We start from the raw sequence: 144179 nt of genomic DNA on the forward strand, positions 1-144179 counted from the left end.
TGTTATTACTTGTTATATACATATTAAAAATTTCATACAATATTTAATATTATATAAAAAGACAAAGTAATTCAAACGTGTTTTTACTTCCTGCACACGTGCTGCTACAATCAGATGACAAGGAGTACAGAGGACTGACTCAAGACTTTGTGGACTGGTGCCAGCTGAACTACCTCCAGATCAACGCCAGTAAAACCAAGGAGCTGGTGGTAGACTTCCGCAGGCACAAGCATTCTCCACTGCAACCACTGAACATCCAGGGTATGGACATTGAGGCTGTGGACAGCTACAGGTACCTTGGTGTTCATCTGAACAACAGACTGGACTGGACTCATAACTCAGACGCCCTCTACAGGAAAGGGCAGAGCAGGCTGTACCTGCTGCGGAGACTCAGGTCGTTTGGGGTGGAGGGCCCACTCCTGAAGACCTTCTATGACTCTGTGGTGGCTTCTGCTATCTTTTATGGTGTGGTCTGCTGGGGCGGCAGCATCTCTGCTGGGGACAGGAAGAGACTGAACAGGGTGATCCGAAGGGCCAGCTCTGTTCTAGGATGCCCTCTGGACCCAGTGGAGGTGGTGAGTGACAGGAGAATGGCGGCTAAGCTGTCATCCCTGTTGGACAACGTCTCCCACCCCATGCAGCAGACTATGACAGCACTGAGCAGCTCCTTCAGTGGGAGACTGCGGCACCCACGGTGTGGGACGGAGAGATTTCGCAGGTCTTTCCTCCCCACTGCTGTCAGACTCCACAACAAAGACTTTAACTGAACAAACACACACATCCACACATGTGCAATAACACTAAGTGCAATAATCCTTTCTGGCATCGTTGTATTTTTACTCAGTTGTATATAGCATTCGTATTCTATTTTTATCTTATTGTATATTTTTATTCTATTTTATTCTACTGTATATAGTATATTATTTTATTCTATTCTGTACAGCTGTGTACTGTATTTATTCTTATTGTATTCTAATTTTTGCGTCATAACTTTTGCACTGTCCACTTCCTGCTGTGACAAAACAAATTTCCCACATGTGGGACTAATAAAGGTTATCTTATCTTATCTTATCTTATCTTATCTTATCTTATCTTATCTTATCTTATCTTATGTCTTCAGTTCCTGTGCAGGTAGAAGAAAAATGATGATTTACAACATCTGAGGAATGGGGATATAAATTGTGCTTATTTTTATTGTGCAAAAGAGGAACAGTGTGATGGTAAAGTACAAACTCCATGCAGAAACAGACAGACAGACAGAAACAACATTATCCTACTAGAGAAACTGTGGCTCTTTGCAAGCATCTGCACGTACAGCATCCTCACACAAAGCTAACAAACGGGGAGGTTTAAGCTGAATGCCTGCCAACCCCAGCCAAGCAGCCAGGGATTGATCTTCAACAGATAACAAAAGTAGCGATGATCAGTCAGGCTTGCACCATTGCAGCCTCCATTTCTATCTGCAGCTGCTTCTATGACAGAACCTCAGTGGTAATCAATCTGAAATCTGTCAGGGATGATTTTCAATTTTGCTTTGTGCTGTCAGTTTTGTGTTCATACTTAAACAATAAAAGAAAGACTGGAGGTATGTAAACACTGCCTATAAGTCTTCATTAGGATGGGGATTTGTTTACGTTTAAGATTTATATTGTTAATTGTTATTAATCAGGTGAGAGGTCATGTTACAGAACACAAAACAGTCTTCAGCTCTCACTGTCCTCGGGCAGATCTGGGCAAGCTGAGAGGCCAGCAGCCTTTTTTGGTGGTTTGCACTGTGGATAGACCTCTAGTCTTTGACATGAAATGATGTGAGAGCAGCGTTTGGGGCAACCTGCCACTGGCTCAGACATCACTGCTCTGAGATCATTTACAGCCTGCACTTCATATGGAAACATGGCTAGCATTTGCAACAAAATTAGCTTCAGTATTTAGCATCGTAACAGATGAGCTTAGGTTTGCGAATCACGTCTGCATGTAATATGTTTATGTTGTTTAATAGGTAAATAATGGAGGAGGAAGATATTTTTGTTGGTGGTAGGAGATGGAGTGAGCGGGTGGAGGGCTGGTAATCATCTTTGCTTGTCTTTCTGCAAAAGTCACCGGATTCCACTGAGGTAATGAATAGTGTAACAAATTACTTTCTTCTCTTGGCTTCTGTTTCTTAAGTAAAAGTAATCTGTAATACCTTAAAGATTACATTACTCAAAAACAATTACTTAGTTCCAAGTAACTATTATTCTATTATTAACTATTAACTATTATAACTATTATTTATTATCTACAATAAATATACTTCATGTATCGTACGTATACAGTGGTACAATAATTTCATTGATGTTAATCTCTATAAGATAAATAACTTTCGCTGTGACTTCATAACACATAGAGAAATTATGAAACAAGTGCATTCCAAAATGCTCACATGTAGCATATTACACTGTTTATGGGCTTATTTAACTTTTGCCAGACAGGTAATGAGTGTAAATATAGGTTACCAGTTGCCATGCAAGCTGATAATTATAGTCATCTTGTCTAAGTGATGTACATGGAGTGGATGATGCTTGACCTTGAGTATTATGTAGAGTCATTAAAGTAAAGAGAAAAATGGTAATCCACAGTTTCAGCACCTTGACAGCAAGAAAAAGTATATAGTTAGTGGAGAGCCACACCTTATATTTTGACAGTGCACACTTAAGTGGAGACAGACACTAATCCTTACAGACCATGTCCAAAACTCTAAAAGTGCACCAAGTGTTGACAAAAAAAGACACAGAAACAGACAATCACTAAGGAAGATGAAAAGAAAGGAAAAGAAAGAAAGGTGTGACAGGGAAGCACTCACCGTGGGTCTGAATTTACGGGTGCATTTAAGTGTCATCTGCAAAGGTTAGTGTTTCAAAGTTGGCAGCGGCGGGCTGGAGTGATCACAGCTCAGTCAGCCCAAGCTCAAGCTGAGTGTCACTGCCAGGGACCATCCATTTGTTATGGCACTAATGGATATGTGGGCTGCATGGCGACCATAAATAACAATTACTCCTCCTGGCTCTCTCAGCTCATTCACCATCTTTTTTTTTTGCTCTCCTCTTTTCTTTCGCTTCCTTTCTTTTTATATATTCTCCAACATTATTTTTACCATTTATTTCTCTTCTTCACAGATTCAACTTTTATTGTTTTTTCCTTTTATTTATTTATCAAGGCGATAGCCAGAGCTTTCATGAACCTTAGTGTGAGGTGAGCAAAGGAACAACGTCTGAATATCTTTCTTTAAAATGACCAAACACCCTAGTTGGCCTTGGCAGGGAGAGCACAGTGTATATTAATAGATCCATTGTCCATCATTAGGTCTCCCTCTTGTACGTAACTATCTGTGCAGCTCTTCTCTGATAGTGCGGAACAACGAAGGATTCCTAGATCACAAAGGGGAAAAAAGAGGAAATCAATGCAATCAGATGGAAAGCCATTGTCTCTGTGAGTGTCCCAGGAGATTTTACCAGGCAGTCGATATGTTATAATTGCCCTTTAAGGCTGCAGCGATTTTAAAGGCTACTTCTGAAAGCTGGTCTAATGTACAGGGAAATCACATGAGCTCATCACTACAGGGAGAACCATACAGTGTGATCACCAGAAAAGAATGAAGCTACAATATAACATTATAACCTTGCTTTCTGATTCACTGTGGGAATCTCTCTCTCTCTCTCTCTCTCTCTCTCTCTCTCTCTCTCTCCCTCTCCCCTCTGTGTGTGTGTGTGTGTGTGTGTTTGTGTATGTTATACATTTACCAGAAAGACCAGTGGAAAGAATCTCATCAAACTGCATTTTAACCAATGTGACACATGCAAATGTTCAATGAAATAAACATGTGAAACAATGAACAAATGCATACAAATACATTAGCAATTTGTGCACTGTGGGTGTCTCTAGCCCTGAGGAGAATTCTGCTCTGTTGCATGTAGGTCCTTAACCCATCAGAGTGTGAATCATAGTCTAACAGTCACAGTGGTTAACCCTCTGTGAGTTTCTCTGCACATCCATTCAGACAGACAGACAGCATGTTTCAGCTTCACTCTATATATAGCTTATTCGTGTCCAGGGGAAGTTAGTGGGAAACGAGAAGTGGCATCCCTTTATTTAGATGAATTTATGTACATTAATGAATGAACTTGCAGCTATAGCAGGGAAAATCAAATCCTGCTGCCACTTTTTGTCTGTTATATCACTTTAGTTTAAACAGCTTGATTTTTAAATAAAAAAAAAATTAGAAACAGCTCTGTTTAAGAGTTTTACTTTCTGTAGTGTCTTTAAAATCCAGGCCAGTCATTTGCAGTTTGTGCAACCTTGCATGTTCATTTATGAAAAATGTGTGTAAAGTTTTACTTATACTGTATATTCACTCAAATAAAACAAATGGAAAACCTAGCTATGATTCTTACATGCAGATTTGACTGCATCATCCCACACTCAGTCTAGATATCTTGCTGAATCAGATTGTCAGTGAGGGTGACAGAGGCGTTCACATTTACATGCAAGTGAGGCATCCACACACAGCAGTGAGTCACGATTATATGCCCCTGAAGAGGTATTGTTCACTCTGTCTAGTTGGAAAACATCTCTCCAGAGATGTGACCTTAGCTGCTGACAAAGACTCTGACCTTTGCATCATATTGTGTGTTAACATATCACAGACTGTTTGGTTGTATAATTTTAGAGTATTAAAAAAATAAAAATACCTGAAGGAGTTATCCTTCGAATATACAATCAAGATCTGTAACACTACATCACAACTTAAAAAAATGAATGAAACAAACAATGTTGAAATAACAGATCCAGCAATCGAACTCGAACACCTTGACTGATCCTGAATACTGATCGAATACCAATGCAACTTTATAATCAGATTTCTCCCTGTGAGGAAGGAACTGGGAATTATTCTTTTAAGCGTAAGGAAGCATCAAACACCACTTAAACAGTGTTCCCAATATTGTATAATAAAATGTAACAAATAAATACAGCCAAGAATATAAAGTAAGTCAATTTTTCAGTGAAATAACTAAAGAAAAAAGCCTCAGGATAAATGCATTGAAAAAATAAGTAATTTACTGCTAGTACTACTTATCCAATTTATTTGTGAGTCATTATTCTGCAAATAATTGGTGTAAGTTTGCAGTTTGCACAATAGTCTTGTGACTGTGCTTTTTTTCCTCACACAAACCTGTGTGCAGCTGACAATGGGTTACATAAAGTTTAATAACTTGTCTGATCTTTGCACTTAAATCAGATCACTTTGACCATTGTTTGCAGTTAATGAAAATTTTTTTGTGAACATACAAGTAGAAGCTGTTGAAATAAGAGCATGAAATACATTCAAACTGTTTGTCTTCTGCTGTTAGTTTCTTCTACATTAGCTCTGCTACTACCTACTATTGTCCCATCCCACAGTAAACATTGAAGACCAATTTGAATGGACTGAACCACTGACTGAGTCATACAGTGGACTGACCAGTGTGATTTCCAATCCAAATATCAGAAGTGCGCATGTCTAATTAAAATCATACTTTACACATAAACACCAAAGAAGGATGGGTTTATTAAAAATGTACTCAGTTATGAAGATCTACCTGCTGGATTCATTGTAATATAGGAAAAAACTGTCCTGGCACCAAAGGGAAGGAAAACGAACATATTTCATAGGCTCGGGAGCTTATATAAACATCCAATCACAGTTAATCTTATTAAGGAAAGTCCCTTCTATCAGGGCGCGACCACCAGTGAAGCGCTCAGGAAGGTCAAGCCAAAGGGGCATGACCAGACTGAAGGTGCTCGTTCAAGTGGCTGCGCCATGGATGGAGCAGAAGATGGATTCGCGTACCTCTGCGACATACACGGTTAGCACACATTCAAAGAGAAAAACAGAGACTGGATGATCTAGATTACACTAAGCCAGCAGTGTCAACAGTTAAACATGATGGTGAATAATGTTACAACTATCCACCTAGCTACCAAGCCATTTGGTTGCTAGCTACAGTGGCTACCTAACGTCATGTGACACGCTCTATTAATATTAATTATTGCAAACGTTAGACATCACTTAGTTTTATTTGTTTTGTTTTTATCTTTTGTTTATGTGCATCATCAGACTTAGTATTATATTATTAAACACCCCATTCAGGTAGTACAAATAAGGACTGTTTTTGTCTTGTTTTAGAAATGTCTGAACCACCTTATGTGCATTTATCGGAACTTTATTTCTTAAATATTATTTTATTTGAGTTTCCTAAGTTTAGATTAGAGATTCTTTTAGTATTGTCATTTAATAATTGTTTGTTTTTTAGATTCTTCTTCTGATCTTGCCCCTACTGCAACTGCCCTTCTTAACAAGGAGAGACAGGAACTGACTTTTCTTAAGAAGAAACTGGAGTCACAAAAGATGAAAATTGAAGAACTCGAAGGAGAGAGTGAGATTTTCTCCGTGGTCAGTTCCTCTGAGGTCAGCTATCGTCCCTTAGAAGTATGAAACTAGACTAGTTCCATAAGCATTATTTTTTATTTTACATTCTTCTAATAAACATCAGGTAATTTATAAATCCCAGTTAAGTTCCCTTATTGTCATTGTGTTGATTAAAAGACTGCGTTTTAGTCAGTTAACTTGAAGTGTTGTGTCAGTTCATTCCTAAAGAGATCCAGAGTTCCAAATTCAGTTCAGCCAGGTCTAACTTGATTGATTCATTTTCATTGTTCATAAGATCAAAGCTCCAACTTGAACTAGTTATCATTCATTTATCATAATCTTCCTGAAACAAATTTAACAATATATATTTTATGATGTCATTCACCGATTGGCATGTAGATTATGCCATTACCCTAGTATCTGTTTCTATTCTTCTCTGTTGTCTTTGCTCTCATACACAAGTTTATAATGGCTGAATTCTCTCATTCACATATTTTAATAGTTTAAAAGAAAAATGACGTTGGGAAAACATTCATTTAGACCAGGGGTCCCCAATCCCAGTCCACGAGGGCCGGTGTCCCTGCAGGTTTTAGATGTGTCCTTGATCCATCACAGCTGATTTAAATGGATAAATTACCTTCTCAACATGTCTTGAAGTTCTCCAGAGGCCTGGTAATGAACTAATCATGTGATTCAGGTGTGTTGACCCAGGGTGAGATCTAAAACCTGCAGGGACACCGGCCCACGTGGACTGGGATTGGGGACCCCTGATTTAGACTGTAGTTGTGTCACTTCTATCCTTCTTGTTACCGCCTGCTTAGCACAGATGGGATTTGCCACAATTTTTCCCCCTTTAAAAAATACACAATAATAGGTAATTACTCTCAAGTACTGAAACTTTATGTTGTAGAGGACAAAAACATTTGCTCATTACACTATTTTTTTGATAATGTTGTAGCCTTTAAAGCAGAATTAATATTGGTTGTTTGTATATAACTTTACATATAAGGGCACATGATGCTTTTCTTTAACAAAATCCTCATTCTGTTTAAGCACACAAGCTGACAAAATCATCAACTGTGTAATTTAAATACACGGGGACTTTGACTTTGAAGCGGCGGCTACTCTGCACATCTTTGTCACTCAATGTAACCTGACGGGTGTAAAATATCTTATTTCTAAAGCCAGTCATATTCTTTTTTGCATCCTGCAGAGCAACCTAAAGACGAACCATTCAATGATCCATTTTCCTTGAATGCCTCGGAAAACTCAGATTCATCTTCCACATCTTCATCTGTATCGTCTGTGTTGTCATCCTCATCTTCATCTCCAAAGAAGTGAAAGCACAAATTAAAGAAAAAGCATTCAAGAGCCAAGAAACATGAGAAAGAGCATAAGAAGTTCCGGCAGCGCTGTGAGCAAAAGACTTTGGTAGAAAAGAGCGTACAAAAGAGGATCTTATAAATGTCACATAAAAGATAGTATTATCATTTAAAATTTTTCTACAAACTAGTCTGTATTTGCTACCTCATCTTAATATAAGGTTTGGACTGATTTTGGACTAATCATTAGAAACATATACAATAAAAGTTCCCCTCTCCTCTGGCTGACTGCTCAGTCTACCAGTAGCATGGTGTTTTGCGCCTCTGGTATTCTTGCCTAAGATTGAGCAGTATATCAAGTTTTAAATAAATATCAATATACTTTCATACGAGATATAAGATGTGTCAATATCGTTTATATCGATATAGTCTATGTTGCATTATAATTATACTTGCGGAGCCACTAGTTTGTCTCTCTTTTTTGTCCACTTTTGTCTCTACGCAACGTTACTCTGTCCCGCCTCTCTCCTTCACTGAACACAACTCCCCTTCTCTCAGCGTTTTACCTGCAGGTAGCGACAAGATTCACTCGGCAGCTATCAAAGAGGAGCTAGTCGGTAAAAAGAAAACATTTGGAGATTATTATTATTGATTCGGATTTAAAGTGTCAAATGAACAGGAGAATAATGTATTCTGTAGAGAATGTTGGGAAAGCGGTCTGACTAAAGGTTCGAGCACTGCTAGTATTTTCACCATTTACAACAGCGCCATGAGGTGTAGAATGAAGAGTGTGTGAAACTGCGTGCTGTATTCCAGACCGCGAAGTCTTCCCAGCCTCCTGCCCCTAAAAAAGCCGCCTTACAAAACTCATGTACCGTATTTTTCGAACTGTAGGGCACACTTAAAATCCTTTAATTTTCTCAAAAATCGACAGTGCGCCTTATGTCTGAATTCTGGTTGTGTTTATTTACCTTGAACCGATTTTATGTGGTACACGGGGCTCAAAAATCTGTCAAAAAAAATGTTTTAGTACGACTTTCGTAAGCTACGAAGGCACACTGCTTGATGGCTTGTTGGGGCGTCACAGCTACTGTAGTCAGGAGCCTCGCATAGTAATACGTACTGTGCTTCAATGTGATATTACTGTATTGTGTGTCTACAAGGACCCCAAAATGGCACCTGTTAAGAGATATGCTTATGAAGCGGATTTCAAACTCAAGGCTATCAGTCACATAGTAGAACATGGGAATAAAGCAGCTGCAAAATCTATCTGTCTTTGTTATTATGCTCAGCTTCATTTTAGTTTACATTTTAACTGCACAATTGTGAGCTTTTTGTTATGCACGAAAACAATATTGTGTTATTTTTATTCACGGGGCGTTAGTATTTAATAAATGCTGATAATTTATTTCTGAGCAATTTTTTATGTACATCTACCCTGTATGTTAATAAAAGTGCCTGTGTGACATCTGCAACACATAACTTTGACCAATATCTCTCCTTTTTTACTTACTTTATGTGTTTAAAAAATATTGTCATATATACAGTATATATCATATATCTGCAAAGCTGTTCATAGGAACAACCTCCCTCCATGGTGGTCTAATCTTTATTCTGATGCTGAATTGATTGATTTATGAATTTACTGTAAAGATTTCATACATTTGTCTTATTGCAAGCAGAAGGCTGTCCTGGGATTCTTCCTGCTACTCCACTTCATTTTCGAAAAGTCTAAATCAAACTCTTTCCATTATAATTTTCTAATTTTAGGATGATGTTTTCATACACACATCTACATCTACATCAAACCAGGCTTGTCACATCCAACCTTAGTCTTGTATATTATATCTTTGAGCAATTGTTCAACAGCAGATCTGCTATGTGTGTGCAGTCTGTGCTCAGGCAGGTGACTGCTTGCACCTGTCTGCGGTAACACTGTCAAGCACCGTCATTATAGCAGTCTTGTACAATATATACAGTACATATATTATAGTGTTGGTCTATAAAATTTTTCTAGAACACAAACCTGTTTTTTGTTTGTTTATTTGTTTGTTTTTTACTACTCTAGTACATCAGTAAAGTGCAGGAGCACATTTTTCCTCATGGATAAAAGTCTAATACAATCCGAGAAAACAGCTTAGCCATGAATCATGCTATGTATCATATCTGTGTTTGGCACTGCCATGTATTTTTAGACTCATATTTTTAATAACAAATACTTTAGGTTGTGTAGTAGGGAAAATACCGGGGCAATAATGAAATGTACACAAAAAAGTGTGGCAATGAGCTTGCATGCATAAAAACTAAATGTGATATTGTAGTCCATAAGTTGACCTCTGTGAAGCAAACATACAAAATGCTGTGTGCTATCTGTGAGGCTCATTTGCAATACATTAAAACCAAATCAAAACAAAGCTTTTGAGCAATGAAAGGTTCATTTTTAAAAAAACGTAGATTTAGATTTGAAAACAATTCTATGGGGTGACTGTTGCCAAGTCATTTTGATGTCATAAGCTTCCATTCCATAATGTCACAGTTAGGTTTGATTTGGTGCTCAGAACACTTTAAGACAAACTGTATTGGATTGTAAGACAAACTTCAGACAAAAAAATAAGAAAAGCAGTCACAAAACTCAAGATGAGGGAAGAACAGCCTCCATACAAGTCGAGTTCGGTGTATAATGAACTCCGTTTTGAGGGAAAATTTTGTGATGCAATCATCAAAGTGGAGGATGTTGAATTTCCGGTCCACAAGATAATCCTGTGTAACTGCACCCCGTACTTCAGGTGAGTTGCTTACCTGATAATGGGGAGGAATGATTACCGATTTATGTAATTCATGGTCTTAGTCTGTGAAACAGTGCCAACAAAAAGGAATCATGGAGCTTTTGTGATAAAAAGACAGTCACAGTCAACTGACAGATATACCCAAAACATAACGCAAACATTTGCACTTGGTGATTGCATGAACTAAATTCAGACTGTGTTGAGCTGAAGTTTCATTTATGTGTTTTATTAAGTTACATTAAAATCTTATCAAGTGTTATCCACACAGTAAAACACACCAGATTTACTAATACTAAAAAGGTTGAATGCTATTATGCAGTTATATGCTGTGCAAAAGTTTTGAGTTGCCTCTCATGTTGTTATGTTTTGCTTTGAAGTAGATGATTTTTTAAAGGTACACTTGAACAATAGTTGTCAGAGGCTTTCAAAGGTTTTGATTGGACATTTTTCACCCTTTTCGGTCCAGTCATTGTACCTGACCATTTTCAGAGGAATGCTTTTGTTTTGTTTTTGTTTGTTTGTTTATTTGTTTGTTAAGCCATTTAATGTTGACCTATGAAAAAGGAAACAGGCTGAGATATGCCAAATTACACGGTAACTAGACTGAAGATCAGTGGAAACAGGCCTTATGGAGTTGACTTAAACATTTGTCATAGAGGTACAACACTGAGTGTCTAGAATCAGCTGTAAAACAAGGTGGAGGCTCTGTCACTGCATTTTGTTTGGCAATAGCTTCATATACATACTGCCAGTGTAATAAATCCAACACTCAAGCTCACTAAACATGTACAAACTCTGTTTTGGAGTTATATCCTCTACAGCAATATGGACTAGACATGAAAAGACTATCACAATAATCACATAGTAACACATGCAATCAGGCGATCATTTCCATTCCAGTCAATTGATTTTATATATTTATCCTACTTGTGCTTGACATGGTTTATTATCTTGTTGCTTCCACACCTTTTAAAATTCTCTGCTCTGTGTCCATCTCTACCCTCAGAGCTCTCTTCACCTCTTGGAGCGACCCAGACAAACAGGTCTTCAACATACCTGGCTTGTCTCCTGAGATGATGGCACTCATCATTGACTTTGCATACACTGGCAGTGTTTCTGTAACGGAGGAAAACGCAGTGGAACTTCTCATGGCAGCTGATCAACTCAATGTAATGGACATTGTAAAAATCTGCAGTGACTTCGTGGGGGAGCAACTCTGCGCAGAGAACTGTGTTGGCATTTGGCAGTTCACAAAAGTACACTTATCACCCGAACTACGTGCCAAGGCCTTCCACTACATCATCAGTAACTTTGAGCAGGTGGTTCTTCAGGAGGAGTTCCTGCAGCTAACTGTGGAGGAACTTGGTGATATTCTTGAAAGAGATGACCTCAATGTACAGTGTGAGAGCACTGCGTACGAAGCACTTATAAAGTGGATTAGCCATGTGCCTGCAGAACGGGAACAACACCTCATCGCTCTGTTGTCTAAGGTGTATAAACTTCCATTACTACATTTAGTTTCGACTTAAATCTTCAGCATTTAAGTCATAGATTGAGTCAATCCATCTGGGTATAAGGATGCTTTAATCGCTCGAGATGTTGGTCTTTTCAGCTGTAGCCAAACCACATTTAAGCAATTCTCTTCTTTTGTCTATGTTGACAAAAAGGCTAATGGTGTCTCACTTTGGTCTCCCTCTTGCTAGCAATAAGAAAATGAAATAACACTACGAGCATTATCCTAAAGAAGCTTGAGTTGACTAAAACTGATATAGTTCAAATTCAATGTTTCCATTGTCTAAGTCCTATTGTCTTCTGTCATGTCTCTGTAGGTCCGACTGGGACTGGTGACTTTAGACTACCTAAGGGACAATGTGCGGCTCAATCAGTTGGTGCAGACCAGTTCTGACCGTCTGTCCATGATAAAGGCTGCCATTATATTACCACAAAATATGACCAACAGACCCTATGTGTTTCGCCTCTGTCCCCATCTTGCTCGTCCCCGTCTGCCTCATTCCGTCCTGCTGGCCATTGGGGGATGGAGTGACCGTAATCCAACTAACGCCATCGAGGCCTATGATTACCGGGCTGAATGCTGGGTAAACGTAACAAACAACCTGGAGCATCCTCGTGCCTATCATGGAGCCGCCTTCCTCAACGGGTACGTCTACTCCATTGGTGGCTTCGACAGGGTGGAGCATTTCAACAGCGTCCGTAGGTTTGACCTGACCACTCGCACCTGGAATGAGGTGGCACCCATGTACTGCCGCCGCTGCTATGTGAGCGTGACTGTGTTGAACGGGTTCATCTATGCCATGGGAGGCTACGACGGGCATGTACGACTCAGCAGTGCAGAGCGCTATCAACCTGAAACCAACCAGTGGAGTCTTATTGCATCCATGCATGAACAGAGGAGCGATGCCAGCTGCACAACACTTCACAGCCGGGTGGGTAAAGTAAAAGAGCAGGAGAGAAATAGAGTAGGGTCTCAGGCACACAGGCCTAGAGACCTGTCAGCAACCTTTTGGTAACAACCAGTTGCTAGTGAAAAATATGTATTCCTCGGCTGGTTAGGGAGTGGTTGTAAGAAAGACACTGACTTCTACAAATAGTTTGTGAGTGTTTGCAGACAAGTCAGAGTATTCCATGCAAACCTCTGGTGTGCTCAACAGTCTGCTAATGACCAAAGCAAACACAAGGAGGTTTGTGGTGCAACACCTTTCTTCAATTTCACACTAGTGACACCATCAACCTCCAGCTACCACTTGCCAACCAGTCAGGGGATACACATTTTTTACAGTGAAGCGAGGTGCAAGATACCTCACAAACTGGTTTCTAAGCTAGAGTGATGAAGGCCTAAATTGAACAAAACTACACATTTAAAACTACCTGTATGCCCGTAATAGTGATGATAAGGAAAACAAAAGTCATTAAAAGAATTAGCTTTTTTTATTTTTGAAAGGCAGGGACTAAATGTCTAAATGTCAGTCTGTATCAGAAGAATTTATAGTGTTCATTGTTATGTTGATCATGTAAAAGAAAAAGATTTTCAAAAAACTTTTAAGTTCACAGAATGTAATAGCATGCAAGTAGGGAAAAACATCAACTCTTAAAAAGTTGAAATATATACTAATGTCAGGTTTTTTTGTTTTTTTTCTTTGTCTTCAGATTTACATTTGTGGTGGATTCAATGGGAACGAGTGTCTGCAGACAGCTGAATGTTACAACCCAGAGACCGACCAGTGGACGATGATCAGTCCCATGAACAGCCGCCGCAGTGGGATAGGTGTCATTGCATATGCGGATCATGTCTTTGCAGTAAGACCAGAAAGTAGTGCTGACACTTACGTAACATACAAGTCACATCTGTAATGTGCCTTGATCAGCAAGGCTGACAGATTTGGCAGTTTTGCTAACTTTGTTTTGTATTCATCAATAATCAGATTCCTATCCTGACCACAGGTTCAGAGAAGGCATTCTCGCTCATTAATTTAACTGATTAGTGATGTTTCTGCTGCATGTATTTTTTCATTTCATGATTTGAATTTGCTCCATTCCCAAAATGATTTCACTGATGATTTCACATTTCCTCATCATTCCACTAGGGGAAATATGTTAGAGACAATTTCAAAATTATCCTCCAACACCTTTTGAAAAATAAGCCAAGTGATTAGCACTCATTCTCTTGGGACAGTACGTATTTTAGCTGTAAATTTGTCTTGCTAGTTGCCTTAAACCCACTGATTTAGTTGATTTGCTGCTATACCCTTTGGTAAAAAGCAAAGATTGTGTAGTCTCACCTTCGGAGACATACTTCTTTATTTAGCTAGCTACTCTTGAAGATTTATTTTCTATTTACACTGTCTCTATTCAAAAATGAAAAAATTATTATCAGCAGAATGCAGTGACCTTATCCTGGTGCTGACCTGCTGAAGAAAGGACTGAAACTCGAAGCTCCTTTTTGAAATAAAGGCAAAAGAGCTGTGAAGACAACTGAAAACATAAATACTTCACAATCATTTCACCCATGCATTTACTTTTAGGTTGGTGGCTTTGATGGAAACAGACGTCTGCGCACCGCTGAGGCTTACAACCCGCAAACCAATACGTGGAACCTCGTGTCCTCTATGTTGACCCGCCGCAGCAACTTTGGCATTGCGGTAATCAATGATCGCCTCTTTGCTGTCGGGGGCTTCAACGGCTTCACCACCACTTTCAACGTTGAGTACTACGACGCTTCAACCAACCGGTGGTTTAAAGCATGTGACATGGGGATTTTCCGCAGTGCCCTGAGCTGCTGTGTGGTGTCCGGACATCCCAACCTGTCTGATTACACCATTCCTCGTGACAGCCTGACATGTTTAAATGTGCCAGAAGAAGCAGCGGAGTCCACGTAACACCTTTAAAATGCAATACTGCCATGTGTCAACATCTGGGACTCCAACATGAAGGACTGAAATAAATCTTTAGAACATCAAACCGCTGGTGAACTGGACATTTTTTGTAGATATTTCAAAAACTTTAAGTGTGTGCGTGAGGAGACCGTGCACTGCAGATACTGGGTTTCATCAAGAGAACGCCATTGCAACAATAACAAATTTAAAAGAATTTTTCATTCCCTGCAAGGTATGGCTGCTGAGTAGAACGGACATGCACAAAGGGTGACCAGATCACAATAAGTCACATGTGGGACTTTTCCAAGTCCTCCTAGGTAAACACAACAAGAATAAAGGGAAGCTTTTACTCTCCCTTCTTAATTCAGCTGGGGTTCTGTCTAGTAACAGACTTTACACTTGAGTAGGAATGTATCCACGGGTCATTTTTGAGCAATTTCTGACAATTTTTGAATCTTTAACAAATATTACACACATATACTGTGTTGCTTAACACCATCTTTTCTCTTGTGTGAAACAGAAAAATAACTCTATTTCTCAGTGTGTATTTAATGTGCTTTGTGGTATTTTCCACTATATTACATAGAATTATATATTTGTTTATGATAAAAAAGCATGACCTTCATATTTACTAAGGAAAATCCGGTCTTTATGTGTTCAGGGAGGTTGCTGTGATCTGCTCTCAGATCCGCTATCCACTGAGCATTGCTGTTATGGGTTGCGTCTTTCTCCCACATGCTCTTCCAGTATTGCTCCGTCTCCAGCCTTGGTGGTGCTGTTCTCATATTGTTCCCCTGACACTGAGAGTACACCTTGGATTGTTCTGTGGAGAACAGCTGGTTTATTCTCCTGCCTTCGATCTCTCTGGTGTACCTCTTCAAGCGACTGGCCAAGGCTTTGAGTTGTTGCTTGGCAGTTTCCAAGACCTCAGGTATGGACGGCTTGCTGTACTTCTTAGGCATCTTCTTTGTCACTGTGATGGCATCAGCCACACATGGGTAAATCAGTCCATTTTTTCACTTTATTAGTTTGCTTTGCAGTTTTCTTCATTAATATAATTCATTAATCATTTGGTTAAACCTAACACTGGTATTATGAGGCGCGCACATAGTAACATTGTGTGGTTTTTCTAAAATATTTTGTTATATTAATTATGTTTCTCTTTCTTTGAGTTACCTGGGTTTGGGTGGTGGCTGTTTTCTGTCTGGGCAAATATCGTGGCTGACAACTCTGGGAACAAAATGCCTGCTCAGCAGGACCAACCATGGGCTTACCAGGAGCAGGGGTGTTTTAGGTTTAGTTAGGTTATTCTGTGCTTAGTTAATATTAGTGTGTGTTTTTGTTTCCCCCCTATTGTGTGTAAATGGTTTGGCCAAATCATTATAAAAGCTACCCTCATGTGTCTTTGTAATTCGGTCAGTTTGTGAGTTAAGTTGTGTCTCACTTTGTTGGTTTAAGTTTCTGGAAATTACTTTTCGCAGAGTTATATTTAGTTGACCTCTTTTATGGGCCTGCTAATTATGATTTTGAATTTTGTCATTTTTGAACTTTTTGAGGGTTAAAATAAAGAAAACCCTTTTTGAAGATATTTTTTGCCTGTGTCCTCTATGCTTTGGCTGCTTGGTCCCTCACAGTCATACCATTCTGCAGCTCAGATAGTTGGCTAACCTCTCTCCGTGCTACCTTGAGGGTACTGCTACTTGCGGCTATTCAACTTGTAGCCAAGCATCTCACTGATCACTGCTGCCGTGTTGTAGATCAGCTTGTTAGTCTCGGAAATGGTGGCGGTATCGTCTATAGTGCTGTATTCACATGTTCTAGTAGATCCTCTGAGGGTACTTCATGTACATGTTCATTAGTCGTTAATAAATAGTGACACGTTTTACATTTTAAAATAAGGCTCCCATTGATAGTTGCAGATATTTATAATACACTGATAAAATACAATATTATATGTTTAAAATATATCTTTACAAATGCCTATTGTGCTTACAAGGTAGTAACTTAGTCTGAAATGTTTAATATAGCAACTCTAGATAAAATATATAAGTGAATAGATCTCTATTTGGCAATAAACTGGTCAGGTTTTTCTCTTTCTTCTCTCTTTCTTTAATGCGTAACATTTATTAATGGTTTATAAAGTGTTTGAAGCTTAATTAATAACATAGCTATAAATGATTTATTAGCCATCTATAAGGGGAGTCTTATATTCCCCTATCCCACATTTGGGACAGGGGGAAAAAGCATAAAATGCTGTGCAGTCCCCCTACCTGCACAACATGAAGGTTGAAGCAACACCAACACAGCACCTTATTGCAGTAAACCAACGTGTAGACAGTGATTTGCAAAGCTGTTCATAGGAACAACCTCCCTCCATGGTGGTCTAATCTTTATTCTGATGCTGAATTGACTGATTTATGAATTTACTGTAAACATTTCTTACATTTTTCTTATTGCAAGCAGAAGGCTGTCCTGGGATTGTTCCTGCTGCTCCACTTTATTTTACAAAGACTCTAAATCAAACTCTTTCCATTATAATTTTCTAATTTTGGGATGATGTTTTCATACACACCTCTACATCTACATCAAACCAGGCTTGTCACATCCAACCTGCTTTTAGTCTTATATATATATTTAGTCTTATATCTTTGAGCAATTGTTCAACAGCAGATCTGCTATGCGTGTGCAGTCTGTGCTCAGGCAGGTGACTGCTTGCACCTGTCTGAGGTAACACTGTCAAGCACCGTCATTATAGCAGTCTTGTACAATATATACATGTTAGGATGCCTGGGTCGTTGACCCAGGGTTTTTGAGTTTACGATATTATTTATACTGTCTAGTTTTTGGTTTCTTTGAGTTCTGTCTTATGGCTTATGTCTCTGTCTTCTTTTGTTGCTCTGTCTCCCCTATCACCTGCATCCCCTTGTCTAGTTCGCGTCTATGTGTATCTTAAGTTCCTATATCCCCTTGTTCAGTCAGTGTTTGTGTCTGCCCTGTTCGCACGTCTCTGTTCCCTTTGTAGTGCCTGCATATGAGTCTGTGTCTTTGTTCAGTCTGTGTTATGTGTTTCCTGTTTTACTTTGAAAGTCCATGTCTGATGTTAATGTGTCGGGTTTTGCTTCCTCTTGTCTCGTTAGGCCTGATTTGCCCCAGCTGTGTTTCCCTCCTGTTACCCATTCCCTGATTGCTCCCTCTGTGTATTTAAGCCCAGTGTTTCTCTGTGTCTGTGTCGCGATCTACCGTTTACTTTGCTGTGTGTTTTGCCCATCCACCGGTGTAAGTTTATTTTGAGTTTTTTTTCTAGTTATATGATGTTTGTGTTCAGCACTAAAGCTGTTTTGGTTTAAGTTCTGTCTCCGGAGTCTGCACCTTGGGTCCTATTCCTGTCTGCACACAGCCACACCTAACAATACAGTACATATATTATAGTGTTGGTCTATAAAATTTTTCTAGAACACAAACCTGTTTTTTGTTTGTTTATTTGTTTGTTTTTTACTACTCTAGTACATCAGTAAAGTGCAGGAGCACATTTTTCCTCATGGATAAAAGTCTAATACAATCCGAGAAAACAGCTTAGCCATGAATCATGCTATGTATCATATCTGTGTTTGGCACTGCCATGTATTTTTAGACTCATATTTTTAATAACAAATACTTTAGGTTGTGTAGTAGGGAAAATACCGGGGCAATAATGAAATGTACACAAAAAAGTGTGGCAATGAGCTTGCATGCATAAAAACTAAATGTGATATTGTAGTCCATAAGTTGACCTCTGTGAAGCAAACATACAAAATGCTGTGTGCTATCTGTGAGGCTCATTTGCAATACATTAAAACCAAATCAAAACAAAGCTTTTAAGCAATGAAAGGTTCATTTTTAAAAAAACGTAGATTTAGATTTGAAAACAATTCTATGGGGTGACTGTTGCCAAGTCATTTTGATGTCATAAGCTTCCATTCCATAATGTCACAGTTAGGTTTGATTTGGTGCTCAGAACACTTTAAGACAAACTGTATTGGATTGTAAGACAAACTTCAGACAAAAAAATAAGAAAAGCAGTCACAAAACTCAAGATGAGGGAAGAACAGCCTCCATACAAGTCGAGCTCGGTGTATAATGAACTCCGTTTTGAGGGAAAATTTTGTGATGCAATCATCAAAGTGGAGGATGTTGAATTTCCGGTCCACAAGATAATCCTGTGTAACTGCACCCCGTACTTCAGGTGAGTTGCTTACCTGATAATGGGGAGGAATGATTACCGATTTATGTAATTCATGGTCTTAGTCTGTGAAACAGTGCCAACAAAAAGGAATCATGGAGCTTTTGTGATAAAAAGACAGTCACAGTCAACTGACAGATATACCCAAAACATAACGCAAACATTTGCACTTGGTGATTGCATGAACTAAATTCAGACTGTGTTGAGCTGAAGTTTCATTTATGTGTTTTATTAAGTTACATTAAAATCTTATCAAGTGTTATCCACACAGTAAAACACACCAGATTTACTAATACTAAAAAGGTTGAATGCTATTATGCAGTTATATGCTGTGCAAAAGTTTTGAGTTGCCTCTCATGTCGTTATGTTTTGCTTTGAGGTAGATGATTTTTTAAAGGTACACTTGAACAATAGTTGTCAGAGGCTTTCAAAGGTTTTGATTGGACATTTTTCACCCTTTTCGGTCCAGTCATTGTACCTGACCATTTTCAGAGGAATGCTTTTGTTTTGTTTTTGTTTGTTTGTTTATTTGTTTGTTAAGCCATTTAATGTTGACCTATGAAAAAGGAAACAGGCTGAGATATGCCAAATTACACGATAACTAGACTGAAGATCAGTGGAAACAGGCCTTATGGAGTTGACTTAAACATTTGTCATAGAGGTACAACACTGAGTGTCTCGAATCAGCTGTAAAACATGGTGGAGGCTCTGTCACTGCATTTTGTTTGGCAATAGCTTCATATACATACTGCCAGTGTAATAAATCCAACACTCAAGCTCACTAAACATGTACAAACTCTGTTTTGGAGTTATATCCTCTACAGCAATATGGACTAGACATGAAAAGACTATCACAATAATCACATAGTAACACATGCAATCAGGCGATCATTTCCATTCCAGTCAATTGATTTTATATATTTATCCTACTTGTGCTTGACATGGTTTATTATCTTGTTGCTTCCACACCTTTTAAAATTCTCTGCTCTGTGTCCATCTCTACCCTCAGAGCTCTCTTCACCTCTTGGAGCGACCCAGACAAACAGGTCTTCAACATACCTGGCTTGTCTCCTGAGATGATGGCACTCATCATTGACTTTGCATACACTGGCAGTGTTTCTGTAACGGAGGAAAACGCAGTGGAACTTCTCATGGCAGCTGATCAACTCAATGTAATGGACATTGTAAAAATCTGCAGTGACTTCGTGGGGGAGCAACTCTGCGCAGAGAACTGTGTTGGCATTTGGCAGTTCACAAAAGTACACTTATCACCCGAACTACGTGCCAAGGCCTTCCACTACATCGTCAGTAACTTTGAGCAGGTGGTTCTTCAGGAGGAGTTCCTGCAGCTAACTGTGGAGGAACTTGGTGATATTCTTGAAAGAGATGACCTCAATGTACAGTGTGAGAGCACTGCGTACGAAGCACTTATAAAGTGGATTAGCCATGTGCCTGCAGAACGGTAACAACACCTCATCGCTCTGTTGTCTAAGGTGTATAAACTTCCATTACTACATTTAGTTTCGACTTAAATCTTCAGCATTTAAGTCATAGATTGAGTCAATCCATCTGGGTATAAGGATGCTTTAATCGCTCGAGATGTTGGTCTTTTCAGCTGTAGCCAAACCACATTTAAGCAATTCTCTTCAAGATCATTAAAACTGTATCAGAAAGCTTCACACATATTATAGAATAAATTGTATTTATTTAGTGTAGTTGCTAGGCCTATGACTAAAAACTGTCCGTAACAAGTACAACCATTCTCCCCTGTTTGTGTTCCTCAGCTTTATTTTAGTTTATGTCATTTGTTTTTTATATAAAGTTAAACTTAACACATTAGATTTAAGATTTATCTTCATCAGAACTGTACAAAGGACTTTTGTCTATGTTGACAAAAAGGCTAATGGTGTCTCACTTTGGTCTCCCTCTTGCTAGCAATAAGAAAATGAAATAACACTACGAGCATTATCCTAAAGAAGCTGGAGTTGACTAAAACTGATATAGTTCAAATTCAATGTTTCCATTGTCTAAGTCCTATTGTCTTCTGTCATCTCTCTGTAGGTCCGACTGGGACTGGTGACTTTAGACTACCTAAGGGACAATGTGCGGCTCAATCAGTTGGTGCAGACCAGTTCTGACCGTCTGTCCATGATAAAGGCTGCCATTATATTACCACAAAATATGACCAACAGACCCTATGTGTTTCGCCTCTGTCCCCATCTTGCTCGTCCCCGCCTGCCTCATTCCGTCCTGCTGGCCATTGGGGGATGGAGTGACCGTAATCCAACTAACGCCATCGAGGCCTATGATTACCGGGCTGAATGCTGGGTAAACGTAACAAACAACCTGGAGCATCCTCGTGCCTATCATGGAGCCGCCTTCCTCAACGGGTACGTCTACTCCATTGGTGGCTTCGACAGGGTGGAGCATTTCAACAGCGTCCGTAGGTTTGACCTGACCACTCGCACCTGGAATGAGGTGGCACCCATGTACTGCCGCCGCTGCTATGTGAGCGTGACTGTGTTGAACGGGTTCATCTATGCCATGGGAGGCTACGACGGGCATGTACGACTCAGCAGTGCAGAGCGCTATCAACCTGAAACCAACCAGTGGAGTCTTATTGCATCCATGCATGAACAGAGGAGCGATGCCAGCTGCACAACACTTCATAGCCGGGTGGGTAAAGTAAAAGAGCAGGAGAGAAATAGAGTAGGGTCTCAGGCACACAGGCCTAGAGACCTGTCAGCAACCTTTTGGTAACAACCAGTTGCTAGTGAAAAATATGTATTCCTCGGCTGGTTAGGGAGTGGTTGTATGAAAGACACTGACTTCTACAAATAGTTTGTGAGTGTTTGCAGACAAGTCAGAGTATTCCATGCAAACCTCTGGTGTGCTCAACAGTCTGCTAATGACCAAAGCAAACACAAGGAGGTTTGTGGTGCAACACCTTTCTTCAATTTCACACTAGTGACACCCATCAACCTCCAGCTACCACTTGCCAACCAGTCAGGGGATACACATTTTTTACAGTGAAGCGAGGTGCAAGATACCTCACAAACTGGTTTCTAAGCTAGAGTGATGAAGGCCTAAATTGAACAAAACTACACATTTAAAACTACCTGTATGCCCGTAATAGTGATGATAAGGAAAACAAAAGTCATTAAAAGAATTAGCTTTTTTTATTTTTGAAAGGCAGGGACTAAATGTCTAAATGTCAGTCTGTATCAGAAGAATTTATAGTGTTCATTGTTATGTTGATCATGTAAAAGAAAAAGATTTTCAAAAAACTTTTAAGTTCACAGAATGTAATAGCATGCAAGTAGGGAAAAACATCAACTCTTAAAAAGTTGAAATATATACTAATGTCAGGTTTTTTTGTTTTTTTTCTTTGTCTTCAGATTTACATTTGTGGTGGATTCAATGGGAACGAGTGTCTGCAGACAGCTGAATGTTACAACCCAGAGACCGACCAGTGGACGATGATCAGTCCCATGAACAGCCGCCGCAGTGGGATAGGTGTCATTGCATATGCGGATCATGTCTTTGCAGTAAGACCAGAAAGTAGTGCTGACACTCACGTAACATACAAGTCACATCTGTAATGTGCCTTGATCAGCAAGGCTGACAGATTTGGCAGTTTTGCTAACTTTGTTTTGTATTCATCAATAATCAGATTCCTATCCTGACCACAGGTTCAGAGAAGGCATTCTCACTCATTAATTTAACTGATTAGTGATGTTTCTGCTGCATGTATTTTTTCATTTCATGATTTGAATTTGCTCCATTCCCAAAATGATTTCACTGATGATTTCACATTTCCTCATCATTCCACTAGGGGAAATATGTTAGAGACAATTTCAAAATCATCCTCCAACACCTTTTGAAAAATAAGCCAAGTGATTAGCATTCATTCTCTTGGGACAGTATGTATTTTAGCTGTAAATTTGTCTTGCTAGTTGCCTTAAACCCACTGATTTAGTTGATTTGCTGCTATACCCTTTGGTAAAAAGCAAAGATTGTGTAGTCTCACCTTCAGAGACATACTTCTTTATTTAGCTAGCTACTCTTGAAGATTTATTTTCTATTTACACTGTCTCTATTCAAAAATGAAAAAATTATTATCAGCAGAATGCAGTGACCTTATCCTGATGCTGACCTGCTGAAGAAAGGACTGAAACTCGAAGCTCCTTTTTGAAATAAAGGCAAAAGAGCTGTGAAGACAACTGAAAACATAAATACTTCACAATCATTTCACCCATGCATTTACTTTTAGGTTGGTGGCTTCGATGGAAACAGACGTCTGCGCACCGCTGAGGCTTACAACCCGCAAACCAATACGTGGAACCTCGTGTCCTCTATGTTGACCCGCCGCAGCAACTTTGGCATTGCGGTAATCAATGATCGCCTCTTTGCTGTCGGGGGCTTCAACGGCTTCACCACAACTTTCAACGTTGAGTACTACGACGCTTCAACCAACCGGTGGTTTAAAGCATGTGACATGGGGATTTTCCGCAGTGCCCTGAGCTGCTGTGTGGTGTCCGGACATCCCAACCTGTCTGATTACACCATTCCTCGTGACAGCCTGACATGTTTAAATGTGCCAGAAGAAGCAGCGGAGTCCACGTAACACCTTTAAAATGCAATACTGCCATGTGTCAACATCTGGGACTCCAACATGAAGGACTGAAATAAATCTTTAGAACATCAAACCGCTGGTGAACTGGACATTTTTTGTAGATATTTCAAAAACTTTAAGTGTGTGCGTGAGGAGACCGTGCACTGCAGATACTGGGTTTCATCAAGAGAACGCCATTGCAACAATAACAAATTTAAAAGAATTTTTCATTCCCTGCAAGGTATGGCTGCTGAGTAGAACGGACATGCACAAAGGGTGACCAGATCACAATAAGTCACATGTGGGACTTTTCCAAGTCCTCCTAGGTAAACACAACAAGAATAAAGGGAAGCTTTTACTCTCCCTTCTTAATTCAGCTGGGGTTCTGTCTAGTAACAGACTTTACACTTGAGTAGGAATGTATCCACGGGTCATTTTTGAGCAATTTCTGACAATTTTTGAATCTTTAACAAATATTACACACATATACTGTGTTGCTTAACACCATCTTTTCTCTTGTGTGAAACAGAAAAATAACTCTATTTCTCAGTGTGTATTTAATGTGCTTTGTGGTATTTTCCACTATATTACATAGAATTATATATTTGTTTATGATAAAAAAGCATGACCTTCATATTTACTAAGGAAAATCCGGTCTTTATGTGTTCAGGGAGGTTGCTGTGATCTGCTCTCAGATCCGCTATCCACTGAGCATTGCTGTTATGGGTTGCGTCTTTCTCCCACATGCTCTTCCAGTATTGCTCCGTCTCCAGCCTTGGTGGTGCTGTTCTCATATTGTTCCCCTGACACTGAGAGTACACCTTGGATTGTTCTGTGGAGAACAGCTGGTTTATTCTCCTGCCTTCGATCTCTCTGGTGTACCTCTTCAAGCGACTGACCAAGGCTTTGAGTTGTTGCTTGGCAGTTTCCAAGACCTCAGGTATGGACGGCTTGCTGTACTTCTTAGGCATCTTCTTTGTCACTGTGATGGCATCAGCCACACATGGGTAAATCAGTCCATTTTTTCACTTTATTTGTTTGCTTTGCAGTTTTCTTCATTAATATAATTCATTAATCATTTGGGTAAACCTAACACTGGTATTATGAGGCGCGCACATAGTAACATTGTGTGGTTTTTCTAAAATATTTTGTTATATTAATTATGTTTCTCTTTCTTTGAGTTACCTGGGTTTGGGTGGTGGCTGTTTTCTGTCTGGGCAAATATCGTGGCTGACAACTCTGGGAACAAAATGCCTGCTCAGCAGGACCAACCATGGGCTTACCAGGAGCAGGGGTGTTTTAGGTTTAGTTAGGTTATTCTGTGCTTAGTTAATATTAGTGTGTGTTTTTGTTTCCCCCCTATTGTGTGTAAATGGTTTGGCCAAATCATTATAAAAGCTACCCTCATGTGTCTTTGTAATTCGGTCAGTTTGTGAGTTAAGTTGTGTCTCACTTTGTTGGTTTAAGTTTCTGGAAATTACTTTTCGCAGAGTTATATTTAGTTGACCTCTTTTATGGGCCTGCTAATTATGATTTTGAATTTTGTCATTTTTGAACTTTTTGAGGGTTAAAATAAAGAAAACCCTTTTTGAAGATATTTTTTGCCTGTGTCCTCTATGCTTTGGCTGCTTGGTCCCTCACAGTCATACCATTCTGCAGCTCAGATAGTTGGCTAACCTCTCTCCGTGCTACCTTGAGGGTACTGCTACTTGCGGCTATTCAACTTGTAGCCAAGCATCTCACTGATCACTGCTGCCATGTTGTAGATCAGCTTGTAAGTTCTGTCTCCGGAGTCTGCACCTTGGGTCCTATTCCTGTCTGCACACAGCCACACCTAACAATACAGTACATATATTATAGTGTTGGTCTATAAAATTTTTCTAGAACACAAACCTGTTTTTTGTTTGTTTATTTGTTTGTTTTTTACTACTCTAGTACATCAGTAAAGTGCAGGAGCACATTTTTCCTCATGGATAAAAGTCTAATACAATCCGAGAAAACAGCTTAGCCATGAATCATGCTATGTATCATATCTGTGTTTGGCACTGCCATGTATTTTTAGACTCATATTTTTAATAACAAATACTTTAGGTTGTGTAGTAGGGAAAATACCGGGGCAATAATGAAAAGTACACAAAAAAGTGTGGCAATGAGCTTGCATGCATAAAAACTAAATGTGATATTGTAGTCCATAAGTTGACCTCTGTGAAGCAAACATACAAAATGCTGTGTGCTATCTGTGAGGCTCATTTGCAATACATTAAAACCAAATCAAAACAAAGCTTTTAAGCAATGAAAGGTTCATTTTTAAAAAAACGTAGATTTAGATTTGAAAACAATTCTATGGGGTGACTGTTGCCAAGTCATTTTGATGTCATAAGCTTCCATTCCATAATGTCACAGTTAGGTTTGATTTGGTGCTCAGAACACTTTAAGACAAACTGTATTGGATTGTAAGACAAACTTCAGACAAAAAAATAAGAAAAGCAGTCACAAAACTCAAGATGAGGGAAGAACAGCCTCCATACAAGTCGAGCTCGGTGTATAATGAACTCCGTTTTGAGGGAAAATTTTGTGATGCAATCATCAAAGTGGAGGATGTTGAATTTCCGGTCCACAAGATAATCCTGTGTAACTGCACCCCGTACTTCAGGTGAGTTGCTTACCTGATAATGGGGAGGAATGATTACCGATTTATGTAATTCATGGTCTTAGTCTGTGAAACAGTGCCAACAAAAAGGAATCATGGAGCTTTTGTGATAAAAAGACGGTCACAGTCAACTGACAGATATACCCAAAACATAACGCAAACATTTGCACTTGGTGATTGCATGAACTAAATTCAGACTGTGTTGAGCTGAAGTTTCATTTATGTGTTTTATTAAGTTACATTAATATCTTATCAAGTGTTATCCACACAGTAAAACACACCAGATTTACTAATACTAAAAAGGTTGAATGCTATTATGCAGTTATATGCTGTGCAAAAGTTTTGAGTTGCCTCTCATGTCGTTATGTTTTGCTTTGAATTAGATGATTTTTTAAAGGTACACTTGAACAACAGTTCTCAGAGGCTTTCAAAGGTTTTGATTGGACATTTTTCACCCTTTTCGGTCCAGTCCTTGTACCTGACCATTTTCAGAGGAATGCTTTTGTTTTGTTTTGTTTTTGTTCATTTGTTTATTTGTTTGTTAAGCCATTTAAGCTAGGAATGGTTATGGAAGGGAAACAGGGACTGTAATTGAGCAAAATGCACTGGAACTTCCATAAGGAAAGGAAACTGGCTGAGATATGCCAAATTACACGGTAACTAGACTGAAGATCAGTGGAAACAGGCCTTATGGAGTTGACTTAAACTTTTGTCATAGAGGTACAACACTGAGTGTCTAGAATCAGCTGTAAAACATGGTGGAGGCTCTGTCACTGCATTTTGTTTGGCAATAGCTTCATATACATACTGCCAGTGTAATAAATCCAACACTCAAGCTCACTAAACGTGTACAAACTCTGTTTTGGAGTTATATCCTCTACAGCAATATGGACTAGACATGAAAAGACTATCACAATAATCACATAGTAACACATGCAATCAGGCGATCATTTCCATTCCAGTCAATTGATTTTATATATTTATCCTACTTGTGCTTGACATGGTTTATTATCTTGTTGCTTCCACACCTTTTAAAATTCTCTGCTCTGTGTCCATCTCTACCCTCAGAGCTCTCTTCACCTCTTGGAGCGACCCAGACAAACAGGTCTTCAACATACCTGGCTTGTCTCCTGAGATGATGGCACTCATCATTGACTTTGCATACACTGGCAGTGTTTCTGTAACGGAGGAAAACGCAGTGGAACTTCTCATGGCAGCTGCTCAACTCAATGTAATGGACATTGTAAAAATCTGCAGTGACTTCGTGGGGGAGCAACTCTGCGCAGAGAACTGTGTTGGCATTTGGCAGTTCACAAAAGTACACTTATCACCCGAACTACGTGCCAAGGCCTTCCACTACATCGTCAGTAACTTTGAGCAGGTGGTTCTTCAGGAGGAGTTCCTGCAGCTAACTGTGGAGGAACTTGGTGATATTCTTGAAAGAGATGACCTCAATGTACAGTGTGAGAGCACTGCGTACGAAGCACTTATAAAGTGGATTAGCCATGTGCCTGCAGAACGGGAACAACACCTCATCGCTCTGTTGTCTAAGGTGTATAAACTTCCATTACTACATTTAGTTTCGACTTAAATCTTCAGCATTTAAGTCATAGATTGAGTCAATCCATCTGGGTATAAGGATGCTTTAATCGCTCGAGATGTTGGTCTTTTCAGCTGTAGCCAAACCACATTTAAGCAATTCTCTTCAAGATCATTAAAACTGTATCAGAAAGCTTCACAGAATAAATTGTATTTATTTAGTGTAGTTGCTAGGCCTATGACTAAAAACTGTCCGCAACAAGTACAACCATTCTCCCCTGTTTGTGTTCCTCAGCTTTATTTTAGTTTATGTCATTTGTTTTTTATATAAAGTTAAACTTAACACATTAGATTTAAAATTTATCTTCATCAGAACTGTACAAAGGACTTTTGTCTATGTTGACAAAAAGGCTAATGGTGTCTCACTTTGGTCTCCCTCTTGCTAGCAATAAGAAAATGAAATAACACTACGAGCATTATCCTAAAGAAGCTGGAGTTGACTAAAACTGATATAGTTCAAATTCAATGTTTCCATTGTCTAAGTCCTATTGTCTTCTGTCATGTCTCTGTAGGTCCGACTGGGACTGGTGACTTTAGACTACCTAAGGGACAATGTGCGGCTCAATCAGTTGGTGCAGACCAGTTCTGACCGTCTGTCCATGATAAAGGCTGCCATTATATTACCACAAAATATGACCAACAGACCCTATGTGTTTCGCCTCTGTCCCCATCTTGCTCGTCCCCGTCTGCCTCATTCCGTCCTGCTGGCCATTGGGGGATGGAGTGACCGTAATCCAACTAACGCCATCGAGGCCTATGATTACCGGGCTGAATGCTGGGTAAACGTAACAAACAACCTGGAGCATCCTCGTGCCTATCATGGAGCCGCCTTCCTCAACGGGTACGTCTACTCCATTGGTGGCTTCGACAGGGTGGAGCATTTCAACAGCGTCCGTAGGTTTGACCTGACCACTCGCACCTGGAATGAGGTGGCACCCATGTACTGCCGCCGCTGCTATGTGAGCGTGACTGTGTTGAACGGGTTCATCTATGCCATGGGAGGCTACGACGGGCATGTACGACTCAGCAGTGCAGAGCGCTATCAACCTGAAACCAACCAGTGGAGTCTTATTGCATCCATGCATGAACAGAGGAGCGATGCCAGCTGCACAACACTTCACAGCCGGGTGGGTAAAGTAAAAGAGCAGGAGAGAAATAGAGTAGGGTCTCAGGCACACAGGCCTAGAGACCTGTCAGCAACCTTTTGGTAACAACCAGTTGCTAGTGAAAAATATGTATTCCTCGGCTGGTTAGGGAGTGGTTGTATGAAAGACACTGACTTCTACAAATAGTTTGTGAGTGTTTGCAGACAAGTCAGAGTATTCCATGCAAACCTCTGGTGTGCTCAACAGTCTGCTAATGACCAAAGCAAACACAAGGAGGTTTGTGGTGCAACACCTTTCTTCAATTTCACACTAGTGACACCCATCAACCTCCAGCTACCACTTGCCAACCAGTCAGGGGATACACATTTTTTACAGTGAAGCGAGGTGCAAGATACCTCACAAACTGGTTTCTAAGCTAGAGTGATGAAGGCCTAAATTGAACAAAACTACACATTTAAAACTACCTGTATGCCCGTAATAGTGATGATAAGGAAAACAAAAGTCATTAAAAGAATTAGCTTTTTTTATTTTTGAAAGGCAGGGACTAAATGTCTAAATGTCAGTCTGTATCAGAAGAATTTATAGTGTTCATTGTTATGTTGATCATGTAAAAGAAAAAGATTTTCAAAAAACTTTTAAGTTCACAGAATGTAATAGCATGCAAGTAGGGAAAAACATCAACTCTTAAAAAGTTGAAATATATACTAATGTCAGGTTTTTTTTGTTTTTTTTCTTTGTCTTCAGATTTACATTTGTGGTGGATTCAATGGGAACGAGTGTCTGCAGACAGCTGAATGTTACAACCCAGAGACCGACCAGTGGACGATGATCAGTCCCATGAACAGCCGCCGCAGTGGGATAGGTGTCATTGCATATGCGGATCATGTCTTTGCAGTAAGACCAGAAAGTAGTGCTGACACTCACGTAACATACAAGTCACATCTGTAATGTGCCTTGATCAGCAAGGCTGACAGATTTGGCAGTTTTGCTAACTTTGTTTTGTATTCATCAATAATCAGATTCCTATCCTGACCACAGGTTCAGAGAAGGCATTCTCACTCATTAATTTAACTGATTAGTGATGTTTCTGCTGCATGTATTTTTTCATTTCATGATTTGAATTTGCTCCATTCCCAAAATGATTTCACTGATGATTTCACATTTCCTCATCATTCCACTAGGGGAAATATGTTAGAGACAATTTCAAAATCATCCTCCAACACCTTTTGAAAAATAAGCCAAGTGATTAGCACTCATTCTCTTGGGACAGTACGTATTTTAGCTGTAAATTTGTCTTGCTAGTTGCCTTAAACCCACTGATTTAGTTGATTTGCTGCTATACCCTTTGGTAAAAAGCAAAGATTGTGTAGTCTCACCTTCAGAGACATACTTCTTTATTTAGCTAGCTACTCTTGAAGATTTATTTTCTATTTACACTGTCTCTATTCAAAAATGAAAAAATTATTATCAGCAGAATGCAGTGACCTTATCCTGATGCTGACCTGCTGAAGAAAGGACTGAAACTCGAAGCTCCTTTTTGAAATAAAGGCAAAAGAGCTGTGAAGACAACTGAAAACATAAATACTTCACAATCATTTCACCCATGCATTTACTTTTAGGTTGGTGGCTTTGATGGAAACAGACGTCTGCGCACCGCTGAGGCTTACAACCCGCAAACCAATACGTGGAACCTCGTGTCCTCTATGTTGACCCGCCGCAGCAACTTTGGCATTGCGGTAATCAATGATCGCCTCTTTGCTGTCGGGGGCTTCAACGGCTTCACCACAACTTTCAACGTTGAGTACTACGACGCTTCAACCAACCGGTGGTTTAAAGCATGTGACATGGGGATTTTCCGCAGTGCCCTGAGCTGCTGTGTGGTGTCCGGACATCCCAACCTGTCTGATTACACCATTCCTCGTGACAGCCTGACATGTTTAAATGTGCCAGAAGAAGCAGCGGAGTCCACGTAACACCTTTAAAATGCAATACTGCCATGTGTCAACATCTGGGACTCCAACATGAAGGACTGAAATAAATCTTTAGAACATCAAACCGCTGGTGAACTGGACATTTTTTGTAGATATTTCAAAAACTTTAAGTGTGTGTGTGAGGAGACCGTGCACTGCAGATACTGGGTTTCATCAAGAGAACGCCATTGCAACAATAACAAATTTAAAAGAATTTTTCATTCCCTGCAAGGTATGGCTGCTGAGTAGAACGGACATGCACAAAGGGTGACCAGATCACAATAAGTCACATGTGGGACTTTTCCAAGTCCTCCTAGGTAAACACAACAAGAATAAAGGGAAGCTTTTACTCTCCCTTCTTAAGTCAGCTGGGGTTCTGTCTAGTAACAGACTTTACACTTGAGTAGGAATGTATCCACGGGTCATTTTTGAGCAATTTCTGACAATTTTTGAATCTTTAACAAATATTACACACATATACTGTGTTGCTTAACACCATCTTTTCTCTTGTGTGAAACAGAAAAATAACTCTATTTCTCAGTGTGTATTTAATGTGCTTTGTGGTATTTTCCACTATATTACATAGAATTATATATTTGTTTATGATAAAAAAGCATGACCTTCATATTTACTAAGGAAAATCCGGTCTTTATGTGTTCAGGGAGGTTGCTGTGATCTGCTCTCAGATCCGCTATCCACTGAGCATTGCTGTTATGGGTTGCGTCTTTCTCCCACATGCTCTTCCAGTATTGCTCCGTCTCCAGCCTTGGTGGTGCTGTTCTCATATTGTTCCCCTGACACTGAGAGTACACCTTGGATTGTTCTGTGGAGAACAGCTGGTTTATTCTCCTGCCTTCGATCTCTCTGGTGTACCTCTTCAAGCGACTGGCCAAGGCTTTGAGTTGTTGCTTGGCAGTTTCCAAGACCTCAGGTATGGACGGCTTGCTGTACTTCTTAGGCATCTTCTTTGTCACTGTGATGGCATCAGCCACACATGGGTAAATCAGTCCATTTTTTCACTTTATTAGTTTGCTTTGCAGTTTTCTTCATTAATATAATTCATTAATCATTTGGTTAAACCTAACACTGGTATTATGAGGCGCGCACATAGTAACATTGTGTGGTTTTTCTAAAATATTTTGTTATATTAATTATGTTTCTCTTTCTTTGAGTTACCTGGGTTTGGGTGGTGGCTGTTTTCTGTCTGGGCAAATATCGTGGCTGACAACTCTGGGAACAAAATGCCTGCTCAGCAGGACCAACCATGGGCTTACCAGGAGCAGGGGTGTTTTAGGTTTAGTTAGGTTATTCTGTGCTTAGTTAATATTAGTGTGTGTTTTTGTTTCCCCCCTATTGTGTGTAAATGGTTTGGCCAAATCATTATAAAAGCTACCCTCATGTGTCTTTGTAATTCGGTCAGTTTGTGAGTTAAGTTGTGTCTCACTTTGTTTGTTTAAGTTTCTGGAAATTACTTTTCGCAGAGTTATATTTAGTTGACCTCTTTTATGGGCCTGCTAATTATGATTTTGAATTTTGTCATTTTTGAACTTTTTGAGGGTTAAAATAAAGAAAACCCTTTTTGAAGATATTTTTTGCCTGTGTCCTCTATGCTTTGGCTGCTTGGTCCCTCACAGTCATACCATTCTGCAGCTCAGATAGTTGGCTAACCTCTCTCCGTGCTACCTTGAGGGTACTGCTACTTGCGGCTATTCAACTTGTAGCCAAGCATCTCACTGATCACTGCTGCCATGTTGTAGATCAGCTTGTAAGTTCTGTCTCCGGAGTCTGCACCTTGGGTCCTATTCCTGTCTGCACACAGCCACACCTAACAATACAGTACATATATTATAGTGTTGGTCTATAAAATTTTTCTAGAACACAAACCTGTTTTTTGTTTGTTTATTTGTTTGTTTTTTACTACTCTAGTACATCAGTAAAGTGCAGGAGCACATTTTTCCTCATGGATAAAAGTCTAATACAATCCGAGAAAACAGCTTAGCCATGAATCATGCTATGTATCATATCTGTGTTTGGCACTGCCATGTATTTTTAGACTCATATTTTTAATAACAAATACTTTAGGTTGTGTAGTAGGGAAAATACCGGGGCAATAATGAAAAGTACACAAAAAAGTGTGGCAATGAGCTTGCATGCATAAAAACTAAATGTGATATTGTAGTCCATAAGTTGACCTCTGTGAAGCAAACATACAAAATGCTGTGTGCTATCTGTGAGGCTCATTTGCAATACATTAAAACCAAATCAAAACAAAGCTTTTAAGCAATGAAAGGTTCATTTTTTAAAAAACGTAGATTTAGATTTGAAAACAATTCTATGGGGTGACTGTTGCCAAGTCATTTTGATGTCATAAGCTTCCATTCCATAATGTCACAGTTAGGTTTGATTTGGTGCTCAGAACACTTTAAGACAAACTGTATTGGATTGTAAGACAAACTTCAGACAAAAAAATAAGAAAAGCAGTCACAAAACTCAAGATGAGGGAAGAACAGCCTCCATACAAGTCGAGCTCGGTGTATAATGAACTCCGTTTTGAGGGAAAATTTTGTGATGCAATCATCAAAGTGGAGGATGTTGAATTTCCGGTCCACAAGATAATCCTGTGTAACTGCACCCCGTACTTCAGGTGAGTTGCTTACCTGATAATGGGGAGGAATGATTACCGATTTATGTAATTCATGGTCTTAGTCTGTGAAACAGTGCCAACAAAAAGGAATCATGGAGCTTTTGTGATAAAAAGACGGTCACAGTCAACTGACAGATATACCCAAAACATAACGCAAACATTTGCACTTGGTGATTGCATGAACTAAATTCAGACTGTGTTGAGCTGAAGTTTCATTTATGTGTTTTATTAAGTTACATTAATATCTTATCAAGTGTTATCCACACAGTAAAACACACCAGATTTACTAATACTAAAAAGGTTGAATGCTATTATGCAGTTATATGCTGTGCAAAAGTTTTGAGTTGCCTCTCATGTCGTTATGTTTTGCTTTGAATTAGATGATTTTTTAAAGGTACACTTGAACAACAGTTCTCAGAGGCTTTCAAAGGTTTTGATTGGACATTTTTCACCCTTTTCGGTCCAGTCCTTGTACCTGACCATTTTCAGAGGAATGCTTTTGTTTTGTTTTGTTTTTGTTCATTTGTTTATTTGTTTGTTAAGCCATTTAAGCTAGGAATGGTTATGGAAGGGAAACAGGGACTGTAATTGAGCAAAATGCACTGGAACTTCCATAAGGAAAGGAAACTGGCTGAGATATGCCAAATTACACGGTAACTAGACTGAAGATCAGTGGAAACAGGCCTTATGGAGTTGACTTAAACTTTTGTCATAGAGGTACAACACTGAGTGTCTAGAATCAGCTGTAAAACATGGTGGAGGCTCTGTCACTGCATTTTGTTTGGCAATAGCTTCATATACATACTGCCAGTGTAATAAATCCAACACTCAAGCTCACTAAACGTGTACAAACTCTGTTTTGGAGTTATATCCTCTACAGCAATATGGACTAGACATGAAAAGACTATCACAATAATCACATAGTAACACATGCAATCAGGCGATCATTTCCATTCCAGTCAATTGATTTTATATATTTATCCTACTTGTGCTTGACATGGTTTATTATCTTGTTGCTTCCACACCTTTTAAAATTCTCTGCTCTGTGTCCATCTCTACCCTCAGAGCTCTCTTCACCTCTTGGAGCGACCCAGACAAACAGGTCTTCAACATACCTGGCTTGTCTCCTGAGATGATGGCACTCATCATTGACTTTGCATACACTGGCAGTGTTTCTGTAACGGAGGAAAACGCAGTGGAACTTCTCATGGCAGCTGCTCAACTCAATGTAATGGACATTGTAAAAATCTGCAGTGACTTCGTGGGGGAGCAACTCTGCGCAGAGAACTGTGTTGGCATTTGGCAGTTCACAAAAGTACACTTATCACCCGAACTACGTGCCAAGGCCTTCCACTACATCGTCAGTAACTTTGAGCAGGTGGTTCTTCAGGAGGAGTTCCTGCAGCTAACTGTGGAGGAACTTGGTGATATTCTTGAAAGAGATGACCTCAATGTACAGTGTGAGAGCACTGCGTACGAAGCACTTATAAAGTGGATTAGCCATGTGCCTGCAGAACGGGAACAACACCTCATCGCTCTGTTGTCTAAGGTGTATAAACTTCCATTACTACATTTAGTTTCGACTTAAATCTTCAGCATTTAAGTCATAGATTGAGTCAATCCATCTGGGTATAAGGATGCTTTAATCGCTCGAGATGTTGGTCTTTTCAGCTGTAGCCAAACCACATTTAAGCAATTCTCTTCAAGATCATTAAAACTGTATCAGAAAGCTTCACAGAATAAATTGTATTTATTTAGTGTAGTTGCTAGGCCTATGACTAAAAACTGTCCGCAACAAGTACAACCATTCTCCCCTGTTTGTGTTCCTCAGCTTTATTTTAGTTTATGTCATTTGTTTTTTATATAAAGTTAAACTTAACACATTAGATTTAAAATTTATCTTCATCAGAACTGTACAAAGGACTTTTGTCTATGTTGACAAAAAGGCTAATGGTGTCTCACTTTGGTCTCCCTCTTGCTAGCAATAAGAAAATGAAATAACACTACGAGCATTATCCTAAAGAAGCTGGAGTTGACTAAAACTGATATAGTTCAAATTCAATGTTTCCATTGTCTAAGTCCTATTGTCTTCTGTCATGTCTCTGTAGGTCCGACTGGGACTGGTGACTTTAGACTACCTAAGGGACAATGTGCGGCTCAATCAGTTGGTGCAGACCAGTTCTGACCGTCTGTCCATGATAAAGGCTGCCATTATATTACCACAAAATATGACCAACAGACCCTATGTGTTTCGCCTCTGTCCCCATCTTGCTCGTCCCCGTCTGCCTCATTCCGTCCTGCTGGCCATTGGGGGATGGAGTGACCGTAATCCAACTAACGCCATCGAGGCCTATGATTACCGGGCTGAATGCTGGGTAAACGTAACAAACAACCTGGAGCATCCTCGTGCCTATCATGGAGCCGCCTTCCTCAACGGGTACGTCTACTCCATTGGTGGCTTCGACAGGGTGGAGCATTTCAACAGCGTCCGTAGGTTTGACCTGACCACTCGCACCTGGAATGAGGTGGCACCCATGTACTGCCGCCGCTGCTATGTGAGCGTGACTGTGTTGAACGGGTTCATCTATGCCATGGGAGGCTACGACGGGCATGTACGACTCAGCAGTGCAGAGCGCTATCAACCTGAAACCAACCAGTGGAGTCTTATTGCATCCATGCATGAACAGAGGAGCGATGCCAGCTGCACAACACTTCACAGCCGGGTGGGTAAAGTAAAAGAGCAGGAGAGAAATAGAGTAGGGTCTCAGGCACACAGGCCTAGAGACCTGTCAGCAACCTTTTGGTAACAACCAGTTGCTAGTGAAAAATATGTATTCCTCGGCTGGTTAGGGAGTGGTTGTATGAAAGACACTGACTTCTACAAATAGTTTGTGAGTGTTTGCAGACAAGTCAGAGTATTCCATGCAAACCTCTGGTGTGCTCAACAGTCTGCTAATGACCAAAGCAAACACAAGGAGGTTTGTGGTGCAACACCTTTCTTCAATTTCACACTAGTGACACCCATCAACCTCCAGCTACCACTTGCCAACCAGTCAGGGGATACACATTTTTTACAGTGAAGCGAGGTGCAAGATACCTCACAAACTGGTTTCTAAGCTAGAGTGATGAAGGCCTAAATTGAACAAAACTACACATTTAAAACTACCTGTATGCCCGTAATAGTGATGATAAGGAAAACAAAAGTCATTAAAAGAATTAGCTTTTTTTATTTTTGAAAGGCAGGGACTAAATGTCTAAATGTCAGTCTGTATCAGAAGAATTTATAGTGTTCATTGTTATGTTGATCATGTAAAAGAAAAAGATTTTCAAAAAACTTTTAAGTTCACAGAATGTAATAGCATGCAAGTAGGGAAAAACATCAACTCTTAAAAAGTTGAAATATATACTAATGTCAGGTTTTTTTTGTTTTTTTTCTTTGTCTTCAGATTTACATTTGTGGTGGATTCAATGGGAACGAGTGTCTGCAGACAGCTGAATGTTACAACCCAGAGACCGACCAGTGGACGATGATCAGTCCCATGAACAGCCGCCGCAGTGGGATAGGTGTCATTGCATATGCGGATCATGTCTTTGCAGTAAGACCAGAAAGTAGTGCTGACACTCACGTAACATACAAGTCACATCTGTAATGTGCCTTGATCAGCAAGGCTGACAGATTTGGCAGTTTTGCTAACTTTGTTTTGTATTCATCAATAATCAGATTCCTATCCTGACCACAGGTTCAGAGAAGGCATTCTCACTCATTAATTTAACTGATTAGTGATGTTTCTGCTGCATGTATTTTTTCATTTCATGATTTGAATTTGCTCCATTCCCAAAATGATTTCACTGATGATTTCACATTTCCTCATCATTCCACTAGGGGAAATATGTTAGAGACAATTTCAAAATCATCCTCCAACACCTTTTGAAAAATAAGCCAAGTGATTAGCACTCATTCTCTTGGGACAGTACGTATTTTAGCTGTAAATTTGTCTTGCTAGTTGCCTTAAACCCACTGATTTAGTTGATTTGCTGCTATACCCTTTGGTAAAAAGCAAAGATTGTGTAGTCTCACCTTCAGAGACATACTTCTTTATTTAGCTAGCTACTCTTGAAGATTTATTTTCTATTTACACTGTCTCTATTCAAAAATGAAAAAATTATTATCAGCAGAATGCAGTGACCTTATCCTGATGCTGACCTGCTGAAGAAAGGACTGAAACTCGAAGCTCCTTTTTGAAATAAAGGCAAAAGAGCTGTGAAGACAACTGAAAACATAAATACTTCACAATCATTTCACCCATGCATTTACTTTTAGGTTGGTGGCTTTGATGGAAACAGACGTCTGCGCACCGCTGAGGCTTACAACCCGCAAACCAATACGTGGAACCTCGTGTCCTCTATGTTGACCCGCCGCAGCAACTTTGGCATTGCGGTAATCAATGATCGCCTCTTTGCTGTCGGGGGCTTCAACGGCTTCACCACAACTTTCAACGTTGAGTACTACGACGCTTCAACCAACCGGTGGTTTAAAGCATGTGACATGGGGATTTTCCGCAGTGCCCTGAGCTGCTGTGTGGTGTCCGGACATCCCAACCTGTCTGATTACACCATTCCTCGTGACAGCCTGACATGTTTAAATGTGCCAGAAGAAGCAGCGGAGTCCACGTAACACCTTTAAAATGCAATACTGCCATGTGTCAACATCTGGGACTCCAACATGAAGGACTGAAATAAATCTTTAGAACATCAAACCGCTGGTGAACTGGACATTTTTTGTAGATATTTCAAAAACTTTAAGTGTGTGTGTGAGGAGACCGTGCACTGCAGATACTGGGTTTCATCAAGAGAACGCCATTGCAACAATAACAAATTTAAAAGAATTTTTCATTCCCTGCAAGGTATGGCTGCTGAGTAGAACGGACATGCACAAAGGGTGACCAGATCACAATAAGTCACATGTGGGACTTTTCCAAGTCCTCCTAGGTAAACACAACAAGAATAAAGGGAAGCTTTTACTCTCCCTTCTTAAGTCAGCTGGGGTTCTGTCTAGTAACAGACTTTACACTTGAGTAGGAATGTATCCACGGGTCATTTTTGAGCAATTTCTGACAATTTTTGAATCTTTAACAAATATTACACACATATACTGTGTTGCTTAACACCATCTTTTCTCTTGTGTGAAACAGAAAAATAACTCTATTTCTCAGTGTGTATTTAATGTGCTTTGTGGTATTTTCCACTATATTACATAGAATTATATATTTGTTTATGATAAAAAAGCATGACCTTCATATTTACTAAGGAAAATCCGGTCTTTATGTGTTCAGGGAGGTTGCTGTGATCTGCTCTCAGATCCGCTATCCACTGAGCATTGCTGTTATGGGTTGCGTCTTTCTCCCACATGCTCTTCCAGTATTGCTCCGTCTCCAGCCTTGGTGGTGCTGTTCTCATATTGTTCCCCTGACACTGAGAGTACACCTTGGATTGTTCTGTGGAGAACAGCTGGTTTATTCTCCTGCCTTCGATCTCTCTGGTGTACCTCTTCAAGCGACTGGCCAAGGCTTTGAGTTGTTGCTTGGCAGTTTCCAAGACCTCAGGTATGGACGGCTTGCTGTACTTCTTAGGCATCTTCTTTGTCACTGTGATGGCATCAGCCACACATGGGTAAATCAGTCCATTTTTTCACTTTATTAGTTTGCTTTGCAGTTTTCTTCATTAATATAATTCATTAATCATTTGGTTAAACCTAACACTGGTATTATGAGGCGCGCACATAGTAACATTGTGTGGTTTTTCTAAAATATTTTGTTATATTAATTATGTTTCTCTTTCTTTGAGTTACCTGGGTTTGGGTGGTGGCTGTTTTCTGTCTGGGCAAATATCGTGGCTGACAACTCTGGGAACAAAATGCCTGCTCAGCAGGACCAACCATGGGCTTACCAGGAGCAGGGGTGTTTTAGGTTTAGTTAGGTTATTCTGTGCTTAGTTAATATTAGTGTGTGTTTTTGTTTCCCCCCTATTGTGTGTAAATGGTTTGGCCAAATCATTATAAAAGCTACCCTCATGTGTCTTTGTAATTCGGTCAGTTTGTGAGTTAAGTTGTGTCTCACTTTGTTTGTTTAAGTTTCTGGAAATTACTTTTCGCAGAGTTATATTTAGTTGACCTCTTTTATGGGCCTGCTAATTATGATTTTGAATTTTGTCATTTTTGAACTTTTTGAGGGTTAAAATAAAGAAAACCCTTTTTGAAGATATTTTTTGCCTGTGTCCTCTATGCTTTGGCTGCTTGGTCCCTCACAGTCATACCATTCTGCAGCTCAGATAGTTGGCTAACCTCTCTCCGTGCTACCTTGAGGGTACTGCTACTTGCGGCTATTCAACTTGTAGCCAAGCATCTCACTGATCACTGCTGCCGTGTTGTAGATCAGCTTGTTAGTCTCGGAAATGGTGGCGGTATCGTCTATAGTGCTGTATTCACATGTTCTAGTAGATCCTCTGAGGGTACTTCATGTACATGTTCATTAGTCGTTAATAAATAGTGACACGTTTTACATTTTAAAATAAGGCTCCCATTGATAGTTGCAGATATTTATAATGCACTGATAAAATACAATATTATATGTTTAAAATATATCTTTACAAATGCCTATTGTGCTTACAAGGTAGTAACTTAGTCTGAAATGTTTAATATAGCAACTCTAGATGAAATATATAAGTGAATAGATCTCTATTTGGCAATAAACTGGTCAGGTTTTTCTCTTTCTTCTCTCTTTCTTTAATGCGTAACATTTATTAATGGTTTATAAAGTGTTTGAAGCTTAATTAATAACCGAGATATAAACGATTTATTAGCCATTTATAAGGGGAGTCTTATATTCCCCTATCCCACATTTGGGACAGGGGGAAAAAGCATAAAATGCTGTGCAGTCCCCCTACCTGCACAACATGAAGGTTGAAGCAACACCAACACAGCACCTTATTGCAGTAAACCAACGTGTAGACAGTGATTTGCAAAGCTGTTCATAGGAACAACCTCCCTCCATGGTGGTCTAATCTTTATTCTGATGCTGAATTGACTGATTTATGAATTTACTGTAAACATTTCTTACATTTTTCTTATTGCAAGCAGAAGGCTGTCCTGGGATTGTTCCTGCTGCTCCACTTTATTTTACAAAGACTCTAAATCAAACTCTTTCCATTATAATTTTCTAATTTTGGGATGATGTTTTCATACACACCTCTACATCTACATCAAACCAGGCTTGTCACATCCAACCTGCTTTTAGTCTTATATATATATTTAGTCTTATATCTTTGAGCAATTGTTCAACAGCAGATCTGCTATGCGTGTGCAGTCTGTGCTCAGGCAGGTGACTGCTTGCACCTGTCTGAGGTAACACTGTCAAGCACCGTCATTATAGCAGTCTTGTACGATATATACATGTTAGGATGCCTGGGTCGTTGACCCAGGGTTTTTGAGTTTACGATATTATTTATACTGTCTAGTTTTTGGTTTCTTTGAGTTCTGTCTTATGGCTTATGTCTCTGTCTTCTTTTGTTGCTCTGTCTCCCCTATCACCTGCATCCCCTTGTCTAGTTCGCGTCTATGTGTATCTTAAGTTCCTATATCCCCTTGTTCAGTCAGTGTTTGTGTCTGCCCTGTTCGCACGTCTCTGTTCCCTTTGTAGTGCCTGCATATGAGTCTGTGTCTTTGTTCAGTCTGTGTTATGTGTTTCCTGTTTTACTTTGAAAGTCCATGTCTGATGTTAATGTGTCGGGTTTTGCTTCCTCTTGTCTCGTTAGGCCTGATTTGCCCCAGCTGTGTTTCTCTCCTGTTACCCATTCCCTGATTGCTCCCTCTGTGTATTTAAGCCCAGTGTTTCTCTGTGTCTGTGTCGCGATCTACCGTTTACTTTGCTGTGTGTTTTGCCCATCCACTGGTGTAAGTTTATTTTGAGTTTTTTTTCTAGTTATATGATGTTTGTGTTCAGCACTAAAGCTGTTTTGGTTTAAGTTCTGTCTCCGGAGTCTGCACCTTGGGTCCTATTCCTGTCTGCACACAGCCACACCTAACAATACAGTACATATATTATAGTGTTGGTCTATAAAATTTTTCTAGAACACAAACCTGTTTTTTGTTTGTTTATTTGTTTGTTTTTTACTACTCTAGTACATCAGTAAAGTGCAGGAGCACATTTTTCCTCCTGGATAAAAGTCTAATACAATCCGAGAAAACAGCTTAGCCATGAATCATGCTATGTATCATATCTGTGTTTGGCACTGCCATGTATTTTTAGACTCATATTTTTAATAACAAATACTTTAGGTTGTGTAGTAGGGAAAATACCGGGGCAATAATGAAAAGTACACAAAAAAGTGTGGCAATGAGCTTGCATGCATAAAAACTAAATGTGATATTGTAGTCCATAAGTTGACCTCTGTGAAGCAAACATACAAAATGCTGTGTGCTATCTGTGAGGCTCATTTGCAATACATTAAAACCAAATCAAAACAAAGCTTTTAAGCAATGAAAGGTTCATTTTTAAAAAAACGTAGATTTAGATTTGAAAACAATTCTATGGGGTGACTGTTGCCAAGTCATTTTGATGTCATAAGCTTCCATTCCATAATGTCACAGTTAGGTTTGATTTGGTGCTCAGAACACTTTAAGACAAACTGTATTGGATTGTAAGACAAACTTCAGACAAAAAAATAAGAAAAGCAGTCACAAAACTCAAGATGAGGGAAGAACAGCCTCCATACAAGTCGAGCTCGGTGTATAATGAACTCCGTTTTGGGGGAAAATTTTGTGATGCAATCATCAAAGTGGAGGATGTTGAATTTCCGGTCCACAAGATAATCCTGTGTAACTGCACCCCGTACTTCAGGTGAGTTGCTTACCTGATAATGGGGAGGAATGATTACCGATTTATGTAATTCATGGTCTTAGTCTGTGAAACAGTGCCAACAAAAAGGAATCATGGAGCTTTTGTGATAAAAAGACAGTCACAGTCAACTGACAGATATACCCAAAACATAACGCAAACATTTGCACTTGGTGATTGCATGAACTAAATTCAGACTGTGTTGAGCTGAAGTTTCATTTATGTGTTTTATTAAGTTACATTAATATCTTATCAAGTGTTATCCACACAGTAAAACACACCAGATTTACTAATACTAAAAAGGTTGAATGCTATTATGCAGTTATATGCTGTGCAAAAGTTTTGAGTTGCCTCTCGTGTCGTTATGTTTTGCTTTGAATTAGATGATTTTTTAAAGGTACACTTGAACAACAGTTCTCAGAGGCTTTCAAAGGTTTTGATTGGACATTTTTCACCCTTTTCGGTCCAGTCCTTGTACCTGACCATTTTCAGAGGAATGCTTTTGTTTTGTTTTGTTTTTGTTCATTTGTTTATTTGTTTGTTAAGCCATTTAAGCTAGGAATGGTTATGGAAGGGAAACAGGGACTGTAATTGAGCAAAATGCACTGGAACTTCCATAAGGAAAGGAAACTGGCTGAGATATGCCAAATTACACGGTAACTAGACTGAAGATCAGTGGAAACAGGCCTTATGGAGTTGACTTAAACATTTGTCATAGAGGTACAACACTGAGTGTCTAGAATCAGCTGTAAAACAAGGTGGAGGCTCTGTCACTGCATTTTGTTTGGCAATAGCTTCATATACATACTGCCAGTGTAATAAATCCAACACTCAAGCTCACTAAACATGTACAAACTCTGTTTTGGAGTTATATCCTCTACAGCAATATGGACTAGACATGAAAAGACTATCACAATAATCACATAGTAACACATGCAATCAGGCGATCATTTCCATTCCAGTCAATTGATTTTATATATTTATCCTACTTGTGCTTGACATGGTTTATTATCTTGTTGCTTCCACACCTTTTAAAATTCTCTGCTCTGTGTCCATCTCTACCCTCAGAGCTCTCTTCACCTCTTGGAGCGACCCAGACAAACAGGTCTTCAACATACCTGGCTTGTCTCCTGAGATGATGGCACTCATCATTGACTTTGCATACACTGGCAGTGTTTCTGTAACGGAGGAAAACGCAGTGGAACTTCTCATGGCAGCTGATCAACTCAATGTAATGGACATTGTAAAAATCTGCAGTGACTTCGTGGGGGAGCAACTCTGCGCAGAGAACTGTGTTGGCATTTGGCAGTTCACAAAAGTACACTTATCACCCGAACTACGTGCCAAGGCCTTCCACTACATCATCAGTAACTTTGAGCAGGTGGTTCTTCAGGAGGAGTTCCTGCAGCTAACTGTGGAGGAACTTGGTGATATTCTTGAAAGAGATGACCTCAATGTACAGTGTGAGAGCACTGCGTACGAAGCACTTATAAAGTGGATTAGCCATGTGCCTGCAGAACGGGAACAACACCTCATCGCTCTGTTGTCTAAGGTGTATAAACTTCCATTACTACATTTAGTTTCGACTTAAATCTTCAGCATTTAAGTCATAGATTGAGTCAATCCATCTGGGTATAAGGATGCTTTAATCGCTCGAGATGTTGGTCTTTTCAGCTGTAGCCAAACCACATTTAAGCAATTCTCTTCAAGATCATTAAAACTGTATCAGAAAGCTTCACACATATTATAGAATAAATTGTATTTATTTAGTGTAGTTGCTAGGCCTATGACTAAAAACTGTCCGTAACAAGTACAACCATTCTCCCCTGTTTGTGTTCCTCAGCTTTATTTTAGTTTATGTCATTTGTTTTTTATATAAAGTTAAACTTAACACATTAGATTTAAGATTTATCTTCATCAGAACTGTACAAAGGACTTTTGTCTATGTTGACAAAAAGGCTAATGGTGTCTCACTTTGGTCTCCCTCTTGCTAGCAATAAGAAAATGAAATAACACTACGAGCATTATCCTAAAGAAGCTGGAGTTGACTGAATTTGAACTATATCAGTTTTAATGTTTCCATTGTCTAAGTCCTATTGTCTTCTGTCATCTCTCTGTAGGTCCGACTGGGACTGGTGACTTTAGACTACCTAAGGGACAATGTGCGGCTCAATCAGTTGGTGCGGACCAGTTCTGACCGTCTGTCCATGATAAAGGCTGCCATTATATTACCACAAAATATGACCAACAGACCCTATGTGTTTCGCCTCTGTCCCCATCTTGCTCGTCCCCGCCTGCCTCATTCCGTCCTGCTGGCCATTGGGGGATGGAGTGACCGTAATCCAACTAACGCCATCGAGGCCTATGATTACCGGGCTGAATGCTGGGTAAACGTAACAAACAACCTGGAGCATCCTCGTGCCTATCATGGAGCCGCCTTCCTCAACGGGTACGTCTACTCCATTGGTGGCTTCGACAGGGTGGAGCATTTCAACAGCGTCCGTAGGTTTGACCTGACCACTCGCACCTGGAATGAGGTGGCACCCATGTACTGCCGCCGCTGCTATGTGAGCGTGACTGTGTTGAACGGGTTCATCTATGCCATGGGAGGCTACGACGGGCATGTACGACTCAGCAGTGCAGAGCGCTATCAACCTGAAACCAACCAGTGGAGTCTTATTGCATCCATGCATGAACAGAGGAGCGATGCCAGCTGCACAACACTTCACAGCCGGGTGGGTAAAGTAAAAGAGCAGGAGAGAAATAGAGTAGGGTCTCAGGCACACAGGCCTAGAGACCTGTCAGCAACCTTTTGGTAACAACCAGTTGCTAGTGAAAAATATGTATTCCTCGGCTGGTTAGGGAGTGGTTGTATGAAAGACACTGACTTCTACAAATAGTTTGTGAGTGTTTGCAGACAAGTCAGAGTATTCCATGCAAACCTCTGGTGTGCTCAACAGTCTGCTAATGACCAAAGCAAACACAAGGAGGTTTGTGGTGCAACACCTTTCTTCAATTTCACACTAGTGACACCCATCAACCTCCAGCTACCACTTGCCAACCAGTCAGGGGATACACATTTTTTACAGTGAAGCGAGGTGCAAGATACCTCACAAACTGGTTTCTAAGCTAGAGTGATGAAGGCCTAAATTGAACAAAACTACACATTTAAAACTACCTGTATGCCCGTAATAGTGATGATAAGGAAAACAAAAGTCATTAAAAGAATTAGCTTTTTTTATTTTTGAAAGGCAGGGACTAAATGTCTAAATGTCAGTCTGTATCAGAAGAATTTATAGTGTTCATTGTTATGTTGATCATGTAAAAGAAAAAGATTTTCAAAAAACTTTTAAGTTCACAGAATGTAATAGCATGCAAGTAGGGAAAAACATCAACTCTTAAAAAGTTGAAATATATACTAATGTCAGGTTTTTTTGTTTTTTTTCTTTGTCTTCAGATTTACATTTGTGGTGGATTCAATGGGAACGAGTGTCTGCAGACAGCTGAATGTTACAACCCAGAGACCGACCAGTGGACGATGATCAGTCCCATGAACAGCCGCCGCAGTGGGATAGGTGTCATTGCATATGCGGATCATGTCTTTGCAGTAAGACCAGAAAGTAGTGCTGACACTCACGTAACATACAAGTCACATCTGTAATGTGCCTTGATCAGCAAGGCTGACAGATTTGGCAGTTTTGCTAACTTTGTTTTGTATTCATCAATAATCAGATTCCTATCCTGACCACAGGTTCAGAGAAGGCATTCTCACTCATTAATTTAACTGATTAGTGATGTTTCTGCTGCATGTATTTTTTCATTTCATGATTTGAATTTGCTCCATTCCCAAAATGATTTCACTGATGATTTCACATTTCCTCATCATTCCACTAGGGGAAATATGTTAGAGACAATTTCAAAATTATCCTCCAACACCTTTTGAAAAATAAGCCAAGTGATTAGCACTCATTCTCTTGGGACAGTACGTATTTTAGCTGTAAATTTGTCTTGCTAGTTGCCTTAAACCCACTGATTTAGTTGATTTGCTGCTATACCCTTTGGTAAAAAGCAAAGATTGTGTAGTCTCACCTTCGGAGACATACTTCTTTATTTAGCTAGCTACTCTTGAAGATTTATTTTCTATTTACACTGTCTCTATTCAAAAATGAAAAAATTATTATCAGCAGAATGCAGTGACCTTATCCTGGTGCTGACCTGCTGAAGAAAGGACTGAAACTCGAAGCTCCTTTTTGAAATAAAGGCAAAAGAGCTGTGAAGACAACTGAAAACATAAATACTTCACAATCATTTCACCCATGCATTTACTTTTAGGTTGGTGGCTTCGATGGAAACAGACGTCTGCGCACCGCTGAGGCTTACAACCCGCAAACCAATACGTGGAACCTCGTGTCCTCTATGTTGACCCGCCGCAGCAACTTTGGCATTGCGGTAATCAATGATCGCCTCTTTGCTGTCGGGGGCTTCAACGGCTTCACCACCACTTTCAACGTTGAGTACTACGACGCTTCAACCAACCGGTGGTTTAAAGCATGTGACATGGGGATTTTCCGCAGTGCCCTGAGCTGCTGTGTGGTGTCCGGACATCCCAACCTGTCTGATTACACCATTCCTCGTGACAGCCTGACATGTTTAAATGTGCCAGAAGAAGCAGCGGAGTCCACGTAACACCTTTAAAATGCAATACTGCCATGTGTCAACATCTGGGACTCCAACATGAAGGACTGAAATAAATCTTTAGAACATCAAACCGCTGGTGAACTGGACATTTTTTGTAGATATTTCAAAAACTTTAAGTGTGTGCGTGAGGAGACCGTGCACTGCAGATACTGGGTTTCATCAAGAGAACGCCATTGCAACAATAACAAATTTAAAAGAATTTTTCATTCCCTGCAAGGTATGGCTGCTGAGTAGAACGGACATGCACAAAGGGTGACCAGATCACAATAAGTCACATGTGGGACTTTTCCAAGTCCTCCTAGGTAAACACAACAAGAATAAAGGGAAGCTTTTACTCTCCCTTCTTAATTCAGCTGGGTTCTGTCTAGTAACAGACTTTACACTTGAGTAGGAATGTATCCACGGGTCTTTTTTGAGCAATTTCTGACAATTTCTGAATCTTTAACAAATATTACACACATATACTGTGTTGCTTAACACCATCTTTTCTCTTGTGTGAAACAGAAAAATAACTCTATTTCTCAGTGTGTATTTAATGTGCTTTGTGGTATTTTCCACTATATTACATAGAATTATATATTTGTTTATGATAAAAAAGCATGACCTTCATATTTACTAAGGAAAATCCGGTCTTTATGTGTTCAGGGAGGTTGCTGTGATCTGCTCTCAGATCCGCTATCCACTGAGCATTGCTGTTATGGGTTGCGTCTTTCTCCCACATGCTCTTCCAGTATTGCTCCGTCTCCAGCCTTGGTGGTACTGTTCTCATATTGTTCCCCTGACACTGAGAGTACACCTTGGATTGTTCTGTGGAGAACAGCTGGCTTATTCTCCTGCCTTCGATCTCTCTGGTGTACCTCTTCAAGCGACTGGCCAAGGCTTTGAGTTGTTGCTTGGCAGTTTCCAAGACCTCAGGTATGGACGGCTTGCTGTACTTCTTAGGCATCTTCTTTGTCACTGTGATGGCATCAGCCACACATGGGTAAATCAGTCCATTTTTTCACTTTATTAGTTTGCTTTGCAGTTTTCTTCATTAATATAATTCATTAATCATTTGGGTAAACCTAACACTGGTATTATGAGGCGCGCACATAGTAACATTGTGTGGTTTTTCTAAAATATTTTGTTATATTAATTATGTTTCTCTTTCTTTGAGTTACCTGGGTTTGGGTGGTGGCTGTTTTCTGTCTGGGCAAATATCGTGGCTGACAACTCTGGGAACAAAATGCCTGCTCAGCAGGACCAACCATGGGCTTACCAGGAGCAGGGGTGTTTTAGGTTTAGTTAGGTTATTCTGTGCTTAGTTAATATTAGTGTGTGTTTTTGTTTCCCCCCTATTGTGTGTAAATGGTTTGGCCAAATCATTATAAAAGCTACCCTCATGTGTCTTTGTAATTCGGTCAGTTTGTGAGTTAAGTTGTGTCTCACTTTGTTGGTTTAAGTTTCTGGAAATTACTTTTCGCAGAGTTATATTTAGTTGACCTCTTTTATGGGCCTGCTAATTATGATTTTGAATTTTGTCATTTTTGAACTTTTTGAGGGTTAAAATAAAGAAAACCCTTTTTGAAGATATTTTTTGCCTGTGTCCTCTATGCTTTGGCTGCTTGGTCCCTCACAGTCATACCATTCTGCAGCTCAGATAGTTGGCTAACCTCTCTCCGTGCTACCTTGAGGGTACTGCTACTTGCGACTATTCAACTTGTAGCCAAGCATTTCACTGATCACTGCTGCCGTGTTGTAGATCAGCTTGTTAGTCTCGGAAATGGTGGCGGTATCGTCTATAGTGCTGCATTCACATGTTCTAGTAGATCCTCTGAGGGTACTTCACGTACATGTTCATTAGTCGTTAATAAATAGTGACACGTTTTACATTTTAAAATAAGGCTCCCATTGATAGTTGCAGATATTTATAATGCACTGATAAAATACAATATTATATGTTTAAAATATATCTTTACAAATGCCTATTGTGCTTACAAGGTAGTAACTTAGTCTGAAATGTTTAATATAGCAACTCTAGATGAAATATATAAGTGAATAGATCTCTATTTGGCAATAAACTGGTCAGGTTTTTCTCTTTCTTCTCTCTTTCTTTAATGCGTAACATTTATTAATGGTTTATAAAGTGTTTGAAGCTTAATTAATAACATAGCTATAAACGATTTATTAGCCATCTATAAGGGGAGTCTTATATTCCCCTATCCCACATTTGGGACAGGGGGAAAAAGCATAAAATGCTGTGCAGTCCCCCTACCTGCACAACATGAAGGTTGAAGCAACACCAACACAGCACCTTATTGCAGTAAACCAACGTGTAGACAGTGATTTGCAAAGCTGTTCATAGGAACAACCTCCCTCCATGGTGGTCTAATCTTTATTCTGATGCTGAATTGACTGATTTATGAATTTACTGTAAACATTTCTTACATTTTTCTTATTGCAAGCAGAAGGCTGTCCTGGGATTGTTCCTGCTGCTCCACTTTATTTTACAAAGACTCTAAATCAAACTCTTTCCATTATAATTTTCTAATTTTGGGATGATGTTTTCATACACACCTCTACATCTACATCAAACCAGGCTTGTCACATCCAACCTGCTTTTAGTCTTATATATATATTTTGTCTTATATCTTTGAGCAATTGTTCAACAGCAGATCTGCTACGCGTGTGCAGTCTGTGCTCAGGCAGGTGACTGCTTGCACCTGTCTGAGGTAACACTGTCAAGCACCGTCATTATAGCAGTCTTGTACGATATATACAGTACATATATTATAGTGTTGGTCTATAAAATTTTTCTAGAACACAAACCTGTTTTTTGTTTGTTTATTTCTTTGTTTTTTACTACTCTAGTACATCAGTAAAGTGCAGGAGCACATTTTTCCTCCTGGATAAAAGTCTAATACAATCCGAGAAAACAGCTTAGCCATGAATCATGCTATGTATCATATCTGTGTTTGGCACTGCCATGTATTTTTAGACTCATATTTTTAATAACAAATACTTTAGGTTGTGTAGTAGGGAAAATACCGGGGCAATAATGAAAAGTACACAAAAAAGTGTGGCAATGAGCTTGCATGCATAAAAACTAAATGTGATATTGTAGTCCATAAGTTGACCTCTGTGAAGCAAACATACAAAATGCTGTGTGCTATCTGTGAGGCTCATTTGCAATACATTAAAACCAAATCAAAACAAAGCTTTTAAGCAATGAAAGGTTCATTTTTAAAAAAACGTAGATTTAGATTTGAAAACAATTCTATGGGGTGACTGTTGCCAAGTCATTTTGATGTCATAAGCTTCCATTCCATAATGTCACAGTTAGGTTTGATTTGGTGCTCAGAACACTTTAAGACAAACTGTATTGGATTGTAAGACAAACTTCAGACAAAAAAATAAGAAAAGCAGTCACAAAACTCAAGATGAGGGAAGAACAGCCTCCATACAAGTCGAGCTCGGTGTATAATGAACTCCGTTTTGAGGGAAAATTTTGTGATGCAATCATCAAAGTGGAGGATGTTGAATTTCCGGTCCACAAGATAATCCTGTGTAACTGCACCCCGTACTTCAGGTGAGTTGCTTACCTGATAATGGGGAGGAATGATTACCGATTTATGTAATTCATGGTCTTAGTCTGTGAAACAGTGCCAACAAAAAGGAATCATGGAGCTTTTGTGATAAAAAGACGGTCACAGTCAACTGACAGATATACCCAAAACATAACGCAAACATTTGCACTTGGTGATTGCATGAACTAAATTCAGACTGTGTTGAGCTGAAGTTTCATTTATGTGTTTTATTAAGTTACATTAATATCTTATCAAGTGTTATCCACACAGTAAAACACACCAGATTTACTAATACTAAAAAGGTTGAATGCTATTATGCAGTTATATGCTGTGCAAAAGTTTTGAGTTGCCTCTCATGTCGTTATGTTTTGCTTTGAATTAGATGATTTTTTAAAGGTACACTTGAACAACAGTTCTCAGAGGCTTTCAAAGGTTTTGATTGGACATTTTTCACCCTTTTCGGTCCAGTCCTTGTACCTGACCATTTTCAGAGGAATGCTTTTGTTTTGTTTTGTTTTTGTTCATTTGTTTATTTGTTTGTTAAGCCATTTAAGCTAGGAATGGTTATGGAAGGGAAACAGGGACTGTAATTGAGCAAAATGCACTGGAACTTCCATAAGGAAAGGAAACTGGCTGAGATATGTCAAATTACACGGTAACTAGACTGAAGATCAGTGGAAACAGGCCTTATGGAGTTGACTTAAACATTTGTCATAGAGGTACAACACTGAGTGTCTAGAATCAGCTGTAAAACAAGGTGGAGGCTCTGTCACTGCATTTTGTTTGGCAATAGCTTCATATACATACTGCCAGTGTAATAAATCCAACACTCAAGCTCACTAAACATGTACAAACTCTGTTTTGGAGTTATATCCTCTACAGCAATATGGACTAGACATGAAAAGACTATCACAATAATCACATAGTAACACATGCAATCAGGCGATCATTTCCATTCCAGTCAATTGATTTTATATATTTATCCTACTTGTGCTTGACATGGTTTATTATCTTGTTGCTTCCACACCTTTTAAAATTCTCTGCTCTGTGTCCATCTCTACCCTCAGAGCTCTCTTCACCTCTTGGAGCGACCCAGACAAACAGGTCTTCAACATACCTGGCTTGTCTCCTGAGATGATGGCACTCATCATTGACTTTGCATACACTGGCAGTGTTTCTGTAACGGAGGAAAACGCAGTGGAACTTCTCATGGCAGCTGCTCAACTCAATGTAATGGACATTGTAAAAATCTGCAGTGACTTCGTGGGGGAGCAACTCTGCGCAGAGAACTGTGTTGGCATTTGGCAGTTCACAAAAGTACACTTATCACCCGAACTACGTGCCAAGGCCTTCCACTACATCATCAGTAACTTTGAGCAGGTGGTTCTTCAGGAGGAGTTCCTGCAGCTAACTGTGGAGGAACTTGGTGATATTCTTGAAAGAGATGACCTCAATGTACAGTGTGAGAGCACTGCGTACGAAGCACTTATAAAGTGGATTAGCCATGTGCCTGCAGAACGGGAACAACACCTCATCGCTCTGTTGTCTAAGGTGTATAAACTTCCATTACTACATTTAGTTTCGACTTAAATCTTCAGCATTTAAGTCATAGATTGAGTCAATCCATCTGGGTATAAGGATGCTTTAATCGCTCGAGATGTTGGTCTTTTCAGCTGTAGCCAAACCACATTTAAGCAATTCTCTTCAAGATCATTAAAACTGTATCAGAAAGCTTCACACATATTATAGAATAAATTGTATTTATTTAGTGTAGTTGCTAGGCCTATGACTAAAAACTGTCCGTAACAAGTACAACCATTCTCCCCTGTTTGTGTTCCTCAGCTTTATTTTAGTTTATGTCATTTGTTTTTTATATAAAGTTAAACTTAACACATTAGATTTAAGATTTATCTTCATCAGAACTGTACAAAGGACTTTTGTCTATGTTGACAAAAAGGCTAATGGTGTCTCACTTTGGTCTCCCTCTTGCTAGCAATAAGAAAATGAAATAACACTACGAGCATTATCCTAAAGAAGCTGGAGTTGACTAAAACTGATATAGTTCAAATTCAATGTTTCCATTGTCTAAGTCCTATTGTCTTCTGTCATGTCTCTGTAGGTCCGACTGGGACTGGTGACTTTAGACTACCTAAGGGACAATGTGCGGCTCAATCAGTTGGTGCGGACCAGTTCTGACCGTCTGTCCATGATAAAGGCTGCCATTATATTACCACAAAATATGACCAACAGACCCTATGTGTTTCGCCTCTGTCCCCATCTTGCTCGTCCCCGCCTGCCTCATTCCGTCCTGCTGGCCATTGGGGGATGGAGTGACCGTAATCCAACTAACGCCATCGAGGCCTATGATTACCGGGCTGAATGCTGGGTAAACGTAACAAACAACCTGGAGCATCCTCGTGCCTATCATGGAGCCGCCTTCCTCAACGGGTACGTCTACTCCATTGGTGGCTTCGACAGGGTGGAGCATTTCAACAGCGTCCGTAGGTTTGACCTGACCACTCGCACCTGGAATGAGGTGGCACCCATGTACTGCCGCCGCTGCTATGTGAGCGTGACTGTGTTGAACGGGTTCATCTATGCCATGGGAGGCTACGACGGGCATGTACGACTCAGCAGTGCAGAGCGCTATCAACCTGAAACCAACCAGTGGAGTCTTATTGCATCCATGCATGAACAGAGGAGCGATGCCAGCTGCACAACACTTCATAGCCGGGTGGGTAAAGTAAAAGAGCAGGAGAGAAATAGAGTAGGGTCTCAGGCACACAGGCCTAGAGACCTGTCAGCAACCTTTTGGTAACAACCAGTTGCTAGTGAAAAATATGTATTCCTCGGCTGGTTAGGGAGTGGTTGTATGAAAGACACTGACTTCTACAAATAGTTTGTGAGTGTTTGCAGACAAGTCAGAGTATTCCATGCAAACCTCTGGTGTGCTCAACAGTCTGCTAATGACCAAAGCAAACACAAGGAGGTTTGTGGTGCAACACCTTTCTTCAATTTCACACTAGTGACACCCATCAACCTCCAGCTACCACTTGCCAACCAGTCAGGGGATACACATTTTTTACAGTGAAGCGAGGTGCAAGATACCTCACAAACTGGTTTCTAAGCTAGAGTGATGAAGGCCTAAATTGAACAAAACTACACATTTAAAACTACCTGTATGCCCGTAATAGTGATGATAAGGAAAACAAAAGTCATTAAAAGAATTAGCTTTTTTTATTTTTGAAAGGCAGGGACTAAATGTCTAAATGTCAGTCTGTATCAGAAGAATTTATAGTGTTCATTGTTATGTTGATCATGTAAAAGAAAAAGATTTTCAAAAAACTTTTAAGTTCACAGAATGTAATAGCATGCAAGTAGGGAAAAACATCAACTCTTAAAAAGTTGAAATATATACTAATGTCAGGTTTTTTTGTTTTTTTTCTTTGTCTTCAGATTTACATTTGTGGTGGATTCAATGGGAACGAGTGTCTGCAGACAGCTGAATGTTACAACCCAGAGACCGACCAGTGGACGATGATCAGTCCCATGAACAGCCGCCGCAGTGGGATAGGTGTCATTGCATATGCGGATCATGTCTTTGCAGTAAGACCAGAAAGTAGTGCTGACACTCACGTAACATACAAGTCACATCTGTAATGTGCCTTGATCAGCAAGGCTGACAGATTTGGCAGTTTTGCTAACTTTGTTTTGTATTCATCAATAATCAGATTCCTATCCTGACCACAGGTTCAGAGAAGGCATTCTCACTCATTAATTTAACTGATTAGTGATGTTTCTGCTGCATGTATTTTTTCATTTCATGATTTGAATTTGCTCCATTCCCAAAATGATTTCACTGATGATTTCACATTTCCTCATCATTCCACTAGGGGAAATATGTTAGAGACAATTTCAAAATTATCCTCCAACACCTTTTGAAAAATAAGCCAAGTGATTAGCACTCATTCTCTTGGGACAGTACGTATTTTAGCTGTAAATTTGTCTTGCTAGTTGCCTTAAACCCACTGATTTAGTTGATTTGCTGCTATACCCTTTGGTAAAAAGCAAAGATTGTGTAGTCTCACCTTTGGAGACATACTTCTTTATTTAGCTAGCTACTCTTGAAGATTTATTTTCTATTTACACTGTCTCTATTCAAAAATGAAAAAATTATTATCAGCAGAATGCAGTGACCTTATCCTGATGCTGACCTGCTGAAGAAAGGACTGAAACTCGAAGCTCCTTTTTGAAATAAAGGCAAAAGAGCTGTGAAGACAACTGAAAACATAAATACTTCACAATCATTTCACCCATGCATTTACTTTTAGGTTGGTGGCTTCGATGGAAACAGACGTCTGCGCACCGCTGAGGCTTACAACCCGCAAACCAATACGTGGAACCTTGTGTCCTCTATGTTGACCCGCCGCAGCAACTTTGGCATTGAGGTAATCAATAATCGCCTCTTTGCTGTCGGGGGCTTCAACGGCTTCACCACCACTTTCAACGTTGAGTACTACGACGCTTCAACCAACCGGTGGTTTAAAGCATGTGACATGGGGATTTTCCGCAGTGCCCTGAGCTGCTGTGTGGTGTCCGGACATCCCAACCTGTCTGATTACACCATTCCTCGTGACAGCCTGACATGTTTAAATGTGCCAGAAGAAGCAGCGGAGTCCACGTAACACCTTTAAAATGCAATACTGCCATGTGTCAACATCTGGGACTCCAACATGAAGGACTGAAATAAATCTTTAGAACATCAAACCGCTGGTGAACTGGACATTTTTTGTAGATATTTCAAAAACTTTAAGTGTGTGCGTGAGGAGACCGTGCACTGCAGATACTGGGTTTCATCAAGAGAACGCCATTGCAACAATAACAAATTTAAAAGAATTTTTCATTCCCTGCAAGGTATGGCTGCTGAGTAGAACGGACATGCACAAAGGGTGACCAGATCACAATAAGTCACATGTGGGACTTTTCCAAGTCCTCCTAGGTAAACACAACAAGAATAAAGGGAAGCTTTTACTCTCCCTTCTTAATTCAGCTGGGGTTCTGTCTAGTAACAGACTTTACACTTGAGTAGGAATGTATCCACGGGTCATTTTTGAGCAATTTCTGACAATTTTTGAATCTTTAACAAATATTACACACATATACTGTGTTGCTTAACACCATCTTTTCTCTTGTGTGAAACAGAAAAATAACTCTATTTCTCAGTGTGTATTTAATGTGCTTTGTGGTATTTTCCACTATATTACATAGAATTATATATTTGTTTATGATAAAAAAGCATGACCTTCATATTTACTAAGGAAAATCCGGTCTTTATGTGTTCAGGGAGGTTGCTGTGATCTGCTCTCAGATCCGCTATCCACTGAGCATTGCTGTTATGGGTTGCGTCTTTCTCCCACATGCTCTTCCAGTATTGCTCCGTCTCCAGCCTTGGTGGTACTGTTCTCATATTGTTCCCCTGACACTGAGAGTACACCTTGGATTGTTCTGTGGAGAACAGCTGGCTTATTCTCCTGCCTTCGATCTCTCTGGTGTACCTCTTCAAGCGACTGGCCAAGGCTTTGAGTTGTTGCTTGGCAGTTTCCAAGACCTCAGGTATGGACGGCTTGCTGTACTTCTTAGGCATCTTCTTTGTCACTGTGATGGCATCAGCCACACATGGGTAAATCAGTCCATTTTTTCACTTTATTAGTTTGCTTTGCAGTTTTCTTCATTAATGTAATTCATTAATCATTTGGGTAAACCTAACACTGGTATTATGAGGCGCGCACATAGTAACATTGTGTGGTTTTTCTAAAATATTTTGTTATATTAATTATGTTTCTCTTTCTTTGAGTTACCTGGGTTTGGGTGGTGGCTGTTTTCTGTCTGGGCAAATATCGTGGCTGACAACTCTGGGAACAAAATGCCTGCTCAGCAGGACCAACCATGGGCTTACCAGGAGCAGGGGTGTTTTAGGTTTAGTTAGGTTATTCTGTGCTTAGTTAATATTAGTGTGTGTTTTTGTTTCCCCCCTATTGTGTGTAAATGGTTTGGCCAAATCATTATAAAAGCTACCCTCATGTGTCTTTGTAATTCGGTCAGTTTGTGAGTTAAGTTGTGTCTCACTTTGTTGGTTTAAGTTTCTGGAAATTACTTTTCGCAGAGTTATATTTAGTTGACCTCTTTTATGGGCCTGCTAATTATGATTTTGAATTTTGTCATTTTTGAACTTTTTGAGGGTTAAAATAAAGAAAACCCTTTTTGAAGATATTTTTTGCCTGTGTCCTCTATGCTTTGGCTGCTTGGTCCCTCACAGTCATACCATTCTGCAGCTCAGATAGTTGGCTAACCTCTCTCCGTGCTACCTTGAGGGTACTGCTCCTTGCGACTATTCAACTTGTAGCCAAGCATCTCACTGATCACTGCTGCCGTGTTGTAGATCAGCTTGTTAGTCTCGGAAATGGTGGCGGTATCGTCTATAGTGCTGCATTCACATGTTCTAGTAGATCCTCTGAGGGTACTTCACGTACATGTTCATTAGTCGTTAATAAATAGTGACACGTTTTACATTTTAAAATAAGGCTCCCATTGATAGTTGCAGATATTTATAATGCACTGATAAAATACAATATTATATGTTTAAAATATATCTTTACAAATGCCTATTGTGCTTACAAGGTAGTAACTTAGTCTGAAATGTTTAATATAGCAACTCTAGATGAAATATATAAGTGAATAGATCTCTATTTGGCAATAAACTGGTCAGGTTTTTCTCTTTCTTCTCTCTTTCTTTAATGCGTAACATTTATTAATGGTTTATAAAGTGTTTGAAGCTTAATTAATAACATAGCTATAAACGATTTATTAGCCATCTATAAGGGGAGTCTTATATTCCCCTATCCCACATTTGGGACAGGGGGAAAAAGCATAAAATGCTGTGCAGTCCCCCTACCTGCACAACATGAAGGTTGAAGCAACACCAACACAGCACCTTATTGCAGTAAACCAACGTGTAGACAGTGATTTGCAAAGCTGTTCATAGGAACAACCTCCCTCCATGGTGGTCTAATCTTTATTCTGATGCTGAATTGACTGATTTATGAATTTACTGTAAACATTTCTTACATTTTTCTTATTGCAAGCAGAAGGCTGTCCTGGGATTGTTCCTGCTGCTCCACTTTATTTTACAAAGACTCTAAATCAAACTCTTTCCATTATAATTTTCTAATTTTGGGATGATGTTTTCATACACACCTCTACATCTACATCAAACCAGGCTTGTCACATCCAACCTGCTTTTAGTCTTATATATATATTTTGTCTTATATCTTTGAGCAATTGTTCAACAGCAGATCTGCTACGCGTGTGCAGTCTGTGCTCAGGCAGGTGACTGCTTGCACCTGTCTGAGGTAACACTGTCAAGCACCGTCATTATAGCAGTCTTGTACGATATATACAGTACATATATTATAGTGTTGGTCTATAAAATTTTTCTAGAACACAAACCTGTTTTTTGTTTGTTTATTTGTTTGTTTTTTACTACTCTAGTACATCAGTAAAGTGCAGGAGCACATTTTTCCTCATGGATAAAAGTCTAATACAATCCGAGAAAACAGCTTAGCCATGAATCATGCTATGTATCATATCTGTGTTTGGCACTGCCATGTATTTTTAGACTCATATTTTTAATAACAAATACTTTAGGTTGTGTAGTAGGGAAAATACCGGGGCAATAATGAAAAGTACACAAAAAAGTGTGGCAATGAGCTTGCATGCATAAAAACTAAATGTGATATTGTAGTCCATAAGTTGACCTCTGTGAAGCAAACATACAAAATGCTGTGTGCTATCTGTGAGGCTCATTTGCAATACATTAAAACCAAATCAAAACAAAGCTGTTAAGCAATGAAAGGTTCATTTTTAAAAAAACGTAGATTTAGATTTGAAAACAATTCTATGGGGTGACTGTTGCCAAGTCATTTTGATGTCATAAGCTTCCATTCCATAATGTCACAGTTAGGTTTGATTTGGTGCTCAGAACACTTTAAGACAAACTGTATTGGATTGTAAGACAAACTTCAGACAAAAAAATAAGAAAAGCAGTCACAAAACTCAAGATGAGGGAAGAACAGCCTCCATACAAGTCGAGCTCGGTGTATAATGAACTCCGTTTTGAGGGAAAATTTTGTGATGCAATCATCAAAGTGGAGGATGTTGAATTTCCGGTCCACAAGATAATCCTGTGTAACTGCACCCCGTACTTCAGGTGAGTTGCTTACCTGATAATGGGGAGGAATAATTACCGATTTATGTAATTCATGGTCTTAGTCTGTGAAACAGTGCCAACAAAAAGGAATCATGGAGCTTTTGTGATAAAAAGACAGTCACAGTCAACTGACAGATATACCCAAAACATAACGCAAACATTTGCACTTGGTGATTGCATGAACTAAATTCAGACTGTGTTGAGCTGAAGTTTCATTTATGTGTTTTATTAAGTTACATTAATATCTTATCAAGTGTTATCCACACAGTAAAACACACCAGATTTACTAATACTAAAAAGGTTGAATGCTATTATGCAGTTATATGCTGTGCAAAAGTTTTGAGTTGCCTCTCATGTCGTTATGTTTTGCTTTGAATTAGATGATTTTTTAAAGGTACACTTGAACAACAGTTCTCAGAGGCTTTCAAAGGTTTTGATTGGACATTTTTCACCCTTTTCGGTCCAGTCCTTGTACCTGACCATTTTCAGAGGAATGCTTTTGTTTTGTTTTGTTTTTGTTCATTTGTTTATTTGTTTGTTAAGCCATTTAAGCTAGGAATGGTTATGGAAGGGAAACAGGGACTGTAATTGAGCAAAATGCACTGGAACTTCCATAAGGAAAGGAAACTGGCTGAGATATGCCAAATTACACGGTAACTAGACTGAAGATCAGTGGAAACAGGCCTTATGGAGTTGACTTAAACATTTGTCATAGAGGTACAACACTGAGTGTCTAGAATCAGCTGTAAAACAAGGTGGAGGCTCTGTCACTGCATTTTGTTTGGCAATAGCTTCATATACATACTGCCAGTGTAATAAATCCAACACTCAAGCTCACTAAACATGTACAAACTCTGTTTTGGAGTTATATCCTCTACAGCAATATGGACTAGACATGAAAAGACTATCACAATAATCACATAGTAACACATGCAATCAGGCGATCATTTCCATTCCAGTCAATTGATTTTATATATTTATCCTACTTGTGCTTGACATGGTTTATTATCTTGTTGCTTCCACACCTTTTAAAATTCTCTGCTCTGTGTCCATCTCTACCCTCAGAGCTCTCTTCACCTCTTGGAGCGACCCAGACAAACAGGTCTTCAACATACCTGGCTTGTCTCCTGAGATGATGGCACTCATCATTGACTTTGCATACACTGGCAGTGTTTCTGTAACGGAGGAAAACGCAGTGGAACTTCTCATGGCAGCTGCTCAACTCAATGTAATGGACATTGTAAAAATCTGCAGTGACTTCGTGGGGGAGCAACTCTGCGCAGAGAACTGTGTTGGCATTTGGCAGTTCACAAAAGTACACTTATCACCCGAACTACGTGCCAAGGCCTTCCACTACATCGTCAGTAACTTTGAGCAGGTGGTTCTTCAGGAGGAGTTCCTGCAGCTAACTGTGGAGGAACTTGGTGATATTCTTGAAAGAGATGACCTCAATGTACAGTGTGAGAGCACTGCGTACGAAGCACTTATAAAGTGGATTAGCCATGTGCCTGCAGAACGGGAACAACACCTCATCGCTCTGTTGTCTAAGGTGTATAAACTTCCATTACTACATTTAGTTTAGACTTAAATCTTCAGCATTTAAGTCATAGATTGAGTCAATCCATCTGGGTATAAGGATGCTTTAATCGCTCGAGATGTTGGTCTTTTCAGCTGTAGCCAAACCACATTTAAGCAATTCTCTTCTTTTGTCTATGTTGACAAAAAGGCTAATGGTGTCTCACTTTGGTCTCCCTCTTGCTAGCAATAAGAAAATGAAATAACACTACGAGCATTATCCTAAAGAAGCTGGAGTTGACTAAAACTGATATAGTTCAAATTCAATGTTTCCATTGTCTAAGTCCTATTGTCTTCTGTCATGTCTCTGTAGGTCCGACTGGGACTGGTGACTTTAGACTACCTAAGGGACAATGTGCGGCTCAATCAGTTGGTGCAGACCAGTTCTGACCGTCTGTCCATGATAAAGGCTGCCATTATATTACCACAAAATATGACCAACAGACCCTATGTGTTTTGCCTCTGTCCCCATCTTGCTCGTCCCCGTCTGCCTCATTCCGTCCTGCTGGCCATTGGGGGATGGAGTGACCGTAATCCAACTAACGCCATCGAGGCCTATGATTACCGGGCTGAATGCTGGGTAAACGTAACAAACAACCTGGAGCATCCTCGTGCCTATCATGGAGCCGCCTTCCTCAACGGGTACGTCTACTCCATTGGTGGCTTCGACAGGGTGGAGCATTTCAACAGCGTCCGTAGGTTTGACCTGACCACTCGCACCTGGAATGAGGTGGCACCCATGTACTGCCGCCGCTGCTATGTGAGCGTGACTGTGTTGAACGGGTTCATCTATGCCATGGGAGGCTACGACGGGCATGTACGACTCAGCAGTGCAGAGCGCTATCAACCTGAAACCAACCAGTGGAGTCTTATTGCATCCATGCATGAACAGAGGAGCGATGCCAGCTGCACAACACTTCACAGCCGGGTGGGTAAAGTAAAAGAGCAGGAGAGAAATAGAGTAGGGTCTCAGGCACACAGGCCTAGAGACCTGTCAGCAACCTTTTGGTAACAACCAGTTGCTAGTGAAAAATATGTATTCCTCGGCTGGTTAGGGAGTGGTTGTAAGAAAGACACTGACTTCTACAAATAGTTTGTGAGTGTTTGCAGACAAGTCAGAGTATTCCATGCAAACCTCTGGTGTGCTCAACAGTCTGCTAATGACCAAAGCAAACACAAGGAGGTTTGTGGTGCAACACCTTTCTTCAATTTCACACTAGTGACACCATCAACCTCCAGCTACCACTTGCCAACCAGTCAGGGGATACACATTTTTTACAGTGAAGCGAGGTGCAAGATACCTCACAAACTGGTTTCTAAGCTAGAGTGATGAAGGCCTAAATTGAACAAAACTACACCTGTAAAACTACCTGTATGCCCGTAATAGTGATGATAAGGAAAACAAAAGTCATTAAAAGAATTAGCTTTTTTTATTTTTGAAAGGCAGGGACTAAATGTCTAAATGTCAGTCTGTATCAGAAGAATTTATAGTGTTCATTGTTATGTTGATCATGTAAAAGAAAAAGATTTTCAAAAAACTTTTAAGTTCACAGAATGTAATAGCATGCAAGTAGGGAAAAACATCAACTCTTAAAAAGTTGAAATATATACTAATGTCAGGTTTTTTTGTTTTTTTTCTTTGTCTTCAGATTTACATTTGTGGTGGATTCAATGGGAACGAGTGTCTGCAGACAGCTGAATGTTACAACCCAGAGACCGACCAGTGGACGATGATCAGTCCCATGAACAGCCGCCGCAGTGGGATAGGTGTCATTGCATATGCGGATCATGTCTTTGCAGTAAGACCAGAAAGTAGTGCTGACACTCACGTAACATACAAGTCACATCTGTAATGTGCCTTGATCAGCAAGGCTGACAGATTTGGCAGTTTTGCTAACTTTGTTTTGTATTCATCAATAATCAGATTCCTATCCTGACCACAGGTTCAGAGAAGGCATTCTCACTCATTAATTTAACTGATTAGTGATGTTTCTGCTGCATGTATTTTTTCATTTCATGATTTGAATTTGCTCCATTCCCAAAATGATTTCACTGATGATTTCACATTTCCTCATCATTCCACTAGGGGAAATATGTTAGAGACAATTTCAAAATTATCCTCCAACACCTTTTGAAAAATAAGCCAAGTGATTAGCACTCATTCTCTTGGGACAGTACGTATTTTAGCTGTAAATTTGTCTTGCTAGTTGCCTTAAACCCACTGATTTAGTTGATTTGCTGCTATACCCTTTGGTAAAAAGCAAAGATTGTGTAGTCTCACCTTTGGAGACATACTTCTTTATTTAGCTAGCTACTCTTGAAGATTTATTTTCTATTTACACTGTCTCTATTCAAAAATGAAAAAATTATTATCAGCAGAATGCAGTGACCTTATCCTGGTGCTGACCTGCTGAAGAAAGGACTGAAACTCGAAGCTCCTTTTTGAAATAAAGGCAAAAGAGCTGTGAAGACAACTGAAAACATAAATACTTCACAATCATTTCACCCATGCATTTACTTTTAGGTTGGTGGCTTCGATGGAAACAGACGTCTGCGCACCGCTGAGGCTTACAACCCGCAAACCAATACGTGGAACCTTGTGTCCTCTATGTTGACCCGCCGCAGCAACTTTGGCATTGAGGTAATCAATAATCGCCTCTTTGCTGTCGGGGGCTTCAACGGCTTCACCACCACTTTCAACGTTGAGTACTACGACGCTTCAACCAACCGGTGGTTTAAAGCATGTGACATGGGGATTTTCCGCAGTGCCCTGAGCTGCTGTGTGGTGTCCGGACATCCCAACCTGTCTGATTACACCATTCCTCATGACAGCCTGACATGTTTAAATGTGCCAGAAGAAGCAGCGGAGTCCACGTAACACCTTTAAAATGCAATACTGCCATGTGTCAACATCTGGGACTCCAACATGAAGGACTGAAATAAATCTTTAGAACATCAAACCGCTGGTGAACTGGACATTTTTTTGTAGATATTTCAAAAACTTTAAGTGTGTGTGTGAGGAGACCGTGCACTGCAGATACTGGGTTTCATCAAGAGAACGCCATTGCAACAATAACAAATTTAAAAGAATTTTTCATTCCCTGCAAGGTATGGCTGCTGAGTAGAACGGACATGCACAAAGGGTGACCAGATCACAATAAGTCACATGTGGGACTTTTCCAAGTCCTCCTAGGTAAACACAACAAGAATAAAGGGAAGCTTTTACTCTCCCTTCTTAATTCAGCTGGGGTTCTGTCTAGTAACAGACTTTACACTTGAGTAGGAATGTATCCACGGGTCTTTTTTGAGCAATTTCTGACAATTTTTGAATCTTTAACAAATATTACACACATATACTGTGTTGCTTAACACCATCTTTTCTCTTGTGTGAAACAGAAAAATAACTCTATTTCTCAGTGTGTATTTAATGTGCTTTGTGGTATTTTCCACTATATTACATAGAATTATATATTTGTTTATGATAAAAAAGCATGACCTTCATATTTACTAAGGAAAATCCGGTCTTTATGTGTTCAGGGAGGTTGCTGTGATCTGCTCTCAGATCCGCTATCCACTGAGCATTGCTGTTATGGGTTGCGTCTTTCTCCCACATGCTCTTCCAGTATTGCTCCGTCTCCAGCCTTGGTGGTGCTGTTCTCATATTGTTCCCCTGACACTGAGAGTACACCTTGGATTGTTCTGTGGAGAACAGCTGGTTTATTCTCCTGCCTTCGATCTCTCTGGTGTACCTCTTCAAGCGACTGGCCAAGGCTTTGAGTTGTTGCTTGGCAGTTTCCAAGACCTCAGGTATGGACGGCTTGCTGTACTTCTTAGGCATCTTCTTTGTCACTGTGATGGCATCAGCCACACATGGGTAAATCAGTCCATTTTTTCACTTTATTAGTTTGCTTTGCAGTTTTCTTCATTAATATAATTCATTAATCATTTGGGTAAACCTAACACTGGTATTATGAGGCGCGCACATAGTAACATTGTGTGGTTTTTCTAAAATATTTTGTTATATTAATTATGTTTCTCTTTCTTTGAGTTACCTGGGTTTGGGTGGTGGCTGTTTTCTGTCTGGGCAAATATCGTGGCTGACAACTCTGGGAACAAAATGCCTGCTCAGCAGGACCAACCATGGGCTTACCAGGAGCAGGGGTGTTTTAGGTTTAGTTAGGTTATTCTGTGCTTAGTTAATATTAGTGTGTGTTTTTGTTTCCCCCCTATTGTGTGTAAATGGTTTGGCCAAATCATTATAAAAGCTACCCTCATGTGTCTTTGTAATTCGGTCAGTTTGTGAGTTAAGTTGTGTCTCACTTTGTTGGTTTAAGTTTCTGGAAATTACTTTTCGCAGAGTTATATTTAGTTGACCTCTTTTATGGGCCTGCTAATTATGATTTTGAATTTTGTCATTTTTGAACATTTTGAGGGTTAAAATAAAGAAAACCCTTTTTGAAGATATTTTTTGCCTGTGTCCTCTATGCTTTGGCTGCTTGGTCCCTCACAGTCATACCATTCTGCAGCTCAGATAGTTGGCTAACCTCTCTCCGTGCTACCTTGAGGGTACTGCTACTTGCGGCTATTCAACTTGTAGCCAAGCATCTCACTGATCACTGCTGCCGTGTTGTAGATCAGCTTGTTAGTCTCGGAAATGGTGGCGGTATCGTCTATAGTGCTGTATTCACATGTTCTAGTAGATCCTCTGAGGGTACTTCATGTACATGTTCATTAGTCGTTAATAAATAGTGACACATTTTACATTTTAAAATAAGGCTCCCATTGATAGTTGCAGATATTTATAATGCACTGATAAAATACAATATTATATGTTTAAAATATATCTTTACAAATGCCTATTATGCTTACAAGGTAGTAACTTAGTCTGAAATGTTTAATATAGCAACTCTAGATGAAATATATAAGTGAATAGATCTCTATTTGGCAATAAACTGGTCAGGTTTTTCTCTTTCTTCTCTCTTTCTTTAATGCGTAACATTTATTAATGGTTTATAAATTGTTTGAAGCTTAATTAATAACCGAGATATAAACGATTTATTAGCCATTTATAAGGGGAGTCTTATATCCCCCTATCCCACATTTGGGACAGGGGGAAAAAGCATAAAATGCTGTGCAGTCCCCCTACCTGCACAACATGAAGGTTGAAGCAACACCAACACAGCACCTTATTGCAGTAAACCAACGTGTAGACAGTGATTTGCAAAGCTGTTCATAGGAACAACCTCCCTCCATGGTGGTCTAATCTTTATTTTGATGCTGAATTGACTGATTTATGAATTTACTGTAAACATTTCTTACATTTTTCTTATTGCAAGCAGAAGGCTGTCCTGGGATTGTTCCTGCTGCTCCACTTTATTTTACAAAGACTCTAAATCAAACTCTTTCCATTATAATTTTCTAATTTTGGGATGATGTTTTCATACACACCTCTACATCTACATCAAACCAGGCTTGTCACATCCAACCTGCTTTTAGTCTTATATATATATTTTGTCTTATATCTTTGAGCAATTGTTCAACAGCAGATCTGCTACGCGTGTGCAGTCTGTGCTCAGGCAGGTGACTGCTTGCACCTGTCTGAGGTAACACTGTCAAGCACCGTCATTATAGCAGTCTTGTACGATATATACAGTACATATATTATAGTGTTGGTCTATAAAATTTTTCTAGAACACAAACCTGTTTTTTGTTTGTTTATTTGTTTGTTTTTTACTACTCTAGTACATCAGTAAAGTGCAGGAGCACATTTTTCCTCCTGGATAAAAGTCTAATACAATCCGAGAAAACAGCTTAGCCATGAATCATGCTATGTATCATATCTGTGTTTGGCACTGCCATGTATTTTTAGACTCATATTTTTAATAACAAATACTTTAGGTTGTGTAGTAGGGAAAATACCGGGGCAATAATGAAAAGTACACAAAAAAGTGTGGCAATGAGCTTGCATGCATAAAAACTAAATGTGATATTGTAGTCCATAAGTTGACCTCTGTGAAGCAAACATACAAAATGCTGTGTGCTATCTGTGAGGCTCATTTGCAATACATTAAAACCAAATCAAAACAAAGCTGTTAAGCAATGAAAGGTTCATTTTTAAAAAAACGTAGATTTAGATTTGAAAACAATTCTATGGGGTGACTGTTGCCAAGTCATTTTGATGTCATAAGCTTCCATTCCATAATGTCACAGTTAGGTTTGATTTGGTGCTCAGAACACTTTAAGACAAACTGTATTGAATTGTAAGACAAACTTCAGACAAAAAAATAAGAAAAGCAGTCACAAAACTCAAGATGAGGGAAGAACAGCCTCCATACAAGTCGAGCTCGGTGTATAATGAACTCCGTTTTGAGGGAAAATTTTGTGATGCAATCATCAAAGTGGAGGATGTTGAATTTCCGGTCCACAAGATAATCCTGTGTAACTGCACCCCGTACTTCAGGTGAGTTGCTTACCTGATAATGGGGAGGAATGATTACCGATTTATGTAATTCATGGTCTTAGTCTGTGAAACAGTGCCAACAAAAAGGAATCATGGAGCTTTTGTGATAAAAAGACGGTCACAGTCAACTGACAGATATACCCAAAACATAACGCAAACATTTGCACTTGGTGATTGCATGAACTAAATTCAGACTGTGTTGAGCTGAAGTTTCATTTATGTGTTTTATTAAGTTACATTAATATCTTATCAAGTGTTATCCACACAGTAAAACACACCAGATTTACTAATACTAAAAAGGTTGAATGCTATTATGCAGTTATATGCTGTGCAAAAGTTTTGAGTTGCCTCTCATGTCGTTATGTTTTGCTTTGAATTAGATGATTTTTTAAAGGTACACTTGAACAACAGTTCTCAGAGGCTTTCAAAGGTTTTGATTGGACATTTTTCACCCTTTTCGGTCCAGTCCTTGTACCTGACCATTTTCAGAGGAATGCTTTTGTTTTGTTTTGTTTTTGTTCATTTGTTTATTTGTTTGTTAAGCCATTTAAGCTAGGAATGGTTATGGAAGGGAAACAGGGACTGTAATTGAGCAAAATGCACTGGAACTTCCATAAGGAAAGGAAACTGGCTGAGATATGTCAAATTACACGGTAACTAGACTGAAGATCAGTGGAAACAGGCCTTATGGAGTTGACTTAAACATTTGTCATAGAGGTACAACACTGAGTGTCTAGAATCAGCTGTAAAACATGGTGGAGGCTCTGTCACTGCATTTTGTTTGGCAATAGCTTCATATACATACTGCCAGTGTAATAAATCCAACACTCAAGCTCACTAAACATGTACAAACTCTGTTTTGGAGTTATATCCTCTACAGCAATATGGACTAGACATGAAAAGACTATCACAATAATCACATAGTAACACATGCAATCAGGCGATCATTTCCATTCCAGTCAATTGATTTTATATATTTATCCTACTTGTGCTTGACATGGTTTATTATCTTGTTGCTTCCACACCTTTTAAAATTCTCTGCTCTGTGTCCATCTCTACCCTCAGAGCTCTCTTCACCTCTTGGAGCGACCCAGACAAACAGGTCTTCAACATACCTGGCTTGTCTCCTGAGATGATGGCACTCATCATTGACTTTGCATACACTGGCAGTGTTTCTGTAACGGAGGAAAACGCAGTGGAACTTCTCATGGCAGCTGCTCAACTCAATGTAATGGACATTGTAAAAATCTGCAGTGACTTTGTGGGGGAGCAACTCTGCGCAGAGAACTGTGTTGGCATTTGGCAGTTCACAAAAGTACACTTATCACCCGAACTACGTGCCAAGGCCTTCCACTACATCATCAGTAACTTTGAGCAGGTGGTTCTTCAGGAGGAGTTCCTGCAGCTAACTGTGGAGGAACTTGGTGATATTCTTGAAAGAGATGACCTCAATGTACAGTGTGAGAGCACTGCGTACGAAGCACTTATAAAGTGGATTAGCCATGTGCCTGCAGAACGGGAACAACACCTCATCGCTCTGTTGTCTAAGGTGTATAAACTTCCATTACTACATTTAGTTTCGACTTAAATCTTCAGCATTTAAGTCATAGATTGAGTCAATCCATCTGGGTATAAGGATGCTTTAATCGCTCGAGATGTTGGTCTTTTCAGCTGTAGCCAAACCACATTTAAGCAATTCTCTTCAAGATCATTAAAACTGTATCAGAAAGCTTCACACATATTATAGAATAAATTGTATTTATTTAGTGTAGTTGCTAGGCCTATGACTAAAAACTGTCCGTAACAAGTACAACCATTCTCCCCTGTTTGTGTTCCTCAGCTTTATTTTAGTTTATGTCATTTGTTTTTTATATAAAGTTAAACTTAACACATTAGATTTAAGATTTATCTTCATCAGAACTGTACAAAGGACTTTTGTCTATGTTGACAAAAAGGCTAATGGTGTCTCACTTTGGTCTCCCTCTTGCTAGCAATAAGAAAATGAAATAACACTACGAGCATTATCCTAAAGAAGCTGGAGTTGACTAAAACTGATATAGTTCAAATTCAATGTTTCCATTGTCTAAGTCCTATTGTCTTCTGTCATCTCTCTGTAGGTCCGACTGGGACTGGTGACTTTAGACTACCTAAGGGACAATGTGCGGCTCAATCAGTTGGTGCGGACCAGTTCTGACCGTCTGTCCATGATAAAGGCTGCCATTATATTACCACAAAATATGACCAACAGACCCTATGTGTTTCGCCTCTGTCCCCATCTTGCTCGTCCCCGCCTGCCTCATTCCGTCCTGCTGGCCATTGGGGGATGGAGTGACCGTAATCCAACTAACGCCATCGAGGCCTATGATTACCGGGCTGAATGCTGGGTAAACGTAACAAACAACCTGGAGCATCCTCGTGCCTATCATGGAGCCGCCTTCCTCAACGGGTACGTCTACTCCATTGGTGGCTTCGACAGGGTGGAGCATTTCAACAGCGTCCGTAGGTTTGACCTGACCACTCGCACCTGGAATGAGGTGGCACCCATGTACTGCCGCCGCTGCTATGTGAGCGTGACTGTGTTGAACGGGTTCATCTATGCCATGGGAGGCTACGACGGGCATGTACGACTCAGCAGTGCAGAGCGCTATCAACCTGAAACCAACCAGTGGAGTCTTATTGCATCCATGCATGAACAGAGGAGCGATGCCAGCTGCACAACACTTCACAGCCGGGTGGGTAAAGTAAAAGAGCAGGAGAGAAATAGAGTAGGGTCTCAGGCACACAGGCCTAGAGACCTGTCAGCAACCTTTTGGTAACAACCAGTTGCTAGTGAAAAATATGTATTCCTCGGCTGGTTAGGGAGTGGTTGTATGAAAGACACTGACTTCTACAAATAGTTTGTGAGTGTTTGCAGACAAGTCAGAGTATTCCATGCAAACCTCTGGTGTGCTCAACAGTCTGCTAATGACCAAAGCAAACACAAGGAGGTTTGTGGTGCAACACCTTTCTTCAATTTCACACTAGTGACACCATCAACCTCCAGCTACCACTTGCCAACCAGTCAGGGGATACACATTTTTTACAGTGAAGCGAGGTGCAAGATACCTCACAAACTGGTTTCTAAGCTAGAGTGATGAAGGCCTAAATTGAACAAAACTACACATTTAAAACTACCTGTATGCCCGTAATAGTGATGATAAGGAAAACAAAAGTCATTAAAAGAATTAGCTTTTTTTATTTTTGAAAGGCAGGGACTAAATGTCTAAATGTCAGTCTGTATCAGAAGAATTTATAGTGTTCATTGTTATGTTGATCATGTAAAAGAAAAAGATTTTCAAAAAACTTTTAAGTTCACAGAATGTAATAGCATGCAAGTAGGGAAAAACATCAACTCTTAAAAAGTTGAAATATATACTAATGTCAGGTTTTTTTTGTTTTTTTTCTTTGTCTTCAGATTTACAGTTGTGGTGGATTCAATGGGAACGAGTGTCTGCAGACAGCTGAATGTTACAACCCAGAGACCGACCAGTGGACGATGATCAGTCCCATGAACAGCCGCCGCAGTGGGATAGGTGTCATTGCATATGCGGATCATGTCTTTGCAGTAAGACCAGAAAGTAGTGCTGACACTCACGTAACATACAAGTCACATCTGTAATGTGCCTTGATCAGCAAGGCTGACAGATTTGGCAGTTTTGCTAACTTTGTTTTGTATTCATCAATAATCAGATTCCTATCCTGACCACAGGTTCAGAGAAGGCATTCTCACTCATTAATTTAACTGATTAGTGATGTTTCTGCTGCATGTATTTTTTCATTTCATGATTTGAATTTGCTCCATTCCCAAAATGATTTCACTGATGATTTCACATTTCCTCATCATTCCACTAGGGGAAATATGTTAGAGACAATTTCAAAATTATCCTCCAACACCTTTTGAAAAATAAGCCAAGTGATTAGCACTCATTCTCTTGGGACAGTACGTATTTTAGCTGTAAATTTGTCTTGCTAGTTGCCTTAAACCCACTGATTTAGTTGATTTGCTGCTATACCCTTTGGTAAAAAGCAAAGATTGTGTAGTCTCACCTTCGGAGACATACTTCTTTATTTAGCTAGCTACTCTTGAAGATTTATTTTCTATTTACACTGTCTCTATTCAAAAATGAAAAAATTATTATCAGCAGAATGCAGTGACCTTATCCTGGTGCTGACCTGCTGAAGAAAGGACTGAAACTCGAAACTCCTTTTTGAAATAAAGGCAAAAGAGCTGTGAAGACAACTGAAAACATAAATACTTCACAATCATTTCACCCATGCATTTACTTTTAGGTTGGTGGCTTCGATGGAAACAGACGTCTGCGCACCGCTGAGGCTTACAACCCGCAAACCAATACGTGGAACCTCGTGTCCTCTATGTTGACCCGCCGCAGCAACTTTGGCATTGAGGTAATCAATAATCGCCTCTTTGCTGTCGGGGGCTTCAACGGCTTCACCACCACTTTCAACGTTGAGTACTACGACGCTTCAACCAACCGGTGGTTTAAAGCATGTGACATGGGGATTTTCCGCAGTGCCCTGAGCTGCTGTGTGGTGTCCGGACATCCCAACCTGTCTGATTACACCATTCCTCGTGACAGCCTGACATGTTTAAATGTGCCAGAAGAAGCAGCGGAGTCCACGTAACACCTTTAAAATGCAATACTGCCATGTGTCAACATCTGGGACTCCAACATGAAGGACTGAAATAAATCTTTAGAACATCAAACCGCTGGTGAACTGGACATTTTTTGTAGATATTTCAAAAACTTTAAGTGTGTGCGTGAGGAGACCGTGCACTGCAGATACTGGGTTTCATCAAGAGAACGCCATTGCAACAATAACAAATTTAAAAGAATTTTTCATTCCCTGCAAGGTATGGCTGCTGAGTAGAACGGACATGCACAAAGGGTGACCAGATCACAATAAGTCACATGTGGGACTTTTCCAAGTCCTCCTAGGTAAACACAACAAGAATAAAGGGAAGCTTTTACTCTCCCTTCTTAATTCAGCTGGGGTTCTGTCTAGTAACAGACTTTACACTTGAGTAGGAATGTATCCACGGGTCATTTTTGAGCAATTTCTGACAATTTTTGAATCTTTAACAAATATTACACACATATACTGTGTTGCTTAACACCATCTTTTCTCTTGTGTGAAACAGAAAAATAACTCTATTTCTCAGTGTGTATTTAATGTGCTTTGTGGTATTTTCCACTATATTACATAGAATTATATATTTGTTTATGATAAAAAAGCATGACCTTCATATTTACTAAGGAAAATCCGGTCTTTATGTGTTCAGGGAGGTTGCTGTGATCTGCTCTCAGATCCGCTATCCACTGAGCATTGCTGTTATGGGTTGCGTCTTTCTCCCACATGCTCTTCCAGTATTGCTCCGTCTCCAGCCTTGGTGGTACTGTTCTCATATTGTTCCCCTGACACTGAGAGTACACCTTGGATTGTTCTGTGGAGAACAGCTGGCTTATTCTCCTGCCTTCGATCTCTCTGGTGTACCTCTTCAAGCGACTGGCCAAGGCTTTGAGTTGTTGCTTGGCAGTTTCCAAGACCTCAGGTATGGACGGCTTGCTGTACTTCTTAGGCATCTTCTTTGTCACTGTGATGGCATCAGCCACACATGGGTAAATCAGTCCATTTTTTCACTTTATTAGTTTGCTTTGCAGTTTTCTTCATTAATATAATTCATTAATCATTTGGGTAAACCTAACACTGGTATTATGAGGCGCGCACATAGTAACATTGTGTGGTTTTTCTAAAATATTTTGTTATATTAATTATGTTTCTCTTTCTTTGAGTTACCTGGGTTTGGGTGGTGGCTGTTTTCTGTCTGGGCAAATATCGTGGCTGACAACTCTGGGAACAAAATGCCTGCTCAGCAGGACCAACCATGGGCTTACCAGGAGCAGGGGTGTTTTAGGTTTAGTTAGGTTATTCTGTGCTTAGTTAATATTAGTGTGTGTTTTTGTTTCCCCCCTATTGTGTGTAAATGGTTTGGCCAAATCATTATAAAAGCTACCCTCATGTGTCTTTGTAATTCGGTCAGTTTGTGAGTTAAGTTGTGTCTCACTTTGTTGGTTTAAGTTTCTGGAAATTACTTTTCGCAGAGTTATATTTAGTTGACCTCTTTTATGGGCCTGCTAATTATGATTTTGAATTTTGTCATTTTTGAACTTTTTGAGGGTTAAAATAAAGAAAACCCTTTTTGAAGATATTTTTTGCCTGTGTCCTCTATGCTTTGGCTGCTTGGTCCCTCACAGTCATACCATTCTGCAGCTCAGATAGTTGGCTAACCTCTCTCCGTGCTACCTTGAGGGTACTGCTCCTTGCGACTATTCAACTTGTAGCCAAGCATCTCACTGATCACTGCTGCCGTGTTGTAGATCAGCTTGTTAGTCTCGGAAATGGTGGCGGTATCGTCTATAGTGCTGCATTCACATGTTCTAGTAGATCCTCTGAGGGTACTTCACGTACATGTTCATTAGTCGTTAATAAATAGTGACACGTTTTACATTTTAAAATAAGGCTCCCATTGATAGTTGCAGATATTTATAATGCACTGATAAAATACAATATTATATGTTTAAAATATATCTTTACAAATGCCTATTGTGCTTACAAGGTAGTAACTTAGTCTGAAATGTTTAATATAGCAACTCTAGATGAAATATATAAGTGAATAGATCTCTATTTGGCAATAAACTGGTCAGGTTTTTCTCTTTCTTCTCTCTTTCTTTAATGCGTAACATTTATTAATGGTTTATAAAGTGTTTGAAGCTTAATTAATAACATAGCTATAAACGATTTATTAGCCATCTATAAGGGGAGTCTTATATTCCCCTATCCCACATTTGGGACAGGGGGAAAAAGCATAAAATGCTGTGCAGTCCCCCTACCTGCACAACATGAAGGTTGAAGCAACACCAACACAGCACCTTATTGCAGTAAACCAACGTGTAGACAGTGATTTGCAAAGCTGTTCATAGGAACAACCTCCCTCCATGGTGGTCTAATCTTTATTCTGATGCTGAATTGACTGATTTATGAATTTACTGTAAACATTTCTTACATTTTTCTTATTGCAAGCAGAAGGCTGTCCTGGGATTGTTCCTGCTGCTCCACTTTATTTTACAAAGACTCTAAATCAAACTCTTTCCATTATAATTTTCTAATTTTGGGATGATGTTTTCATACACACCTCTACATCTACATCAAACCAGGCTTGTCACATCCAACCTGCTTTTAGTCTTATATATATATTTTGTCTTATATCTTTGAGCAATTGTTCAACAGCAGATCTGCTACGCGTGTGCAGTCTGTGCTCAGGCAGGTGACTGCTTGCACCTGTCTGAGGTAACACTGTCAAGCACCGTCATTATAGCAGTCTTGTACGATATATACAGTACATATATTATAGTGTTGGTCTATAAAATTTTTCTAGAACACAAACCTGTTTTTTGTTTGTTTATTTGTTTGTTTTTTACTACTCTAGTACATCAGTAAAGTGCAGGAGCACATTTTTCCTCCTGGATAAAAGTCTAATACAATCCGAGAAAACAGCTTAGCCATGAATCATGCTATGTATCATATCTGTGTTTGGCACTGCCATGTATTTTTAGACTCATATTTTTAATAACAAATACTTTAGGTTGTGTAGTAGGGAAAATACCGGGGCAATAATGAAAAGTACACAAAAAAGTGTGGCAATGAGCTTGCATGCATAAAAACTAAATGTGATATTGTAGTCCATAAGTTGACCTCTGTGAAGCAAACATACAAAATGCTGTGTGCTATCTGTGAGGCTCATTTGCAATACATTAAAACCAAATCAAAACAAAGCTGTTAAGCAATGAAAGGTTCATTTTTAAAAAAACGTAGATTTAGATTTGAAAACAATTCTATGGGGTGACTGTTGCCAAGTCATTTTGATGTCATAAGCTTCCATTCCATAATGTCACAGTTAGGTTTGATTTGGTGCTCAGAACACTTTAAGACAAACTGTATTGGATTGTAAGACAAACTTCAGACAAAAAAATAAGAAAAGCAGTCACAAAACTCAAGATGAGGGAAGAACAGCCTCCATACAAGTCGAGCTCGGTGTATAATGAACTCCGTTTTGGGGGAAAATTTTGTGATGCAATCATCAAAGTGGAGGATGTTGAATTTCCGGTCCACAAGATAATCCTGTGTAACTGCACCCCGTACTTCAGGTGAGTTGCTTACCTGATAATGGGGAGGAATGATTACCGATTTATGTAATTCATGGTCTTAGTCTGTGAAACAGTGCCAACAAAAAGGAATCATGGAGCTTTTGTGATAAAAAGACAGTCACAGTCAACTGACAGATATACCCAAAACATAACGCAAACATTTGCACTTGGTGATTGCATGAACTAAATTCAGACTGTGTTGAGCTGAAGTTTCATTTATGTGTTTTATTAAGTTACATTAATATCTTATCAAGTGTTATCCACACAGTAAAACACACCAGATTTACTAATACTAAAAAGGTTGAATGCTATTATGCAGTTATATGCTGTGCAAAAGTTTTGAGTTGCCTCTCATGTCGTTATGTTTTGCTTTGAATTAGATGATTTTTTAAAGGTACACTTGAACAACAGTTCTCAGAGGCTTTCAAAGGTTTTGATTGGACATTTTTCACCCTTTTCGGTCCAGTCCTTGTACCTGACCATTTTCAGAGGAATGCTTTTGTTTTGTTTTGTTTTTGTTCATTTGTTTATTTGTTTGTTAAGCCATTTAAGCTAGGAATGGTTATGGAAGGGAAACAGGGACTGTAATTGAGCAAAATGCACTGGAACTTCCATAAGGAAAGGAAACTGGCTGAGATATGCCAAATTACACGGTAACTAGACTGAAGATCAGTGGAAACAGGCCTTATGGAGTTGACTTAAACATTTGTCATAGAGGTACAACACTGAGTGTCTAGAATCAGCTGTAAAACAAGGTGGAGGCTCTGTCACTGCATTTTGTTTGGCAATAGCTTCATATACATACTGCCAGTGTAATAAATCCAACACTCAAGCTCACTAAACATGTACAAACTCTGTTTTGGAGTTATATCCTCTACAGCAATATGGACTAGACATGAAAAGACTATCACAATAATCACATAGTAACACATGCAATCAGGCGATCATTTCCATTCCAGTCAATTGATTTTATATATTTATCCTACTTGTGCTTGACATGGTTTATTATCTTGTTGCTTCCACACCTTTTAAAATTCTCTGCTCTGTGTCCATCTCTACCCTCAGAGCTCTCTTCACCTCTTGGAGCGACCCAGACAAACAGGTCTTCAACATACCTGGCTTGTCTCCTGAGATGATGGCACTCATCATTGACTTTGCATACACTGGCAGTGTTTCTGTAACGGAGGAAAACGCAGTGGAACTTCTCATGGCAGCTGCTCAACTCAATGTAATGGACATTGTAAAAATCTGCAGTGACTTCGTGGGGGAGCAACTCTGCGCAGAGAACTGTGTTGGCATTTGGCAGTTCACAAAAGTACACTTATCACCCGAACTACGTGCCAAGGCCTTCCACTACATCATCAGTAACTTTGAGCAGGTGGTTCTTCAGGAGGAGTTCCTGCAGCTAACTGTGGAGGAACTTGGTGATATTCTTGAAAGAGATGACCTCAATGTACAGTGTGAGAGCACTGCGTACGAAGCACTTATAAAGTGGATTAGCCATGTGCCTGCAGAACGGGAACAACACCTCATCGCTCTGTTGTCTAAGGTGTATAAACTTCCATTACTACATTTAGTTTCGACTTAAATCTTCAGCATTTAAGTCATAGATTGAGTCAATCCATCTGGGTATAAGGATGCTTTAATCGCTCGAGATGTTGGTCTTTTCAGCTGTAGCCAAACCACATTTAAGCAATTCTCTTCTTTTGTCTATGTTGACAAAAAGGCTAATGGTGTCTCACTTTGGTCTCCCTCTTGCTAGCAATAAGAAAATGAAATAACACTACGAGCATTATCCTAAAGAAGCTGGAGTTGACTAAAACTGATATAGTTCAAATTCAATGTTTCCATTGTCTAAGTCCTATTGTCTTCTGTCATGTCTCTGTAGGTCCGACTGGGACTGGTGACTTTAGACTACCTAAGGGACAATGTGCGGCTCAATCAGTTGGTGCAGACCAGTTCTGACCGTCTGTCCATGATAAAGGCTGCCATTATATTACCACAAAATATGACCAACAGACCCTATGTGTTTTGCCTCTGTCCCCATCTTGCTCGTCCCCGCCTGCCTCATTCCGTCCTGCTGGCCATTGGGGGATGGAGTGACCGTAATCCAACTAACGCCATCGAGGCCTATGATTACCGGGCTGAATGCTGGGTAAACGTAACAAACAACCTGGAGCATCCTCGTGCCTATCATGGAGCCGCCTTCCTCAACGGGTACGTCTACTCCATTGGTGGCTTCGACAGGGTGGAGCATTTCAACAGCGTCCGTAGGTTTGACCTGACCACTCGCACCTGGAATGAGGTGGCACCCATGTACTGCCGCCGCTGCTATGTGAGCGTGACTGTGTTGAACGGGTTCATCTATGCCATGGGAGGCTACGACGGGCATGTACGACTCAGCAGTGCAGAGCGCTATCAACCTGAAACCAACCAGTGGAGTCTTATTGCATCCATGCATGAACAGAGGAGCGATGCCAGCTGCACAACACTTCACAGCCGGGTGGGTAAAGTAAAAGAGCAGGAGAGAAATAGAGTAGGGTCTCAGGCACACAGGCCTAGAGACCTGTCAGCAACCTTTTGGTAACAACCAGTTGCTAGTGAAAAATATGTATTCCTCGGCTGGTTAGGGAGTGGTTGTATGAAAGACACTGACTTCTACAAATAGTTTGTGAGTGTTTGCAGACAAGTCAGAGTATTCCATGCAAACCTCTGGTGTGCTCAACAGTCTGCTAATGACCAAAGCAAACACAAGGAGGTTTGTGGTGCAACACCTTTCTTCAATTTCACACTAGTGACACCATCAACCTCCAGCTACCACTTGCCAACCAGTCAGGGGATACACATTTTTTACAGTGAAGCGAGGTGCAAGATACCTCACAAACTGGTTTCTAAGCTAGAGTGATGAAGGCCTAAATTGAACAAAACTACACATTTAAAACTACCTGTATGCCCGTAATAGTGATGATAAGGAAAACAAAAGTCATTAAAAGAATTAGCTTTTTTTATTTTTGAAAGGCAGGGACTAAATGTCTAAATGTCAGTCTGTATCAGAAGAATTTATAGTGTTCATTGTTATGTTGATCATGTAAAAGAAAAAGATTTTCAAAAAACTTTTAAGTTCACAGAATGTAATAGCATGCAAGTAGGGAAAAACATCAACTCTTAAAAAGTTGAAATATATACTAATGTCAGGTTTTTTTGTTTTTTTTCTTTGTCTTCAGATTTACATTTGTGGTGGATTCAATGGGAACGAGTGTCTGCAGACAGCTGAATGTTACAACCCAGAGACCGACCAGTGGACGATGATCAGTCCCATGAACAGCCGCCGCAGTGGGATAGGTGTCATTGCATATGCGGATCATGTCTTTGCAGTAAGACCAGAAAGTAGTGCTGACACTCACGTAACATACAAGTCACATCTGTAATGTGCCTTGATCAGCAAGGCTGACAGATTTGGCAGTTTTGCTAACTTTGTTTTGTATTCATCAATAATCAGATTCCTATCCTGACCACAGGTTCAGAGAAGGCATTCTCACTCATTAATTTAACTGATTAGTGATGTTTCTGCTGCATGTATTTTTTCATTTCATGATTTGAATTTGCTCCATTCCCAAAATGATTTCACTGATGATTTCACATTTCCTCATCATTCCACTAGGGGAAATATGTTAGAGACAATTTCAAAATTATCCTCCAACACCTTTTGAAAAATAAGCCAAGTGATTAGCACTCATTCTCTTGGGACAGTACGTATTTTAGCTGTAAATTTGTCTTGCTAGTTGCCTTAAACCCACTGATTTAGTTGATTTGCTGCTATACCCTTTGGTAAAAAGCAAAGATTGTGTAGTCTCACCTTCGGAGACATACTTCTTTATTTAGCTAGCTACTCTTGAAGATTTATTTTCTATTTACACTGTCTCTATTCAAAAATGAAAAAATTATTATCAGCAGAATGCAGTGACTTTATCCTGGTGCTGACCTGCTGAAGAAAGGACTGAAACTCGAAGCTCCTTTTTGAAATAAAGGCAAAAGAGCTGTGAAGACAACTGAAAACATAAATACTTCACAATCATTTCACCCATGCATTTACTTTTAGGTTGGTGGCTTCGATGGAAACAGACGTCTGCGCACCGCTGAGGCTTACAACCCGCAAACCAATACGTGGAACCTCGTGTCCTCTATGTTGACCCGCCGCAGCAACTTTGGCATTGAGGTAATCAATAATCGCCTCTTTGCTGTCGGGGGCTTCAACGGCTTCACCACCACTTTCAACGTTGAGTACTACGACGCTTCAACCAACCGGTGGTTTAAAGCATGTGACATGGGGATTTTCCGCAGTGCCCTGAGCTGCTGTGTAGTGTCCGGACATCCCAACCTGTCTGATTACACCATTCCTCGTGACAGCCTGACATGTTTAAATGTGCCAGAAGAAGCAGCGGAGTCCACGTAACACCTTTAAAATGCAATACTGCCATGTGTCAACATCTGGGACTCCAACATGAAGGACTGAAATAAATCTTTAGAACATCAAACCGCTGGTGAACTGGACATTTTTTGTAGATATTTCAAAAACTTTAAGTGTGTGCGTGAGGAGACCGTGCACTGCAGATACTGGGTTTCATCAAGAGAACGCCATTGCAACAATAACAAATTTAAAAGAATTTTTCATTCCCTGCAAGGTATGGCTGCTGAGTAGAACGGACATGCACAAAGGGTGACCAGATCACAATAAGTCACATGTGGGACTTTTCCAAGTCCTCCTAGGTAAACACAACAAGAATAAAGGGAAGCTTTTACTCTCCCTTCTTAATTCAGCTGGGGTTCTGTCTAGTAACAGACTTTACACTTGAGTAGGAATGTATCCACGGGTCATTTTTGAGCAATTTCTGACAATTTTTGAATCTTTAACAAATATTACACACATATACTGTGTTGCTTAACACCATCTTTTCTCTTGTGTGAAACAGAAAAATAACTCTATTTCTCAGTGTGTATTTAATGTGCTTTGTGGTATTTTCCACTATATTACATAGAATTATATATTTGTTTATGATAAAAAAGCATGACCTTCATATTTACTAAGGAAAATCCGGTCTTTATGTGTTCAGGGAGGTTGCTGTGATCTGCTCTCAGATCCGCTATCCACTGAGCATTGCTGTTATGGGTTGCGTCTTTCTCCCACATGCTCTTCCAGTATTGCTCCGTCTCCAGCCTTGGTGGTACTGTTCTCATATTGTTCCCCTGACACTGAGAGTACACCTTGGATTGTTCTGTGGAGAACAGCTGGCTTATTCTCCTGCCTTCGATCTCTCTGGTGTACCTCTTCAAGCGACTGGCCAAGGCTTTGAGTTGTTGCTTGGCAGTTTCCAAGACCTCAGGTATGGACGGCTTGCTGTACTTCTTAGGCATCTTCTTTGTCACTGTGATGGCATCAGCCACACATGGGTAAATCAGTCCATTTTTTCACTTTATTAGTTTGCTTTGCAGTTTTCTTCATTAATATAATTCATTAATCATTTGGGTAAACCTAACACTGGTATTATGAGGCGCGCACATAGTAACATTGTGTGGTTTTTCTAAAATATTTTGTTATATTAATTATGTTTCTCTTTCTTTGAGTTACCTGGGTTTGGGTGGTGGCTGTTTTCTGTCTGGGCAAATATCGTGGCTGACAACTCTGGGAACAAAATGCCTGCTCAGCAGGACCAACCATGGGCTTACCAGGAGCAGGGGTGTTTTAGGTTTAGTTAGGTTATTCTGTGCTTAGTTAATATTAGTGTGTGTTTTTGTTTCCCCCCTATTGTGTGTAAATGGTTTGGCCAAATCATTATAAAAGCTACCCTCATGTGTCTTTGTAATTCGGTCAGTTTGTGAGTTAAGTTGTGTCTCACTTTGTTGGTTTAAGTTTCTGGAAATTACTTTTCGCAGAGTTATATTTAGTTGACCTCTTTTATGGGCCTGCTAATTATGATTTTGAATTTTGTCATTTTTGAACTTTTTGAGGGTTAAAATAAAGAAAACCCTTTTTGAAGATATTTTTTGCCTGTGTCCTCTATGCTTTGGCTGCTTGGTCCCTCACAGTCATACCATTCTGCAGCTCAGATAGTTGGCTAACCTCTCTCCGTGCTACCTTGAGGGTACTGCTCCTTGCGACTATTCAACTTGTAGCCAAGCATCTCACTGATCACTGCTGCCGTGTTGTAGATCAGCTTGTTAGTCTCGGAAATGGTGGCGGTATCGTCTATAGTGCTGCATTCACATGTTCTAGTAGATCCTCTGAGGGTACTTCACGTACATGTTCATTAGTCGTTAATAAATAGTGACACGTTTTACATTTTAAAATAAGGCTCCCATTGATAGTTGCAGATATTTATAATGCACTGATAAAATACAATATTATATGTTTAAAATATATCTTTACAAATGCCTATTGTGCTTACAAGGTAGTAACTTAGTCTGAAATGTTTAATATAGCAACTCTAGATGAAATATATAAGTGAATAGATCTCTATTTGGCAATAAACTGGTCAGGTTTTTCTCTTTCTTCTCTCTTTCTTTAATGCGTAACATTTATTAATGGTTTATAAAGTGTTTGAAGCTTAATTAATAACATAGCTATAAACGATTTATTAGCCATCTATAAGGGGAGTCTTATATTCCCCTATCCCACATTTGGGACAGGGGGAAAAAGCATAAAATGCTGTGCAGTCCCCCTACCTGCACAACATGAAGGTTGAAGCAACACCAACACAGCACCTTATTGCAGTAAACCAACGTGTAGACAGTGATTTGCAAAGCTGTTCATAGGAACAACCTCCCTCCATGGTGGTCTAATCTTTATTCTGATGCTGAATTGACTGATTTATGAATTTACTGTAAACATTTCTTACATTTTTCTTATTGCAAGCAGAAGGCTGTCCTGGGATTGTTCCTGCTGCTCCACTTTATTTTACAAAGACTCTAAATCAAACTCTTTCCATTATAATTTTCTAATTTTGGGATGATGTTTTCATACACACCTCTACATCTACATCAAACCAGGCTTGTCACATCCAACCTGCTTTTAGTCTTATATATATATTTAGTCTTATATCTTTGAGCAATTGTTCAACAGCAGATCTGCTACGCATGTGCAGTCTGTGCTCAGGCAGGTGACTGCTTGCACCTGTCTGAGGTAACACTGTCAAGCACCGTCATTATAGCAGTCTTGTACGATATATACAGTACATATATTATAGTGTTGGTCTATAAAATTTTTCTAGAACACAAACCTGTTTTTTGTTTGTTTATTTGTTTGTTTTTTACTACTCTAGTACATCAGTAAAGTGCAGGAGCACATTTTTCCTCCTGGATAAAAGTCTAATACAATCCGAGAAAACAGCTTAGCCATGAATCATGCTATGTATCATATCTGTGTTTGGCACTGCCATGTATTTTTAGACTCATATTTTTAATAACAAATACTTTAGGTTGTGTAGTAGGGAAAATACCGGGGCAATAATGAAAAGTACACAAAAAAGTGTGGCAATGAGCTTGCATGCATAAAAACTAAATGTGATATTGTAGTCCATAAGTTGACCTCTGTGAAGCAAACATACAAAATGCTGTGTGCTATCTGTGAGGCTCATTTGCAATACATTAAAACCAAATCAAAACAAAGCTGTTAAGCAATGAAAGGTTCATTTTTAAAAAAACGTAGATTTAGATTTGAAAACAATTCTATGGGGTGACTGTTGCCAAGTCATTTTGATGTCATAAGCTTCCATTCCATAATGTCACAGTTAGGTTTGATTTGGTGCTCAGAACACTTTAAGACAAACTGTATTGGATTGTAAGACAAACTTCAGACAAAAAAATAAGAAAAGCAGTCACAAAACTCAAGATGAGGGAAGAACAGCCTCCATACAAGTCGAGCTCGGTGTATAATGAACTCCGTTTTGGGGGAAAATTTTGTGATGCAATCATCAAAGTGGAGGATGTTGAATTTCCGGTCCACAAGATAATCCTGTGTAACTGCACCCCGTACTTCAGGTGAGTTGCTTACCTGATAATGGGGAGGAATGATTACCGATTTATGTAATTCATGGTCTTAGTCTGTGAAACAGTGCCAACAAAAAGGAATCATGGAGCTTTTGTGATAAAAAGACAGTCACAGTCAACTGACAGATATACCCAAAACATAACGTAAACATTTGCACTTGGTGATTGCATGAACTAAATTCAGACTGTGTTGAGCTGAAGTTTCATTTATGTGTTTTATTAAGTTACATTAATATCTTATCAAGTGTTATCCACACAGTAAAACACACCAGATTTACTAATACTAAAAAGGTTGAATGCTATTATGCAGTTATATGCTGTGCAAAAGTTTTGAGTTGCCTCTCATGTCGTTATGTTTTGCTTTGAATTAGATGATTTTTTAAAGGTACACTTGAACAACAGTTCTCAGAGGCTTTCAAAGGTTTTGATTGGACATTTTTCACCCTTTTCGGTCCAGTCCTTGTACCTGACCATTTTCAGAGGAATGCTTTTGTTTTGTTTTGTTTTTGTTCATTTGTTTATTTGTTTGTTAAGCCATTTAAGCTAGGAATGGTTATGGAAGGGAAACAGGGACTGTAATTGAGCAAAATGCACTGGAACTTCCATAAGGAAAGGAAACTGGCTGAGATATGCCAAATTACACGGTAACTAGACTGAAGATCAGTGGAAACAGGCCTTATGGAGTTGACTTAAACATTTGTCATAGAGGTACAACACTGAGTGTCTAGAATCAGCTGTAAAACAAGGTGGAGGCTCTGTCACTGCATTTTGTTTGGCAATAGCTTCATATACATACTGCCAGTGTAATAAATCCAACACTCAAGCTCACTAAACATGTACAAACTCTGTTTTGGAGTTATATCCTCTACAGCAATATGGACTAGACATGAAAAGACTATCACAATAATCACATAGTAACACATGCAATCAGGCGATCATTTCCATTCCAGTCAATTGATTTTATATATTTATCCTACTTGTGCTTGACATGGTTTATTATCTTGTTGCTTCCACACCTTTTAAAATTCTCTGCTCTGTGTCCATCTCTACCCTCAGAGCTCTCTTCACCTCTTGGAGCGACCCAGACAAACAGGTCTTCAACATACCTGGCTTGTCTCCTGAGATGATGGCACTCATCATTGACTTTGCATACACTGGCAGTGTTTCTGTAACGGAGGAAAACGCAGTGGAACTTCTCATGGCAGCTGCTCAACTCAATGTAATGGACATTGTAAAAATCTGCAGTGACTTCGTGGGGGAGCAACTCTGCGCAGAGAACTGTGTTGGCATTTGGCAGTTCACAAAAGTACACTTATCACCCGAACTACGTGCCAAGGCCTTCCACTACATCGTCAGTAACTTTGAGCAGGTGGTTCTTCAGGAGGAGTTCCTGCAGCTAACTGTGGAGGAACTTGGTGATATTCTTGAAAGAGATGACCTCAATGTACAGTGTGAGAGCACTGCGTACGAAGCACTTATAAAGTGGATTAGCCATGTGCCTGCAGAACGGGAACAACACCTCATCGCTCTGTTGTCTAAGGTGTATAAACTTCCATTACTACATTTAGTTTCGACTTAAATCTTCAGCATTTAAGTCATAGATTGAGTCAATCCATCTGGGTATAAGGATGCTTTAATCGCTCGAGATGTTGGTCTTTTCAGCTGTAGCCAAACCACATTTAAGCAATTCTCTTCAAGATCATTAAAACTGTATCAGAAAGCTTCACACATATTATAGAATAAATTGTATTTATTTAGTGTAGCTGCTAGGCCTATGACTAAAAACTGTCCGTAACAAGTACAACCATTCTCCCCTGTTTGTGTTCCTCAGCTTTATTTTAGTTTATGTCATTTGTTTTTTATATAAAGTTAAACTTAACACATTAGATTTAAGATTTATCTTCATCAGAACTGTACAAAGGACTTTTGTCTATGTTGACAAAAAGGCTAATGGTGTCTCACTTTGGTCTCCCTCTTGCTAGCAATAAGAAAATGAAATAACACTACGAGCATTATCCTAAAGAAGCTGGAGTTGACTAAAACTGATATAGTTCAAATTCAATGTTTCCATTGTCTAAGTCCTATTGTCTTCTGTCATGTCTCTGTAGGTCCGACTGGGACTGGTGACTTTAGACTACCTAAGGGACAATGTGCGGCTCAATCAGTTGGTGCGGACCAGTTCTGACCGTCTGTCCATGATAAAGGCTGCCATTATATTACCACAAAATATGACCAACAGACCCTATGTGTTTCGCCTCTGTCCCCATCTTGCTCGTCCCCGCCTGCCTCATTCCGTCCTGCTGGCCATTGGGGGATGGAGTGACCGTAATCCAACTAACGCCATCGAGGCCTATGATTACCGGGCTGAATGCTGGGTAAACGTAACAAACAACCTGGAGCATCCTCGTGCCTATCATGGAGCCGCCTTCCTCAACGGGTACGTCTACTCCATTGGTGGCTTCGACAGGGTGGAGCATTTCAACAGCGTCCGTAGGTTTGACCTGACCACTCGCACCTGGAATGAGGTGGCACCCATGTACTGCCGCCGCTGCTATGTGAGTGTGACTGTGTTGAACGGGTTCATCTATGCCATGGGAGGCTACGACGGGCATGTACGACTCAGCAGTGCAGAGCGCTATCAACCTGAAACCAACCAGTGGAGTCTTATTGCATCCATGCATGAACAGAGGAGCGATGCCAGCTGCACAACACTTCACAGCCGGGTGGGTAAAGTAAAAGAGCAGGAGAGAAATAGAGTAGGGTCTCAGGCACACAGGCCTAGAGACCTGTCAGCAACCTTTTGGTAACAACCAGTTGCTAGTGAAAAATATGTATTCCTCGGCTGGTTAGGGAGTGGTTGTATGAAAGACACTGACTTCTACAAATAGTTTGTGAGTGTTTGCAGACAAGTCAGAGTATTCCATGCAAACCTCTGGTGTGCTCAACAGTCTGCTAATGACCAAAGCAAACACAAGGAGGTTTGTGGTGCAACACCTTTCTTCAATTTCACACTAGTGACACCCATCAACCTCCAGCTACCACTTGCCAACCAGTCAGGGGATACACATTTTTTACAGTGAAGCGAGGTGCAAGATACCTCACAAACTGGTTTCTAAGCTAGAGTGATGAAGGCCTAAATTGAACAAAACTACACATTTAAAACTACCTGTATGCCCGTAATAGTGATGATAAGGAAAACAAAAGTCATTAAAAGAATTAGCTTTTTTTATTTTTGAAAGGCAGGGACTAAATGTCTAAATGTCAGTCTGTATCAGAAGAATTTATAGTGTTCATTGTTATGTTGATCATGTAAAAGAAAAAGATTTTCAAAAAACTTTTAAGTTCACAGAATGTAATAGCATGCAAGTAGGGAAAAACATCAACTCTTAAAAAGTTGAAATATATACTAATGTCAGGTTTTTTTGTTTTTTTTCTTTGTCTTCAGATTTACATTTGTGGTGGATTCAATGGGAACGAGTGTCTGCAGACAGCTGAATGTTACAACCCAGAGACCGACCAGTGGACGATGATCAGTCCCATGAACAGCCGCCGCAGTGGGATAGGTGTCATTGCATATGCGGATCATGTCTTTGCAGTAAGACCAGAAAGTAGTGCTGACACTCACGTAACATACAAGTCACATCTGTAATGTGCCTTGATCAGCAAGGCTGACAGATTTGGCAGTTTTGCTAACTTTGTTTTGTATTCATCAATAATCAGATTCCTATCCTGACCACAGGTTCAGAGAAGGCATTCTCACTCATTAATTTAACTGATTAGTGATGTTTCTGCTGCATGTATTTTTTCATTTCATGATTTGAATTTGCTCCATTCCCAAAATGATTTCACTGATGATTTCACATTTCCTCATCATTCCACTAGGGGAAATATGTTAGAGACAATTTCAAAATCATCCTCCAACACCTTTTGAAAAATAAGCCAAGTGATTAGCACTCATTCTCTTGGGACAGTACGTATTTTAGCTGTAAATTTGTCTTGCTAGTTGCCTTAAACCCACTGATTTAGTTGATTTGCTGCTATACCCTTTGGTAAAAAGCAAAGATTGTGTAGTCTCACCTTTGGAGACATACTTCTTTATTTAGCTAGCTACTCTTGAAGATTTATTTTCTATTTACACTGTCTCTATTCAAAAATGAAAAAATTATTATCAGCAGAATGCAGTGACCTTATCCTGGTGCTGACCTGCTGAAGAAAGGACTGAAACTCGAAGCTCCTTTTTGAAATAAAGGCAAAAGAGCTGTGAAGACAACTGAAAACATAAATACTTCACAATCATTTCACCCATGCATTTACTTTTAGGTTGGTGGCTTCGATGGAAACAGACGTCTGCGCACCGCTGAGGCTTACAACCCGCAAACCAATACGTGGAACCTTGTGTCCTCTATGTTGACCCGCCGCAGCAACTTTGGCATTGAGGTAATCAATAATCGCCTCTTTGCTGTCGGGGGCTTCAACGGCTTCACCACCACTTTCAACGTTGAGTACTACGACGCTTCAACCAACCGGTGGTTTAAAGCATGTGACATGGGGATTTTCCGCAGTGCCCTGAGCTGCTGTGTGGTGTCCGGACATCCCAACCTGTCTGATTACACCATTCCTCGTGACAGCCTGACATGTTTAAATGTGCCAGAAGAAGCAGCGGAGTCCACGTAACACCTTTAAAATGCAATACTGCCATGTGTCAACATCTGGGACTCCAACATGAAGGACTGAAATAAATCTTTAGAACATCAAACCGCTGGTGAACTGGACATTTTTTGTAGATATTTCAAAAACTTTAAGTGTGTGCGTGAGGAGACCGTGCACTGCAGATACTGGGTTTCATCAAGAGAACGCCATTGCAACAATAACAAATTTAAAAGAATTTTTCATTCCCTGCAAGGTATGGCTGCTGAGTAGAACGGACATGCACAAAGGGTGACCAGATCACAATAAGTCACATGTGGGACTTTTCCAAGTCCTCCTAGGTAAACACAACAAGAATAAAGGGAAGCTTTTACTCTCCCTTCTTAATTCAGCTGGGTTCTGTCTAGTAACAGACTTTACACTTGAGTAGGAATGTATCCACGGGTCTTTTTTGAGCAATTTCTGACAATTTCTGAATCTTTAACAAATATTACACACACATACTGTGTTGCTTCACATATACCATCTTTTCTCTTGTGTGAAACAGAAAAATAACTCTATTTCTCAGTGTGTATTTAATGTGCTTTGTGGTATTTTCCACTACATTGCATAGAATTAAATATTTGTTTATGATAAAAAGCATGACCTTTTTATTTACTAAGGAAAATCCGGTCTTTATGTGAGCAAGTAAAATTGAATTGAATTGAATTACGGTTGCAAAATAGCTCAAAAACTCAAAAGTGACCTGTACATGACTTAAATGTGTTTTTCCTGTAGTGTTTCACCTTAAAGCACAAATGTCAGCCTCATGATGTCACTGGAGTAAATACCAATGGGTCACCAAAGTCAGAGTCATCATCTGTGGAAGAATTTCTGTACAAAAGCCTCCGCCAATCCAGTGTCAAGACAGAGTGCATTAATTTTACAATCTATTTGAAAATAAAATCTGATATTATTGCATTTGCAATGTGGCTAGAGCCTTAGATTTACTATTTAGGAACCATAAATGTGTGTACTACTGCCACTGCTGAAGCAAGCCATCAAGCTGTTGTTGAGTCTGCGTCATACTGAGCCAAAGCGTTGGATCAAGCAACAGACAGAACAGTCGACAGTGCCATCTCTTGAGCAATGCTTTGGCATGGGTAATAAATGGTTTTACTTTGTATTCAGCATTCACACTGAAAATGGAGCTGTACTCAGTGAAACATCAATATACCATGTGAACAACAGTGTATGTGTTTTTTAAACGTAGAATTTGTTTTGAAATTACAAGGCAGAGTAAGGAAACCTGCTGCTAATACTGGCCCATTACCATATTCTTCTGTTAGCTGTCACCTGACTGCAAAAATTATTTCAAGCGCTAAGCTAATGTGCTGATATAAATCAAGAGGTCCACACCGCATCAGAAATTATACTCACTGCAGCCTGGAGGAGTGACGTCTCTCCTCACTCAGACATTGCTGTAAAATCGTGGTTTATGGGGTTGATGTGGTGAGCAGGAACTTAGGAGCCTGTCCCGTGTGACCTATGATTGATTGTCAGCTTCGAGTGCTCACCTGTGCAGCATCCAAAGATGGTGGTGGATAAGCATATTCATGGCTGCCCGTCTTGACCTTTATGAAGTAATTAAGGGCCTGAGCTCACTGAAAAGAGCTGAGTGCTCAAGTGCTCCACAAAGCTGCACTGGACCTCAGTGAGTTGCCTGCCTCACCTCCAGAAATTAGGTTTTTGAAATCCATTTCGTGTTGTCAGGGTATGGTTAAACAGCAGCATAGATACGGCATTCATTTGTTAGTAATGTTGTTAAATAATTTTTGCATTAATTCAAACAATTTTTTTTATCACAAATGAATGAAAAATGTATTTTCCTGAAGAAGAGCATTTTTAAAAGAGATACACGCTACAGAGAGCTTCTTCTCTTTACTTATGCTCTGACAGCTGTGAACGCTCAAGCGCTGCACAAACCTAAACACTGTATTTAATACTCGCTCCCTGACCTTATCTGTGAGGCTTCCAACAAACCGAACCGCTAAATTGGATGAACTTTTAAACGGGTACTTCAGAGAAACCAAGCAAGTAGATTGGGACAGGCCTTTAAATTGGAGTTGATTTTTTTGAGAGACAATTTAAATGACACTAACAAAACTCTATCAAGTTCCATGTCTATTAAGCCACTTTAAAGAAATGTTACTATTACTATCTCTGCCTTAACCACTCCCTAGAAAGATATTCTAGTCTGTTTATGAGGCTTCTGTAAACTGGGCACATAGACGTATGACAAATATCAAGCACCTGTGCCTCAAGAGCAAACAGGATTTTGAAAGTGTTTTTTTCTCCTACTAAGTAAATAAGTAGGAATGGTGTTCTTTTCTGATAAAAGTCTCCAAATACTTATGCGGGAATCTCCTTGGGACTCTCGCCACAATAAATCCTATTATTTTCTACACGCAGACTCCATCCTCTTATTCCCACCTTCAATTTAGGTGATCTGCTTCTCTAGTTTAACCATAACCCAAACTAATTACTCCTGTGGCCTTAACATGACCTTCAATAATTACTGAAATAACTGGTGACAGAAGCTTTCACTCATCATGTTTTAAGAGTCTTCCATAGGTTTCCTCCGAGAGGCTGTTAATTGCTCGAGAAACAATGGGTGAAGCAAAACTGGTGATTAAAGCAGAACATAATATTGTTTAACAACATTCATTAGATATTCACAATGCTGAGACGTTCCAAGTCCCCTTACACTACGTATGCAATGGTGGTGTTGTTGACAACTGCATAATATGAAACTTTGAAAGGCTGCAACCTGAGGGAACTGTGGGATAGCATTATCACCTGTCCTTTGACAAAAGATGGTTCTTCCCGTGTTAAAAGAGATAAGGAAGGAAGCACCGGAAACCCTTCTTTAGCATTTAGAAAGTTCGACAACCTCTTGTCAAGACTGCCACTTAGATACTTCTGGGTCATTTCACTCAGTTAGGAGGCTTCCTAAGCAGAGGAGACTATTCAACCAGAACCTAAGGCTTCACTTCTGTGCAGAGGGAGCAGGTGGTGATGTGTTATCCACTTTAATGTACAGTTTATGGTCAACATATCTTCCTTGAAAACGGTCTAACCTAGGTCTGAAACCATTACATGTTTTAATACTGACCTATAAATGAGGCAAAAGGGAAGAATAAATGACATACTACACTGCCAAATTTAATAAGGACACTAAATAAAAAGTTTATTCTGGGTAATGGTTATTTCTTCAGTCAGACTCACTAGCCAGTTTGATCTGACTGGTAAAGAATTAAGCTATGAGTGAATTATGAGTGGACTATTTAGCTGTGGTATCATTACAAGAAAAAGGAACTACGCATCCCAGCAGGTGAACAGAAAATGGATTCAACTTTAAACAACTTCTTTCTAGAAACAAGCTAAATGCTGATCTGACATGGAGTGAATATTGTTGTGGGCATTTTTCTTTCCATGTCTGCTGTTTGTCTACATCTGTGCAACTGGGTGGAAAGCTGAATGTGATAGCCAGCCGGCCGGGGCTGTTGACCTTGGAGGACTACCTTCTGGCAACAGATCTGCTTCCTGCATTGATTTTTATTTTCATGGCTGGGTTATTTGGGTTTCTACCCTCGAGTCTCAGCTCAGCTGCCACCAAGGTCAGTTGGGGAGAGAAGGAATCTGTTTTTGTCTCCATTAGTTTCACACCATAAGTAGATATGGATATGTTGTCAGAATCTTTTTATCTGCCTACTCCACCTGCAGTTACCTCCAAAAGCTCTATACTGCCTTTCTATTTTTCTTTATGTTTCCTTTCTTTTTGACTTAGGGAAGAAATTATGCTAAATTAAGTTTCTTTATTTACCAGAGTAACAAATGAAGACTTACAGGTAAACAGTTTTAAATGTCAAAAAATTGCAAATTTCTTGATGTGGGATTTATATAAGTTACAAAGTAACAAATGCATTTTCCTAGACAGTGAAGTACCTGATGACTTCTAATTTTAGCCTTCATGCTAACTATGTTGACTTATAAAAGAGGACCAATCTCATAAACCTTTGAAGGAGATATGCAGTGCAGGAAAATCAAGAATGTAAACCAGTGGATTTTATTTCAAGGTTAGGCAATGCATGCTCTCTTTGATCATTACAATAGATTTATTCAAAGTTCTCAGATGTTTTCTTGACTATACAGTTCTATGGGAGAGATGATGACACAGGGATGTACATGCCTTGAGTTAAACAGGCACTTATGTTATCATTGCACTAAGCGCCACCTGGAAAATGAAAGACCCTGTTTTCATGATTACAGCATAGACTGAAAAGTTGACAGGGATGAGAGACAGATGTAATTAACACCAACACACACATACACCCACCAGCTAAAATTTGATGTCTTGAGAAATTACGCTAAAGCCTTTTTTTTCTGTAACACAGCTCACCGTGGGCACTGGATAAGCTTGAGCTGTTCAAGATACAAAGCATGCATTTCAAAAAGTGATATATGGTCTGATCCAACATCAGCTACTGAACAATCTGTGCGAGGATGACTGTATACATCATGTGTATCCAATCAAACTTCAAGGATGATGAACAGACCTCACGTCCTCCAGATCTCACCGACAGGGACCATAACTCTTAATAATGCAAACTGCTTCGATTTGTCTTCCAGTGGAAAACATGACCTTCCTTTGACCTTCTTCCAAGTCACAAAAATCAGCCAAAGCACAGAGTATGTCACCTTCCCACCTCTGCTACTCTTCACCTAGAACTGTCCAGTTAGGCCTAACCTCAATTTTCCATCAATACAAAAGCGGCCTGGGGCCAAGTGAGCAGGGCTAAGAAAAGATCAAAGAACATGTTGCACCAGCATGCATACACAGATCTCTCTGTCTCTCTCACACACACACTGTTCCTGGTTGTCAGGCCTTTCACACACCTTAAGGCACTGAAAAATGATACTTCCCCATGCCAACTACTATTTTATTTTCTCTGCAAAGGATTAACAAAGAAATTAGGATGCATAGCATGTCCAGTCTTTTCTTCACTCTCCTTTTTGGCACTCTCCCTTTTTTCTTACAGGTACGTTTGCCTTCTAAAAGTTACTCACAGATTCACATTCCCTTTTGTAACAGAATCAGTTAAAACACAGTAACTAAAGGACATACTTAATTGACTACATACCTATTGCAAACTGAAGTTTCTCACTGACTCGCTATTTACCTTAAACAAAACTATCTCTGTTCAGTTTTATATCCCACTTGGGCATTTCGGGTTGTGTAAAGCTGCAGCATTCCAGCACACACACATTAAACCAGACAGTAAAATTGTGACAAATTACTCCACATCGCTGATGGAATTTAAAGCACCTATACTGAAAATTTGTTTGTGTGGAGGGTGGGATTAAGCAACACAGCGCTGACTAAGGCACGACAACAAATGCTGCTTCCTTAATAATTAACAAGGCCCTAAACCATTTTGCCCCCCTGTGTGCCTCTCTTCAAACTGCCCAACTGCCACACACACGTCACTACTGTGTTCTTCTATTTTTTATACATCTACATTACACTGCATATGAACAGATCCATCAAGCCTCCATCGCCAGATGGGAGTGCATATGCTCCTGCTGTACATGTTTATATGTATACATGTGGGGTAAGAGTTTTACATACAACAATACCCTCCTAATGTCACACTTTGCATCACTCTTATGTGTGCAGGCATAAACACGTTAATGTTAATTTTCTTTTCAAATAAGTCAAATTGTTTCTATTTTTCTTATTGATAAAAATGACAAAACTCGTGAGGACAGAGGTCATTGCAATGTTATTTTCCATTTAAGGTTTGTCATGAAGTGACATGCACTACCGTTCCTGGGAGACATTAGCTAAGCAGGATCAGCCATATGGGGCCGTTCAGAGGGAGATCAGTTTTTCCCCTGGGTTATACGGGCATAGTAGTGTTGAAATAAACTTGCTGCCATCTAGTGGATGCAGAACGGCAAGCACAGCTGCAGAAATCATGGATTTATATAGTGTCAGATTTGATAGTGTCAGTGTATCACATTTGGGGCATGTTACTTTCCAATCAGAAGCACTATTAAATGGATAATTATGATGTAATAAAAAAATAATAATACAAGTAATAGTTTTGTGTCTATAAAGAACAACATTTAGGTTAACAAGTTATTAAACAAGACTACTTATTTAGATTACTTTCCAGCATTACTTGCACTTTTTTCTTACATTTATAGATTTTCATTTCTACAGGGAGATCCTTAAGATTGAAAGTCTAACAAAAAGAGATGTTAAAAAAGGGGGAAAAAAGGAAAATGAAACCCATGACATACTTTTTATTGCTTATTGTTTGAAGCAGGCCCAGCTCACCTGGGAGGTGGCGTTTTGTAATGATCCCTGGCGAGTGATTGGCCTACTGTGCCTACGTGCCAATTAACTTTGAATGGGCCAATGGATGGAGGCTTGACACCTGAAAGACAAGAGCAACCAAAAAACAACAACAGAGCCACTTATCGTGACATGTAACACTTATTAACATCTGTATCAGATTTAAGTGATTGGTTAATCTCAAATTAAGTTCTTAAACTGTACTTTAATATGACATGCCATTTTAATCCAATTACCTTTTAGGGCTAGTAAATTGTGCAACATTTGATACAGTGCAGTTGTGCTTGAATAATGTGTACACACGCATCAGTGAATAAGAGGGATACAACTGCTGCAGACATTAATAAATGGCATGACACTATTAAGTCTTATTACCACATGCACATGAGATTCATGAGCCTCAAATAAAAGCAAACCCTCACTGTGGCTGAGACATAGGACTCATAAAAATAAAGAGGTAACAAAAGCACAAGGGGTGGGGAACAAATCCAAAAAGAGACAAAGCTATCAGAAAGGAGAACATACAACTTGATGAAGGACACAAGAAAGATGACTCGGCTATATACACATACACACACAAAGGGCTGATTATAGATTAGACACAGTAGTGTGAACAAGATACTGGCGCATACATTCAGTAGGTGATAACAATCAGGGAACAGACACGATAGAAAATAAAAACTAACAGGGCACAGAATAAAAGCTTTTAAAGTAAAACTGAAAGAAAAACCTGAACGACTGACAGACATGAAATGGGAAACATGGGAACACAAGGGCCAAAGCGTAAACAAGGAAAAGTGTAAAAATAGGAACACTGGGAGCAACAGCTGAAACTAATATGGGGAATGAGGCAAAGGTAGTAAAATTAAACACAAGACACAGGAGACAATGAACTATCTCGGTAAAACAGGAAGTACATAACAACTGAAGAAAGAGAAACTGTATTAGAGAGAACTATGAACTAAAGATCCAAAATATTTAAAATGCAAAAAGTAATAAACGTGACAAAGAACTGATTAGATAAAAACTATGAAACAAGAATTTAAAGTCATTCAAAAGACTCAGATTATGTTATATTTTGTATAGTAATTCACTGAGAAAAACAAAATGATGTAAGAACAGTAAGTAAATCATCATATCACCATCCCATTGATAGCTAAATTGTAAATCATTCCAAAAATTAAAGATAAAAATTAGGCTAAAAACGTGCTCCCATCGATTGTTCCAAGTTCTCCCTTAATTTTCCTAACAGAGAACTAAGAATCCCAGACAGAAAAAAAAAATCAGAGCTTGGGACCAAATCTTGGGTTACATTTCATTTCTAAATATCTGAGTTCCTACAGTTAATTTACAGAAAAAACCCATTAAGTCTCATTTGAATAGCAGAGGTAATGTGAGTGAGAAAATTGTTGTAACATCATGTACTTTACTGGAAAATGTGTGATACAGAAAAATCAAATCTATTCAGTGTTTTGGTGTAAGCCACACTGGCTGGTGAGCTATCCAAAGTGTATGCAACTTTAATGGATGGGTGGATCTTTTAAAAAGCCGCTACTCACCTGTAAGTGGCTCCTGGACAGCCATGCTGAAGGATGAGTCTGATAGTTAATGCCTTGTCAGGAGCATCATGAGTTGTAGTTTTTGGACTTTATGCGTTTGTTTTACTGTCATAGTTTATTGTTTTGTTCAAAAGTACATGGTGTGGAAGCGATTACTCAAAAATATCTTCATGCATACATGTAGAAACAAGTTTTACCATATCATGCAGCCAAGCTTAATGACCTTATTCATTCAGATTCGTCCAAAATATCAAAATATATATAAAACCCCACAAATATTAATGGCCCATTTATTGTGTTCAATTCCTTATTGCAATTATTGTGCAAGCCTGTTTACAAAAGTCTAAACAAAATGTAAATTCGACAAAACACAATGATTTTCAAATTATTTAAACTCTGTATTTAACTGAAACGAGTATGAAGACAACATACCAAATATAAAAAAAACACATGCTCCAGTTGCCCGTTCTGTTTTTCACCATACATTTATTGCTGAGGTTTCGGGGATGACGGATGAATTAGAAGGACCCTCTTACTATGGTGTGAGCAGCGTGAGTGCAAAGCTTTCAAAAACTTGTTAAATTTAGGTAAAAATTAAGATAAATTGTTAATAAAAATGTCCCAAGACACTGAGCACCAATGCACTGCACTTTTTACAATCGTACAACAGAGGGTGACACAGGTCTATTTAGAGAAAACATGTACTGATGTCTGTCATGCATTCATATGATTGATTTGTAATCTCATAAAAATACAAAGATTGAGTAGAATATTCTTTGCTTGCGTGTATCAGAGCTTTCTTAAAATTTGCATTAATAATATCACCAAAAATAGCTGTTTATATAATCATGTAGTCACTGTAGTGGTATGTTATTTTTGTCTGGATGTCCAATATCTTAATTTACAATAAGCAAATTTTTTATTTATGTCAAAATAAAGGGACTACAAGATAATCCTAAAATTCCATGAATATACAGGGTATTTATAAACATCTATAACTACTATACTGTAACTACTAATGTACGCCGACCCCCATCTCATCAGATTTCCACAATATAAGCTCATCATCAGGTGTGTATTATTCACACCCATTTACACATGCCTTCGGAGTTAAAGCAAAATCCACACATACAAGAAAACACGCACACAAGTAAAAATGTAAATTTGCATGCAACAGTGCTATGCATGCTGATTCTGGCAAAAATCTTGGCCTGGCAAATGGAGTAAAGGAACCAGAAGTCCCAGTGATGTCAACAGGCCAACACACAGAGTCTATCTACTTACTTCTTCTTTCATAATTATTTTAAAAACTTTTCAGACGTTGCAGCCAAAAGAACCTGAGCACAGAATTAGCTGAGAAGAAGCCAGCTTATCCACAACCTGCTCATCTTGTCTTGAACCTGTGCTGTAGACATAACTGCTGAAAAAGTGAATGCATATGTAGAAATACGCATTAAATAGAAATAGGAAAGTACATCATCAGTGGCTATTCTCAGCGATGCTCCCTGTTGTTAAGATAATGCTGCAGAGGCAGTGTGTGTTTGAGTGTGCGTGAGTGTTTATATGTGTAGGGTTGAGGAGGGCAGTACGGTCACAGGTGACTGTCATGTTTAATAATGATTATCACCACACACCTGCGCCCCCCACGCTAATTAACTGGACGCATATGCAAATGAGTCCAGGGAGTTTAAAAAAATAAAAAATAAAAACTCATGGAGTGGCAGTGAGCGGTTTTTCAGCTGCTAGATTTGATCAGGGTGATGAACGGCCAGCGATGGAAGCACCAGTGGTGGCAAAAATGAGGGGAGATAAGAAAAAAGAAGGTTATTAAGGGTATAGGAGAGGAAGGAATGAGCATGAAAAATAGAGAGACTAGGAAGTGGAGGTGAAAGAGAGAGATTTTACTGAGGTACCATATTGGGAACAGGTGGACGACTGGCCTGTTGACTGAGCATATAGGAAGAGATATGGAGGAGGAGGTGTGCTGTTGTTTTGTGTGTTATAGTGCAACCAGTCCAGGGTCACAAAAGTCCTGCAGCATGTTGTCAAAAATGGTAACTCTCGTTTCCACAATTTCCAGCAAACACCTTAATACTTTTTTAGTATTTGATTATGGACGCCATCTACTCAAAATACTGAATTCACCACTTGTATCTGAACATACTGAGTTGCTTTTCCTTTGGTGTTGCATTGTAACCCAGTATCTGCTTCAGATTCACTTCACAGAGGAGTGCAAAGAAAGAGAGACAGAAAAAGAAGAGGGGGAGCCTTTGAACCTTTTTCATTTATTGCAATGCATTCCAAACACGCTTTCTATAGCTCCATACTGTGATTTGGGCCGTGCATGCATATACACCTACCTCTAACAAAGCAAATTGCAGTTCATCCAACTCAATGGCCCCAATCTCAGTCGGGGGAGGCAGGCTCGTCACTCACACAGATAAGGGTGAATTAGGGTCTCGCTCTGGGTTTTACATTTCAATTTAGCCTCCGGCTTCAGAGCCATTAGGGGCCTAATCTAAAGCTTGGTCCACAGAGCTCTCTTTCCCCACCAATTGCAATATTGTTTTATTAACTTTCCAGTATGGTGGAATGAAGCTCCAACAGATTCATTACTCTGCATTAAGTTCATATTAGGGTTATTTGTGATAGGAAGACCTCTTATTTAAGAATATGCAAGTAGTCAGTGTGTTTGTAAAGCAGTGTTGCTGTATCACCAGCTGGTTCATTTGGGCGAGTTGAACAGAGTGTTTGAGTGTAATTGCAAGTTGATAATGTGCCTGGGCATGCAGAATGACCAAGACGGCGCCTGCCACAAAGTGCGGAGGAGGGAGGGATCATTTTGCAGGTGCAAAGTCAAAAGGGGACCAAAACTCTTTAACGATAACTCTATGAACATCAGGCAGTGTTGTAGTTTCTGTACAAGATGAACTCTTCAATGCTTTCACTCGTACCTTTGGACTGTTAGTTGTTTTTTTTTCAAGTAGTTACAGCATAAAGATAAGAGTCATGTTCAATTATTTTGTTAAAATGTTTAAGAGAAAAATAAATATAACAGACCTAAAAATGGGAATAAATATGTTATATGCAGTGGGTGGAACTTGCAGAATTGCACATGGAGATTATCATTACATATTATTCCATAAAAAAGTAATTAGTTCGTTTTTTTTTACTTTGTACCTTAGCTCAAAGTGCACTTTGAAATCTCCACAACAACATGCCACGACTTCTTAATTTAATACTTCTAGAGTTTGGGTTTAGTGCAAGAGTAGGACGTATATGTGAACCAATGTAATTCCACGTAACTCTAAAGAATACCAGTCAAGTCATTCATTCATACACAACTCAATATTACAACGCTTTCCTATCTTCCAGCTCTTCCATTTGTAAGGTTTATATAAACTAACCTTACAACTCTGACCACCAAGTGCGCAGCCCAGGCCGGTCTGTCCTCTCAGTGCAGAAAAATCACGCTAATTTCTTCTCTATGTAACAAACCCCAGAGACAGCCAACAATGCCTCCCCAAACGGTTGAGTAAAGTAACATTTAAACTAAAATCAGCCATGTGATAAAACAATGCAGTGGTTGTTTTGGTGGGATTGTACTGACTAGGATACCAGTGATAAAATGCTGCCAAGTTCGAGTAGCAGATGCTTTCATTTAAAGGCTTATCAGTACAACTGCTATATTTACAGACTCTGGATTTTACAACTCTGGACCTGTATCGCAGCATTAATAAAATATTAGATGGAGACAAATATGATGTAAACACAACAGAAATGCAACATTCATTTTATGACATAATAACAAGAAATGAACCTTACATGCTCTTCCCAAAGAGAATTCTTGTGGTACCAATAAGAGGATTTTCAGTAGTGATCTCAATGCATCTCCTACTAATGTGAGCAGCTCTGGAAACTGTCCCAATTTAATTTTCCCAATGTTTTTCAAAGTCTTTGTGGGAAAACAGTTTAATTATCAAATTATTCCTTACTATGACATTTGTGTGGCCTTGAGATTGGTTCTATGCAGAGTGTTGTGTGTACTCGTGTAAAGCACACTGCCAATGGAGTCATGATGAACGAATATGGGTTTGGAGGTTGCCAAGAGAACGGCACTTGTCTGGACTACATTGTGCCAAGGGTAAAGGTTGTTGGTGGTGGTGGTGGTTAGTGTGTGGCCCCTTTGTTCCGGTGAAAGCTCTTAATGCTTCAGCATACCAAGACATTTTGAATAGTTTCATGTTGGAACAGTTTGGGGATGGCCCCTTCCCATTCCAACATGTCTGCTCACCAATGCACAAAGCCAGGTTCATGAAAGACATGAAAGAGTGAGTTTGGTGTGGAAGGACTTGACTGGCCTGCACAGAATCCTATCCTCAACCTGACTGAAAATCTTTGGGATGAGTTAGAGCAGAGACTGTGAGCAAGGCCTTTTTGTCCAACATCAGTGTCTGATCTCACAAATGTGCTTCTGGAAAAATGGTCAAAGATTCCCATGAACACACTCCTAAACCTACAGAAGTTTCAGCTGTTAAAGTTGCAAAGGGTGGGCTGACATCTGAAAACTCTATGAATTAAGAATGGGATCTAAGGCAGATGAGCACACAAACAAAATGCTCCCACATTGAACACAAACTCTAATCTTCTGGATTGTGATTTGATTGAGCACTTCCTTGTTGTTTTGTAAATTGCACCAACCAGCAACTTTGGACATGTTGGACACTTTTTAGAAGATGCAGGGGGTTGATTTTTCAAAAAAGAAAAGAATAGTTTGTGTCCTGTGAATAAAAATGGGCTGTCTTTTAAATCTTAATTTTTTTTCTCACTCTGCCCTCTCCAACACACACACACACACACACATACACACACACCCTGCCAGTCTGAAACAATTATCTATACTATCATAACTAGTCTGTCTGAACACCGTCCACACACACAAACCTCCACCCCCCAGCAAATTTTCCCACACAGATTGGGTCACTATAACTCGCTGTGGGGTTTTTGGTGTGACCAGTGCTACTGAGTCTGCTAGCAACGATGGTGGTGTGGCTTTCCAGCATTCATCTGTGTATGAAAGAAGGAGAGAAGGCAATGTAAAAAAAAAATGTTCGTGTCCACACAAAGAATTACAACTCCCAGAAATTTATATGACTGAAGAGTGGCAGCGTTTTGACCATACCGGGTCTTCATCAGGCAAAAAATGAGAGAGAAAAGAAAGAGGGGGAACATGTGGTAGTAATCTGGTTGTTTTACTGTCTGGCTCTGGTGGTGAAAGTGTTGGGCAGGGGCTATGAGCGGTCTGGATCGTGTCAGAAGCCGCCGGAGTCAGGTTACCATGACAGACCAGACTGGAACAGAGTACAGTTGGGGGAGAAAGACAGAAAAAGTGGGAGTGAGAAAGATGAGGGGGTAAACAAGTAAGTGAGGAATAGGACTGGAAAGTAGGAGAGTGAGGTGGTGGATTTGAGAGAGCCAACCTTCTGACTTATTTTCTCCTCCCTCAGGACATTTATATTAATCTCAGTGTGTGTGTGTGTGTGTGTGTGTGTTTATGTGCAGTGCTTTTATGTGTATGTGAGAGTCTCTCTCTCTCTCTCTCTCTCTGTGTGCTGTGTGTGTGTGTGTGTGTGTGTGTGTGTGTGTGTGTGTGTGTGTGTGTGTGTGTGTGAACCTGGGCCAGAGGGCTCCAAAAGACAACCACTTGAACTAGCCCCAGCTGAGAAAACAAATGGCCTTGACTCTGTCTCCCTCTTCTCTTCTTTTCCCCTCGTCCAATTTTCATCTTTTTTCCCTGACGATGGGCATTTAATCAAGCGAGGGAGCTAATCAAAGCCAGAGAAAGGCTCCTGAACCCTCAGCTATCTCCTGCCTAATCCTAAAGCTCTGTTTCTCATTTGCCATTGACCTAGAGGACCAGACTTGTCCGCTGAACTCCCGCCACCAGGGCATAGGAGGAGCTGGATTGATGGAGAGCTTAGCAGTTACCAAAAAGGTTATTCTGTGTGTGTTCATGTGTGTGCATGTGTATAAATCCATATTCTAAGGCACAGTAAAATGAAATGTCAACAAACCTCTTCAACTGCAGTGTATAAAACATGCAGAAGATGAGATGAATAGGGTCCAGGAATGAGGGAGTACAGAGGTAAAAGAAGAAGTGAGTAAAGGAGAAAAGCAGGGAGGTTATAGGAGGCATAAGGGGTCACTAGGGTTGAGGTGATAAGTCGCCTGCTGGGGAATTAATAGGGAGCAGATGGGGCTACCTTTACTTAATGTAGGGGTGTGGATGCAAGTAGAGAGATTTATCAGTCTGTATGAGAATGGAGTCTGACAATGGCTGATGGGCCAACTCCCCCACCTGAGGAGGATTTAGCACATTCTTCCTTCACTGTGAACTGGGGGGTGTTGGTGGAATGGCAGAAGTTCCTTGTCAGATAGGAGGTTTTAAAATAATAAAACATGATATTTTTTTCCTTTGCATGATGAAATGTGCTGAGGTTCCTCAATGTGAAGAGGTTTGCTATTGTCACTGTGAATGCTCAAGGTTTCTTGATAATGACTACTTTAGGTAGATGAAGGACAGTTTTTCAGTAAAAATATGTGTAAGTGCACAAGGTTATAGGTTTCAAGAGCTTACAGTTTGTGTTATCTTTTCACTTGCATGAAGTCAGGTTATCTCTTTGTCTAAAATACATTATTAAACTCTAATCTTACATCTTTGAATCATCCAAGGGAACCAATTCAAAGTAAATTGTCTCTGAAAAGATTAGCAGGTACAATGCAGTGGTAAAGTAATCCACTTTTTGATAATAGAGAACGCTAACCTCTAAATGCCACAATCAGAAAACTACACAATAACTAAAAAATAATGTCATTCAATGTTCATTAATAGCGGATTGGGGTTGGGGTGTGATGATTTTGCAGTTTTATCCTCTTAGCCTATAACTAAAGAGAATATGGTTCATCCATTAAAAAAATGCATTATACCAAAGCAAAACAGACTTTTTTGGACATAGCAAAAGCCTTAATTTTATGACCTTCATGACTGACTATGTAATGTCTTCCTCAAGTTGACCCAGTCTCAGTTATTTCTATGGATACAGCAAAGGAACCAGGGGGAGCTGAGTGGGCCTATCATTCTTATCACTTTAGTGATAATGGCCGTCACATAAAAGATGACCCCATGAACTCCACAAATGCCAGAGTGGCCCAATTAGCCACTATGCATTTCATACAATTTGCAAAGGGCAAATGTTCCCAAGCTGTAATTATGTACTCGCATTGCCCACCTTGGATGACCTGCCAACTAGTCTTGACGTCCATCCGTTGTAGAGGTCGCCATGACAGCGCTGGCAAAAACACAGAGAAAAATGAGCTGCGGGGTCTACCATTGTTGTTGTAATTGGTCAAGTTGTGCTTGTTACCTAGTAGCGAATACATAATGGATAGTGCTGATTGCACTGCAAGATGGACAGGGAAATGTCACTGTGGAGGATGGATGTGGTTGTGAGTAGGATGCTGTTGATTATGTCTACAGTTTAGCGGTGCTGCCTGTATCATCAGCAGCTATTAGTTATAAAATAGGGCAAAATGGCATTTTGTGACTTTTGTAAGACCGTGAACACCTTTTATTTGCTCCTGTGTGCAAAGGTTTGCTCTCAAGCTGACTACATCTGTTCATCTAAGAGGTAAAAGATATATATATATAGCGATAGATATAGATAAATATAGATATATATATCAGATCTTTGTGCTGTTTCCAAAATAGAACGTAACTTCTTATTTATTTATTTTATTTTTGTTTTGCTGAGCAATAAGAAAAGCAATACAACTCTGATGTATGTGGTGGCGTATAGTGACAACTATTAAAAAAAAAAGGAAAGCAAAACTATTACTCAGAAACTAAATAGACACAAAACAGAAATAGTGATATTCAGTTTTAAACAAAACAAAACTTACTATTAGTAGTGTGCGATGGTTAGCCACATACATTTTGACTATAGATAAATAGTATTTTAATGATTTTGCTAACAACCTTTTATGTTTAACACATGGCTGCAATTTTTCAAAGGGCTCACAGCATAAAGGTCCTGAGTTCGACTCCACCATCTGGCCAGGGCCTGTCTGTGTGGAGTTTACACGTTACGTCAAGTCATTTGTTAAACTACTTGTTACATTACGTTACTGTTACTCTGTAAAATGATGTGAAACACATTGTCACATTATTACCAGCAAACAATACAAACTTATAGGCAATGGTCCTAAACACCAACACGGATCCCTATCTTACTGAGGACACAATGTGTGAACACAAAACTCACAATATAAAGCAAAGCTGAAAACCAGCCAAAAAGAGACTTCAGATCCACTCATTGATTCTACTTTGTAAATATGAACAGGTAGAAACTGAAGATACTGACTGCTCAGCATTGCTTTTGTTAGCTGTTTAAGATCATGGTCTGTCAAGAAAGATTCTTCCTTTAAATCACTCTGGGTTCTTGGCTAGTTTTGTGTCAGCATGCTGTCTGCGAAGACAGTTGAAAAGAACTGATATTGTGTTAGCAGTATAATACAGCATGCACTTTCCACTTTACCATTGTCCTTTTTTGCAATTAAAACAAAGTCCATATCTCCACTCCACTCAAAAGCTGCTCTGCTATTTTCCTCCTCTGGCTGGAGCTGAAGTTAGCTGATTGTGGCAGGAATGCCTGTTACTTTGTAACGGGTGACACCCAGCACTGGTTAGCATGCTTTCTGTGCAGATGCCTTCTTTCTATTTTGCCAGATAATATAAAACCTCTGTATTTTAAGAAATGCCATATTTACTGTACAATGCAGTTACAGTACAGTAATGAATCACATCACACGCAACACTGTTCAATTGTTACTCTGTTCTTATAGTTTGCTTACAGGCTCTTTAGAGGAATTCATTTTCTTACCTAATACGAAGAATAAAAGAGGTGAGGAAAATGTTAAAAAAGCTTTTTAACTTTTACATTTTTTTAAAGTTCATCTACTTCTTTACAACGATTAAATATGGTGATATCTCTACATCCTCTTTGAACATTTCTTGGAAATTATTTGAGTTATTTCAAGTGAAAATACAGGCAGTTTTACTGACGACAGTCACAGATTATAAACAATTCTTTTTAAGAGTTCAGTGGGATGACCTGCCTTAGCTGGTTCCAGGTACTCCTGCTGCTGCGGTGCAGCAGTTTTCAAGAGATGCTGCTGTGAGGCCGGCCCTCCCTAATGTCTCCATTGCCTGCACCTGACCCTGCTAGCCAGCAGTGGCCAAATTTAGTTTGGATACATGCCACCATGGGAGACCCGACAGGCCCATTAATCAGCTGGAGTCTCCCCCCTACTCATCCTGCAGGTCAGAAAGGGAGCAGCGCATACACACATAACAAACACACACGTGTCACAATGCACTATAAAGCACACACTGACTAAACAAATGATGAAACTTTAAAAGAAATTTGACAGCAGTGGTCTTCCTCAGCCCTGTACTACCTGTCTTAAATCCTGCATCACCTCCTTTACACTCACACGTGCAAACACCTGGTCATAGCCCTCTATCACTCCCAGTCTGATCCAGTCTCATATCCCAGCTCTCTTCTTCTCATCTGAGCCAGGTTTTTTGGCAGCTGGCCCCTGGTCAAAGGAGATATCCACACACCACTACCCTTTGTTCACAAAAAGGGTATGAGGGATGAGGTATGAGGGGAACACATGTACAATGAACCAACTCACAAACCTAGGCACAAAGAGTTACAGTGACCCTCAAGTGCACAAAAACAAAGATAATAAACCCTTGGACACATAGACAATCAGCAAAATATGATGGACTATAGATGTGAAGTGAGGAAAAGAGACTTGAAATATATGTGGTTCAAGGCCAGACTGAATGTCATGTTTATTATACATGTCAGGGATGAACTTAAAGTGCTCTTGCCTTTGGGATTAGGCATAGAAATCTGTAAATATGTTGAATTTTTTTTCCATGGAATTTCTTACATCACCTGTTTTTAGTATGTGAAACTACAACATTCTGTTTAAAGCAGCAGTTAATTGGCTTGCAATCACTGTTTACCATCTTGCAATTAACACTAAGAGACAATGGGATCTGAAGATGTGCCACCAGCAGAAGGCAGTTATTGGGCAATATCCCTGAGGTGAGGAAAGATGCCAGAAAGTAACCGCAGAGAATGTGTCTGATAACTAGTAAGCTTTAATATGCAGTGTCACTGGTGCACTTATCCTTTCTAATGTGAAACTCTGCAGGGAGATGAATGGTGGGATTGGGCAAGATTAATGAAGGTTACCAAAGTCCCCAGATGTTTCTGTGGTAATTAGAGGCCTTTGTTTATCAGGAAAACAAGTCACATCAAGAGCAAAGCATTCATTATAATTTTTCATAATCTTAATAATTCAAGTGTAGCTGCTTCATTTTGTTCCTAATTTATCATGCTAATGTTATGAATAAATCTACATAATTTCAATACTGCCTGTTGGATCAGCTAGCACCACACTTTGATTAAGTAAAATATTGAATTTGTGCATCTATTCTTGATGTAGCATACATGCAACAAATAAAGAGGTCAAAGTGTACCCAGAGATAACATGCAATTCAAAAAGCACATTGCTTTATCACTATGTCGACTTGCAAAGATATTAATAATTAACCTTTCTCTGCAGTCACTGTTGAGAAGTCAACTATTCAAGGACTGTTTCTTCCTAATATAGCTGCGCGGACACTCAAAGCCGCATTAAAATGTCCATTTGATGAGGTGAACCGATGGCTGAGTGGTTCGGCGTGTTCAACTCCCAACCCAGACCTTTTCCGAATGATCCCTTGCTTTCTTTTCCAGGTTTTTCCTGATTGTCATCGCTTGGCGATAAAGCATAAATTTGCCCAGTTCCTTGATAAAAAAAAGAAAAAAAAATCACTTTTATTATATTACTAAATATATAGACTTATTCTCACAAAACACTTGAAACCGCAGCAATTTAAAAAGTGCAGATTTTAATTGAATCCAAAATAATGATTAAAAGGTAGATGACCGTTCTGGTTTTCTCAAACTACATTTTTGTAATTTGATGTCAGTGTGAGGACTCAGGGACTGAGCTGGACAGCACTAGTTTGTTTTGTCTCGCCCCAATTGTCTTGTCAAAAATCAATTGGAGATCACAACGTGGTTTTGCAGCAGGAGGTCAGCCCTCACTACAGCGTAAATATTTCATTCCGGACTCACGTCAAGGGGCTTTTAAAGATGTGTGCTGGACCATGCTCCCCTCTTGCTGCCCTCTGAAAGTGACAGGGCTTGCGTTTTAGCCCACTTCAGGACCAGGTTAAATCAATTAAAATCTATTATTCATATGGTTGTGCAGTGACCTCACAAAAGCCCTTGTAATTTCAGAATAGAAAGGAGAAGAAGAAACTGGCACTGAACTTTGGCTTCACAAGTTTTCAAAAGAATATAGAGAACAAGTGACCTTGTTTTAAAAACCAGGCCTTGGAAGCAAAATTGCAGCTTGAAACATAGTGTGCCAGGAGAAGATCTGAGTCACAGTCCTAGGAGTGCCCATTCATAAGAAGCCATTATCATTAATACGGAACATAAATGGATGCCGAATTGTATGGAAACGCTTTTGTGATCTGAACCTCATGTCCATGCAGAGCTAACACTCCATGCATCTCTGAGAGAAAATTGGCTCCACATTTTGGATTGCAGGTAAATACAGTTTTCACTTAGGCTGGAATGTATCGTCTTTACCACCAACCTTAAAAATCACCTTCACAAGGTCACTCCTAACATCTGTAGCTGTGCTCTCAAGGCAAAGCATGGCAAGCCTTAATCGATTGTTCAGAAAAGTGTAACTCTATTCTAAGGAAGATTTTCAGTTGCTTCCACAGATGTCAGGAGGCAGTTTGGTTGGATAATAAGCAGAGAGGAGTCAGAAGGAGGGGAGTCATTAAGACATACTCACATATAATCATCCTAACGCCATCACCATTTCTCTTTTTTTTCCAACAGTCTATCCTTTTTCCTCTACTTCTCCCTCTCACATGAAAAGGCTTTTTTCACTGCATGGCAAATGAAAATGATGGAGAAGCTGATAAAAAGACAAGAAAGAAAGGAAAAGATGAAAAGTGGTTTTGAAGTGGTTTGCCACATTAGCCGTCTCCCCCTACTGACCTTTCAATTTAAGCAAACAATACATTGACTCCCAGACACACCAAGCTTGGGTATTCATGGAGACGGGAGTGCAGCTCAGAAAATAGGTAAAAATTATATGGGTGGACAAAGGAAACAGTGCATAGATAGACAGATGGGCTTGATACGGGTTGAACTGGGGAGAGAATGACTGAACATGTGCAATCTTCAGTTTTTGTTGTTTTTAGAAAAAGAGAACACATATATGACCGTACATCATGCTAACATGCTCGCAACATTTCAATATAACATTGAGCAGATGAGACATCTGTGGTGATCTTGTAAATATATCTTATTAGCTTTCAAACATTTGGAACTTAGCACCAGTTGCCAGTTAACGGTTTGAGCTATTATATCTATAGGGATTCATTTACTGAATAGCGTCACAGGGACAGGAGTGTAAGCAGAAATGTCCAAATCTTCCTTTCCCAAGCCAGATGAGAGACATAATCTCTCCAGGGTGTCCTGGGTCTCTAACAAAAACTGTACCTGGTTGGATTTGACTGAAACACTTTACTTAAGAGGTGCAGGGAAGGCATCCTGGCTGGATCCTCAAATCCCCTCAGCTAGTTCCTTTTAATATGGAGGAGCAGTGTTTTCACTTGGCGACAGTAGGGAGAAAGTGATCCTTTAAAAAAGGAAGTGACCTCTAGCAGCATCAGGCTCTCCAACCAGTTAGGATGATGAAGGCATAAACACCAAACAAAGCCATCACACATGTAAATCAGTGCCTGAAAAAAGAAAGAAAGAAAGAAATCTGCCGCTTTTGCCTAGCTAGCTAGCAGTTAGCAGCACAAATAGGGGGGTCAGCTCCTGCTGGTTGAAAACTGTCTAATGGTCTCTCCTAAATGGTCCAGCTGACCAAAAAATAACTTTTTGACCATAATAAGTAGACCATCTAGGTTCTTGTCATTAATCTTATGTACAGTGGGGCAAAAAAGTATTTAGTCAGCCACCGATTGTGCAAGTTCCCCCACTTAAAATGATGACAGAGGTCAGTAATTTGCACCAGAGGTACACTTCAACTGTGAGAGACAGAATGTGAAAAAAAAATCCATGAATTCACATAGTAGGATTTGTAAAGAATTTATTCGTAAATTAGGGTGGAAAATAAGTATTTGGTCACCTCAAACAAGGAAAATCTCTGGCTCTCACAGACCTGTAACGTCTTCTGTAAGAAGCTTTTCTGTCCCCCACTCGTTACCTGTATGAATGGCACCTGTTTGAACTCATCATCTGTATAAAAGACACCTGTCCACAGCCTCAAACAGTCAGACTCCAAACTCCGCCATGGCCAAGACCAAAGAGCTTTCGAAGGACACCAGGAAAAGTATTGTAGACCTGCACCAGACTGGGAAGAGTGAATCTACAATAGGCAAGCAGCTTGGTGTGAAAAAATCAACTGTGGGAGCAATCATCAGAAAATGGAAGACATACAAGACCACTGATAATCTCCCTCGATCTGGGGCTCCACGCAAGATCTCATCCCGTGGGGTCAAAATGATCATGAGAACGGTGAGCAAAGATCCCAGAACCACACGGGGGGACCTGGTGAATGACCTGCAGAGAGCTGGGACCAAAGTAACAAAGGTCACCATCAGTAACACACTACAACGGCAGGGAATCAAATCCCGCAGTGCCAGACGTGTTCCGCTGCTGAAGCCAGTGCATGTCCAGGCCCGTCTGAAGTTTGCCAGAGAGCACATGGATGATACAGCAGAGGATTGGGAGAATGTCATGTGGTCAGATGAAACCAAAGTAGAACTTTTTGGTATAAACTCAACTCGTCGTGTTTGGAGGAAGAAGAATACTGAGTTGCATCCCAAGAACACCATACCTACTGTGAAGCATGGGGGTGGAAACATCATGCTATGGGGCTGTTTTTCTGCCAAGGGGACAGGATGACTGATCCGTGTTAAGGACAGAATGAATGGGGCCATGTATCGTGAGATTTTGAGCCAAAACCTCCTTCCATCAGTGAGAACTTTGAAGATGAAACGAGGCTGGGTCTTCCAACATGACAATGATCCAAAACACACCGCCCGGGCAACAAAGGAGTGGCTCCGTAAGAAGCATTTGAAAGTCCTGGAGTGGCCTAGCCAGTCTCCAGACCTCAACCCCATAGAAAATCTGTGGGTGATTGAAGGTCCGTGTTGCTCGGCGACAGCCCCAAAACATCACTGCTCTCGAGAAGATCTGCATGGAGGAATGGGCCAAAATACCAGCTACTGTGTGTGCAAACCTGGTAAAGACCTATAGTAAACGTTTGACCTCTGTTATTGCCAACAAAGGTTATGTTACAAAGTATTGAGTTGTATTTTTGTTATTGACCAAATACTTATTTTCCACCCTGATTTACGAATAAATTCTTTACAAATCCTACCATGTGGATTCATGGATTTTTTTTTCACATTCTGTCTCTCACAGTTGAAGTGTACCTCTGGTGCAAATTACTGACATCTGTCATCATTTTAGGTGGGGGAACTTGCACAATCGGTGGCTGACTAAATACTTTTTTGCCCCACTGTAGTAAATTTTGTCAGTGTAAAGAAGATGCAATAGTGAACACCAATGAACAAACAATGAAAGCATGCATTTCAGGCAAACTAATATATTTATAAATGACTGGATTAAAGCAGCAGACCATGATTTTCATCAATATTGCTGGCATGGCTAAAACTCAATCCAAATCAGTAAGTGATGATTTGCGTATTCAATGACAGTATGACTCATGTACTGAACCTTGAAACAAATGCAGGTGTCGCTGTCATAATATGTGAATGGTGTAAATAGAGCCTGTCATTTAAGACTGTCTAACCCATCAACTCCTTATATGATCCTCCCCCCTTATACCCTCTGGCCTCAGTTGGTACCATGGCATTATCAGTTGAGCAAAGCAGCCACTTTCACAAATATACGCACATATTGTAAATACGAATACACATATGTACACACACACTCATGCACCACCTCCCAAAAATGGCTTCGGGGCCATTCCAGGAATGTCAAAGAGGGTTAGGGTTTCACCCTTTGTATCTGTCCTCTTTCACCAGTGCTGAATGATGGTGGTCTGTGTGGTTTTAGAGTTTCATGGCCCAGAAACCCATTCGGAGTGACTGAGCTTTTAATAAGGCCATCTAGCCTCTGAGGGTAGAATGTGATGGTAGTGCAAAATGCTAGTCAAATCCAGCATGGTTGCCACTTACAAGATATGTTGTCAGAATTAAAAATATAGCAGAAACAGATGTTGTATGTTGGTTTGTAAGGTTTCTGATTCATAGCCACGTTTAATTTCAGCTTTAATGTATTATTCACTACTTAAAAGGTACTATCCACTTACTCCAGTAGAGTAAGCATATTGTTTCTATCTAATTGACACTAAGCTCATGGCTATTACCATGTCAACACTGGATTACTGCAGCCTTTGAGCCAGTGGAGTGGTTGACTTGGCCCACATTCAGGCCTTGTTTTCCTTTCCACTCTGTCGTCTGCTGCTCACACACGTATAGCTGGACAAGCTCACATGTGCATAGTGCCACATGTGCACACAAACGCAGAGACACAGAAGCCCTCTCTCTCTCACTGTCTCTCTCTCCCACACACGCACCATGTCTTTTTTTCCACCCTTGTCTCGCTCTCTGTCGCTCTCTCTCTCTCTCTCTCTCTCTCTCACACACACACACACACCCCATGTTCCAGCATTAGACAACTGTTCCAAGGCCAATTTCACTGCAGCTGAAAGTTGCCTCTCCCAGAAGCCCCTTTGGTTCAGAGGCTAGACCGGCAAGCGATTGGCCGGTCAGAGGCTACTCTAGTTGGTGATTGGCCAACGAAGGCCCCTGGTGCACGGTGACAGTAATTAGCACACGCCAACCATTAACAAACACAGATTAGGCATGAACCCATATGGCATTCTGCCACTGCCATGGTGTGTGGATGTATGTGTGTGAAGAGTGGTATTCCCCAGTGTGTGTCTGAGTGGTTCTCATGTCTGTGGTTTGTGTTTGCCTGTATTCAAAATTTGGCATGTGAAAATATGTTTGCTGCTGGTACATGCATATGTGTATATCTTTTTCCTTTTTTTTTTTCAGTCTGCACATTCATCCAACCAGCCTGTATTCACAACTTTAAGTGCATTTGCAACTGCGTGGCAGCACATGCGTGTCTATTTGTGTTCAGCCTCATTTCCTCTGTGCCTGCTGGTCAATTTTGGCATTTGAGGAGAAGTATGCTGTGCGTTCCCCATGGCGCTTTCCTTTCCAGCACTGAATTAGAGATGGGGCTATGATATGTGGAAATAATTTTTTTAAACGCCACCAATCTGTGTTTCTCTCTCTCTCCTCCTTTCACTGTCTTTCTCTCTTTGCAGCCCCACCCCTCCCCTCTTGAGCTAGTGAATCCGCCCTGCTGTGTGCGCTTAATGAAAGATAAGAAGGGTCCTATACCACTGACACTGAGCCACGGACCCTCAGAGGACTGCACTAATCTGCCTGGCTCCTAATGGGGGCCACTTTGTGTCTGCAGAGGATCATTTCATATCAAACAAATTGTGTCCTGTGAAACCCATTACATTTTAGGCCCTTTGGAGATGCTTCGCCCTTAGCTGACACATAGAGGACATCTTCAGCCTGACTTCTGGTGCTGTAAATATTCCTTAAGATGGTTCTACATTCAGTATCTGTTTGGGCTTTGTGCATCTTTGAAACCTGTTCGCTCTTTCATGAAACAGAGATAGGCAGGGCGAGGGTTAAAACAATAATTCAGAGATCCAATGAAATAAGTATAGAGATAAGAATGTGGAAAAAGAGGAATAAGATATAACAGAGGGAGTGATGAAGGGTTAATGAACTCAGATTCTCATTTCACACGTTCTCAGCTTCCACTGCATTCAGGCTTGCAGCATATAGTACTGATACGAGGTAATTCAAATGATATTTTAACTGTTTAAAAATATCTTCATTTACAGTAGATGCGATCGTGACCTTGTGATCATATAATGAAAAGATGATGATGACGCAGAGCTCGCAAATGAATTGTTGTCACTATCAACATGGGTGATAAGTTGTTTATTTAAAGTACAAAATATGTTTAAATGTGCAATATAATAGCCAGCATGAGGCGATGTGGAAACACCATCACAGACAACATGCTCCTAATTCATCTCCACTCACCCTGCAAAGCACGAATGCCACAGTAAGCAGCAGCAGCTGCGACACATGTATAGTAAATTTCTATTTGTATTGACAATAGTGTAATCTGCTGGGACAGTGTTGCCCCTTGTGCAGGTCATCACTCTTAATGTTTATGTTATGTGTCTGTCCATATGTACGCATGTGTGTTTCTGTGCACATTGTCCAGTGTGTGTTTTGTGTGTGCTTGTGTCTCTAAGTGTATGTCATCAGTTCTGCAAGGGAGAAATCGGGGAGGGGGGGGGGAGCAGAAAATGATCTGGGGCCGATACATATGAAACAGGAGGGCTCATACATAAACATAGCTCCAAGGCCCCGGGGCCAGGCAATCTACGAGGCAAATTGCTCACCAGTCAGCCATGGAGGCCGCACTGTTTACTATGCATGAGGTCTTGTGACATGCTTTAAAGCCGCCCCTAAAACAGGATGACTGGACCAGTGGTAGTGAGGCTTCTTCTATTGCTATGGTATTTTTTCCTGTGAAGAATACATAGTGGCTGGAGAACAGATCAGCATTTTACATTGTGGAGATGTTGGGGCTGCATGAAAGACAGAATATTGGTGTTAGAGTATTCCTACTCCTGTCTCTGTGTTGAGTGTGTGTTTATTTGTGTATGAGAGGTGAGAGGTCTCTGGCCAGAATTGACCTGTTACATTGCAACTGTTATTATACTATAAGGGAAATCAGTTGTTTGTGATGAACAGCTTTAATGTATGTCCATTAAAAAAAAACTACAATATCTGAATGTGTATAAAATCATCAAAAGAATATGTGAAGTACTGAGCGGTGCACAGGAGTGCATTGAGCAATGAGTCTTCTCCATTCAGATACGTTCAACCATTACAAAAGGAGAGAATACGCTGAGACGATGTTACCAAAAAGGTCACAATCAAATGTCTTACAGTGCAATAACATGCAGACATCTTTACTGAAATATGTTCTTTGTGAAGAATCTTCTTATCACTTCACAAAGATCGAAACTTGGATACTTTACACCTGCTATGACTTAATCACTGAGTCTGTCACTGTCGCAGTAACACTTCACACCTCACCTTTTTCACCTCACCCTAACATGATACTTTCAGTGAAATCTGGACTTTGTGTTGCCACTCTTCATGACCTAATTGTACAAGCAAATAAACATGGATGGAAACACACTTTTTGGGTAGGATTTGATAAGTTTTACAAAAGTATTACAAAAGACATGGTTTTCTTTTTGTTTTGAGTTGAAAATATCATCTTAGTTTCTAACTTGTGGTATGATTTATTTTCACAAAAGGAATGATTTTTCTTGGAAAAACTGATGTTGGGAATGAAATTCTTTAAACACAAAGACAAACTCTTTGAGACCGTAGTCGAACTACCCCATCATTACATGTGAACATGAACGAATACGACTGAGCAGGATGGAATAACACGACCAAATTGTAAGCTATGTTAACATTTAAACAAGCCACCAGTACCACAGCTGCTCCAGCCTGCATTTACCAGCCTGGTATCCCAGGGGGAGCCCTCCCCAATTTAATTTCAATCTGCTCAACCCCAAGGGTCCAAGTTCAAGTTCAAAGTCAGGCAACCGTGGTACCAACAGGAGAATTGCCCACCCACGAGTCCCTGCACAGACTGAACTCTTCCAACTATAGATTAGATCAGGACAAATCCAATACAATATCTATTCAAATGTCCTTTACAAGAATGCATTTCCGTGAGTGTGTATGTGTGTGTGGAGGGGTGGTGGGTTGGTGGGGGACTACTGTCACAACACCTTTGCTGCCTCTCTCTCTCTTTCTCTCACTCCCTCTCTGTCTGTCGATCTTTCTCCCTCTCTCTCTATCTCTCAGGCTATAATTATGCTAATAGTATGTATATAGCTGTGGCCCCAGAGGCTTGGGGCGTATTGAAGGCTCCCAGGTCTTTCTCTCCTGTAACAGTATTAGGGTGCTATTGAAAAGCGGATGGTGGGTGAGAAGGGGGGCCGGATAGAGAGATAGCACGGGGTGGCAAATGGGACATGACCACCGTGCTCTCTGTCACGACGCCGCCCATTGTCTGGACTAAGAAAAGGGCCTCCGCCGCCAGTGGGACAATAATAAAGGAGCAAGAATGGGCTGTGCATATTAAACAACACAACGGACCAAGCAGATCAACCTGCATGGGTACGATGAAAGGGGCAAGAGGAGGAAAACAGAGAGAGAGAGAGAGAGAGCGAGGCGGGCATAAAAAAAATGGGAAGGAGTAGATGGGAGAAAAGGGATACAAAAAAGGACACAAAGAGGCCATCATAAAGTGATAACTGTAAAAACATGGTGTATGTTATTTTCCTTAAAAGAGATAAGATCTCCTAATGTCATAGGTCTACTTGGCGTACAATAAGGGATTCAAGGGCCGACACTGTTTCCATGCCATTTGTTGTCACACTAACAGCTCACTTGATCTGGGATTTTATCTTTTCAGTTTTTGTGAAAATTAAACTTTTCCTGGCTTAATGGGATCATATCAGAATTCACGACCGTCTTTAACAGTTTGAAAAACATAATTAAAATTACTTAATTACCTTGATACGTCTGCATGGCTGATAAACACGATTTTACACGCATGAATTGGAGAATTGGAGAATGACATTTTTTTTTATCACTAAGTGATGTTTAAATTCAATACATTTTCAAATTATTTGGATTTATTTGAAGATTTTTTGTTTGTTTTTTTAATAGGTGGTAAAATCAGAAGGCTATTGAAACCAAATTATTTGTTTAATTTAGTTTATTTTTTAAATTAAGATATATTTGGACCTGTGATGCCCATCTAACATGAAAAAATTAGAAATATTTACTACTGATGGAATTGCTTTTTTCAGTTTATGATTTATCATGACAACATGTGTCCATGCTCAATATGTGCAAAATAACTGTATGGGTTATTTTTTAAAAAAGCTCAAAACCAAAGGAAAAAAAAAACTTTCACATTAAGCCTGGATTTAGAATACTTAATTACCAGTTAAGTAAAGTTTAAAAATCAATCCCTACACTTAAATATTTCTGTGTTACACTATTATTTTAATAGTTTTATTTTAATAGTTTTATTAGTTTAAACAATTGTAATTTTAACAAATAAAGAAAGCACTGATCTGTAACCATTTTAAAGACCAAAGTTTGATCAGTGCAGTCGTGTACACACTTTTTTGTACACACCGTGTAGACCTAAACCAGAAGTTTAATCCTTTAAAGAATACACTTACTGGCCATTTCATTACTTTGCTAGTATTGGTGTTGTACTGATATAGAGTAATATTACTTGTAAGTGTCTGAAAAGTTGTTGAGATTTGGTTGCATTACACATGATAACCTCAAAGTCCTCAGAAATGGTGGCACCTGATCATGAAAGCCAGGATATGGACAGTACCTTTGTCCTGGGAGCATACAACAGGGTCTACTTGGTGTGGGAACACAAGAAGAGAGGGTGTTGGCACTTGGTCAGGTGGTGAATCAGTTGGTGGCCTTGAAATGGGCACTTCAGGTGCTGGAAGAGATGGCAGATGACTTAGTGGTACATGAGGGTGGAGGAGGTCGAGTGTGAAAACTGACTTTGAATGTGCATGAGTGTGGAATTATAAGACAAAGTGTGGCTGATGCTGATGCCTTTCATATTGTATATTGGGCCTGATCCTGATGCAAGGCAGGATGAATCCATGCTTTCATGCTGTTTACACCAAAGTCTGAAATCAAGACTCATCAGACCACCAGGCAACATTTTTGCAAATTTCCTCTCACCAAACTGTAGCCTCAGTGTCCTGTTGTTAGCAGAAGTGGCGCCTGGTGTTGTCTTCTGTTACTGTAGCCTATTTATTTAAGAGATGCTCATCTGCATACCTTGGTTGTAACAAGTTGTCAGTGTTGTCTTCCTTTCAATTTGAAGCATTCCAGCCATTCTCCTCTGACTTCTGGCATCAACAAAACATTTTCATCCAGAGAAAAAAAATTAAAGTTACTCAAATTCCCTTTATTCCCGATTCTGACCCTCAGTTTGAAATTCGGGAGGTTGTCTTGACCATGTCTACATGCCTAAATGCACTGAGTTACTGCCACATGATTTGCCAATTAGATATTTGCCTCAGCAAACAGTTGAACAGGTATTTCTTTGTACAAACTTGCCTTCTCTCTATGCTTTCTATCATTTTACACTTCTGCATACAGATATGTTCCACATCTAATCCAGTACATAATGCTAAAACTTTGTGTCCTGCCCCTGTACTCTCCCCACCCCTCCACTGTCCCTTCCTGAGGTGTCAACTGTATAGGCGTGGGTGTTGAAGGTTCCACCATGGTTCACGGCTATCGCATGTGCCTCAGCGGCTGCAGTGTGGCTACCATCTGTCAGCATGTCACACAGTGCGCTGCTCACTGACTTTCTCCCTTTCCCCATCTTTCTCTATCTTTATGAACAGCTTTTGCATTTCTTTTATTCTACCGATCTGTGCTCCTTTATGTTTCTTGGTGTCCCGTTTTCATTCTTCCTCATCTTCTCTGTTCATAGTTATTTCTGTTCCACAGGGTTCTTAGTTACCTAAAGAGAGTCTTTGCAGGAGTAGCTTTCCCAGACAAGCATGTGAACAAGACATGGACACCTTTATCATAGAAAATCTGCAAATACCTGACCATTTATTATGTAATCTTGAATTATTTAAAATGAAGCATCAAGCACATGGAAATGCAACTTCTCTTCCTTTTTGAAAAGGAAGCATCTGAAATCAAAACAGAATGAGGGTGTTACATAGCGTGTATGAAGTAATATTTTAAGAGTGATAGTAGCTAATGGAGGAGACATAGCTGCACCTCTTACAGACCAGTGAGTGGCAGTGTGCCACAGTTAGAGCTAAGTATTATGTGGTATAGCTATAGATATGTTAAATAAACATGAGTGTGTGTCTGTAAAGCAGTTGATATCCATTTTAAACATATTGATGTATGTGCAAGGAGCTGGGGTGCTCCTTGCATATCCATCAATATGTTATATCCATACAAATATGTGTATATTTGTGTAGATATGTTTTGAATATATCTGTGTTCTAATTTGTGTGTGCATGCATGTCTATGTGTATATATCTGTGTGCACCAAGTCCTCAGACAGACAATAAGAAAGCAGACAAGCAGGGTAAAAGTAGTAGCCAGCTAGCCATAATATTGTCATTAAGGAATTCAACAGATTAATAGCCTTAAATACCTGGAAATGTTCTAAGATCTAGTGCTTTTAGCTTGTAATTTCCTCTCCAGGTCCTAAGCACTAAACCTTCTGTGTTGTTCTTGGCATTCCTCAGCCAGACTGGAGAACATCGCATGGACACTGATACCTTCCTCTGGGATCCATTCTCCTCTCCATTTGATGGAAACCAAAAAAGGGCCTTTGGCCAGGCAGGTCCCATTATGTCTCAGTGACAGAGCCTGAGGGTGAAAAGTGCTGTGTTCTTTCCTCAGCGCACCTTCAGTTTTCAACAAGATATGACATACCCTGACGAACAGAGAAGGGGGCGGTTTGCCTGCCAAAGTCAGGTCAAGTGTTTGGTTACCGTTTTCAACTTTGCTTCTGCTCAAACGTGTTTTCTTCTCCTTTTAATGAGCAGATCTTTTTTTAATTGCATCTATTATCAACAACCTTTGTTGGGAAGAATTGGCAATATAATCATTTCATTTCTTTTATTTAAATGTAAATTTACATTTTTAAATGCAAACCACAATGCCAGGTGCTGGCTATCCTCAAGTCCAGTGCCCTGTTTGCTCCATGTCACATTCCCACCTCATGACCTCATGACTGGATGTATGCATTAAACAGATGTGATTGGCTATGAGGAGCCTGAAACAGGATAGGACACTCTAGGCTGGTTTTCTCTGGCCTTGAAGCCAGGGGCCTCGGGGTGCAGAGGACAAGATAAACACAAGAAATGTGTGTCTGTATGTGTGTGCATGTGTGTAGGGCTCAGGTATTACTCAGGTTGTGGGTATGCAAAGTTTTTATGCAGTTAAATTATGTTGATATGCATTCTGCAGGGTAGTAAAAATCAGATCCCCATACCATAAGTCATTTGCATAAAGATGAAGACAAGTTTTAAGTGGATGGTAAAGTTACGTTACGGTGTTTGGCAAAAGTTAGGCAAGCAATAGATAGTTACTGTTGGGGATTAATCTTCTGTAAATATATGTAAATAAGGAAATAAAAGTCAATGTAATGTGCTTAAAATTTGTGTGTTTGTGCACGCACATGTGTGTGGATGTCTGTGCATGTGTGTATGCATGTGTGTTAAGTGCTTATGTGTGAAAAAGACAGACAGAAGACAGGCAAACCATAAACACCATAGGAAAAAAAACACCACCACACATTTTTACATGATTTTGTTTTCCCACAGTTGCAGTGTTTTTGAATATTTAATAACACAAAAAAATGTGAAATAAACTTTTATGTAATAAATCAATCAAATCTGATGCATTTTCCTTATTATGTATATTTCGTAACAAAGAATCAGAGCAGAATAAGTAATAATGTTCTCCCTTTGCCTCTCTCTGAATAGGTTATTAGATATTTAGGTACAAAATTACATTACATTACATGTAATAATATTTTGTATATATGTAAAAACATTATAAAAGTTCTGACATCAGTCATCCAAAATAAACCTTTTTTAAAAACTGTTTGTTCAGGTACTTATTAATAGTTTACATTTAAAGGTACACTACATACCACTGTAGTCCTTAGTGGAAAACTGTACTTATACTTGTACAGGGTGGGCCATTTATATGGATACACTGTAATAATATGGGAATGGTTGGTGATATTAAAGTCCTGTTTGTGGCACATTAGTATATGTGAGGGGGCAAACTCCTCAAGATGGGTGGTGACCATGGTGGCCATTTAAAGTCGGCCATCTTGGATACAACTTTTGTTTTTTCAATAGGAAGAGGGCCATGTGACACATCAAACTTATTGGTAATGTCACAAGAAAAACAATGGTGTGCTTGGTTTCAACATAACTTTATTCTTCCATGAGTTATTTACAAGTTTCTGACCACTTATAAAATGTGTTCAATGTTCTGCCCATTGTGTTGGATTGTCAATGCAACCCTCTTCTCCCACTCTTCACACACTGATAGCAACACCGCAGGAGAAATGCCAGCACAGGCATCCAGTATCCGTAGTTTCTCCAGTATATCACCAACCATTCCCATTTTATTACAGTGTCTCCATATAAATGGAGCACCATGTACTTTACCATCTTACCTGTCAAATATTCAGATTAAATAAATGAGTTACAGTTGGGGGAGAAGAGACCAGAATACATCATGGAAATTAGAGCTTTTATGTAGTCTGGGAGTGATATATTTGTTTCCTGATATCTGTTTATCAACCTTAGTTTATCAGTGTATACAATACATTATATCAACAAACATATTCACTCACAATCTAAATAATTGAACTCAGGTGTTTCAATCATGGCCACAGGTGCATAAAATAAGCATGCAGACTGTTTCTACAAACTCTTTTTGAAAGAATGGGTCGCTCTCAGGAGCTCAGTGAATTTCAGGATCGCACCTGTGCAACAGGTCAAGCCATGAAATTTCTACTAAATCCTCAGTCAACTGTTAGTGGTATTATAGCAAAGTGGAAGTGATGTGGTAGACCATGCAAAATTGCAGAGTGGGATCAGCGAATGGTGAGGTGCAGTGTGCAGAGATCACCAAATTTCTGCAGAATAAATTGCTACAGTCCTTCAAACTTCACGTGATCTTCAGATTAGTTTCAGAACAGTGCGTGGAGAGCTTCATGGAATTGGGTTTCCATGGCCGAGCAGCTGCATCCAGGCTTCACATCAGCAAACGCAATGCAAAGGGTCAGATGCATTGGTGTAAAGCACGACTCTCAAGCAGTGGAGACGTGTTCTTTGAAGTGACAAATCATGTTTCTCCGTGCAATGGACGAGTCTGGGATTGGTGGTTGCCAGGAGAACGGTCACTACATTGTGCCAAATGTAAAGTGTGGTAGTGGGGGGGGGGGGGACAGTTAGGGGATAGCCTCACTAGTGCACAAAGCAAGGTCCATAAAGACATGGATGAGCGAGTTTGGTGTGGAAGAACTTGACTGGCCTTCACAGAGTCCTGACCTCAATGCATCAGAAAACCTTTGGGATGCAATCCAGGCCTCACAAATATGCTTCTGGAACAATGGTCAAAGTTCCGTAAACACAAAAGCCTTTCCAGAAGAGTTGAAGCTGTTCTAGCTGCAAAGGCTGGGTCGACATCATATTAAACCCTATGGACTAAAACTGGGGTTACAATCAACTACATATGTGAGTAAAGGCAGACAAATAATTGATTTTGGAAAAAATTAGTTGATGTGTATGATATGAAAACCATTTTTTGGAAACAAATGATTTCAGATAATGCATGGAGAACCTGATAAATGTTGTCATCACATACTTTGATGGACCACCAGCACGTGTATAAAAGCATGCAGTAGAGCTGAGTAAAATGTAAAAGCATTGACATATTAATTCTTTCAACAGGTAATTCAGAAATAGTATGTTTTATATCATCAAGGATTATGGCTATTAGTGCTAGCCGAAGAATTCAACTAGTGTTGGTCTTTTGGCCACTGTAAGAACTGTAGGAGCACATTTCCTAAAAGCTGCAGTTTTTTTTATAGTGTTTTTAGGGACCCCAGTCATCAAAAAGACTATTTTAATAGTCACTCCTGATAGGAAAACATCATGAATGACTTGGCATTTTGGATAAAGTTTCTGACTTTAGATATGAGACAGACATGATAAATAGTTAAGCTTATTACTCTATTTATGAAATGAGACTATTTGACTAAGATCAGAGTCAACAATACTAAAAGACCAACAACTGCGTCAGTGACAAAGTGATGAATTTTGTTTGTAATAGCTGCTCCCCTGGAGACAGTGCTAAGATGGTACATCACTCTTGCGTCTTCAGAGTGCTTATTCATTTGCACCCATTGTTCTCCATATCTCCTTTAATAGACACATTGCTCCATAGAGTCATATAAACCATACACAATGAACATAGAAGATTTATAATGCTCTACAATGACTGCATGTAGAGCAGCCACACACTGCACCCTGCTGCAGCAAGTTCCGTTGCTATGCTAGCAAAGATACCATTAGCAAGACTATCGCCAACCCAGGCGGTAGGCTCTAACTAGCCCACGGCTTCAGACCCATCTATTTTCAACATGCCACATTTTTATTCATTTTTCCCAAAACCTGACATGGCAATCTGATGATGAACCAACCCCATTATTTTTTTTACGCCAGCAGGAAGAGATAGATCCTCTAACATTGTGCTCCATAGAACCAACATTATCCCTCTATGTCAGAGGTGGGTAATATCCTGGCGGTCCGGGAGTCCAGAGGTGCATACAGAATGATGTCATTAATCCTCCAGGGCAATCGCTTTCTCTCTACCTCACACTCTCTCTTTCTACAACTGGCAATGCTGAAAACAGAGCCACATTTGCATGCTGCATATGTTGCCAGGTGGCTCTGTGGGGCTGCAGGTACAAATTAGATTTTCTGACAACATGGTGTAAGTGAGGAAAGACTAGCGGGAGCCAGCAGTTTCTTTCTTTCTTTCTTTCTTTCTTATGTCTGTTAGTCATGTGTGATGGATTATGTCTTCTCTTATTTTTTTTTTCAAATAACAACTAAAAAACAGAACATTTTGCACCTAAAGAAAAGAAAGTGAAAAAATAGATGCTTGAAACCCTTCTCTGAGCAGTCAGCAATGTTTTCTAGTAATGAGCTTTGTTGTTTTTCTTCTTCATGGTATCAGGCCTTTGTGAATTACTCGTAGGTCACGTTTTCACTAAAAGGTGACCTATTGATCAGATGTGGACAAATGCAGCATCTAAAATTAGGCGGCATGCACACATAGACACAGACATAAGACTTCACCTTGACACTCACTGACAATGGGGTAGAAAAAAAACCTCAGCATGTGGGCTTAAACCTTTGATACCTGCAAGCTTTATGCCTATATGACCATTATGTTTACCACGTTGTCCCAAGCAGAACACACAAACAGGCTGCTGATGATATTAGCATTCTTCTATTGTCCAAACTGCCTCGGTCTCTCTGGAGACGATGATAAGGGGCAGCAAAGCGAAGTCGCTGTTTATTTGAGTGTCGTTGTACACCAAAATCAACAAGCAGTCTCTTGCCTTGTTTCCCCCAAACTGACCATTCCAGCCTCATTGATCTGTCCCTTCAATTAACGGCCAGGTTTCTCCCCAATCAATTTCTATCTTACCCGTTCTCTGTTCCACTATCTGCCCATCTCTTTTTCTGCATTCTCTCTTTTTTTTATTTTTCACATTACAACCCCTGCCTCCCCAACTCACACTCCTACCCACCGTTAGTCCTACCTCACACCCTAAGGTCTCAGGGGTCACTCCCACCAAGGTAATTCACATACAGCAGCTTGTAGAGAAATCAATACTTTATCAACAAGCCACAAGGGGCTTTTGTACTTATCCTATATGATCTTTGTGGTAAAGGCCTCTGAGTATCCATCTCCTTCTCTGGTTTGCTCCCTAAGCTCTGTTGCTAAGACAATCAAAAGAAAGGAGAGAGGGATGAAGGGAGGAGGAGGGGCTAAAGAAGGGACGGAGAAAGTGAGGGGATTGTGCAGGGTCTAGAGGCTCGCTGTTAGAGGAGGGATTTGCTGCTCTGCTGCTTTTAGCTTGATCTGCATCTGATTAAGGAGAGAGGGCAGAGCGTTGTCCTTCACCCCAGTGCTCCCCTGTCCCACCATTATGTACCCTGGCACTGAGATCCATCATCCACCTACCACAGGCCTGGCTCCATAGCCTGGGGACTTATTAGACTGGCCCTGCTCTGTTCAACATAACACTATGCTGCAAACCATTGATGGTAAAAAGCCTTTGCTTCCATGGCATGCCGTATATTAACTATGCATCCTTATGACTTGAATAAACTGAAAAGATGTACACAATGAACATGTATTACATATATATATGCAAAACACTTGAGATTATGTACCTATTAGTTATTACTTATAAACCCTGCCAATGAATTTTGATTATTTTGTGTGGTTTATTCACAAGTTTTAAAAAATAAATTACCTATTAAATCTACAGCAACTGAGCCCAACATAAGTAATGTCACTATGTAGCATAGCTGTCAGTTTACAAGAGAAGTGCAAGCGAAGTCGCACTTACATAGAATTCATCAAATGCAAACCATATCTATATATAATGTAATCCACGACACACAGAGCTGTGGCACACGTGTGGCCTGCAGTACTCTTTTGTCAAACGTCAGATAGTGTGTTACCCTGCAGCTCTTTCTTTGCATTTTCCCTTTAAAGTTACGGTGAGATGTACTCTCCTTTTCTGTCATTAACCTGAAACCTCAGTTTTCTAAAAAGTGAGGAAAAAGCCCTCAATGTTGGCAATTTTGCCTTTGATGGTGTAGAATCCAAAAATTTCCCTTGCGGTCCTACCATGGCCTATTGATAAGACTATTGGCTTATCAATGGGCCATTAGTGGAAAACAAATGTTAAGCTGATGTATTAAAAGTGATGCTTTGCATTCCCAATTTTGGGGCTTCTGATGTCAGCAGATGTCAAAGCCCCCTACCAAACACAAAAAAAAGTTGTAGTTTTTAAAAATTGTTGTACAAAATAGGTATAAAGAAAAAATAAAATAAAGTTCAGTTACACAGAGCCCATTTCATCTTAAGGCACTTCATTTTATTAGATAGAGACCATACAATATTATTGGTTGTAGGGTGGATTTAAAGCTGATGTCGGCATAGTACAACAGCTCTATTGTATTCAGATTTGCAGTCATCTATCACCAGCTGTGTACAATATAACAAGGCACAAAAAGTGTTATAGTGTGCTCAAACTATGCAGCATTACTTACAGCTATGTCAAAACTACAAAACACCCAACTTAACCAAATCAGAAATTTAAATGTAACTTTTCTGTGTTATGTTATTATTGTATGTGATGGATCTTATATCTTACGTTACTTTCTTGAGGTGCTGTAAAAATACAGGGTGACTAAAGCATTTTGTATCATATCATATTATATCAGATATCGTACGTAAGGTTTATGGCTGCAAAAAAGCTTTTGAATTGCTTTCATTCTTAAACACCCTGACTACTTTTTTGTGTTTGTTTTCCTTTTTGTTATGAACAAAATTTTAATCTAAATTATATTAATGTCATTAAGTTAGAATTAGTTCACCTCTAAAGCAGAAGGTTGTCTCTGTTCTCCAGGCTGTGAGTCTCCCAGTGGGTCTCTTCCAATAAGCCGGCATCAAACCCATCAGACTGAGAGTGAAAAGTGGAGGAGCCCACCATGTGCAAACATCAATCCTAAATTTCCAGCCTCAATGCCATCATGACCTTGGTTTGGAATGACATCTATTTGCTGGCTGGCTGCACACATCTCTTTGCAAATTGTATGGGCCAGGCTAATTTGTTTTTATGCACGTTTAGTCAAGAATGTGATGCCACGTTAGCTTATGGGAGCACCGCCAGTGTGGTGTGGGGTTCGGAGTGACAGACAGAAAAAGGGTGATTGAGGATGATTGTTCTGCCCGGTTGTGTTGATCTATGAAAAGAAAGGCACACTGTGCATCCTGGAATGGGTTCTCGGGAGATAGGTGTCCTTCTGGGACTACCTAAAGCTGAATATCATCATCTGTACTCAGAAATAAACAATGACCTTTAAAGCTGAAATTCAAGAAAAAAGACAGGAGCTGGGTAAAAGCTTAACAAATGTTGGCCAACGTGCTCGAGTGTGTTTAGAAATAAATAAATAAAATTAGAAATCATTTAAACATGTATAACATAATCTATACGGGAAAAAAATATTCCCTTGACCTGCAGAGCAAAGCAGTTTCTGTGCCCTGACTAAACTGAAATGTAAGCACAGTTTATGCAGGAAAATATTTATCTTCCACTCAGCTGCATTGACCTCTTAGCTCTACATATGTAACCTTAAGCTGTCATTCTATTAATTCTTTAGTACAAAATAGAGTTTCAGGTTCAGGTATCTTCCGACATGTTTCCTCATTACCGTCATCATGCTGTCTACACTGAATAATCAAAACAATGATTTACAAGGAACCGTACTGGACATATTGGCAACTTTTCGCAGCAAATAGAGATGGGTCAAGTCAAATATACCCATGTATATGTATATATATATATATATATATATATATATATATATATATATATATATATATATATATATATATATATATATATATATATATATATATATATATATATATATATATATATATATATATATATATTGACCAGGGCAGCCACCCAACTGACAAGAAGCCATCTTCATATTACATGACAGAAATAGCACTTGGCCCTCACAAAAATATATGGCAGGGTGGTGGGACAAGCATTCAGGTAAATATGAGCCATAACCTCAATCGTCCATACATGTACTGCACATACACTAGCTATTTAAGGTGAAAGGGTAAAGCATATGTGAACCTGTCCTCACACATACCCATCTAAAGATAAATATACATAAATACTGTAGTAATCCACGCGTTGCAGCATACAGCTCTGCGAGGATCTCTCCACCGTGCCATGGCAAAGGTTACATTCCAAAGATGGAGTCTGAATATGTCTTAAAGTATAACAGGTGTATGTTTCTTGCTCAATACAGTTCACAGTGTAGTTACAGAGCTGAGACAAGAAAACTAAGTATGTTTACCGCCCCACATAATACATCCTTGTATGTACAGAGGTGCACCTCTGGCCAAAATAGTGGATTTCAAAGAATTTTTGTTGTTGTTGTTGTGGGCTATAAAAATTTTAACATCTTAATTTATGTTCATAAATAAATAATAACTAATGTCCCTGTCACATCAGATTGTTATTTTTCTGTGCTTTGATGAGATTTCATTTTACTCTGTTTTGTTGGAGACTCAACAAAGGTTTCAGAGAATGTGGATATGTGTACCATCTTTGTGTCTGTCTACCCCAATCAAAAAAGAGAAAAGAAATATCCTATGTCATTCATATTCTCTGAGATTATTATTGTAGCACCAGCATTGATTTCTCCAATAAATTGGGACATTCATGTAACATTCCCCTTGACTGTCACACTATCCATCAGAAAGTGGCATACAAGAATGATTGACAAGTTCTATTAGCAATAGTCACTTAGTGATCAAAGTAAACTGTTTTTGCAGAAACATAATGTAACATTATGGATAAATAAAAACTCCACATATCGTTCCCATACTTTGCAAACTTTAAGTATTCCAACTTTCTGTTTTTCCCCGTCATTCTGTTGTTCATAATGCAATTAGTGGCAATATTTGATCCTGCCATGAAGTAATTCAGTATTCTTCCAGTCTTTGTACATCTGATAAAGCCTTTAAAACTAATGTATTGCTCAGAGTGAAGATATTTTAATGTTGCATCATGTCTGTAGCAACACATTGTACCAATGCAGTTATTTGATGCAGTGCAAATTCTTTCTAAAATCCAACAAACTTTGATCATTCATTCTGACTGCTGTATACAATTGCATCAAACACACTTTAGAGCTGCTGCATGCCTTTGATCTTGACTGTAGAAATAACTACCGATTGCTGCAAAAATATTCACACCATAATTATTAGTTAGCACCACTTGAGCATCAGGTAGCATACTTGATTTAATCCTAACTTGTAACCCTTTTGTCCTTGTGTCTGAGAATCCAACATGCTCTCAGGACCACAGATAATATATGTCCTTTCATGTGCAGAGGGCCTGATAGCCACACAGTAGCCTCACACCCTTTGGCTGCCCAAGGCTACTCCTTGCCCACATCAAGTGAAACGTTCAACCAACGTTTGATTGAAACTGGAATGAAGAGATACAAGAAAATGTGATATGGCTGCAGGGACGGACTGCAGTTTTGACACAATCTCACAGACGGAGTGGTATCAGAACTATCAGGTATGCTTGTATACCCGGAGGTTATTCCATAGGATTAGAAACCAGCATTATCTCTCCGCAGCCTGAATGTGAAATAGTCGACACCTGGTTTAAGTGTGTGTCAGTCAAAGCACATTCACGTCTGCCATCCTAGCAAAGGCTATCAACGATATCATTTACTATTTCAGGCAGTTTAAGCAAAATATACATAAATATCCACAATATGATTCCTTGCTTTACATACATCAATATTGTGGTGAATTAAGTTACATGGAGCACATTTAGTGACAGTATGCTTAAGTATATAATTTTGCTCAGATGGGTTTTTTTCTTCATGCAGGATTAGGGACCTAATTATCTACAGAGTTACCTGCTTACTGTGGTCATATGGACAGCACAGATCAAGCCCACATGTTTGCCTAAGCCTTAATAAACTTTAACTGTGGCCCTATGGGAATTTAGGTAATCTCAACAGCTGAATAATCACTTCTCTCATCCTTTTCTAATTCCAGTCTTTTTCTCAAGCACTATCTTTACTTCTAATTTTCCATTTTCTGTCTTCTTCTCTTGCTTTCTTTATCTGTCACTTAATTTTACCTTCCATATTGGAATCTTTTAGCTTGTCACTGATTCATGCTCACCTCCTTCCCTGACCCACAGCTCCTCTCTCCCTCCATCCATCACTCTGCTGTCCCGAGGCGAGTGGACAGGAGCCGCACTGACTGTACAAAAGGTCTTAGAGGGGTGACCGGTCTGTGTTGTCTGCTCAACTCAGTGTTCCTTTGATGATGGGACTGTCCATTTTAAAGATAAACTGGTTGTGTTTGAGCTGCAGATGGCAACAATATATTGTTTATGCTAATTTTAACTGTAATAAACAAAATTTGCAAGCAAACATTAGCATGGATCAGGCATACGATCTGAAGATATAGTAACACTGCAAAGACGTGCCTGTCTTTTCCACTGTTCTCAGTTTTTCCAAGTGGCTCACTAGCTATCCAGATAAAACAGGAAAAATATGTAACCCCCATATTTTTCATCTTTTCTACTTCTGAGACACTTTTCTTGACAATATTTCAAAGAGGTCATTCCACATGTTCAACTAAGCAGCTCAAAATTGGAAACTGATGCCTTCGCTCTAAGATGTCCTCTTTTATTCAGCCTTTTAGGTCATAATACACTCTCTCAATATGCTTTTAAATTGAATATTGGGCTCTTCTCCTATATGTCGAACAGTCAGAAAAGGATATTTTTACCGTTACAACAATTTCTCCTGGATCTCCTGGACTTAATTAAAAGGTGAAAACTAACATAATAATAATAATAATTAATAATAATTCTAAGAAAATAATAATAATAAGATGATGAAGAAGAAGTATGTGAACAAAATTCTTCCATTTATCTTTTTTTTTTAACCGCTTATTCAATGAGTGTCATTGAGGTGGAGCTTAGACCAGCAGTAACTGTGTGAGAGAATCTCCACCTATCCTAACATGCCTGTCTTTGGACAGGCATGTTAGTACCTGAAGAGAATCCATGCAAGTGCAGGGACACCACACCAACATATCAAATTAAATGAAATTAAATGAAGTTCATATATTTAATAAAATTAATTTTGAACTTAAATGCACATTTTAAATGGTTTTCACTGCCAAATTTGTGTCATGTTTTCTGACAAAATCTACATTCCTATGAGTATTTGCTTATTTTTGCAGAACTACACAATACAACTACTGTATACATTAGACACATAGAAAAATAGATATTGGAACATAGTGAATTCCAGTTGGCTGGTACAGCATATGACATCAAAAATGTTCTTGTTCTGTTGCTTTTCAGTGTGTGCTACCGCGTACATTTGCAAATGCTGTTTATACGTCCTTTTTTGTTTTAGCCCCTGCTGGACACTACCACGCATAGTCGTTGGTCTATTCTTCATCAACTATAATCACATATTCTCAGACACACACACACACACAAATACACAAAGACACACACATACAAACACATATATCTAGGTCAAGGCAGCCAGGGATAATAGGGAAAGCCTGAGGCGATTCTGCCCAGCAAATGATCTTATAAAATGATTAAAGAGTGGTTTCTGAAAACAGTGAAAGCACATTGAAGGATATGTAAGGTAATGTAGATGTGTCAATATGTTTGTACTTGTGAGTACAAACTCAATAGTATTTACTCAAAGACTCCATCAGAAGAGGAAGTGAAGAGGCTGTGGGGGTTAGGATGGTGGTTCAGTGGTTTTTCAACTGAAAATAAAGCCCATGCAAGTCCTTCAGTGAAGGTATTGCAAGAAGGTCATGCAATCTTTTTTTTTTTTTTTTTTGGGATAACCACATTTTATCCTTTAGTCAATATATGACCACAACGTGGTTAATACTGATTTTGTTTTTGATCCACACAATACAGGCAAGCATTAAAGTGGGAAGACGGTCAATATTTTTTCTTTTCTTTCTTTTAAAATGTTTTAAAACTTTACACTTTAAAGAAGAAGCCTTTTTAACTCATTTCATCTTTTAATGAGGAGGTAATCAAAGCAGTGAGAAGGTCTCATATCATTCTTTTTTTTATTGTTTCCCAGAAAATGAAATTTAAAAAATAAAATAAAATACGCAAAAATAAAGAAAAATCAAAAATAAGAAAAATTGTAAGAAAGGGGTGTTGGTATATTTTAAAGGTTAGAAGATAATAAATAATGAAAACATGAGGATAAAAAGACAGAGTATACTTATAGATGTTTGAAGACTGACGATGCAGATATTTTTAGTTTTGGCAAACTGCTAAAAATTTTCATCTGACCACTTTTTTTCTTTTTTTTTGTTAAATGAATTGGCTCTATTGAAAAGTGTAGACAGATATGCAAACAAGCTGAATATGTGTTAATGACTGTTAGCTTAGTGTGTGAATAGCAAGGTGTTGATTAGTGCTGTTGCAAGCCGCTGTAGCCAAGACAAGCCTGGCCCACTGTGGTGAGTTACAGCACACAGCTTCAGCCAACAATAACGAACTTCTGTTTCCATTAACAGTTCTCCAAGTCACTTCAACTCTTGTCCTGACAGAGGCGATGCTGTCTTACTGCAGAGCTGCTGTTTGCCCTCTGGCCATGTGGGGAAAGAAGGGATAGGATAAATGAGACCTTTCTGGACAGCGGTGAAGTGACCCACATGTTTTCTCTGGTCATCTTTCCATCTCTCTTCTTGTCCTCTCTCATTTTGTTCTATTTCCCCACTGGCCATCTCTCTTCCTCTGTCTCTCGCCTCTTTTGCCTTTGCACTAATGCTGATGCCCCACACCATTAGTGTTTCCACAGTGACGGCAGACAGATGTTTGTTGCCACTTTTGCAAAGAAGAAGCCCAGGACAGGAAGTGGAGTCCACACATGCAAATGTATCTACCAGTATGACACTGCGACAGCTGCGCCAAGCTGTCTGTGACTCCTTCTCTCTGTTATATGCAAAGCACATGGTAAATTTCCACAGATATACCCTTAGACACATACATTTAGGGTGCCCACATCAGGAAAGAGATTCTGTGTTGCTGTTCCCAGTGTCACAAGATCGCTCTCACCACAGATGACAAACAGATATAATCAGCTCTCCAGAGACCCATCCTGCTGCGGCCACATTCATTACAGCTGAATTAATACATACTTCACATCAAACAGTCAGGGGCCACTGGCCACTGCATTATACTGACGCACACACTCTTACCCACATAAGTAACAGCAACATATTTAACGCATTTTCACGCACGCACACTTATATACCCATAATTGCACACACTGTCAGCACTCATTGTCGTCACATCAACACATATCTCATATCAAAGGAATTGTCTCTTTGACCCTCCGTGGCACATAGACCAGAATAATCGCATAATCTTCTAACTAAGGAGCGATATACATATCTAAATGACTGGCTGGGCCCGTCTGTCATTCCATCAGTAAAGATTTGCATGTGTGTGATGTATTTAATACTTTCTCATGCTGATCCACCACTCCATAATAACACAGCATGTGAATCAAGTCGAGGCAGACCTGAAGCTGATTTATAGTCTTCCACCGGCTGGAAGCTCTGTCCAGGGTGTTTGAAGCAACATGAGTGTGTCTGTGTATATGAATGGGCGTACATAGATATGGATATAGGTGCTTGTGCAAGTGTCATTGTGTGTGTGTGTGTGTGTGTGTGTGTGTGTGTGTGTGTGTGTGTGTGTATGGCACGGGGCAGATGAAGGCATGTATATGTGCATGTGTGCGTGTGTGTGTGTTTGGCGGTTCACCCGTCTAATGCATGTCGTCTAGACAACATTTGTGCCCTGCGTCCGAAAGGGTGATTGTCTTATGCAAATGAGGCTACTCTAGCTGTGAGATGTCATCCAGCATGTGGGTCATGTGATGAGAAACCAAGGCGAAGCGGTGACGGTTGATAGCCTGCTTTTTTTTATTTATTAGTGTGGCTATTGTTTAACATTACCTTTTCAGGCAGCGAAGACACTGGGTGGTATTCAGGCCAACAGAAAGAATACAATGTCCGATTTGTTAAAACCTTTATGTCGGCGTTTGAGTCCAATAGAAAAACTCGTTCTATTATATGGATGAGAACTGAATTTGATCACATAAATAATGTTTGGGTTTTCCCAAAAAGGGAGTTTAACCAAAAAAACAGGCAATTTACTTCCTTCCTTGTGGCCATATAATTTTAGTTCCAAAATATGTTGAGATTTTATTTGACCTTTCAGATTTCTGACACCTTGATAATGCAGCGGTGATCAGAATTTTATTTGTGACGTTCGCAGAACACAGAACTTTACATGTCTTGTCCCAGAAATTCCACAACAAGTGACTTCAAAATAAAATAAAAAGCTTTTCAAAATTATTTTTTATGTTCCTAAGATTTAGGCAGCCAAAACATTAAAACACTAAATAACACTGGCAGTGAATGGCACAGATGGTCTGCTGGGATTTTTTGGGTTCTGGCATCCCTCCACAGTAGTAGCTTTCCCTAGCAGAACAATGCTTCTTGCTGCACTGCAGAATATACTCAGGAGCAACTTAAGGAGTATGACAAAGAGCATAAGACACTCACCCAACCTCTAAATTCCCCTTATCCCAAGCTCATCGAGCATTCATACGATCTTCTGCACTCGGCACAGGGCTCCAAGGATTCTCTGCCAATGTCCTGGAGCTAGACACCACAGAAGTTTTGTCTCTATGCATCATCCAGTAGAGATCAGAGTCAGAGCTAAAGGTGCTCTTAGACAGTATGAGGCAGTTTGTTTTAATGTTTTACCTCATCAGTATACACAAATGAAATTTAATACAGACAGTTAAGCAGTCTATACGTTTCTTCTGCCATGGAGCTTAAAAATCTGAAATAAGGTTGTATGTGAGCACAGTCATATACTGCTTTAGTACTTTTCACCAAATATGGCAGCCATTTTCACCTAGTTGCCACTCAAAGTGCACTCTTTAATTATGGAAATCTTAAACGAGGAGGTTCTTGGACAGCAGAGAGCAGCATGGACTTGACAACCAAGGGCATGAATCGTGTAAATGGATTTCAAAACAGATGACCTGCATGCTGATCTTATGATCTGTGCCTTCCAGTCCTGCAAGCTTTTTACTTCTCATCTCTCTCATCATTCAGCGTGTTTTGCTCTGTCTTTCTCATGTAGGAATACCCCCCCAAACACACACACACACGCACACACGTAGGACACAGCCTGAGGTATTATCATAGGATATGTCCAGAGGTCCATGCTGACCTTTAACCCCAGTCTCTGGGAGAGATGGGGGGCCCATTCTCTGCCTGAGCATAAAGAGTGGTGGGGCCAACGGCGGTATTGTTGGAGATGGCTGCTGACTGACAGGTCATTTTTCACCCATTGTTTTTTTTTTTTCTTCAAACATCAATTTTTATCTTGCAAAGTAACGCCTTGGCAGCCATGAAAAGTGTAGCATGTTATTGTTTAGTGATGATCTGATGCCATTCCAAGCATATAGGTAGCCAAGGTTTGCTTCAGTTTCAAAAAGGTTCAAGCTGTTTAATTTTACTGATCAGCAGCTTCTAAAAAACAATAACAACAGAGTAAAAATAAGTACAGCATTTACAAAATCATTCTAGACATTTTCCTAAAACCAAACTAGAAAATAAACCATGCAGACAAACATATTTTTCAAAGGCTCGTTTACTTGCTGACACATCAACATACGTACGTCTTAGTAGCCCGGCTCTGTTTTCTGTTGATATCTGGCATTCAATCAAAGCAGGGGAGCAAGACGCACTCCAAGTTTTAAATTGAATTTCATGCTGGATTAGTGGCACTCCTCTGAAATGCATGTGAGCTCGTCTTCACACTCTAGAGACATGCCGTGGATATGTGCGTGTATGTTTCTGTGTTTTTCCTTTGAATAGTACAGATAAGTTTGTCCTGGTAGTAAAGTAATTGTTGGTTCTGTTTGCCAACACTAGCCATGTTATGACCAGAGATGGGCAGTAACGCGTACTTGACTTTATTTTTTTTCTGCTGCGTTTTACTTGCATCTATTTGAAAGAGTGAGTGTAAACACAAAAAATATTTTATTTTATGTGCTGGAATGTGTAGAAAATAGGTTTAAATGTTAAACTAATTTATTCAAGTCAGAGAATGTTGCATATAATTAAATTTTTGCTTGATGCATAGAGTTAAAAGATTAAAACTGATAAAACAAGTTTAAAAAAAAGAGACTTTTCCATTTGATTACATTTTGTATGATGGATTATGCAGAAAAAGTAGAATTGGGCTGAAAGATCTATCGCTTTATCACCTATTCAGGTTGTAAATCGTGTTTTTAAAAAGTAACTAAGTAACTAAGTAATTAATTACTTTTGAAAATAAGTAATCAGTAAAGTAACGGGATTACTTTTTTGGGGAAGTAATCAGTAATTAGTAACTGATTACTTTTTTCAAGTAACTTGACCAACACTGGTTATGACAGACCAGAATAAAGAAGAAAATAATTTTATTTTATGATATATATACATATATATGTTCTGGAATATACTGAATGTTTAAGCTTAACCTGCAAGGGCTATCTGCAGTCCTGTATCTATTTCTCTAAGTCTCAAGTTCTTCAAAATTACGACAAATCCAATCTAATTCGGAAAGTCTGCACTTGCTCATGTGCACGCACACAATTTCGTGTCTTGCTCCCTCCCTCCCTTCTGTCCCTGGCCAGGTCTGATGGGGTCCAGGCAGCCTTGGGTCTGTCTGTCCTTTGCCATGTGTCCTCTTTAGCACTGACCCATGCTGGAGGAGCAGGGACCAGGGCCTCAGGGCTGAGGTGCTAAAGAAGGGAAGGAGTGTGTGTGAGGAAGGGGGGAGATGGCCTCTGCTAGAGGCAATGGGTGAGCAGAGGGCAACAGTGTGGCAGTTGAATGTAAGCCATGCAAGCCTCTCCTTTCCTGCCATCCACCACTCCACCCCTCCCTCGTGATCCTGCCCTGAATGACATGGATGAATAACAGAGATGTGCAGCGGTACAGGCTGCCCTGCTGCTGACCCTGTCTGCTCTAGCCAGACCATGGACAGAGTGTATGTGTCCGTGTGCACGTGTGTGTGAGACAGAAAGAGAAGAAGAGAGAGTTTCATATATGCAGAAAGTTTCATATATTCCTTCATGCCTGCCTGAAGTGTGCACCGGTATTAGATAGTGCAGAAACTATCTAATATCAATGTTTGTAGGCCTTGCTGTGTATTTTCTTATCGATATGTGTGCGTGTGTGTATGTGTATGTATGGCCAGCAGGGAAAAATAAACAATGTGCTCTCCTTGTCAAAGGCAAAGCCCCGGGGCTGTGAAATATCTCGGAACCCAGCTCACACAGGGAATGAAATCAAGCAAAGGAAGAGGGAGAAAAAAAGGAGCTTCACTCCATATGGCACATGGCTAAGGCAAGTCGCTGTTCATGTGCAAGCTTATATTGTTTGTATGTGTGTGGGCAGCAATTTATTGTGCTTTTAAAATTATATGATATATAAATCTCCACCTTGAATTTAAAGGAGCAATGTCACTGGATTGTCCTATGCTACAAAAAATGTCTATAATTACACAAATGCAGTTCTTCCCTGCTCATGATTACTGTCTTAACTAGATATATATCTATTTATGTATATGAATGTGAATGGATGTGAATGTGGCATAAATAAATCTGCATTATTGACAAGATAGAAAATTGAAAGCTGTAACTTTACTTAAATTAACATTATATGGTTTTGAATTATTTTACGCTTGCACGTTTTGGTATTTAACGAAATTAATTTAAGTAATTCCAGCTAATCGTCCATGCCATGCCGAAAAAAGCAAACAATATTTTCATCACTTGAAATTTCAATTACTAAAACATTAAAGAACACATTTTGTAACTCAATTTAGAGATTGATTTTACCTGCAAATATATTATTTAAATCAAAAGACTGGTAACAAGGATCCAAAGGGTCTTGTTGTGTCTGGAAACTTTGTTTGGCACTTGGTATACATTTTTATTCACTGTTTATTATCGTTTTTGATTGCTGTTTGGATAGGTTTACGAACCTTTGATAACCCCTATTATGAAGGGATCCTGACAAAGCAGCCACATGGTTGGTACGAGATAGGAGACAAAACTCTGAAGCAGAAAGTTCCTCTTTTGAAAGATGAAGCTAGAAAATTTTTACTAGAATTTGACAGCTATGAGCAAAGAAGAGCATTAAAATAAGTACATAATAATTAGTTTAAAGAAAGATACAAAATCAGCTTTTTCTGTAATATTTAAAGCAGAATTAATGTACTCAATGTAGCTGTTTTTAGATTTTTAGCAATAATATTTTTATTTTTATATTAAGACTTTTATAATGATATTGGAAATAATCACTTTAAGTCTTTTTCTTTCTTTTTTTTTATTTGATGTGTCCTGTTACGTACAATCGATGTTTACTCACTGCTTCTATATACTAAAAATATGATGACAGCAAACCTTACTGTGTGGTCCGGTGATTAATGTTACAATAAGGATGGACAGTTTTGAAAACTGTTGTAACACGTGTGACAGTAACGATGCTATGCAAATTTGCAGCAATCAATCTTAGCACAGAAGTGGTTAAGTTTCAGAGGGAGGTGGAACAAAAAGCCAGCCATATTGGCAGTGCTGTGTGCCAAGTGATACTCGTGGCCTCTGCCCGGCCCTCCTATTATGAGGCTGGCAATAAGTTGGCCTGCCCGCTGGGGAAAACAGGGAGCTGACACCAGGAACATATGCAGCAACACCTGATTGCTACGCCACCACCACAGCAGACCTGGCTGCCAGGAAGAGCGCAAACACAGCACATGTAGATTCAGCACACGGAGTTTTAATAAAATATCCCTACATTCTAGCACACGTTAACGATATATAGTGAACAGGATGCTTGTGATGGAATATGTACCCTACACATATTTTCACTCATCACTTTCCACGCTTTACACGTAACACCCACAAAGCACATGCATACACAAACACACACACTTATAGAGTAAACCCACTGGGGATTAATTTCCTTATTCAGAGAGTGTGTATGCCAAGCTTGGCTGGTGTGCCAGTTGCCCGCGGTGCACCACACGCTGCCATGCTGTGCCAGCAAACAGCACTGATGCCCTCCATTTGCAGAGTCACATATATCAAATGCATGCTGCTATCACTTAGCCCTCAGTAGTGTGAACCCTGCCCGCCTGCCCGCCTCGCTGTGCAAATGTGTTTGTGTTTAGCATCTGGTTTCATCCTCCGTTATGTACTCTGATGCATTTGATTGACGACAGTCCTGCATAATGCAATGATTGATTGTATGAAAATCTGAGTGAATGGAAATGTTTTCTGGGATTATCTGTGACCAGACACTCACCCCGCTCTGCCTCAACGCAAACTGACGTTTCTTGGGATTTAATTTTCAGCAGTTTTATAGGACTTTATACTAATTTGCAAACCCTTGACCTTCTTAACAAATCCATACAAAATACACTCAAACTGCAACACGATTTTCTGCCCCTCTGGCCGGTAAACCCCTGTTAGTGCATCATTATAGAGCCATGTGTTTTAGATGGAAGAAAGCTTGAAAGAGAAGGAGGAGGGTGGGGGAGTTGTTAGAGACTAGGCCTGCATTGTCTACAGCCTCTCAAAAGGTTTTACTGTTGTTCATGGTCACGTTCTGAACTGGATGAGACCCTACAGGTGTCCCTGCTCTCAAAATGTGTTCCCCAGACCCTTCACCAGCCCCCCTCAAGCCGCCCGCCTGTGACCCCTGACCCCACAGACCCCGGGAAGTATGGGTAATGGCAGGCTTGTCAATAAAGTCCAGGGTCACTAATAGACCAGCTTTGTTCGGTGATGTCAGCTTCCAAAAAGGAAAAGAAGGGTAAAAAAAAAAAAACATCTCCCTCCAACCCACCATCCTCATAACGTATCTGGGTCTATTGAAATTACAAATGGGTGCTTTTGATTAAATCCCACTACCCACCACCTTTCTTTACCCCTCTCCTGCTTGTCTGCCTCTCCTCATCTTCTTCCATCACCTTGCCTGGCTCTTCTCGTCTTTAACTCCAAAGAGGTGCTTGTGCGCTGGGCTAAAAGGTCTTAATGTGTCTGCATTCATGGAGCCACACCATAGAAGGCTGTTTTTAACCCTGTTTAAGGCCTTGCATCCATTTGGCCAGGAGTCCTTCACTCCTTGTCCCTCCCCCTCTCCGTATCTCTCTCCATTTTCAACCTCCTTCACTCTCTCTTGCTCTCTTTCTCTCTTCCACCCACATCCCAATCCTTTTGTGATAGGATATGAATGCACTTTGCTAGTTGATAATTACACTCTCCTTCTCTGCCCTCCTCTCCCTTTCTGACAGTGGGATCCACAGGCAGTCCTTATTCAGCTAGTAATTTGCCTGTCCTCCTCATTCATTGAGAAGGTACAAATTATCCTTCACACGGGCACTGGCTATTCTCCCTCTCAGCCAGTGTGATGAGGACTGCACTAAAGAGAAAATAGCCAAGAATATGCACTTTGCATCTGCTCTAAGTGTAATCTGAAAGAAGAGATTTGTGTTTCATTCAGAAAGTACAGATTTCTGGTTAATATGGCAGGCAAATAGAAAAAAGTAATAATGAACGCTCATAATCGCGCTGCATTTTTACAGTAAAAATATGATCACAATTATACAAGAATCTCCAACTTTCAAACAATTTGTTTTGAATGTTTTGACCATATTAAACACTAAATGTTTAGCACAAGCATCATAATTATAGTCAACGCTATAGTTGGCCATCTTGAGATAATTCACTGTCATGATTCCTGGCATTAGTGTCCAGACTTGGGCACATTTGGACATTTGCTCCTCATTGCCTTCTCATCAACACCCATAGCTGAGGTCTCACCACCAACCCAACTGTGCTTAAGGCTCATCCAAAATAGTCCGAGCGACAAACAGATAGTTAGCAAATGAAAGGATTCCACGACAAATTACTTACAGGACTCTGACTTCTCGAGAGCATATGTGTCTGCAACCATTTATATCGCTTTTATGAGTGTATAGTTTAGTCAGGATTTATGGCTGGATATGAAGTGTGTACAGTATAACACCCTCTCAGGCTGGAGTGTTTTGAATCCTTAGACAGTGTGGGTTTACTTCAGCATATCTGTGTGAATTTAATTATAAGTGCTTTGCTCAGTTAAAAGTGTGACAGCACTATGGGCCATTTCGGTAATTTATTTATGGGCTGCGTTGGCAGCATAGAGGAACCTCATTGGCTGGGAGCAGGGTTCAAGCAGCCGGTGGCGATTACAGGGCAAACGTGACCACTGGATAGACAACGACCGACCCAGGAAGTCAACAGGAAATGCTTTTTTAAAGACCATAATCATGTTTTGTCAAGTAATTACAGAACGAGAAAGAAAGTATGAAAACACATGGTAATAATGGGACAAAGCATTGATCATAACTGTACGAAACAACTCCTGATGGTCATGGAGGGACAATAGAGTACAAAGGCATCCATTGTTCCTTGACTCAGTGAACTATGTAGCTCGTTAGGTGGAGCTTTCCAAGATTAAAGAGATGGATATGAGCGGAGGAGTCAAGGCCTGAGGTTAGAACTGGGGGCGAAAATCGACACTCCGCCACTGCAGAAATGATCCAGCTCCCCAGCCCCTGACCCCACAGTGACCTGCAGCCTTTGATTTCTGTCCTCTTTTTTGTCCCCACATCCAGAACACACATCATTTCATCTCTTTGCATATTATTAAACTCCTCCCCACCCTCCTCATTTCTAATAAGGCCTGTCTGAGTTTTTTCGCCTTTTCCTCCTTTTTTCTTGTTTTCTTACAACTGTTGTCGTCTTCCTCCCTGTAAGGGGTCCATAATTGATGGATTTCAATGAAAGGTGTAGGTGTGTATGTACATCCACCAAAAGCATTGATATTCTCCCCGAGGCAAAGGAAGAGAGAGGGAGAAAGACAGAGAGGGAGAGAGAGGTGACCCTGCTGGCTGAGTGGCAGTGGCCGTCATGCATAGCATCTCTAAAATGGGGATGGGGGGGTGAATGTCACTTTCAAGTCTCTCCTCGGCACTCTCCCTTAATGAGAGATGGGTTCTGCTCCGCAGACAGCCAAGGGGACCAAGGAAATGCCCTCCCCCTCTCCTCCCCATTCCTCCCCTCCACCTCTCAGATCTCTAATCCTCCAAGGAGCTGACAGCTCGAAGATCCGCAAGCCTGCATCTCCTCCACCTGCACAACCTCATTTTCCAATCATAACAACAACAACAAAGGTAGGGAGATTTCTCTTCACAGGTATTCTCCCGGTCTTCGTGACACACATATCATCTTTTACATCACTCTTAATCCAAATGATACCAACATACATTCTAACACTGGCTCAAACCACAGCCCCTACTTCACTCTTCTTAAGTGAGGGACGCACACTAATGCTATTTAGCTAGCCAGGCTAGTGATTCATCCATTCCAGCTGAAAGGAAAGGTGAGAGGAGAGATCTCCCAGGACTCCTTGCAGCCCCCATCTGTCAGACACACCCGGCCCACTGATTTACATTTACCGCAAGGATTTATGGGATGCCCGCCACAAAACGAGTCGAAGCAGCAAGAATCATGGGGCGAGAGACAGAGCGGGGAAATTATTCAAAGCAGTGATTATTTTGGGACGGCCATTACGCATGCACACCTGATCAGGGGGTGTCACCCGTGACTCCCCCCATCCACCATGATGGAGAGGGGCCTCATCCGTGCTGCGCTCTTATTTTACCTGGCTTGCATAAAGGAGAATTCTCTTAGGCACCAGGAGAGCCTACTAAGGCTAAATTAGGCCCCCGGACAGGCAGAGGAGAATGGAGAGAAGAGCAGATGAGGCAGTTATGTATGCACAAGGGATTGAGATGAGGGATACTGGTCAAATTCACGATCAATCTTAAACCAAGTGTATCATAGTTATATATTTGCAAATCCAAATTTGCTACTTTCTGTGTAGTAATTGTTTACGAGGTTTTTTCACTATACTAGGCCAGATTCTTCAGCTTCAAGAAAACATTATATTACGTGCATTTAATATTAAATGCATAAGTACTGCAAACAATTTAAAGCTAAGTACAGCAGATTATCATAAATGTGTGAATTTCTGTATGATTAACAGGTGACATTTGCTAGACCACCTGCACTCTCTGTTATTCAGAAGCCCAGAAAATGTCACAATGACAGCCCTCCTTTCAACATGGCTCTTAAAGCCCTACTCACTTGCCAACTTCAGGAAGGATCATCATTTACAGTCATTACTTACAGCACTTTGCAGTCTGTAGCTGAAAAGGGTTAGCGTAGCCAGCTTTGAGCACATGTTCCTTTGCTGCAGCTTTACAACTAAGGTCAGCTCAACTGCAACTCTCGGCCCTCCTCCTCTCTCCTCTTCCGCTCCCCTTCTCCTCGCCAAGTTCATTACCAGTGGCCCCCAGGTACGACCTGATTTCAATGCACTTTGTTCAATTGCCCTACTTGGAAGATCCTGCCAAAATGGGGCCAGCTGATTATGCGCTACCGCCACTTTGCTTATTTTATTTAATGCTCAAAACAGCAGATAATTTCTATGCTACTTTAATGGCAACTATTCAATTTTTACTTCTTGTTTCATTTGCTACCTCATGTATTCAAAGCATCAATTTATTTCTCATGCTAATTACACTTCATAGCAACATTGGAAATAAGTTTTAGGATAGCTTACACTTAGCAAGTGTCAAAGTGGTGTCGAAGAGCAATTGAGAATTTCTGATTAGCTGTTAGCAGTTACCTGACCTCAAAATGAAAAGAGCAAATGTAATATCTTATTTGCAGTGATGGAGTCAACATCGCTGACCTCTAGCATACCGTTCTGCCTTCAGAATGAGATTCATTTAAATCTGTGTCAGTAATTCCACCTGCACTTGTTTTTCATCATTCTAAAAAAAGAAAAAAGAAAACCTATGTATTTGAATTACGTGCCTGTGTGTGTATTCTAAAACTATTTATTGCTTCTCCTGTAAACTTAGCAACTCAAGTTTCAATATTGTCACTCTACACCTAAGTCAATGCTACATTTTTCATTTATCTTAAAATGTAGATGTAGAATCCTTATAATATATGTAAAAGTAAGAGGTAAACAATCGTTGCTGCAAAGACTTTCTGTGTCAGAAGAACTGGGGTGTTTTATTGTGCCTCTGGCCAAGGCTGTGATCCCCTTACCTATGAGATGCATTTACAGGCATTACAGAACTGGCCAAAGTTCAACACTGAGCAGGATAATATTTCGGTTTTACTACACACTCTGTTCCCTATTCATCTACTGCCTGACTGCTAAATAAGGTTTTTTTTACTGAGATGAATAGCAGACTGGGAGTTACTATTTGAATCCAAGTCAAAGGGACTTACTCGTTCTATGATTGTCTTTTTCCTGGCAGTGACGATCAGCTTACGGTACTAAAAATGGCCTTCTCTTTGTGCCAGCTGATCCTGGGATGATGAACCATTTCGCTGGGTCCAAAGGAAAGTTGATTTGCCCCCAAAACACAGAATCCTTAATTTGTCTGTTTGAAAGTGGAACACAGAAGGAGAATTGACTGTAGTCCATTTGTGCCATACTAAGTCTCACAGAGAAAGAGGTGTGAGCAAAGTCGACTGTAAGGCTTAAAGAGGCAGCTGGGAGAAAAGCAGCTTGGACAAGAGAAGTGCTGAACTAGGTGGGCAGATTAGTATCACAAGACTTTGTCAGAAGGATGAAACGATGATGGAACAGTCTTCTCTGCATGATATTCTCAAATGTTGTTACTGATAGTAAAAATCAGACTGAGAGGTTAAAGCAGCATACTGAATAAAAGCTGTGCATTTCAGTTCTTATCAGTTTTTCATGAACAATAACAAGTATAATAGTTTTTAGTCACAAATTAGCATACTCCACAGCGCCCAGTCCCCCGATACCATTGTCTTTATAGTGAACTGATAGAAAACTGGGGACATGGTGATTGTGAATATGTGGCATAACATATGTGGGAAATATTCGAAGGCTTTTGTGGCCTGACAGAGGAACCACCTAATCTGCGGGATAGCTTTGCCTCAGATAGCACGTCT

The 144179-nt window shown here is 39.8% G+C and overlaps 9 protein-coding genes and 1 pseudogene across 10 annotated transcripts; all 10 read left to right on the top strand.

Moving 5' to 3' along the window:
- Positions 1–10404: 10404 nt before the first annotated feature.
- LOC308395975 (kelch-like protein 10) lies at positions 10405–14947 on the top strand (the record flags this gene model as incomplete). Its single annotated transcript, XM_080881036.1, has 5 exons — positions 10405–10553; positions 11560–12043; positions 12383–12997; positions 13719–13868; positions 14594–14947. 5 exons carry the CDS (start codon positions 10405–10407, stop codon positions 14945–14947), a joined length of 1752 nt encoding a protein of 583 aa, XP_080737162.1.
- A 4070-nt stretch (positions 14948–19017) lies between these two features.
- On the top strand, positions 19018–23790 carry LOC308395976 (kelch-like protein 10; annotated as a pseudogene). Its single transcript has 5 exons — positions 19018–19166; positions 20173–20656; positions 21225–21839; positions 22562–22711; positions 23437–23790. The product of its transcript is annotated as a kelch-like protein 10 (transcript).
- Positions 23791–26282: 2492 nt separating this feature from the next.
- LOC308395978 (kelch-like protein 10) lies at positions 26283–31106 on the top strand (the record flags this gene model as incomplete). The annotated part of the gene is made up of 5 exons (XM_080881038.1): positions 26283–26431; positions 27497–27980; positions 28540–29154; positions 29878–30027; positions 30753–31106. The coding sequence occupies 5 exons, from the start codon at positions 26283–26285 to the stop codon at positions 31104–31106; spliced, it is 1752 nt and encodes a 583-aa protein (XP_080737164.1).
- A 2492-nt stretch (positions 31107–33598) lies between these two features.
- Positions 33599–38422, top strand: LOC308395979 (kelch-like protein 10; the record flags this gene model as incomplete). Its single annotated transcript, XM_080881039.1, has 5 exons — positions 33599–33747; positions 34813–35296; positions 35856–36470; positions 37194–37343; positions 38069–38422. The coding sequence occupies 5 exons, from the start codon at positions 33599–33601 to the stop codon at positions 38420–38422; spliced, it is 1752 nt and encodes a 583-aa protein (XP_080737165.1).
- Positions 38423–42492: 4070 nt separating this feature from the next.
- On the top strand, positions 42493–47324 carry LOC308395980 (kelch-like protein 10; the record flags this gene model as incomplete). The annotated part of the gene is made up of 5 exons (XM_080881040.1): positions 42493–42641; positions 43707–44190; positions 44759–45373; positions 46096–46245; positions 46971–47324. The coding sequence occupies 5 exons, from the start codon at positions 42493–42495 to the stop codon at positions 47322–47324; spliced, it is 1752 nt and encodes a 583-aa protein (XP_080737166.1).
- Positions 47325–50755: 3431 nt separating this feature from the next.
- On the top strand, positions 50756–55587 carry LOC308395981 (kelch-like protein 10; the record flags this gene model as incomplete). The annotated part of the gene is made up of 5 exons (XM_080881041.1): positions 50756–50904; positions 51970–52453; positions 53022–53636; positions 54359–54508; positions 55234–55587. The coding sequence occupies 5 exons, from the start codon at positions 50756–50758 to the stop codon at positions 55585–55587; spliced, it is 1752 nt and encodes a 583-aa protein (XP_080737167.1).
- A 3432-nt stretch (positions 55588–59019) lies between these two features.
- On the top strand, positions 59020–63621 carry LOC308395982 (kelch-like protein 10; the record flags this gene model as incomplete). Its single annotated transcript, XM_080881042.1, has 5 exons — positions 59020–59168; positions 60234–60717; positions 61057–61671; positions 62393–62542; positions 63268–63621. The coding sequence occupies 5 exons, from the start codon at positions 59020–59022 to the stop codon at positions 63619–63621; spliced, it is 1752 nt and encodes a 583-aa protein (XP_080737168.1).
- Positions 63622–67054: 3433 nt separating this feature from the next.
- Positions 67055–71886, top strand: LOC308395983 (kelch-like protein 10; the record flags this gene model as incomplete). Its single annotated transcript, XM_080881043.1, has 5 exons — positions 67055–67203; positions 68269–68752; positions 69321–69935; positions 70658–70807; positions 71533–71886. The coding sequence occupies 5 exons, from the start codon at positions 67055–67057 to the stop codon at positions 71884–71886; spliced, it is 1752 nt and encodes a 583-aa protein (XP_080737169.1).
- A 3432-nt stretch (positions 71887–75318) lies between these two features.
- On the top strand, positions 75319–79920 carry LOC308395984 (kelch-like protein 10; the record flags this gene model as incomplete). Its single annotated transcript, XM_080881044.1, has 5 exons — positions 75319–75467; positions 76533–77016; positions 77356–77970; positions 78692–78841; positions 79567–79920. The coding sequence occupies 5 exons, from the start codon at positions 75319–75321 to the stop codon at positions 79918–79920; spliced, it is 1752 nt and encodes a 583-aa protein (XP_080737170.1).
- A 3432-nt stretch (positions 79921–83352) lies between these two features.
- On the top strand, positions 83353–88184 carry LOC308395985 (kelch-like protein 10; the record flags this gene model as incomplete). The annotated part of the gene is made up of 5 exons (XM_080881045.1): positions 83353–83501; positions 84567–85050; positions 85619–86233; positions 86956–87105; positions 87831–88184. 5 exons carry the CDS (start codon positions 83353–83355, stop codon positions 88182–88184), a joined length of 1752 nt encoding a protein of 583 aa, XP_080737171.1.
- Between the last annotated feature and the right edge of the window lie 55995 nt (positions 88185–144179).

This window comes from Rhamphochromis sp. 'chilingali' (genome assembly GCF_963969265.1).
Source record: "Rhamphochromis sp. 'chilingali' genome assembly, chromosome: 4".
In the NCBI taxonomy this organism is placed as follows: Eukaryota; Metazoa; Chordata; class Actinopteri; order Cichliformes; family Cichlidae; genus Rhamphochromis; species Rhamphochromis sp. 'chilingali'.